General features: G+C 54.8%; 7 protein-coding genes across 25 annotated transcripts; 3 read left to right on the forward strand and 4 right to left on the reverse strand.

Annotated features, from left to right (window-relative positions):
• Positions 1-4,478: 4,478 nt before the first annotated feature.
• On the reverse strand, positions 4,479-6,320 carry INHBE (inhibin subunit beta E). Its single transcript, XM_042796883.1, has 2 exons — positions 6,041-6,320; positions 4,479-5,239 (listed from the first exon to the last, which is right to left on the reverse strand). Exons 1-2 carry the CDS (start codon positions 6,318-6,320, stop codon positions 4,479-4,481), a joined length of 1,041 nt encoding a protein of 346 aa, XP_042652817.1.
• A 6,929-nt stretch (positions 6,321-13,249) lies between these two features.
• On the reverse strand, positions 13,250-16,692 carry INHBC (inhibin subunit beta C). The gene is given in 2 exon segments (XM_032997785.2): positions 13,250-14,468; positions 16,066-16,692. Coding segments are annotated over 2 exon segments (1,338 nt in total). The 5' UTR covers positions 16,661-16,692; the 3' UTR covers positions 13,250-13,725.
• Positions 16,693-17,484: 792 nt separating this feature from the next.
• On the forward strand, positions 17,485-78,883 carry R3HDM2 (R3H domain containing 2). Of its 15 annotated transcripts, none has more exons than XM_032997654.2 (26): positions 17,485-17,507; positions 21,578-21,850; positions 51,588-51,786; positions 52,914-52,955; positions 54,627-54,713; positions 56,320-56,446; positions 57,594-57,672; positions 58,448-58,507; positions 59,178-59,318; positions 59,712-59,820; positions 61,009-61,104; positions 62,640-62,671; positions 62,770-62,823; positions 65,262-65,494; positions 68,335-68,552; positions 71,152-71,241; positions 71,877-72,119; positions 72,735-72,861; positions 73,252-73,487; positions 73,904-74,058; positions 74,389-74,489; positions 75,286-75,455; positions 75,640-75,784; positions 75,872-75,972; positions 76,510-76,594; positions 78,223-78,883. In XM_032997654.2, exons 3-26 carry the CDS (start codon positions 51,619-51,621, stop codon positions 78,561-78,563), a joined length of 3,240 nt encoding a protein of 1,079 aa, XP_032853545.1. In that variant the 5' UTR covers positions 17,485-17,507; positions 21,578-21,850; positions 51,588-51,618; the 3' UTR covers positions 78,564-78,883. The 15 variants fall into 15 exon arrangements, with proteins under 15 accessions (XP_032853545.1, XP_042652328.1, XP_042652327.1 ...); XM_042796394.1 differs by lacking the exon at positions 17,485-17,507 and adding an exon at positions 17,872-18,499 and having other exon boundaries at positions 61,027-61,104; XM_042796393.1 differs by lacking the exon at positions 17,485-17,507 and adding an exon at positions 17,873-18,499.
• Positions 78,884-79,835: 952 nt separating this feature from the next.
• On the forward strand, positions 79,836-84,822 carry STAC3 (SH3 and cysteine rich domain 3). 4 transcript variants are annotated; one of them, XM_032997673.2, is made up of 12 exons: positions 79,836-80,163; positions 80,919-80,985; positions 81,391-81,646; positions 81,758-81,855; positions 82,114-82,189; positions 82,270-82,367; positions 82,473-82,554; positions 82,849-82,898; positions 83,043-83,146; positions 83,667-83,718; positions 83,945-84,082; positions 84,320-84,822. In XM_032997673.2, the coding sequence occupies exons 2-12, from the start codon at positions 80,920-80,922 to the stop codon at positions 84,416-84,418; spliced, it is 1,119 nt and encodes a 372-aa protein (XP_032853564.1). In that variant the 5' UTR covers positions 79,836-80,163; position 80,919; the 3' UTR covers positions 84,419-84,822. The 4 variants fall into 4 exon arrangements, with proteins under 4 accessions (XP_032853564.1, XP_032853561.1, XP_032853562.1 ...); XM_032997670.2 differs by having other exon boundaries at positions 79,836-80,985; XM_032997671.2 differs by having other exon boundaries at positions 79,836-80,985; positions 82,488-82,554.
• A 13,618-nt stretch (positions 84,823-98,440) lies between these two features.
• On the forward strand, positions 98,441-105,098 carry NDUFA4L2 (NDUFA4 mitochondrial complex associated like 2). Its single transcript, XM_032997817.2, has 4 exons — positions 98,441-98,584; positions 102,624-102,712; positions 104,540-104,600; positions 104,840-105,098. Exons 1-4 carry the CDS (start codon positions 98,528-98,530, stop codon positions 104,894-104,896), a joined length of 264 nt encoding a protein of 87 aa, XP_032853708.1. The 5' UTR covers positions 98,441-98,527; the 3' UTR covers positions 104,897-105,098.
• Positions 105,099-106,024: 926 nt separating this feature from the next.
• Positions 106,025-110,639, reverse strand: SHMT2 (serine hydroxymethyltransferase 2). The gene is made up of 12 exons (XM_032997821.2): positions 110,510-110,639; positions 109,287-109,484; positions 109,104-109,183; positions 108,700-108,900; positions 108,535-108,616; positions 108,181-108,303; positions 107,957-108,096; positions 107,583-107,748; positions 107,411-107,510; positions 106,991-107,146; positions 106,610-106,717; positions 106,025-106,443 (listed from the first exon to the last, which is right to left on the reverse strand). Exons 1-12 carry the CDS (start codon positions 110,531-110,533, stop codon positions 106,316-106,318), a joined length of 1,506 nt encoding a protein of 501 aa, XP_032853712.2. The 5' UTR covers positions 110,534-110,639; the 3' UTR covers positions 106,025-106,315.
• Positions 110,640-110,936: 297 nt separating this feature from the next.
• Positions 110,937-126,333, reverse strand: NXPH4 (neurexophilin 4). 2 transcript variants are annotated; one of them, XM_042796804.1, is made up of 3 exons: positions 126,220-126,333; positions 112,195-112,605; positions 110,937-112,110 (listed from the first exon to the last, which is right to left on the reverse strand). In XM_042796804.1, exons 1-3 carry the CDS (start codon positions 126,265-126,267, stop codon positions 111,838-111,840), a joined length of 732 nt encoding a protein of 243 aa, XP_042652738.1. In that variant the 5' UTR covers positions 126,268-126,333; the 3' UTR covers positions 110,937-111,837. The 2 variants fall into 2 exon arrangements, with proteins under 2 accessions (XP_042652738.1, XP_042652737.1); XM_042796803.1 differs by having other exon boundaries at positions 110,937-112,605.
• Positions 126,334-126,672: the final 339 nt, after the last annotated feature.

The raw sequence follows: 126,672 nt of genomic DNA on the forward strand, positions 1-126,672 counted from the left end.
AATTGATCCTATGCCCCAAACACTCTGCACAGCCAGCCCCCTTTCTCTGAAAGAGCCTAGCTTCATCCAGCTCACGGGGTCTGCACGTAGCCAGGTCCTGTCACCTGTGGAGGGAAAGCAGGGCAATGGTGGTAACTGCACCAGGGGAAGCAGGAGAGAATGTGGGGGTCTGAGTGAGAGCGGGAAACGGGGCCTGGGAACTCCAGGGATTGGGGCGGGGGGGCGGTTGGGGGGGGGGGCGGGGTTAGAAGGAAATTAACTTCTCACCCAGCAGCGCTGCTTTTTCTTGTTTGTTTTTACAATGAAGGTCAGTTCCCCCCTGTGCCACAGTGACTAAATGTAGGTGAAGAGCCAGGCTGGCCCCGGGTGCAAGCAGCTATTTCAGGGAAAGTGGCCTTTGCCCACCTGTCCCCAGCCAGAACGTGACAGCATGTGTCAATGCCAGCAGGGCACAGTGGGGAGTCAGGATAACTTCCCCAAGACCTGTTTAGGCCTGGGGACCCTGCTCCTTTCTTCAACTCTGCCCCCACCCCATTTTCCCGAGTCCTCGTTCCTTGACTGCTGCGGAAGCGAGTCCAAAGCTAGGAGCTCCCTGCCTGGATGGCCCACGCTGGAGCTCAGGGCCCAGCAGAGCCTTGCAGCCCAGAGCAGAGAGGGCAGTGGGACCACCAGAACTGCAGTTGAGCTGGACCAGAAGTGGGGCTTCACAAAGGGCTGTTCCCCGGGGGACTCCTGTGGGAGGAAAGCCTGCCAGGAGGGAGCACATGCTCCACCTTGTGTGTGCTCAGCTCCCCAGGTGACCCCAGAAACACTTTTTGTGGCGGCATGTGCATTCTCACCTTGCCCCATTGCTCAGCCGCTCCCAGCTCCTGCCCGCTCCATCCTGCTCTCTGGGATGATGCTGCTGCCCGTTTCTAGTGTGAGCCTCAAAGGTGATGGGAGCTGTGCCACACATCCAGCCTGTCCTCAGAGCCTCTTATCAGGATTACCCCCGCTGTGGACACTCTGCCTTCCTCGGCATTAGCCTGTCCTCCCAGTGCCCCTGCATGTCATCACGCACCGCAGATGTCCAGCGCACCACAGGAATACCTTTACAGCATGACCCATGCCACAGCTCTGGGAAACGCCCTCCCCACTGACTGCATGGGACCCCCAGAACAGAGGGACAACTTGGGGGTTACAGCATGAGAGAGATTTTGGGAGACACCTCAGATCCCAGCCATGATCTGAAAAGACTGCTCCCTGTCTCAGTTTCCCTCCCCACTATCCTAACCTGAGATCAGTTCCTTTCCCTGCCAGCCACACCAAAAAAATTAGGGGTAGGGAGGGGTGTCTCTGCCACCCAAGGAGCCTCCAGTACACGGGGGAGAGTGGCAATACCTGCACAGTTCCCTCCTTCCTCTGGCATGAGAGGAGAACAAATAGCTGTGTCCCAAAGTACCCCCAGACTGCTGCAGTGGATCAAGTCCTATAGCATCAGCATCAAGGCAGGGCCAAGGTGGTCGGTGCAGGTGAGAGGGGTTGCCTGCATGCCCGTTTTGTAATAGGCATAAGCAGCTCAGCAGATTTACTCCTGAGCTGAGCGTGACCCTGGCTAAGCTGCCAGCAAAGGCCCGCCCAGGCAATGGGCACTGCTCGGGGCCAGCCCTGCCGCCCACACCACCACGGCTCAGCCGGGCCTCCCTCCCAGGGTCTGGGGACTTGCCCAAAGACCATCCACCTCCTTCCAAGGGGCCATCTGCATGGCCAGACAGGCCCATGTCTGTTTTGCCACCAGCTTTGAGCCCCCTGGGTGGAAACAACGCTTGGGCAGCTCCCCCGAAGCGGCTCTCATCCGCCAGACCCCAACCCTGCCATGTCCCCCACCCCATGGTTAATCTTGGCCTCCTGTTTAGGAAAGTTAAAGCAGCTCAGAGCAAGGCCAGATGATCTCCCGGATTAAAGTCTTAACGGTACCACCATAGCCAGCTCAGCATCTCGGCTCTAGGCTGGTGGGTCAGCGTGTCAGTGTGTCAGTGAGTCAGCATATCACGCACACGCGTGTGGACAACCTCCCACACACACACATGGAAACACACATTCACTGCAACAGGGAAGAGAAAACATGGTATCTGGCATCTTTGTAGGATCCCTCTGGCTGCCCCGCTCCAGTTGCACTGGCTAGAGCAAGAGTGACGATAGAGGGATGGAGCAGGGAGACTATAAAGACACTGCATACATCCCCATGCACTTACCTGAAATCCATCCCTGCAACTCTCAGCATGTGTATGGCAGCACATGCTCCTGGGGGCATAGACACCAACAAGATGCCCTGTTCTGTCAGCAACGCGTGTGCTGGGGCTGTGGGAGTGCCCAGAGGCATCCTGCATTTGCAAGTTGGCTTTTTCCCACAGGTGGAGAGATTTTGGGGAGCGTGGGTGATGGCCATGCTGCCCCTGCAGACTGGGGGGATGCCTGCTGCAGATGGCTGATGAAAGCTGCCCTTTGCCAGCTTGCAGGGTACAGCACAGAGCCAGGCTGGGAAAGCAAATGGGTTTGTGCTCAGATAAAACAGCCCCAAACCAAGCTTTGAGTGGGCGCTTGCGTAACAAGGACCTGGGCCAGCCACGTGGAATCTCGGAGGGATGAGCGGGGGGCATTGCCCCCAACTCCAGAAGCATCCCACCCCAAATTATGCAGGAGACTCCCCAACACCCACCAGCTTGGCCATTGCCAGACTCTATGACTGGATGCTATGGGGTTCACACTGGTGTCATTGGGTGGTGTTTAGGGGGGCATATGAGAGGGGACTGGGGAGGTCAGTGAGACATGATTAGGGTACAATCTCTGTTGTTTGCAGTGGGGAGCACAGGATTTGGGAGCGGGCTGTGGCTTGTGATTTGAGGTCACCACCCTGGGGACAGGGTCTCCAGAGCTGTGGTATTTTGAGTTCTATTCAGGACTGATCCAGATGGAGAACAACATCTTCAGGTTGGGCTATGCCCCCTAGCAGTACCCACCCTGCTGAGAAACAGCTTCTTTGGTGCTCACACTACAGGCCACCACTCTCTAGCCCCCGGTAAGATGGTACCTGGTTCCCAGACCCTGCCCTAGCACCGGGTCCCCCATCCACAGGGAAGAGCCCCTTGCATAGTCCTACTCACACAGGGTCTTGGTGTGCAACACCCCACAGCACCCATGGAACCCCAGAAGCACCACACCTCCCAGCACAGCAGTGCTGCCCACAGCCACTCGTGGTTCACAGCTCCTGTGTCACTCCAGCCTGAGAGCCCAGCACCTTCCCAGCCAGAGCCTGAGGGGCCTGGGCCAGGAACAAGACCTTCTGGCCGAACAGGACCATTTCCCCCACCCCATTCATACAGGTGTTGCCAGGAAAAAGCAGTCAGAGCCTGGATGTTGCATTTCCACCCATTTATTGGGGAAACCACACCAAAGTATTAAAATAAATTAAACGGCACAGGCCGTGTGGTGCATTGCATACATAAGTATCAGGAAGGCAAAGGCAGAGTGGGATCTTCAGTAGAGAAGTAGGTAGACAGGATGGAGCACCAGGGTGTCCTAGCAGCTGCAGAAACTGCTACCGTAAAAGTAGAAGTAGCTGCAAAACTAGAGGTACCAAAAAAAAAAAAAAAAAAAATCTGTACCTTTAGTATGGTCTTAAAGGCAAAGTCTGAGTCCAACCTCCTTGTAAGGAGGCACTGAGCTGGAAGAGACCCGACTGGTGGGGTGGACAGCAGGGACAAAAAGCACAAAAATCAAGAGAAATAAAAGGGGAGATACACAGGACCTGGCCAGGAAGCATGGCCATCCTTAACAGCTCCATGCTCTCCTGGGAGCAGAGGACTCTGTCTAGCCATCACGGTTTTGGGTTCTTGACAAAGTCATACCGTTTGTCCTCATCTTCCAGGCCTGTTATTTGTGCTTCATTCCACCTGTCCCCAACAATGGGCCCAAATTTGATGCAGGAAGATTTGCTGCACTAGGGAAGAAAAGCAGGACTGCTTCTTGTCCTCCAGTTTCCCACCTGGAGGAAGCAGACCCACGTCCCACTCTGCTCTCAAGGAGACTGAATCCCAAACAGCCACCAGACATTCTAAATGTGAGCAAAGCAGGGCTCCCTCACCCCACACACAGAGGGGAACACAACCACCAGAAATGTGGTATCAGCTTGGGACCAGAGGGATGCTGCCAGTCAGGGATGCCCAGAGTCACCAACGACCCACAGCTCAGACTCAGGCAGTCTGATGTGGCCTTGGCTCTGTCCAACATGCCTCCAGAGACCCCTGCCCCAGGTGCTCTCTGGAGACAACCCCTGTTCCCTCTGATGAGACCCTCTCCCTCCCTCTCAACCTTTCCAAAGGGGTCCATTGCACCACAGTCTGATTCCAGCTCAAGGTAGCTCTCCAGCTCTCCCCCTCCCACCCCCCCAAGAGAGACAGTCCTGGAGAAAGTGGGTACCCAGCGCGGCTCCCCCAACCCTAGCTACAGCCACAGGCATCAACAATCATGTCAGGGATGTCAGTCTTGACAATGTTGCTATTGCGATCAAAGTAGAGGACAGAGAGTGGCCGGCGTCGCGTGGGCACACAGCAAGAGTGCCCCGATGCCTGGATGTTGTTAGCTTTGACAAGGTTGAAGACAGCTGTGTGGAAAGAAGAGGCCATCCCAGGGCTGCCTGCCACATGTAGAGGGCACTGGCCCACACAGTAGTTTATCTGGTAGCCCTCAGGCTTAATGATCCAGTCATTCCAACCGATGTCACGGAAATCCACATAGTAGTCCTTGCGGCAGCAAAGGTTGGAGTTCTGGCTGCACCGGAGGCTGCGCTTGGCCATGTGGTGTCCTGACTCCCGCACCTTCGCCTTGGCCACCAAGAAGGGCTGGTGGGACCAGCTGGCATTGACTATTGCCACAATACCACCCCCATCCCCATGGCTTTCCAGTTCCAGCCGCAGGGTCCTGCGCTCTCCCCCAAAGAAACTCTGGAGGGCAGGCATGAGGGTGAAGGCGCGCCAGCCACTGCCCTTGGCACTCAGTCGCCTCTCACTCAGCAACGTGCGATTGCCCCTCACCAAATCATCTTCCCCAGCAGCAAGGAAGATTCTCAGGGTGAGGCTGGCTACCAGGTCTCGGGGAACTCGAAGGTAGAGCCAAAGCTGAGCCTGCAGGATGTGAACGTCCTGGTCTTGTGTACGGCTGAACTGGAACTGCAGCCCCAAGCCAGAGGGAAACGTGGGATCTGAGGGGAGAAAGGGATGAGGAGATGAATGCTGTAGGATGCTAGGGAAGGTAAGACTGCACATCAAGGCAAATCTCTTTCAGTTTCTTCCCAGGAATGATCTACAAATTTCCCTTCCTTCCCAGAGTCCTCAATACATTCCACTCCCTTCCTCAGGAAGGCTACCTGGAGGGGAACAGTGTTAGAATGGGGGGCTGTCCCACACTGCCTGGCAGAATGGGCACAGAAGGGAGCAGGGGGGCACCTGCTCTCACCTGGCCCTTCCCCTTTGCTGCAGGGTGCAAGGCTGAAGAGTTTACAGCCTCCCCCCCCTCTGCCCCCAGGCTAGTCCTTGCAGCTCCCAAGCCGGAGTCCCGGCCACCCTGGTTTGGCCCCATCCTTCAGGAAGGGAAAAGGCATTACAGCACTTCAGGTGTGGGGTCCCAAGTGACCAACGCAGAGGAGCAAAAGAGGGGCCATCTCTCCTTCTCCCAGGCTGAGCCTCCCAGCATCAGCAGCGCAGGGAGGTCACTAGTACACAGCAGGTGCATTAACTAATGATTTAATCATAGGCTGCGCGGGGCTTCAGGCACCCTCACCCCGCTGTGAGGAGGTAGGCGGCCAGGACCCTGGGTTTTGGGGACTGCACATCCTTGCAGGTCCCCACCAGCCCAGGGCAGGGAGACGCTGCCCCCGGGGCCGGACCGACAGGGGCTCGCCCAGGGTCTCCCGCGCTCTGGCACCGAGTGCGAGCCGGCTCGCTCAAGCCCCGTCGGGAGCCCACGGGGGCCGCCCGGCTGCCGGCGGGCCCCGCGCACCCACCTGGCTCCGCGAAGCTGATGATCTCGTAGCCCTGCTCGTCGTCGCCGGGGCCCCGGCGAGCGCCACCCGCCTGCAGCCGCCGCAGGGCGCGGGCCACGGCGGCGCGGGGCACGGCGTGGGCGAGCCTCGGCCGCTCACGGAGCCGCAGCTTCTCCAGCAGCTGCCGTTTGGCCGCCTCTTCCAGCAGCCGCCGCTCCGCGCCCGCCGCGCACGACGGGCAGCGCGGCTGCTCCGCCGCCGCGCACAGCACCGCCGCCAGCAGCAGCCACGGGCCCGCCATCGGCACCGACGGGACGGACCGAGCCGGCACCGGCAGTGGCGCGGCGCTGCCCGCCCGCTTTGGGCACCTGCGGCCGGGGGCGGGCCCGGCGCCCCCCCGCCATTGGCCGGCTCACCTGCCTGTCCCGTCCCGTCGGGCCGCGGCCGGGGCGGGGGATTACCGCGATTAGCCCCCCCCCCCCCCCGCGGCGGGGGCGGGTGGCGCCCCGTTGCCCCGGGGGAAGGGGCTCCGCGACCCCGCGGGAGGAGTTCCTCGGCCGAGCACCTGCCTTGCCCACGCTGCACCCGCAGACGGCACCGCGGGGGCTGGACACGAGCGGGGGGGGTCACACGGGAGGCCGTGCACGGGGAGCTTCACGTGGGTGTGCACAAGGAGTGGTACGTGCCGAGGTGCGCGCCCACGAGGCTTGCACACCCGTGTGCGCGCAGGCTCTTCCCGCCTGCCGCCCACCCTCGCGTCTGCCCCCCCGGGTGCGGAGGGACCCGGCCAGGCACCCCCGCAAGGGCCACGGAGCTCCTCTGCCTGGTCCAGAACCTGTGGGAAGTGAGGGCTGGGACAGATCCTGGCCGGGTGCAGGAGCATTGGTCCTGGAGCAGCCTGCTGAATGGGTCCTGGCCTCATCTGCCTCCCCGGGGAGCCTACAGACCTGCCCCCACAGCCTGTGCGTTGCCCCCCGGGCACCCCGTAGCCATCCTAGCAGAGCCAGTCTCTTATTTCTGACAGAGGAGCCAGCAGGGATCATGGACAGTTTCCAGGATGACATTTGCAGCTCTCTGGCGACTGTTCACATCTCTGGGCTTTTGTCACTCCTACTGTGTGATGAGTTTGGGGGTCTGAGCCTACCCTTGGGACTGCCTGGTCCAGCCTCACCCCAGGACAGAGCTGGACAGGGCCAGCGAAGGTGTATAGTATTGCACCCTCCTCCTCACTAATTAAAATGGATGTTTGTATGTACTGAGGGCTCACGAGGTATCAGCCAGTGTCACATCAATCCGAAGATGCTCTTCGCATTCTTAGCCCCAGAAGCTGTGCTTAGAGCAGGATGCACAGCCTAGGCCAGGGCAGAGCCCTGTAGAAATCTCCCGAAAGTGGTGCAAGGTGCCGTGTTGTTGCGTGCACAGGAGAGCCCAGCGGTCTTGTGCCAGAGCAGGGAACCCACAGAGTGCAGTGGGAACCTGAAGCCCAGCCAGCCCTTCAGGCATGTCCTGTGCCCACCGTGCCATGCAGCACTGACTCCAAGGTCTTGACCACACAGAGGCCCTGCCTCTGGCCAAGCACAGAGGTGACGTGTAAACAGAGTGGGCTGTCTGGGAAAAAGCACCCACCGGAGATGATGCAACCATAGTGCAAGGGGCAAAGTTCTCAGCTGGCTGGGCCTGCTGGCAGCTCCCAGAATAGCCTAGGAATGTCAACAGAGAGGAAAGAGTGGTCACAGCCTGGACTGGGAGCACAGCTCCCACAGGACCTGCAAGCCCCGGCTGCAGGCAGCACAGAGGTGGCACTGCCTGGGCACCGGCAGGACTGGGCAGATGGCACTTTCATCCAGACACAGGGGCACTGTGCACGCTCAGGCATGCTTACAGCACACAGGCGCTCACTTGCACAGATGCTCATTGGTACATACACATCTGCATACTCCCTTGCAAACACATGTTCAGTCCCCCATCCCGCATATTTGGATACATGCTCCGTTTGTGAACATGCTCACACGTGTACTGCATGCCCATTCCCCTGCCTTTTATTCCATGTTCCCATACTGGAAGTGGAACGTTTCATTTCTGGCTCTCAAGGCAGGTTAAATTCCGCACAGGGCAGAGCTGCTGCTGCCTTCAACCCAACAAGGGAACCAGGTCCCTCCACCCGATACTCTCTCCACATGCAGCAAGCTGGAGGGAGTCCCAAGCTGCATCACTGAGTGGCACTGGCCCAGATGCCAGGCCAGGCAGGCCGTTAAAGCCTCTGTGTCACCACCACCTCCTGGCAGCCACATCGTAGCTTTACACATGCAGGAAAGGGAAACTGAGGCACGATACCCTGCTGAATTCCTCCTTCCCTGACAGATCCACAGAGCCAGGATCAGGGCTGTGGCACAGAATGAAACAGGGGGCAAAGAGTTGTGGTAAAAAGGGTGAATTACTTTCTAACCCACAATCCTTTCCAGGCTGGGGACTAGGGTCTCTCCAAAGGGATTAATCCCTTCAAACCTGCCAGCATCCCTCTGCACAAGGCAGCACCCCATGGTTGCTGTCATGAACCCACATTTCACCTCCAGCGTAGTGAGAGCATCTGACCTGCCTGCCCCCTCACACCGCTGCTGCATGCCCCCCCCCCCCGCGCACTCTGGCCCACCAGATCTAGGCCAGGGGTCAGCACAGAGCCGTGAGTGGTTCTTGCACCCATTGCATAAGTGTGTTGTTGATTAAGCAGTTCCCAGAAAGCAAAGCCCAGAGACCAGCCTGACCAAAATACCACCCCCAGGTCCCCCCCCAGGCCCAGCACTTGCTGCACACATGGCTTCTGGGCCTCCGACCTTGTGTCCGGTGGGGCAAGCATGGCACCTGACGACCTGACCTAGAGGTGCCAACGGACTGGGTTAAGCAAGGACCCCCCCCCCTCCAAGAGCTCATGCACCAGCACCTGAGCAAGAACGCCGATTTCTGCGTGGCTCTGCCACCACTGTCAGACAAGGCAATGTCAAACCCCGCTGAGACCCTCGCCTGGGGGGGGCCATGGCATAGGCCAGGCTCCGGCACTGAACTGCTTCCTCCCCACAGGCCCCTCTTCCCTGGGGCAAGTGCCGGGGGCCACAGGATGGAGGAGTTCCTGGGCAGGGGGCTCGGGGAACAGCCGGCAAGGCAAGTGGTGCTGGAGCAAGCGCTGAAGGCAGGAGCGGGGCCGGAGGGCCTGCCCGTGCCCCTGGGCCGGGGGCCCGGCACGCAGCGGGAAGCCGGGGCACAGGCCGGCGGAGGGCTGGGGCACTGGGCTGGCGGGGCTGGGCAGGCCGGGGTCCGGCCGTGGGAAGGGCCCGAGGCCAGGGCTCACGGCCAGGGCGGGAAGGTCGGCGGCCGCGCTTCCCCCGGCGCCCCGCGCTCCTCGCCCGGCTGCCGCGGGCCCGGCTGCCGCCCCGGCAAGCGACGGGAGGGGGCGGCCTGGCCCAGCCCGCCGCCGCTGCCCCGGCCCCGCGGCCCCCCGGCCCGGCCCTTCCCCGCCCGGCCGCGGCTCTGGCGGCCCGCGGGCTCCTCCCGGCGGCGCGGAGCGAAGCCGCTCTCGGGCCCGCGGGCTCCGGCCGGGCCGCAGCGGGCGGGCGGGCGGGCGGGGACGGGGCGCCCGTGGGCGATCAGCGCCGGCGGGCGCACGGGCGCTCAGCGGGGGCCGGCACCGGGGGGGGACCGGTACCTCGCACCAGCTGCACCGAAGACGCCCAGCGCGGGTCACTGGGTGCCCCCGAGCCGGGTGCTGCTGGCTGGAAACTGCCTGTGAGACTGAAAATTAAAAATTAACCCTCCTCAAGGCAACACCAGGGGCTTTCAGGAATTCCCACCCCTCCCCTGAGAGCCAGGCCCTGCCAAGGCACACCGTCCTCTGGCACACCGCGCTTGGACCTTTGCTTCAGGGTCTGTTGATACTGGCAAAGGCTCCTTCCAGGAGCAGCAGCTGCACATCCCTGTCCCCTCGCGGAGCAGAGGCCGAGGGGACAGCACCTCGTGAAGCTTGTGTTCCCCTCTCTGTCAGATCTGGCACAGCCCAAGGGCACAGCTCGAGTGCTGGGTCGATGCTGTCTGCATGGCATCTCCAGCGCTGGGCCAGGCTTGGAGGGCCGCAGGACGGGCCAGTGCAGAAGTATCTCATGGCAGCTGGGTGTGCTTGCCGAGACACCCCCTCCAAACCCCCTGAGTGAACAGGGGACCCCAGCAGAAGTGCGGTGTCACAACAAGGGGAGAGGGGCCACTGTGATGTGAACACAGCCCTCATCCCCTCTCTGTTCCCACTGGTGAAGGAGGAGTGGATGCCCAGCGAGAAGTTGCATCCTGCTGCCCTCAGGTTTTTTGTTCTGCTCCCTGAAGACCCTGACTTGATACTGTGTCTTCATGCTTATACCAAAGTTACTTTCACTGACAATGGAGAAGACTTGCAAAATAAGACGGGGCTGTGGTGAAGCCCAGATAGTCACTTTTCCATGTGCAGCTTGTCAGGGCTATAAATACACAGCTCCTGCCTGGGCTACCAGCTATGGGGGCTGAGCAGCTCCTTGTGTGTGCTGGGGGCCCCTGTGTGCCATGTGCCTCAGCCCTGTGCCAGCCCCACAGCAGGCAGGGAAGTAGCTGTGCCTGGCCCTGGGGGATCACCCTTCCTTGACTGCACCTTCCTCACCCTTGCAGTCTTCCCCATGTGAGAGTGCCACCATGAGATACCTGAACCTTGGTCACCCTTGCCTCATGCTGTGAGTGGGAAAGGGGCTGTAGGCTGCACCCAGGCATCCTGTTTCCCATGGGAGTGGGACAAGCCATGTGCATGGAGAGGAGGTCCTGTGTTGCAGGACCCTGGACCCTGCTCATCTGGGAAACCTCTGACCTGAAGGCACCAGAGAAGGCACGTTTTCAGGTGGTTGGCAAACCCCCAGGACAATGTGTTCTGCCCTAATCTCAAGTTGCCAGTGACAGGGAGGGTCCTCAGAAACTGCGACCCTTCTTGGGGGAGCTGCTGCCAACCCAGGCAACCCGAATCAGCAGGACCTTCATGTCCATTGGGTTGCAGGGAGGTCTGGACCAGGAGATGCCCCCCATCCCTGTGCCTGAGGGCTGGGGACAGTGTCCCTGCAGGGTTGGAAGGCAGAGCCGGCTTTGTGTCCTGTGGTGTCCAGAGAGCACATGTGCAACCCAGCAAAGGGCAGAGCTGGGGTTTGGGGAGCAGGTAGAGAGGGGGTGCTGTTTCAGGCAAGGCACCTGTGCCCCACAGGGTTTGTGCAGCAGCAAGAAGCAGCCAGCCCCACTCCGCTCTGAGCCTGGTGGAGAGTGGGGGGAAGTTCCCAGCAAGAGTGCTGCAGGGCCAGGAAGGGGAACTGGGGACATCCCAGCCCTGTGGGTGGGATTGGGGCACCTACAGATGCCTCAGCTCAGGGTCTTGGGCTTGTGCTGCCCTGAATTGAGGCATCTGTAGGGCCACAGGGCCCAGCCAACAGCTCCTCTATCCCTTCACTCGGCCGCTTTCCGCCCATGCCTGCTGCAGCCTAGAGAGTTCAGCACTGGCCCCAGGAAAGCTGTTTGTTCAATAAATACAGACAGTGAAAAGAGGCATTGGAAAAAGAAGGGAAAAAAAAAAAAGCAGAAAAAAACAAACACAAAACCCTCTTTGGGTTTGCGCAAGTGGCCTTGGGTCCCAGACAGTATTGATCCCCAAGTCTTCCACCCTGCCTGTGCAGCAGCTGGGTCAGCGGGTACCCTTCAGGTCTGAGTCCTGGAGGCACCAGGGCCTGGAAGCCTGGATCTCTGCACGGTGGCTGCTGCGACCTGATGGGGAGATGTGGGTCCCCACTGCAGCAGGGGTCAGTGGGAGCGCCTGCCTCAGGACGCACGCAACATGTGCAGACACTGTCTCCTGCTAGTACTTGTTCCATCCCTGCTCAAGGTGTCACAGGTTTGCTGGGGCAATGCACATCCTGACCGCCGCTCCAGCCAGAGCTGCTTGTGGCTCTGACCACCCTAGACTGATCCGAGAGTGGGACAGCAGATGCAAAGCCATCCTTCAAGCCAGATGGGGAAAGGGTCTGACACCACCCTCCTCCCTCTGCCGACCCTCTTCCCACCCAGCTCATCTCCATCTCCAGCCTCTAGGATGGGGTCATCAGTGCTTGCAGGGTGGACCACAGGACTACAGTCACCCAGCTTCACCCCAGCCAGCTGCATGTAGCTTGGGGGATCATCCCAGGAGCTCCCCTCCTCAACCTCCCACCCCCAGCACCCTCTCCCTGCTTTCTCAGCCCTCACACATGAGGGACACGTGGGAAGCAGTGGAGAAACCCTAACACAAGATTACATAATGGTGCTGATGTGTCAGAGCTGCCCTTTGCTCCCAGCTCTCACGGCACTGACATGTCCCACTTTGCTGCCAGCCAGGCTGGCGAGGGGCAGCAAAGGGGGCAGCTGCTCCAGGCTGCGGGCCAGAGGCATGCCGAGAGGTCGCTTCCCAGTGAGGGAGCTGGCATGGGGTTGTAGGCAAGGCTGCACGTCCTGGGCACTGTAGCTTTGGCAGTCTTGCCTGGCAGTTTCTGTCCACTTTAAAAGGGAGAAGAGTTGCTCCGTTTTGTCCTGACTTGGGACAAGAATGGCCAAATATAGATGGTTTTGGTGGAATGGAAAATTTGGCCCAACTAAGGAATGGTGCCTTCCCTGGTGGGAATCACAAGCCCCCTGTTTACAGGGGCTTCCACATCATGCCCTGGATCTGGTTGAGATAAGTCAGGGGTTCTGCATCCCTTTGGGAAAGGCAATCAAGGGGCCGAGGGCATGAGAGCTGTGGGGACCAGCAGCATTGCAGTCTTTGGGCACAGTGTGTCCTGGTGGTGGATGCCCAACCCCGCTACCTGGGTTTTATAACCGAGTCGTTGATTAGGAGAGGGCTGCACATGGCAGAGTGGGTCATTCTGTGCCATCTTGGGGCTGTCTGTGCTAGGGCACAGCCACCACATTGCACCTAGGGAGAGGTGAAAGATGTGCGGGCTAATGACAGGGTACGCGTGTACACATACATGTGCACACACTACGACTGGGAGTCTTTTATTGAATACCAGGTAGCTTGGGATGCTTGGAGAGGGAGAGACACTTCTCCCACAGGGATCAATTTCCCCTTCCTCCCCCCCCTCAACCTCATGTCCCACTGAGGTGTGGGGCCCCATGGATAGCCTTCTGCCCTCTGGCTTAGCCATTCCCCAGCAATTTTTCAGCTTCTACCTCCCCCAGCAGCCAGAGGTGGCTGCTGCTGGGACCCGTTACCTGAAGAGCACATGTTCATGTTGCAGCACTGAGGACTGCACCATGGCCGTGGTCTGGGACCAGCAGCAGGGTGAGCTGAGGCTGCCCTGAGCTGCCTGGGGAGTTACGCTCTGCAGAATCCTGCAGGTAGAAGGGTTGGTGTTCATCAGGAACCGGTCTCAGAGGCAGAGGCTCGTGGGCAGTGAGGAATCCATGGGCAGATCTGAAGGGGGAAAAGAGCTATGTAGGAGGTGAGGGAGGAGAGGACTTGCAGATTCAGCATTACCCTTGATGCTTCAACCTCAGGAGGAGAAAACACCTTGTGAGGCTTCCCATCTCTCAGCAGCTCGCCAGGTCTTGCAGTGCCAGAGAGGGGCCAGGAGGAGGGGAGCCCTGCACAGCACGGGTCCTGCTCTCCTGCCTCCTCAGGCAGCCAGTCAGGTACAACCGCAGGCATCGACAATCATGTCAGGGATGTCAGTCTTGACAATATTGCTGTCCCGGTCATAGTAGAGCAGGGAGAGGGGCCGACGCTGCGTGGGCACGCAGCAGGAATCCATGGCTGCATCTGCATTGTTGGCTTTGATGAGGTTGAGGACAGCCGTGTGGAAGGAGGCGGCGAGGCCTGGGATGCCAGCCATGTGCATGGGGCAGAGCCCTGCACAGTAGTTCATGTGATATCCCTCTGGCTGGATGATCCAGTCCTCCCAGCCAATCTCCTTGAAGTCCACAAAGAATTCCTGGCGGCAGCACATCCGAGAGTCTCCACTGCAATCAATGCCACGCCGCTGGACCCGGTGGGGCATCCTGGCCCGGGCCTGGGCAGCCACAAATGGCCAGTGGGAATCACTGTGGCCAGCCAGGAGGGGAGACCCCCAGTCCTCTGCCACCTCCAGCTCCACAGTGAGCCTCTGACTCCCTTGGCTAAAGAGGCTCTGGACAGCTCGGCCAACATCCAGCGTGGCCCAGCCGGTTCTCTGCACCTCCAGACGTGTCTCGCTGGCCACAGTCATGTTCAACCCCATCGGGTCCGGCTGCAAGAGTCTGATGGTGACAGGATATGTCCCGGGGCCAGGGACTGCCCAGAACAAGTAGAGAGTGGCTTGCAGGATCTCTGTGGTCCCAGCCAGCTCCTGGGTGAAGTGGAAATGGAGGCGAATGCTGCGGGAGGTGGAGGATCCTGTGCACAGAACCGAAAGCAGAGTCAGGAGGGGAGGGTGGCGAGGGCATCCCCCAGCTGAGGACCACCGAGTCAGAGCAAATGGGAGGTATATCCAAGCCAGGGAGCAGGATGCAGTACATACAAGTGTCAAGGGGTTTCTACTTCCCTGCACTGCTGCTGCTCCTCCTTTTTACGCCACTCTAAAGCAGCAGCATCTGGGCCTGGTGCTGAATGCAGCAACCCGGCTTGGTTCCACCTCCTCTGGCCTAATATCTGCCTTGTCAGTGAAGGTGCTGGAGGATTTTGGAGTAGGTTATCCAGCTGTGCAAACCAGCCTTGGATTTAAGGCAGTCATGCTGATTTGCTCTTCCAGGACTACCTGTGCTTTCCATGGCTGGAATCACCACCTGACATTGTTCCAGCATGTCCCACCCTTGCTGCTGCTGAGGCTGCAGAGCTGCCTCTCCTCCTCGCAAAGGAAGGGCTGACGGGGACCGCGAGAGCAACGCTGGGCTCCCTGGCACAGCTCTGCCCGTGAGGACACAACCCTCATCCTCTCTGGTCTGGCACAGCACAGCAGGATGAGAGACTGGGCTCAGCCCTGTGGTTCGTGCTGGCTCTTCTGCTTCCAGCAGACACTTCACCAAACCAGGAGACAACTCCCCATTGTCCTCATGCATGGGATCACAATGTACTGCGGAGGGGCATTGTTCCCAGAGGTCTTCGAGGACACAGCAAGCCCTTGCTATCCCACAGCAGCCATGCAAAGCACACAAAGGTCTGCAAGGGGAGTGTGTGCCCCCCACACCTCACAAAGCAGCAGTTTGAGCTGGGCAAAGTGACAGTGCAGAAGGAAGCTCTGCAGGATGGAGCAGCAATTCTGCTTCTTTCCAAAGAAGACTGCACTTGCCTGGTAGAAGTGAAGAGTACAGGACCCTGTTTTTCCAGTTATACTTGTCAGGACCCCTAAGCACAATTTGGAGAGCTCTCTCCTCCCAGGAACACAGCTGATTCTGGAGTAAAATGTGTCAGCCCATCACTTTGAGTAGGAAGTGGAGACACAATTGAGTGCAGGGAGTAGACGGGCTTTGGAGACCTAAGTCCACACATTGCAAGCTGATGGGGAACCTAGGCTTAAAATCATGTTTTGAAAAACATGACCATCTGACCCCTCCAATTCTAGCACAAGTGGGGAGGGTTGAACAGAAATGGACAACAAATTCAAATGATACAGCAGTCGATCTTTGCTCCTGTGCCCACCCCCTTGCCCCAAAATGTACCATAGGTTAATGAGAGAGGCCCCAGAGCCTCAGTATTGCTTCCCCTGCCCATGACAAGAGACAGCTGGTTGGGGTAAGCTCGAAACGTGAATGCAATGGTTCTGGATATGGAGCCTCTCACTGCCATTCCTTCTAACAGCAGTGTGCCTGCTGGCCTGGTAGATAGCCTGGCACTGCTTGCAGGAGCGTGATGCCCTTGCGCAGAGCTTTTGAAATGCCTGTGCAGAAGAGGAAACCTCTCACCACCTTCCCACAGGCAAGACTTTCCCTCCCTCTGTACCCCCCACCTCAGGGCCCATCTGACCATGCCCATGGGATGGGGGGTCTGTACAGACCTGACTCAGCAAAGCTCAAGACCTCGTATTCCTGCAGACCCATCCCAGAACGCAGGTGTGGGATGCTGCCATCATGGGGCACCCCTGGGGAGACGGCCATGTCCACGCGCTGCGCATACATCCTGCGGAGAGCAGTCAGCAGGGCCCCCCTGGACACAGGCTGAGTGATATTGGGCCTGTCTGGCAAGCGGAGCTTTGAGAGGATGCTCTGCTTTGCCAGCGCGATGAGCACGTCCCGCTGCGTGGTGGGGGCCAGGGCCGCCAGCCCACAGGCCGGGCACCACACTCCCTTGGGAGCCGCCATCCTCAGAAGGCTCAGGAGCAGGAAAGCCATCGTGGCTGTCATCTCCGTTGCCAGGAGGTGACAGCTTGGGGGTCTCAGCAAATAGTGTTCCTCCAGCTGTCCGATAAGCCCGAGTCAAACTGGGACAGCAGCACTGAGGCCAGGAGAGCAGAGCGCGGCAGCAGGACAGTGCTGGACTTCACAGGAGCGGGGAGTGAGGAAGGGCTCGTTCTCCTGACGTGGCCACAAATATTGGCTGATCTCGGGCGAGATAAACGCCCCTGTGATCCCGCAGGAGCCTGTCCCGGGCATGGGGCACCCGCGGCACGGCTCGCCCCGGGTTAAGGTGGAGCCGGGCGGATGGCGCTCCCGCTCGAGGCTCTCACGGCTCGGCCCCGGGGGCTGCGGCTCGGGCCCGAGCTACCCGCTGTGGCCAAGGGTGCCCCCCCCCAGTCCCACCCGGCTGCCCACGCCAGGGGGGGGCGCCCGGGAAGGTGGCAGGGGTCCCCGCGGACGGGGCGGTTCCAGGGGCGACGGTGGCTGTCCGTGGTGCGGTGTGGGGCCCCCACGGTGCGGGCGGGACCCCCGGAGACGGGGAATCCCCGGGGGCGGGACCCCCCCCCCCCCGGGCAGAGCCCGTGTCCCGCGCTCGGCGCGCCGGGGGAGGGGCCACGAGGGGATGGAGTCTGGCGCAGCGGCGGCTCCGCCCCCGAACGGCGGGAGCCTCTCTGCTCCCCGCGGCGCCCTCCGCTGCGCCAGGGGGCGCTGCCGCGTTCCTTCCGCCTTCCAGGGCGCCGCGTCTGGCAGGTTGCTACGACAACGGGCGCGAGGCAGGCGCGGCATGGTGACGTACGCCGCACAGGGTAGTGACGCAGAATCACGCCCGCCGGGGGAGGGGCTCGCCGCTCCTTTCCTTTTTTTTTTTTTTTTTTTTTTTTTTTTTTTGCTCCCCCCCCCTCCCCCCCTCCTCCCCCTTCCCCCCTCCCTCTCCCCCCGCACCCCCACTCCTCCGTTTCTTTCCCCTTTTCTCCCCGTTCCGGCTGCCCCTCCTGCCCTCCGCCCCTTCCGCCGCCCCGCCCGGGCGGCCCGCGCTGGCCCAGGCCCGGCCCGGGGTGGTGGTGGCGGCCCCGCGGCGCAGGGCCCGGCCCGGCCCGGCCCGGTAAGTGCACGCCGCCGGGGGCGAGGGCCGGTCGATGGTGGGCCGGGGCCGGCAGGGTGGTCGGCGGTGTCCCCGGGCCGGGCGGGGACGCGCCGCCCGCGGGGAACCCGCCTGCAATCTCCCCCCCGCGTCCCTGTTCCTTCCCCCGTCCCCGCGGGGGCCGTGCTCCTGGCGCTGGCGGGGCTGCGGGATTCGCCGCCGCGGGCCGGGGTGTCGGTAGGGCGCGCCCGGAGGCGGTGTCCGGCCCCCGGGCTGCCCCTCTCGGGGGGGGGGGGGGGGGGGGGGGGGGGGCGGTCGGTGGCGGCGGCCGGCCGGGTCTCCGCCATCTCCGAGCGTTGCTGGCCGTCGGGGCTTGCGGGGCTCGCCGTGGTGTCGGTCGGTGGAGGAGTTTGCAGCGAGCCGCTTGCTTTGGCAAGTTCGCGGAGCACATGGTAGCCGCAGCGCGCATCCCTGGCTGGCCCGGGTACACGGGGCATCCCTGTGCGATCCGAAAGTGCCTGAGCCTGCCGGGGCTGCCTTGTTTCCCAGCTTCTGCCTGCTGTACAGCACTTGTAGGAGGCCAAGGTGGAAGGGGAGCAACAAGTGTGAGAGGAGGCCGCATGTTATTGATGGCTAGGCATCCATTCAAGCGTTTGAAATTGTAGTAAGGTTTTCTGGTATCCTCACAGACCAAGTCTTTGCTTTGAAACTTTCCTGGAAACATTTCTGATTGCCAGGGTCCTGCTTTGTGTAACAACAGGATTAAAATTGACGGAGAAGTTTGTCTTCTGGCTTGGCTGCAGTGCGTTCATGAGGGATTCTGGAGGCCCTGTGTAGGCCACTAATGGGACACATGGAAGGGTTGTTTTGTTACTTAGTGTTCTCTGCCCTGTGACACATTTAAATCTGCACAGGGAATTTTTGGGTGCCTGTAGATGTTTGGACTGTCTGCCTGAGAGTCAAAGTTGTCTCTGACTCCTGCCAGTGCAGCATTCTGGCAGCAAGTTTCACAGGTAAGTTGATATTACTTAAAGTCTTCCTGTGCTCTGTTTGAAATGGTTTGATAGAGGTTGTCCTGAGTGCCTGATACAGTGTGTAAATAGACGTGGCTGGTAGATTGTTACCTCTCTTATGTCACTCATGGTGAGAATATTTTTTAATCCCTTCCCTTATTTCCTTCAGAATTTTATCTAGATTATCTCTTTCATCGATGACAGCTTTTTATGGTTTTCAGTCATTGTTCTTTTTGGCCTCTTTGTTGTGAGATGGGCAAGAAAGCTGAGCCCAGGCCTAGGCTTCTGCACTGATCTCTGGTTTTATAAAGGCCTTCATGATGCTCTGTCTTTCAGACACTGCTTATAGGAGGGTATTTGCCTTTCAAAAGGCCAGCATGGATCTGGGGGAGTGCTGTGCAAAGACTGTGACAGCTTCTTAAATGGTGGACAAAGCTCTATCCATTTCATAACTGGCTCATTGAGGGTGATTTTCAGACCCCGATGGTTTTCTGCTGTCTCTTTTATTAACGATTGTTCCTTAAATGAGCAGCTATTTCTGCTCTCTATTAGGCCTCAGAGAATCTGAACTTGTTGATAAAGTCCTTATTTGACTCTCATCTCTCTAGGGTCTGTACTTGCTTCTGCTACTGCTGTGTCATTTTGACTTACTCCAACTTTTTTGTCTTGCACAGGTTTTGGTGTAAGATCCCTCTCATTTCACCCTGTCCCGGGATATGCCCTTTCTTGCTATGTCTTCACCTGTTTCCCATGCAGCCTCAAGTTGTCTGTTCACTGTAGTGTAAGTGTACTACATATTGGTGAGCCTGGCTGACCTGTACTACAGTTAGCTTATTTATCAAAAGCAACGAAGATGCAGTGGTCAGGATATCAGGGCTGGCTGTATAGGCTTATTCTAGACATTGTCTTGAATTTTAATTTGGACATAAGATTTACATTCTTGTTTTCTGCTCTTCCGCAGTGCTATATACAGTAGCCCCCTGCACTGTGAAGTGTTCCTTGTGAGGCAACTCCCTGCTCCTAATAAAAAACTAATAATAATTTTTTAAAAAGTGGGAAGGAGCATCACCAGAATCCTTGCTCTTCATTCCTGAACACTTTGACTTGTGACCTCCTGGGGAATTTAAAATTCCCCCACATTGGCTTCCAGTTTTGTATCTCAGCGAAAATGCGGCACAGATGATCATCCCACCTCCCTCACATTTTTTGTCTGAGATCTGTCTGCAGTGGTTTCAGATGGTGTAATTGTGCCCCAAAACAAGTGTTAGATTTTTCAGAGAGCAGAACTGATTCTTGTTCCTGGGAGCTGATTTACCAGCTTGCAGGTACTACCAAGCACCCTACTCAGTGCATCTGTCTAAAATGAATGACCTGTTGCCTGTAGGTATCTTCTTAACATAGATACTGATCAGCTCAGAAATGCATTAGCTTTTCTCCTGAGCACTTAAAGCTGAACTCAACTGCTTTAGCTCTGCCTGTTCTTTGTATACTTTTGTGATGCTTCAGTGCTGACAAAAGATGTCTGGAAAAACAAGGTGTATTTTTAGCCATATGTGCTGATAATGGAGCTAGGTGTGCCTTAGTAGTGGCAGTGGTAAGGGAGTGAGCTTCACTGCAAGCAACACTAAGCAAGCTTCCGGCAGAAGTGCCAAGCTTCCAACTTTCCAGGACAGGCTTTATTTTTCCTCAAAGCTCAAGGATGCCACTGTAACTGTGAGTACAAAGAAACCTTGAGTTTATTATAGCTTCTGCTGCTTTTCTGCCCTCTGTTTATGCAAAGTGATCCATTAGAATCTGAACCACTCTGAAGAGGATTCAGGTGTGACATGAGCTGGAAGTTCAGAGCTGCTGTTAATCCTGCACGTGTTGCTCAGTAGGTGCAGACTACTGGTTGTCTTAATTTTTGGAGCAAAATCGAAACTTAAAAAATGTAAGGAACCCAAAGGGTTGGGGAAGAGAAGGGCTGGAAAGAAGACTTGATCGAGAGAGAGAACCTGTTTGGAGAGCTGGAAATATTGCCAAGCTCTGGTGCCTGTTTATCACCAAACAAAGAGTAGGCTGAAGAGTTATGTCCTAACAGTAGGGAAGGTGGTGGGGGCAGGGGAAGAAGCTCTTTGATACGGTGTTGTGGCTGCTTCTTCAAGACCGGTGGAACAGCAGAGCTGTCCTTACCTGACAGTTGTGCTGTAAGGGCTGTCTGGTGTTGCAAAGAATGGATACTGTAGGGGAGAGCATGCTGTATGCCACAGATATCCCAGGTCATTGGTCTGCTTAAGATTTTCCCTCTGTCTCCATAGGGAGCAGTGGGAGTATGTTGTGGGACCTGGTTTGCTTGTCAGCAAGCAGATGAACACATGCTTGTTTACAAATCAAAACAGTGCCCTTGCTAATTCTGAATCTCTGTCTCAGTGCTTCTTTTCCTGTTGGCAGCATGCAGAGAAGTTCTACACGTGGCTGGTCTCAGTTTGGTTTTCTGTCACTGGCACTTGTTGGGAATCTTGTCTCACCTCTTGCTTTGATCAGTTCTCCATTTCTCTTTGAGAATTGGGACCTGGTTCCTCATGGTTACTTCAAATAACTCTGATTCCTTATGCTCCATTATTTTTTATTTCTATCCTGTCTGCTACCTATAATCTATTACGGCTGACTGATGTGACCTCTGTGTCATTCTCCTTGAATATGCACTGGAAATTCTTGATTAAGTCATACTAGGTATGCTTGCCATAATCTTCCTTCCCGATTAAATGGAAATTAAGTAGTTCATTGGTGATTTGCTGGAATCTTTATTTTTCTGTAGGTGTTCTCTTAGGGTCTCACTTCTCCATCCACAGATCTTTGTATTTTCAATGAGGTGTTAAACATATATTGGTAAAGATTTCCTACCTGTTCATTCCTGTTTCTTTGGAATGCAAGTACTGATTATATTTGCATAGAAAACTTTGGAATCTTATTCCTCTGTGTGTGTGTGTGTGTGTGTGTATTTAAAAATAAAAGGGTTTTGGTTTTGTTTTTTTAATGGAACAAACTAGATGATGAGGAAAGACATTAGACTGATTTCCTTCTTCTCTGTCTACCAAGATGGCAAAGTGTGATGTCTGATGGCAGCTTCACTGGATAGTAAACCCTTACTTCAGACGCCAGGGATTGTGCAAGTGAGGATGGATCTCAGCAGGTTGCTTGCAATGATGATGCTTTGCTGGAGACAGCCACCTGGCTTTTGAGGAGCTGGATTAAGACTCTCAAATCAACTCCTGCCAGTTGTGAAGGAGCAACATCACTTGGACGTGGTCCATTCTCTTATATCTCCCTCTGCTCAAGTGTGGGGACTGACTGGGAACTGGTGCCTTAGAGGTGAGTAGGATATGGAGCCAGTTGACCCTTTAGTTACCAGGCATTGCAGTTTTTCTGAGTGGTTCCTAAGGGATAGTTTGAGCTAAGTGCATAACATGAACAAGATGAAACCTGGAGTGATTTAAGAATATTGGACAATTCTTAAATAGCACTGTCCTCCTCTTTGGCTGGATCTTGGTACCTTTGTTTGCTTAGAGCTTCTTGGAATCAAAACTGAGAATTTAAATTCTGTGGTGAAACTGTATTTCTCTCTATTCAGAGATACATAATGCTAGTTATTCAAGTGCTGTGTTGAGCTGCAGCCATCTGACCTGTGAGGTTCAAGTCTCTGGGCTGGTAGTACATTCAGCAGGGTGGGATTAAAGGAGCTAGTTAGTTCTCTCAGATTTCTTCTCGGGTATCTTTGTTGTTTGTTGCTGCTTTGGGACAGGATCTGTAGTCTCCTGGGGTATTAGTCATTGGATTGGAAGAAGCAGATACTTCTAAATCTAGCAGTCCAGCTCGCCAGAACATAATGCATCTGTGGCCTCTTACATCCTGTGGGTTAGAATTTGTTGGATACCTGTGGGTCATCTCTTGTTGAGACGCTGGAGGAAGCTGGACTGTTTGTGTACCACTCATGTGGTGATGCTTCTTGGGGTCCCAGACACAATCTGATTTACCCAGGCACCATGCTTGCATAAAGATAGCTCTGTTTTTCTTGTTCCAGCATTACCTAGGGCCTTTCTCAGCAGCCTGCTTGTGTGGTGTGCAGAACTATGTGCTATGCAGACAGTTGAAGCTAATTCCTTATAGGGACAAATACAGTATTTCTTTCTCTGTCTAAACCGTTGTTCCAGGCTTCCTACAGACTCACTGCTAGGTGACTATTTTAGAAATGGTTTTGCTGGGCTTAAGTTTTTGAGTTTTTCTTGTGGTTGAGAGCAGTGACAGGGTGCTTTGACTGCACTACTCTGCATCACATCTAGCTAGAAACGTGATGTAGCTGGTTTAAACATCATGGTGCTGCATATGTTTTTTTAGCTTGTGTTACAAGTATGAGCTAAACCCAGCAAACAAGGCTTAGAGTGGTGTACTGTATATGTACAAAGCTGCACTGACTTGACTAATATCAGGTGTTACGTTATCCATTTAGTTAAACCATTGCAACTTTGCATGTCTTGTTCTAGTTAAGTAAAAGCTAAGGCCTGGAAGTAAACTAGAAGCTTTTCAAATAAGATGGATGTATTGAGGAAGCAAGTCCCAGAGAACTTACCAAACTACATATGGCCACTATCTCTGTGGCTGGAAAATGGTTGCATAAAGGTCTGGGATTCTGCTATTGCTTGGCATGGTTAGTATTGGGAAAGGGGGTGGCAGCATTGCTCAGTTTCACAGAAATTGAATAAATGTTTGTTGTTCTTGCCTGTCCTTGTTGTAGTTGTCACAGGTGGTCTGTAGCAGGCTTTAGAAGAGGGTTGGAGAGAGTAGAGGGGCCTGGTCAACTGAATTAAGTGGGAAGGAAACTGCTATACTGATGTCAAAGAATTGGCCGTGGGAGAAGCAGACCTTCCTTACTCAGTGCTGGCCTGAGGATCAGAGCAGTGGAGAATGTCGATGTCAAATCCCTTCTTCCAGCTGTTCTGCAGTACCTCTTGTTCTGCCTGTGATATCCTATCCTCTCATCAGAGCACTGATGCATCAAGTTCCACTTATAGTAGTGATGCCATTTGTGTTGCTAAATTTAAGGTTGTGTCAGTGCTGCTATTCTAAAACCCCATTTTCAGGATGAAGGTGTAGAATTCACCCATTTCATGAAATAATAATTTTTAAAAAAATCTGTAGGACTGGTCCCAGGTTTAGCTCCATTTCAGTCCTTAAATTCTTTTTGAATCACAGAATGATTTGGGCTGGAAGGGACCTTTTTAAAGATCATCTCATCCACCCCCCTGCCATGGGCAGGGGCATCTTTCACTAGATCAGGTTGCTCAAAGCTCCATCCAACCTGACTTTGATTGCTTCCAGGGATGGGGCACCCACAGCTTCTCTGGGCAACCTGTTCCAATGTCTCACCACCCTCATTATAAAAAAATTTCTTCTTTCTGTCCAATTTAAATCTGTTCTCTTTCAGTTTAAAACCCCTGTTCTGTCACTACAGGCCATGGTAAAAAGTCCTTCTCCATCTTTCTTAGAAGCCCCCTTTAATTATTGAAAGGTCACAATAAGGTCTTCCAGAGCCATTTCCTCTCCAGGCTGAACAACTGTGACTCTCTTAGCCTTTCTTCAGGTGTTGTCTTCACCTCCAGCACTCTACCCTCCAATTATTTGTAAATGTGACATGTGAACCAATGCTTTCTCTGATTACAGTGGCATCTGGATTTCCCCAACTGTCTTCCAGAGTTCCAATCTATCTATTTTAACTTTTATTTATTGTCTTCCTTCATGGTAGATGCCAGTGGATGAAGAAAAGAATTAGTGTGTTGGAGAAATGTTAAGTATAAGTAATTCTGTCATAAGTAACTTTGTCATAATTCTTACCTAGAATAAGGTGGAGGAACAGAGAGTACTTTCATGCCAAAATGGGCAGTTGTATGAAAAGTGTAAAGAATGAATGCAGATAGTCCCTGCACCAATGTTTGCAAGTGTATATATGCACATATGCAGTGTACTTAATCTCATTATGTTGTTTAATAGTAAACTTCAAATAGATCAGTATTCATTTTAAGAACTTCATTATTTTTTAAATGTTTCTTTTGAGGAGGAGGTGGTTGCCAAAGAGGCTATACAGCAGAATATGTATCAAAACTTTCAGAACAGGTTTTAGAGCTGTCTTTCCCTCCTGCCTCAATGACTCCTCAAGTACAGCAGGTTTTGGTGTCGCTCAACAAGCTGCTATTTTCTGAGTAATTCAAAGTAGGAAGACCAGTGTCATGCGAGGCAGGAAATGCAGCTTGGCACCTGAGTGCTGAAGGCTTTACAAAGGGCTATTATTTGGCTAAAGACAAACTCTTAATAAAATGATCTTGCCAATATTCTGTGCCTCTGGTACTTCCTCTGCATGCCTGTGTCGAGTCGTTTCTTGCCTTCAGTTCTTCACAAACATACTTTTGTGGCCTGATACAGAGGCCCCAGCAGAGACTGAAACCCACATGAAAATGACATGATGCCTGTTGAAATTATGATGAACCGTTCACCATGACTGCAGTCAGGAAACTTATAATTTGTTCTTCAGTCCCTAAAGCGAGTAAAAGGCAGAAGACATTTGTGTCTCTTTGCTTGTTGACATAGCCCTTGTAGGGAAGTGTAATGTTGGGAAGAGATAAGCCCTGTGGGCAGAGTGACTTTAACTTTTACCTTGGTCTGAATCTTTTTTTAATTATGTATTTTGGAAGTACCTACAACTGTAGCTGTAGGTGATGGTGTATCTTAAAGGCTTGGAGAGGTCAGAAAAATAACTGGCAATCCTGATGAGTCTGTGACAAGGGAAGGCAGCACTTCAGCTGATGCTACATTTGCATCTCCCTAACAGGCTAAAGCATCAGCCTTAAACCAACAGAATAGTTAGTTTGGGGTTTGGATGCTGTTTCCAACTTATGTCAATACTAGTTTCTAGTAATAATAATAATAACAACAACTGATTGTCTGTCTTCTAGTTTCTTTCAGCTAGGGATCTGTTCCTTGGGAACAGCAGTTGCCCTGGGAATCAACGAGGTGTAACACTTCCATACTGTTAAGGAGCTTGTAGCATGGCATGGAAGTGACTGGGCTTGAAAAATCCAGAGTTCTGACCTTCAATCACCACCTCCATCTGAATGAGCTGTTATCGAGGCTTCTTCTTTCTGGTGTCAGATATGACTGAAAGTCTGACTTTGCCTCCCTGGTGGCTTTTTTTACATGACTATTGCTGGTTTTTAAAGTGTACATTTCTGTAAGTTAATGCTAGCAAAATAGGTGCAGCTCTATTTAGGGCGATTAGATTATTTTGTTTCTGTATGTTTATGGTTTATTGCAGATGGGCTGAAAGCCCTGGATATCTAGGTGCTTCATGTTTGGATGCTGTTTGTTTTGATGGACTTCACAGAAGGATGCAACATCTCGGCATCTCTAGCTGGTGGTGGCATGGTCTTCTCACTTCTGCTAGAGAACATTGCTCTGAGGAGAAGGCATGGTGGTTGAAAGAAGTTTAAAGCCAGTATAATTTGTGGGGTACTTTGCAATGGAATACAAAAAGAGTTGATGACCAGGTAGACTCAGTCTTCAGCAAGCATGGGGGTTTGTGTTGAGGTTTGTGTTAGTGCATTCGTCTTTAATTCTAGCTGATCCTTCCCGCTTTAGATAAGGTGAAAGAGAGAGGGTGTTTACAATGTTTCTTTTTCTTTTCTTTTTTTTTTTTTTTTTTTTTTGGAATGCTTAAATGCTTGCTCTCTGGCTTATCTGTGGGATGATTTGGCTGCGAATGAGAGGTAATTAGTGCCCCCTATTAATTTACTCCAGCAAGACGTTTTGCTTTGTATCTCTGTCCATTAAGATACCCCAGCTCTGAAGATCAAGCATTGTAACTCTATGGAAAACCAGCTGAAAGACTTGCAGTCACCCCTATATTCAGCAGTCATCAAACACTCAAAATACATTTGATGTGCTTAATGTGCAAAAGTGCTGGCAAAAGAGACACTGCTATTGACTCAGCCTTGTGGAATGATGCTAGTTACAATGTCCCGAACACTTGCTTTTTCCACCTGCTCTGGCACCGTTTCAGAGACCTGGCCAAGTTCCTGAAGGGTCTTGCAATTTGCTAGATTAATTGATATAGTGCATATCTTGTTTATTTTTTCTTTCTGAATAACTGCTTTAGGATCACTCAGAAATTAGCCGCCTGGCAACATGAAAGTGCAGGTATCTAAACGAACTACATGCTTTTCAACTGATTCCATAAACAGCCCAAGTAGAGATGTGGCAACACAGACCTCTGGAGACTTTAATGAGACTCAAGGCTGACACTCTCCAGTTTCCCCAAGCAGTAGAGAGAGGTAGTCTCCAATACGCTCCTGTGTCTGCTGCCCAACTGACTTTATTAAATCCAAGTTCAACACAGAAGCAGAACAATGTATGTGTCTGTTCCTAGTGCAAGCTTCCCAACAGCTTGGTTTCAAGTGACAGGTTGAATTGATGACTCAATGTAACGTATTCCTTCTGAATCATGTCACAAGAACTTTACAGCTGCGACCTTCCTGCCTTCCCTTCCTTGTCTGTGAGAAGTAGGTGTGGATCTGTGCTGCTGTCAGACCTCTGGGTGATCCCAGTGGCCTGCTGAACACATGAGATTGGCCATCAGTGTGTGTTTTGATTTTAGCACTTTAGCTTTCTGCCCTTTTTTGTCATCTTATTGATTTTATTGTTGCTGTCTCATTATAAAATGGAGAAATAGTGCCAGTGTTTGGAAAGGGAATGGGAGTTTAATCCTAGTCTTTGTTCAGTGTGTGGCCATGACATCCTGGCAGTGTGAACAATGGGTGCAACAAAATATTTCTCCTCTAGGGGAAATTGCTTTGGGGGTGGGGGAAGGAAGCTTTGAGATCATGCAAGGAAAAGGGCTGTGTAAGCAGAGGATGCCTAGTTGTGAGTCAGACTGCATATATGTCTGATAATGGAAACCAAAATTTACTGTTAATGGGTAACACCTTCAAAAACGTCTCAAACCCACTTTCAGGTGATGCTGAATTTGAATTTGGCACCTTGGCCTCTTTTGGAAACAAAGACGTTGGAGATCCTCCTGCAGGTAACAGGTGCCTAACTCTGAATCTTCTTGGAAGAACAAGGAGAAGAAATTATTTGGCTGAGATAGCATCGAAAGGCAGCGCTGAGCTAGGGTAAGAACCCAGGAGTCCTACACTTTCATGGCTCACAGTCCAATGCCCTGCTGTGCACCAGTAGAAGGGTTTATAACTCAAATGTGTTGTGGTGCTAAAGTCCTGATTCCACAGGACAGGCTTTTTCATTTGCTGAGCAGCCTTCTGTATCAGTTCGTTTTGATAGGAGTTAGTGATTGTCCTGAGAAAACAGCTGAGAGTGCCTGAGTGAAGGAGTCGTTCTGGAGGCCAGCACAGAAAATGTGTCTGAGAAATGTATTTAAGTGATGTGACAGCCAGAGTATGGGAGCAAACAGTACAATCTGTAAGAAAATCCTGTATTTCTTGTGGCTATTGGGCAGGAGGTGGACTGCAATAATTGTGTACCTTAAGATTTTTACTGGAAGTATGATTAATCCATTCACACAATGGAGCAATTTAATAAAACCATGCATAGGTTTCTCTTCTTCCCCCCGCCCCCCACCCCCCCTTTTTTTTTTTTAAAGAGCTGGAGGTGACATTTGAAAGGATAGTGGGATGTAGTTGAGGACCAGAGTTAGTTTCTCTCCCCCTTCAAATATATCAGTCTCCTCCATCTTTTTTTGAGCCTTCTCTTGATTTCTGAGTCCTAGTAAACCCAGCTGGAAGACAGCACAACCTACTTCCTGGATTCAAGCAAAGGTGAGGTGTGCTTCTGCAGAGACATTTTTATGTCTGAGTGTGCGCAGCAGCAAGAGGAAGGGCTGATGATTCCCCGCCTGTCTGTCAGTGTTGGGATTCCCTTGCATGTGTGTTGTCAATGGGGCACATGCAGATTTATGATTTTGTATAAAGCCCAGTTTCATTATGTATTGGGAACACAAGCTGTCTTTGTGTACTGCAGGCTGAGTCACTGCTGCCTCCCAGTGAATTTCAGTGACAATTACTGAGTGTGGGCAGATGCAGCCTACTCCTTATAGCAGCTCGCTTGTATTTTTTTAATGAAGTTTAAAAAAATTTATATTGCTTTGACATCCTTTTCTTTGAGAAACTAATTTCTCCTGAGCAGAGTTTAGACACAAGAGCCACTTTATTACAGAAGGTGTTTGCTGTATCTAAAACTGGCCTCTTTTGAGAGGCTTTAGGCATACTATCTATTAGGAAATAGAATCCTGTCCTGCCTGCTTCCCCATGTCCAAAACAAAATGAACAGGTGCTTTGAGCCCAATCCTTTTGTTGTGATTTGACCTTGGGAAGGAAAGGGAGACCATGGACAGAAAAGAGAATGAAGATCCGGACCTTGGGGAGAATTCAGAGATGCTTATGTTCTGCTTCAACAACTGGGTGCAGTTGCTCCAACCTCAAAGCTGCTTTCTCCCTTTAAAATTTCAGTAGCCCAAAAGCAGAGGGGCTGCCCTTCCCCATGTCTCCCCAGATCAGTTTTAAACCGAGGCTGGGACTGATGTTGTTTGGCTTCATTTAAACAGGCACAGGGGTTACAGAAGCAGTGTATCTTGTTGGCACTGGCTTGGATGTATGTGAAACCCTCTGTGTTGAGTGCATTTCACACATGGTCTCACCAGCACATAGCTCCCTGAAAGTGGGAAAGTGGTACTGGCAAAAGCCTCAGCTTTCACACATGTGATGTACCTGTGGGATGTGAGCAGTCTAAGCAGCGTGGCTTTGCTGTGCTGGTACAGTGAAAGCAATTCTGCCCTCTTGTGTGATGCTGTGTTTGTATTGGTACAAATGTGCTTCATCTGATACATCTGCTGCGTATGGGAACAAGCTACTTGGATAATGAAACCTCTGGTCTATAACTGACTCTGTGCTGAGGGTTGTACCAACATAATTATACAGATAAATGAACTCTTCGGTGAGCAGCAGAGCTGGTGAGCCTGGCTTCTTAGCAATCAATGTCTTCTGGCCGGATTCTGTGCTAAGGATTGATCCCATGATTCTGCCTTGCCACTGGTGGAAGCATTAATAGGTCCTCTTCTATCTGGTCAGTTATCGGAAGGCTTTTCTTGAGGTTTTAACTGTTATGTCAGAATATTCTCTGAAATGTTAGTTGGACAAGGAAGAGATGCACATGAATTAGGTCAACACAATTGTATAAGCCTTGATTATTTTTTATTTCATTTTATACACCACACCCTCAACACACCTCCCCCCCACCCCTGAAAGTATGCTGATAACAGTATGTCCCTAGCTGATCAAGGCAGCCTTGGCTAAGGAGCCTTTGATACAGGCATAGCATGTGCCTGGAGTTCAAAACCTCCCAGATTTGAAACCTATAGCCCTATAGCATTGCTTACTCTCTGTGATAATTTTAAGTTTGTATCCAGTGGACTAGTAAAATGCAGAGTGATTTTTGGAGAGGAAGCATCTTTGTAACAACTTGTTCAGGAATAAGTGTGCTTAGATACTGTAGAGAGAAACCCTTGAGCAATATTGTTGGTGAAAAGTAATCCAAGAAAATTCTCCGTTGGGGGTGCAGGAGGGAGGTTGGGAGGTGAAGTTGCTACCTGCTGTGACTTTGAGCAAGCAATAGTCTAATCAGGGGCTGAGACATAAATGGCTTTTTAACATGTGAAAGCCCATTGTACATGGGATTGACTTCAGATGCCAGTGATGATTTTTTCAATATTTTAAATGTAGAAAACTTTGAAATTAGAAATTCTGAGACTGTTGGGAGATTTATTCTTTTCATAACTGCAATTCCGATAATGTATGTAAAATTACTAGGTCCCGAGACAGTGGTTGGACTACTTTCATTACCTCTTCCTTTAGTACTGTAAAGTAACATTACATGCTTTCCAAAAATAGTAACTGGCTGTAAGACAGCATCACCCACGCTGTGGATAACTCAGGGCCACTTGCTGCTGGGCCTGCAAGTTCTGTTTACTCAACAGTGTCCAGTAACAGACACCAGCTGGTGTGTGACCCCTGCTTGTAGAACATGTAAATAGGGACTGTGAAAGCCTCAACTTTGAGGCAAGGGAGGGAAAATCCTAAAATTAGACCTGATGTGGCAGTTGTGGGTTGGCTTTGTGAATGCATATGCATGTTCTGCAGTGACACTAGCTCTTACTGGCTGCCTGCAGCTGAAGTAGGCAGGAGGCTTTGCAGGATGCCCAGCACTCATTCCTCCTCAACTCCCTCAGGTGGGAGCCTCCTCACAGAGAAGCTGGTCGACTGAAGCATGGGCTTTTCAGCTATAGCACAAGTCTGTGTTTCTTTTTCCTCTCCCTTTAAAGCCTCTTTTCAGCGTCTTCTGAGCAGCAGTTCACATTTCCTGTTAAATGTGATCATGTAGTTAAACTATGTTGGTAGTTAAATAAGGTAACGGGACCACATGAAAACACAGAAAGGAAACGTACTTGGTTTTAGGCAAGATTAAAATTGCCCTTCAGAAAAGCAGATGGATGTTGCCTTGCAGTGTTCCAGTGATTAAGACTAACACAGTTTTGTACATCTTTGCTCAAATTTAGGGCAAAATACATTTTGGGAGATCTTTGCTGAAACCAAGGGAGCCATTTGTTTATGATTTCCTCTTTAAGACTGAAGTGCCTTACAAGCAGGCGTCAGGTCTGTCTGTTGAACTTCCTCTCAGTGGCCTTTTACTTTTTTTTTTTTCTTTTGCTTTTATTCTCTCATGTCTTCAATAATTTGGTTTTATATTGGGGGGAAACCCCAAAATATTTATGGAAAACTTCTTCCGTGTACAGATTTATTAGGTTTTGAATTAACTATACATGGTAGTATTTTTTTTTTTCCTTATCAAAAATTTATGCTGTATTTTCTTAATAATAGCAGTTTCCTGTCTTACAAGTACTTGGGAAACTGGTATCGTTCTTCATGAGGAAGCAGGGAGAGATTGGTGTCTTTCTGGTGCTGGGTTTTTTTTAAGCTCTGAGGAGGGGAAAAAAGCAGCCATCTGCCAAAATTATTTTTCGCAGTTCTGCGAAACCTGGAAAGACCATCTTTTTCTTTAGAGCAGCCCAATGGAAAACTGGCATAAAGGGGCTGTATCTTCATAGTTAATAGTAAATGTGAAATGCATTAGGTTTTATAGCTGAAAGGAAGTACTCTTGGATCTGTTAATGACCTTTCTAACCTCACATCACTTTTGCTGTGTCCTAATTTCCACCACAAAAGTGTGGGTGACACCTGTATTGCAGCCTTGTTCAGACAGTTGAATATTTTAGGTTAGTATGAAGTTTTTGTTCGGGGTTGGTTTTTGATTTTTTTTTTTTTTTTTTTTTAACGTGTAGCTGTTAATGCAGGAAGGGCAATGCAATCCAGAGAGAAGAGTTTGCTGAGCTCTGCATGCTTCTTGCCTAACAGGGCGGTGGTAGTGATTTCTGTATAGTATGTTTATATATTTTTGTATTTTACATATATTTTGTGGGATATAAATGTTGGGACAGTTGGCCAGCAACTGATGTTACAAATGATGAGTGGAAGTGTCTGAATTTAGGGTAGCTGGATTTAGAAGGGAACAGCTGAATAGAGAAAAAGGCTCTAGCTTTCCCATTAGAAACAGTTGGCATTCATTTCACCATCGCACACACACCCCACCCCACCCCCCCAATAGAAAGCAGATTGTTCCAAATAAGTTCTCAGAGCTCCATTATCTGAACTTTACGTGTGCTCCCCATCTGAGCAGGACACACAGGTAATGGACTTATACCTGACCCTGGACACCAGGCAGCTGGTGCCTGTTCTGCTGCAGAGTTGCTGCTGCACTTGCAGGGAGGGTGGGCAGGTACACGCTCGCTGTATGTGCTCCCACCCATGTACTTCCTGCAAGCTCTTCAGTGTGGAGGCTGTTTCTCTTTTTTTGGGGTATATGCCTTGCAGCAGGGCTCTGATCCGGAAGGGGGTAGCCCTGGTTGCTGTTGCCATGTCAATAATAATAATTGGTTTAGATTCCCAATTTAAAGGGTAAGCAAATAAACAACTGCTGGGATCAATAGGTAGAGCTAGGTTGCTGCAGCATCCGTGTGGTGCCCAGTTTATTGACATGCATGTTTTTGTTCATGCTACCTCTTTCTGCTTTTCTCTCCTTCCTCTCCATTCCTCTGGCATCGGCGCACGTTCTATTTTTAAACTGTGCTGCGCTCTGTATTGCGGCATTTCTCTTCCTGAATTATTTATCAGTGTTTGGAGCTGAATGGAGTGTGCTACGTTTTTTCCACCGTTCATTACTGCCCACGTGTCTGTCTTGAGCCATTGACAGATTTGGTTCATGTTAAATCATGCTAGCCTGGGCTTGGAGAGGGGCTGGAGGGGATGATGGGGCTTGATCACAGCCTGTACCGGTGCAGGAGCATTCAGATCTGTGTGTTTAATACTCTCCTTGCTGGGGCAGACAGGGAGGGGATGGTTGCCATGATAACATATCCTCAGTTGAGCCAGATTTTAATTGAATGTCCCTTTTTAAAAAAGAAAAATTATTTTCTGCTGCCTGGAGACTGGCTTCAGCCTAGGAAGAAGACACCTCCACGCACGTGTGCATGCTTGCACGTGCAGAGGAGAAGACAGCATCAGAGACTGTGGGCATGGCTGAGGTTGACTCAAAGCTCCTTGGGAGGGAGAGGGGGATGTGTTTAATTTTTACTTAGTAGAAAATGGTAATTTCTGTTACATTACAACCCTTCTCTGTTCCACCCTGACACGTCCAGTGTAGGCACCCTTACCCATCAGAGGCGGCAGCACAGCCTTTCAAAGGAGCAGGTGGGCATGATGTTTCCATCTCTGAAGGGTTTTTCCAGCTACTTGCTAAACTTAATTTGCCCTTTCTCCTTTTTTTCTTCAGCGTCTCTCAGCACTTACATTTTCTCCTGCTATCCCGTTCTTTTTTTTTCCCTCTCTTCTCCTGGCTTTTGCCTTTTTGTCCCTCTCAGCTGATGGATTTAGCTACTCTTCATCCCTGTTGCTTCTGGATTTTCTTCCTAAGGGAACTGGGGAGACTGCTGTCCTTTCAGTCAGATGGGAGGAGGGAAGGGTCTGGCTGGAGGAAAGAGCTGCCCTGTTGCTTTCCTTCTAGGGAAGATGTCAGGGAGAGCAGAGGGGGCAGCTCTGTGTGCCTGCTTCCCCTTGCAGAGTCTGTCCAGAAACTGCAAGTATAAAATTCATTCGGTGCCATGTTCAGCTCCCACATGTCTTGCTGGCATGGAGCAAGTATGTACTTTCCCGTGTGCTGACTCATTAGTGACATGATGTTTACTGTGCCTTTGGCCTTGGCATAAAGTGGGAGGAGGGCTGAAGGGGGCTAGAATTTAGAGGATGAGTCCCAGTAACAGTTGAGCAAGGAACTGGGCAATGCGTGTCTTTTAAATGGCAAAGTGCAGTAGATGCAGCTTGCTATGAACAATGTGGATTTGAGCAGCTGACCGGTGTGATGTTCTGCAGTGCACTGTGAAAATGCAGCTGTGATTACTGCTAAAGTAAATGCTTTAGTCCAGTGAAACACAAATCTAGGGCAGTGTGCTTTTTTTCTGCTAGGCTCCAAAGTACTAATTCTGCCTTACGATCTAATTTCTGAATTCTTCTCTCCAAGGCTAAGAAAGCTGCTTCAAGATTTCTTGTATAGTTTCTCTTAGTTTCAGGAGCCCCATCCCTGTCCTCACATTGGTTTTAGGTCCTGAGGGTGGAAGAGTAGCAGGTTCCTTTATTTTGTGTGTGTTCATGCAGAGTGACACTGATTCCTAGCAGCAGGGTGAGCTGAGGACAGGGTGGGCCAGAGCTTGACTCTTGGATTTTGCTTCTTTGGGAATAAGCCAAATTTGTGTCTCTTCTGGTAGTAGGAGCCATTTGGACAGAGTTCTTGATGGCCTAGGTTTCTCTGTCCTCATGACTCTCTGACTTGATACTTTTGAGAGTGGAGTCTCCTCTGTACAGGTACTATTTATTTTTTCCTTCGATCAACCCCACGTTCCCTTATGGCTTCTTCTGAGGAGGCCTTGGGCCTGATATGGTAAACATGCTTGTTGTAGGATTTCTGTGGAGAGATTTTTCAGGTGGTCAGTCTCATTGAGGAATCCTGGCTGTTCTCCCTCTCTTCCATTTATGTGCCGCATGGAAAAAGATGAGTAAGACCAAAACATCGTTTCTTCAGCCCCAACTGTGGGGAGTCTGCTGGTCTCCTGCTTTCAGCTTTTCTGTGGGTGCCTGCTCTGGTTCTGGATGTTCATGGAGTTGTTTTCACAGGACACATTAGAGTAGGTAGTTCTCAGCAGCAATGTGCTGCATTTTACATCCTTCCACTTCTTGGCTCCAAACACAAAGAAGTCTTTCTGCTGCATACACACTCCTGCAAAACAAGCCTTTGGTCTGGAGGACTTAGAAAAGATCTTTGGCTTGCCATGTTTGGTGGCTAATACAGTGTCTGCCTAAGAGTGTTCCCTGTACAAGCTGATCCTTTAGCTCAGATGCTCAGTGTATACCAGGCAGCTCCCTGAAGTTGAGTCACATTAAGCAGCCAGCTCTCCAAATATTTCCTGCAGTCTGTGTGCTCATTATGTCCTTGGAAGCATATGCTGTCTGGAGAGTGTGTTTCTACCTATGCACTTTAGTAATGAATGATAGCTTACAGCCTGCTGCTGGATGCAATGAGCAAGGTCACTTCCAATCCAAAGAACAGTCCATGATACAGTTCCCTAGCTGCTTAGGGACTGCTTTCTCTTTCTCATCCCCGTGGTGCTGTAGTGGGTGAGGCTGGTAGAAGTGAGAGCACTGGTGTTTGACATACCTGCAATGAGGAGTCTGTCCCAGGCTCTTTGGTTGTTTTTTTGTGTTTTTTTTTTTCCCCCTTTTCTAACGGGAGAGGGGTGAGCTGGGTGGATAAATGAATGCATTTAACTCCACTGATAATGCTCTTCTCCCTTTCCAGCCGCTGGAGGTGTCTGGTGCAGTCTGCCTGGTACATGTCTGTCACATGGGAGAGCTCAGTGCTGGGCTGATGGTGGGTGCTTGCACCAGTGCCATCCCACCAGTTTGGTGTTACAAGTCTTGACTTTTTTCTCCCCTTCTGATGGGATTATATCCACTACCTAACTGACACATTTTCTCTCAACAGAAGCTGAGCTGGGCAAATTAGAGCCTAGACTTATTTGATACATATCTGCCAAGGAGGGAGGGAATATGTCTTGTTGCTTTTTTTTTTCTTTGTTTGCTCTGCAATATTACTTACTATGTTAGGCATAGACATCTTTCCTGCAAGCTGGGAGCACAGACAATACCTAGAGCTGCTGCGTCTTTTCTGTGCCCCGCTTTCACTGACCTAGTTTCATTGTGTGCGCGCACGCACACATGCACACACTCGCAATACCTAAGCAAATGCGTCTCAGGTGTGAAAGGCAGGAGCCCTCTCTGTAGGGCTTTATCCAAGCTGCTGGTGGGGCTGCCTTGCTCTTCCTTCTCCTCCTCTTCCTCCCACCCAGGATTTACTGTCTCGCCATCTAAGGAGGAAGATGCAGTTTAGGAAATCCTCTCACACACATGTGCCTCATGAAGATGAAATGCTGCCGACTCATAGTCATAATGAGCGGTGTTTTTTGAAAGAGCTGGACAAGCCTGCAGGAGGCTGCATCTGTGCTGTCTATCGCAGGTGCTTGTGTCCTAGGGCTTGGAAGGCTTTCTCACTCAGAAATCTGTACTTGCTGAGCCATCTGCCAGGCATCTAAGTGCTAGAGATCAGGTTTGCAGGCTCAGGTTATGGAGCTTTCCTTTCTGCTTTAATATTAAGAACTGACAGTGGGGTTTCAACAAAGGGTCCTAAAATGATTGTACATTCTTGCTTGCTTAACATGCTCTGTCAGCTGGGAACCTGAAAACAGGAAGACCCAGTAGAATGGAAGAACAGCATTCAAATTTCCTTCTTTTTAGAGTACTAATCTTGCCATTGCAGTGCCAGCAACTGCCCTTAATGATCGTGAGTCAAAATGCAGCAGACCACAGATGTTCCTTAGCAAAGGAAAGCTCAGTTTCACTAGGTTCTGTGGAGATTTTAAGGCTCTATGTGGAGCAGAGACCCTTGGCCCGGGCAAGGCATGTTGGAGCACTGCTTCTGGACCTGAACTCCCATCCTTTTCTGTTTGCTCTTCATTTGCAGAGTAGCTGCCAGAGCTTCTTTAGGGCTCAGAACTCCAGGTCTTGAAACTGCAAGGGCTTGCCTGGGAGCTAGGTGACAGGAAAATAGATGAATTAAAAAAAGGGGGAAAACCCTGATGCTGACTTGTTAACCTAATCTGTCTTGAGTTTTGCAACTTTACTGGGTTCAGCTGCCACAGGGAGTCACTCTGAGCACATGTTTTCTGCCAGGGGAACATGAATGTCCAGGCTGATCAATCCATGGAGCTGTTGCAGACACAGTCACTTGCTACCTCTAAGGGATTGCTGTGCAGCAGACTGAGAAATTTTCATAGCAGAGCCCTTGAGCTCGGCCGAAGGCCCTCATCCTGCAAGCTTGTACTGTTCAGACAGCGGTGACTGTTTCTCAAAGAGCTGGGGAGTTTATGGATCAGTTTCCTTGGACAGGCACCTTGATTTTAAAAGTTCTTTGCAGAGTTGGGAGGAAAGAACTTGGAAGTGGCCAGAAATAAGAGTCATAAAAGGAACTTTAATGCTTTGGATCTGTCTTTCTTCACCTTCTCATGGGAAAATCTCATATCCATGGAGCCTTTGCATTCAGCCAGTGTGGGGGTCGATTAATTGTGGGTCTCCACTTGAAAATACTGGTATAGTGTTGTAAGTGACTTTTGTCTTATTGGCCCATCTGTCTTGCCCCTCTGTTTATTTTCTTCTGGTTCTCTAGCCACGGAATCCCCCCCTCTTGAAATGTCAGCGTTGCTGTGGGCAGAAGCAAGGAGCAGTTTACTGCAGCCAGTATCACAGCAGTTTCAGCAGGAAGAGGAGGAAAGCTGGCCAGGAACATTCACACTTTCTGCATGGGCACCACAGGCTTGATTCAGAAGGCTTTGAAGCAGGTTAAGACAGCTCATGCATACGTTTAAACTTAAGTCATTTGCAGAGCAGTGCTGCTTTACAAACTTGAACCTCAGTTTGTTGTGGAGCTAAAATGTATCAGGTTTCCACTGTCTGTTTCCTTACTTTTAAAAATCTTTGTTGGACTGTTTCTTTGGCTGTAGCAGGGGTCTGTTTAGAAGAAACTGCATTAACTTAGCAAAAGTGGTAAAGGCAAGTCCTGAAGAGGCTTTACCAGCACAGCGCTATGCTATTTGCAATGGATGCTCTCAGTTAAAGCTATGCATCTCAACCTTTTTGCAACAGTCTCACTTGAGCCTCTCCGTCAACTTGAGACCAAAGCTGATCCTGCCTTCTCATCTTCATCTCCATTCTCTTCAAAGCTTTTGTCTTCAGACAGCTGCCCTGTGAGCCCTGCTGCCTCCTGCTCTGCTGCCAGCTCCAGCACTGCCATAGTTCAGCCTGATGAAGGAGCCTCCTCAAGACCAGCTGCTGACTGAGCTGATTGAAGTCAGCACTGGCCCTGCAAGAGTGCAGTCTCTTCAGTTCTGGCTGCACCTTGCCTAGGATGGGCTCCTGCACAGCAGGAAGCATTGGCTCAGAAGAATGACTCCTACCTGTTGCTGACCAGTGTTTAGGGCTGTACTTGGAAGATCTCTGTAACGTAGTGAGAAGCAACTTGTGAGCTTGGCAAAGGACAGGATGTGCTTGTGATCCATCACGGAGTCTGCCTGTGCATGACGCTCAGCAAGGCTGCCTTGTGCACTTGAGAGTAAGCTTTAGAATGTGGAGACAAGACACCTGCGATCGCAGCCTGTGTTCCTGCAGAGTTACCAGGTCTGGGATAGAAACCCCCTTTCTAGGGAAAATTTAAGCAAGTGAGAGGTTTAAAACTTCTCTAGGGCCATTTGCATATCTTGTTTCCTGCCTCTGTCAGTATTTAATCACTAATAAATGAGCAAGAAAAAAATAACTGAATTGAGCCATTAACAAACTGACCCCTTGGAAATGTGGCAACAATGATAGGAATGAAGCAAGGCTGCCTGTAACCTACCTCAGCATGTGTAGGGCGTTCTGCGAAGCATAGTCCATGCACTTGAATTCTTCTGGAAGATGCTGATATTTATTGTGGTATGTCTTCTTTGCTCCAGCACTTACATTTGTGTTGCTCCAGTGCCTGGCAGGGGAAGGATGCTATGTCTTTAAAGCCTTCTCAGGGCTGTGCGGGGGCAGTTCCATTGAAGTATTTGAATGAGAGCAGGAGGGGGGTGTGCATGTGGCTATTGGCAGAGCTCTCTATGACATCCCTCTGAACAGCTGGGCTCTGCTTTGCTTCAGAGCTGCTTGTCAGAGCAATTAGCTTGCTGTAGCAGCAGCAAAGATTGCTAGCATTTTATCCAGGGTTGAGAGCTGGCAGGGGCTTCTAAGAAACAATATTATCTTGGCAAAATTCCTCTTGAACTGGTTGCGGCAATGAAGTCTCCGTTGAAATCAGAAAACAGATGACCTGCTGAGAGTGCAAAACCACCACGGTGAGTTTATTTTTAGAATAAGTCTTCAATTATTTTGGGCTTGAGAAAGATTGACCAGAGACTTTTCTTTTCCTCTCCCTGTACCCTCACCATACAAAATGCAGTATAGGTATAAATGCAGGTGAGTATTTCAGGGATGGGGACCTGACGTTATTCATCTCTGGTAAGTGACAGGATTTCTGCTGCTTAATGGGGTTAATTTTAAAATGGTGCTGTGCTAAAATGAATATGTGGCTCTGTGATCGCATTCAAGACTTGAGTGTGAAATGAGCTTCCTCCTTTCACTTTCTGTGATGCCGGGGATGCACCTACAGGAGCGAGGGGAATCCCCGATAAGCATACTCTACTCTTCCATGTCATTAAGGAGTTCCCCGTGACAGTCTCATGGGTTCTCCTTGTGTCTTAGCTTGGTGTTTATGCAGCTTGCTCCTGGGTAGTTCCTGTTCATTTTGCAAAGACAAAATACTCCCTGCTCTTCGGCTAGGTTATACATTAAAGGATTTACTTGATGGAAACTGGCTAGTTGATGAGAAATGTTGACTAGATATGAGTAGTTAATTGGCTATGTGCCATATGATGCTTTCAGGTTAGCTTAAGCAATTTGATGTTCTGCACTATATTTGTGTTCACATATATATTAACCCCATTTTTGAAATTATTTTAAACCTATCACCAAATTGGGTTTGGTTTTAGTGGAATGAGGAGTTTGCACTGCATTTGCCTTTACTTCCTCACACATGTTCATCATCCAGTCTTGCCTTAAAACCAAGATACTGGAAATTAAGCTCCCTTCATTTGAGATTTAGAGCTAGGAGCTGATTATCTTGGGCTTGCTGTATTAGCCAGTTACAGTATTGCAGGATCTTCCTTCAGGTGCATTGCACCTGTTTTCTTTCCCTTCATGTCTTAAAAAATGCTATTTTAAACTGGAAGTATCACCTGTGACTTGAGGATCTGCAAACAGCAGTGACAGCTGTTTCAATGAATGGTGAGCAGCACTCAGCAGGTGAAGGCTGAGTTCATCTTGCTGATGGCTGTGGGAAGGGGAATACCTTACCCACTCTTCAGACTACCCCTCCTCTGTCAAATCCAGCTTTTGCAGCTGGCAACCAACAGATGAAGGTGATCCCTTTTTTTTTTCTTTTAACCATCACTCCCCTCTTCGCTGAATGATCAAATAAATTTCTGGCTACCACCTGGAAAACAGCCACAGTGTCTTGTATTTGCGGTGTACCCCTTGGCTACTTAGTGTGACAGGTGACTCGGTATCTTCTGCTGGCATGGTGAGAAGCAGGAGCATCAGCCTTGAAAATGGAGAGGAGGATATAGATAACAGCCCTACTTTTTGTCTTTCACCAGAAGAGGTTTGCCAGGAGCTGGAATGCTTTGGGCCCGATTAGTAAAGTTTGAGGATCTCCTTTGCCAGACCAGGTCAGATCAGGAATGGTAAGCTGGACTGGAGAATACCTTGGTCTCTCAGCCAGCTTTTTAATATTTGTACTTATGCCTCTGACTGGCACAGACACGGCACAAGAGAAGTGTGCCAGCAAGAGGATAAGAGCTATTTTAATGTCGTGCGTTTTTCCTGAGCCTGGTTGCTACTTCTGTATCTGCAGGTGTCTCCTACCTGATGTGGTACTTCGTTATGGATGGGTTCAGGTGGAAGGAATTTTCTGCCTGGGGTTTTCTGAAAGAATTGGGACATGTGTCAGTGGGAACTGCGCCAGGGTTTTCCTCTGAGCCATGGAAGGGTTAACAGAAATTCCTGTTCAATGCTGTCCTATTGCATCTTGACACTGTAGAAAGTAGGTGGATAATTCCTTGCTAGCTTTTCAGGAAACCCCTGTGGTGGACAGCCCTCATTAATTGTTGCTGGGAAACTGCTTTGACGTCACAGGGAGCAGTTCCCTGGTCTTCAGATGAATACAGGAATAGTTCGTGAGGGGGAAAGGAAGACTGGTGTGAAACGGAGAAGAGAGCTCTCTGATGGGGAGATTCTCATCTCAGATTTATCTTTTCTTTTTCCCACTGTTCTGCCTAGGGACCCACAGAGGAACTGTCCACAGAAATTTACAGCGCTATGTTTGGACCAAACATAAGCCCTTCTTTCTCAAGAACTGTTTGTATCGATGGCTTTAGTGATCCTTTTGCTTTTTAACTATTGGCTGGGTGTTTTTTTTTTTTTTTTTTTTTTCTGCCCCAGATTTTGGAAACAAGGGGGTGAGAGTGTTTTTGCTTGGCTTCACTGCAGCTCCCAAAATGAAGAGAACTGCATCGCTGTTTTGGTTGGTTTGTTTTTAATGCCAAACAAATAATATTCCCTTAGACTAACAGAGAGGAGAGGAGAATAACTGAAGATGGCTGCTATTGCTGTGAACTTCAGGCAAAGAGAACTTTGAAGGCTGAGACTGTTTCAACCCATTTTCTTCAGTACCATTTGAACTTTCTTTGCAAACCCTCCTGTGGGGTTTGTGCAGTAGGTTCCTTTCTCCCAGTGTTGTCCTATCTGTCCAACATGTCAGCTTCTGGCAGCCACATAGAGCTACAGGCATCCAATAACTGTAGCAGGAATTCTCTGTCTCCTTTTCCACGCCTGCAAAATAGGTGTAAGCAAAGTTTACCCCTCTAGTTCAAAGTGCTTAAGAGATTTTTGTACCCAGAATTGTTGTAGAGCAGTGAAGAATGTACTGGGTTGTTGACTGAATCTGGTGTTTCCAGCTAGGGCACTAGAGGACTTGAATTTTAAATAAACTGTCTTGTGAAGAGCTGGTATCAAGGTGCCTCAGTGGTGAGATGGATGAGGCACCACTGTCAATGTTGAGTAAGTGCTGCAAATGGAACTCCATTCTCCTTTTCTTGTTAGGTCACTTGAACTTAAAAGCTATTCCAATACACAGTGCCATAACAGTCAATAACAGATGCATTATTTTAAACTGTTTCCTAACGATTTGTCATGGTTACTCACTTGCATCTTCATGTGATACCTCCTTTCACACACCATTTTTTCCTCTCTCTATATATATAAAAAAGAAACATGCAGCAAAAGTCGGGGTGGGGAGGGGGCTTTCAGGGGGATCTGGGGATCTTTACAGCCTCTGACTTTGGTGCTGAACTGAGTTGTCTTCCCCAGGAGATCTCCAGCATACCTGAATCCAATGATTGCCTTCTTTCTGTGTCGTCAACTTTTTGCAGCAGAAATGAGATGGGAGCTCTGGTCTTGCATAGCATATAGGCTGCTTTGGGAGTAAAAAGAAAGGACCTGAATATGCAGGCAATCAAGCTGAATTCTCTGAACACATCGGCCAACTCTGCATTGAAGTTTCCTGTCAGGCATATGGCAACTCTTCCTGCTGCTACTACACCCAACCAGAAGTTTACATGTATAGGGGAAAAAAAACAACACACTCTTCCTTTGTCATTTTGCTGTTTTCCTCTGGTTTTGAGTCCCCCAGCTGACTCGATGATGGCAGCTGACTGGATGGTGCAGTGGACATTGCCACCTTTGTATTCCTGACAAATGAACAGAATCTGTGTTGCCTCACTGACGTGTCATTTGTTCCCTTTGTGTTGATTTATGTGGCAAGGATGGTTTTAAGCATTATACCTGGGGGTGGCAGGACATGCTGGGATACCCTCTTAACTGTGTAGTAGGGAATCTGTCCTTGGTTTGATCCTTGCTCCCATTCTGAAGGATCAGGGCTCTGTTAGGAATGGAAGTTATCTCCTTTGATACTGATGTTCAGCAACCTCTGACATGAAGGCTAGCAAAGCTACTGTGCCCTGGGCTGCATCAAGAGAAGTGTGGCCAGCAGGTCAAGGGAGGTGATTTTCCCCCTCTGCTCTCATGAGATCCCCCCCCACAGTGCTGTGTCCAGCTCCGGGGCCCCAATGTCAGAAGGACATGGACCTGCTCCAGTGGGGCCAGAGGAGGCCACGAAGATGCTGGGGGAGCTGGAGCAGCTCCCCTGGGAGGCCAGGCTGAGAGAGTTGGGGGGGGTTCAGCCTGGAGAAGAGAAGGTTCCAGTGAGACCTTATAGAGGCCTCCCAGTGCTTAAAGGGGGGACAGGAAATGTGGGGAGGGACTCTGGATCAGGGAGTCTAGGGATAGGACAAGGGGTAATGGTTTTAAACTGAAGGAGGGTAAATTTAGATTAGATATAAGGAAGAAATTCTTCCCTGTGGGGGTGGTGAGGCACTGACACAGGTTGCCCAGAGAAGTAGTTGATGCCCCCTCCCTGGAAGTGTTTAAGGCCAGGTTAGATGGGGCTTTGAGCAGCCTGCTCTAGTGGAAGGTGTCCCTGCCTGTGGCAGAAGGGTGAAACTAGATGATTGTTAAGATCCTTTCCAACCCAAACCATTCTATGATTCTGTGAATTTAAGTTGCACAAAAAGAACAGTGTGGCCTTTGGGGCAAGAAGCAAAGACCTATTTTGAGTGGAAAAATCTGGAATGGGAAGGAAATTAATTGTGCTGTGCTGAATTTTTCTACCCTGAGACAAGTGCAAAGGGTTCTACCATGAGCTGGATCTCAACACAACAGGCACCAGATTAAAAACTGCAGAATCACCTGCAGAGTACCTGGAGGCATTGGGCAGGTGGCTGGACACATTCATGTTTCAGAGATGGTTCAACAGCATCTTCTGTTTCCTTCCCTTGCAGGGAAGAATGAACGAACACCTCTTCTACTCCTTACAAGGACTTCTGTCTTTCATGTGCTGCCCAGGGCTCTGTGTTGCTTACCTTACAAGATCTGATGAAGTTTCTGTCTTAGGCCCAGACATCCCATCCTGTATGAGCGCCTTGTTCTTTTGTTGATGATGAAATGAAAAGCAATCATGACTTAAGTTGAAGTGGCATTTTCCTGATCGTTTGAGGCAATGGAACTTGTGTGGTGGAACCCTCCTCCTGCTTGGAGCTTGTCTGTGTGGCAGGCAGTTACCTCTGCTGTGTGCTCCCTTTACAACAGCTGCGCTGCCCCATGTGTTTTAATTTAAGTGGTGCTTTTTGGTTTATCTTCTGCTAAAATACTAATTTTCAGTAAAACCTACTCCATTGTGTCTAGGCAAGATGTCCTGTTTTAGTAGCAACTCTTAGACTGCAGTAATGTAGATGTTTATCCATTCCCAGGGTGATGCAGTCCTAAAGGCTTTGGCAAGGGAGGCCCTGCTACATTCTTACTGCTTCTGTGCCTGCCTAGGGACTCTGGTGCTGCCTCTTACTTTGATGAACTAAAATTCCTAGATAGAGCAGGTAATTCACAAAAGTGAGGGAAGTGAACCTGCCCTGGAGAGGTGGCAGCCTGCTCCTGAGAATGCCATTTGTCAAACTTGAAATGAGTCTTCAGAGTTGATGTGTCTTTCTTGAGGCAGTGCTGGAACGGCCCTGGTACTACAGTGTGCGTCCTTCTTGCTGCCTTCCAAGGGACCAGACTCATCTGTGACAGCAGCGTTCTGGATAGAAACCTTGAGTTGCATCCAGGTGGAAATGGCAGACTATTAAAGTTCGGCCTTTCAAAGCCCATGGCCAAAGCATGCTTTATCTTTTTTGATTCTCTCTTTGCTCATATATCAGCACACCTTTATTGTTCTGTCATATTTGATTCCTGTATATCACATGAAGATGATTTTGGCAGTCCTGACACCAGTTTGTCACGCTCCTGGAGTACAGTAATAGCAAGTTGACGCCTATCCTGATTTTAGTGCTTGCATTGATTGAGGGAGGTAACAAAATAACTGATTTCCTCCTCCCTCCCCCCCCCCCCCAATTATCTTGTGGTTTGAGATGTTCTACATAATGAAATCCATGCACATACTGCATAACTGAGAGCTACTGCCATGGTGATAATTCAGATGTTTCCCATAACACACCTACTGGCTATTGTGCCATTTAATAGAGCTGACTGCACCTGTACTAGTGAACAGCCCTTTTAAAGGTATTTGAAATGAAGAAGAACTCTAGGATTAAATCTCTTCTTCAGGCTCTGATTCCTGCATTCAGCCAGAGATGCAAACTGTGGCCACTACAGCTAGGCTGTTGCAGACACTGGCCTCTCCTTGGGGTTACAGTCAGTGGAACAGGCCCAGTAGCCCCTGAGTTTGAGCCCCTCAAAACCAAGTGGGTAGTGGCTCTGCTGAGGTGCAGAGATGGGTCCCTCTGAAGGGATACTCCTGTTGCAGCCCCGCCTTACAGCACACATAGTACGTGAACAGCCAGGTAAGCCATTAGCACCTTAAGCTGCTGCAGCCATTTGTTCAGCAGATGCGAAGTAGAGCTTGATATAGGGGCTTTCCTCAGCTGTGGATGAAGGCAGTTTAACTGGTGTCATTTTACCCTCCTTGGAGTTTTTTGGGAGGGGCATGTTGGGGAGACCTCCTGATGTTCTGCAGAACTAACTTAGAGGGCTTTCTGTCTCACCTGCATTTCCTGTCTCCTTATTCATATAAGGTTATTTCCCTCTGTTCCACCTGAAGTCAAACCCTTCCATCTGCATCATAATTTCACCTCTCTGATGTAATGTGGGGGTGGAGATTAAGATTTAAGGCAGTGACTAAGCACTGGGAGCCTATGCACTGTGCAGTCAAATACTTCTGGCCTCCTGTTGTATTTTGGGGGTGTTTATGCTAGGTTTTGTAGGAACTGTATGGTAGTGAGGAATTAGATCCCCCTTTTCAACTGATAATAAAAAGAGCAGTGGAAAGAATTTAGGAGAGGTTGCTTCATTGGCTGAGACAGTTGCAGTTTATGAATGTTCCTGAGTAAGTTTTCAGGGCTTTCTCACTGAACCAGGTGCTTATTCTAGCTAGAGCTGTTACGTCTGTTAGGGAGCTATTCTCTCTTACAGGAGGAAAAGGGAGTGCCCTCGAAAGGCTCTTTACCTGTTTGTTTTCAAGCTGAGGCTGCAGACTTTTTATGGGATGCTGAGGATGCCCTGGTCAGCAGTGTTGGTGAAGGCAGCTTACATTTTGCAGAGCAGACTGGGAGCCCAAATGGAACCTAGGAGGGTGATGTTTCAGGAGCTATGTGGCCTTTGTTGGTCCTGCTAGCAAAGCCTTTCATTACAGCTTCTTGTTACATCTGGTAAGTGTACTTTAAATACAGCAAAAATTTTACCAGCTGCTGTGCCCTGACAGAAAAGGAGAAGACAAAAGCCTCTCTGAAGATCTCTCAGTGCAGAGAGGGAGCGCTGCACTGATTGAGTTAGTCAGTAGAACTGAGGAGGCTTTAATGTCTTGAATTTGCAGCACCCTCTCCACCTCGCCGCCTCCACTTTTTCCTGTGAAAATCTTTTTCTGCAGCAGACAGTGTGCTCGAGGAGGGGGAATCTAAATCATCCCCCAAACTTGTCTGGTTGCTCCTAGCGATAGAGCCTGTTGCCATGGAGCTGTGATTCCGATTGGTTGACCTGGAAGCCAATGAGCAAATTGTCTGTGAGAGCATCATCATTTAACCTTGCAGGAGGTACTTACTCAGTGATATATGAAGCTAATACTAAAGCCTTACACAGAGGGGTGAAGTGAAACACCCAGATGCTAGAAAAAGGCCACTGCTCTCCCCCTTCCCTCTTATAGGCTGGTTTGTTGTTTTTAATTACCAGTTGCACCAGCTAACCTCCCTTAGGCTGGGCCAGTGCCTCCTGCCCCATTTTCTTCCAAGTGCTGAGAATTGGCTTTGACTGTCATTGTGGGGACTGTGCTGCCCACCAGTGAATTGGCAGCCTCAGAATGTTTATTTCTGAGCCCTCAGAGCACTTTTAACTCTGCTTAGTCTGTGATTGGATGTGTTTTGTTTCTAAGTATACTTTATTTATATTTTATAACCAGCCTGAGGATGAAGGAAGTCACTGTTGTTATGGCTATGTCAGGGTTTCTCTTTGGCAGGGAGGCTTCAGAGCCTTCTCTGTAGTGAAAACTCTGTTCTGTTAACCTTGATGACCTGGGCTGAATCTGATAAGATTTTTACTCTGCTCTGTTGAATACCTTTTGGAGTGAGTCTTGGAAAGCAAAAAAAGAATTGGTTAATAACCAAGGGAGAAGATGGAGGGGAAATGAATCAATATTCTTGTCTTTGAAGCAAATTGTGAAGCCTGGTCAGGAAGGCTGTAAGCATGTAAACTTGCTCCTGTGGTTGTAGCTTGGACACAGGGACTGAGAAAGTGGAGCCCACTCACACTTGTTTCCTTTCCCCCTGAAAACTGAGAGGTAGCTTGTCTCTTGCATGGTGTGGGACAAGCTACCTCAGATACCTCTATCCTATTGCAACACAGCAGCATGCATGTAGGCAGCTACAGCCAAGCAGCCATATGTCTCCTTTGCACCCTCATTTAGCTCACAGGAGCGTGTCTGTACTCTGAGAAACAAGGCCAGGAAGAGAGTCTGTTTAGCAGTAGGCTTCCTGCCTTTCCCAGATTTGCTGCTGGATCCATCCTAACTCTAAATGCAAAAGTTTCTTGCTTTTATTCCCTGCCTAACCAGGACCAGCTGCTGCCTGCATTGTCATGGCTCAGCAGCTGCAAATTGCATGTAGCAAGAAGGCAGCAGAGGTGGAATTCAATGTTCCCCTTTGGGGTGAAGAGGAGGGTGTAAATCTGTCCTGGCTACCCCTTCACCTGGCCATTGGCCAGCACGCACAAAGTGTTCACACTGTCACTGCCTTGACTGGCCTGTTTACTTTGCCAGCCTCCAGACCCAAAAAATCAATGGCAGCTCACCCACATTGTGTTGCTCTGTTGTTCTCTTTTCTGACACAGATTTTGTGGCTTCCCTAATGTTGCCTCTGTGTAATCTTTTCATCTCCCTGGCAAGGCACGGCTCACTCCCACCCACCCCCCCAAGTCCTCTGAACTTCCACTTTCTCTGCAAGTCTCTGTCTGTCACAGCAGATCATGTCTGCCACCCCCTCACTGCATCCCACGTCTGTCCTGGGGGAGCAGGGCTGATTCATTCATACAGAAAGGAAACCTCCTCTCGAAAGCATCGCTATTGAGAAGCACTAGCAGTGCACATACCTTCTTTGAATTTTATGTGCAGGGAAATATCCTGGAGGACTGCTGTCAGGAATGGAAGCTTTACCGGGAGGGGGCAGCCTACAAATGTTATTTCAGAGGCTTCAAGTCGTCTTTTCTGGAAGAGGAGAAGGAAGACTAATGATATTCCCCTTGTTGTGATACCGAAGTTACATTGCAGTATGATGAGAAAAGGTCCTGTTACCCTTCTCAAATTTGATGGAGGTGCTTGGCTTGTGGGTAAAAACTTGTTATAGGGTGATTGTTGCAAAGAGAATGAGCTGTACAAAACCTACTCCTTTATTTTAGTGCAGAAATTTCCCCTGTATATAAGCATCGTGTGTGCAGTTCAGGTGCCTCCTTCTGCCTCCCCTCCTCAAATCTCCTACAGGTCCTGTTAGCTTGTTTACAAGCCAAACCCCTGGCCTGGACACGAGGCTGGAGCAGTTTCCTACAGCGTGGAATGTGCTGGGGATGGGGTAAGCAGAGTTTACCAGCTTCACCCCCTGCGTATTCCAGACTCCCACTATGGAGGCTGGCATGCAAATCAAGCAAGTGCTCCCTTTTTCTTTTCTGACTTAGTTCCTGTTGGAGGCATCACAGCAGAGCATGGCTGACTTATGTTGGGGCTCACCACCCCATGCAGCATGCTTGCTATGAACCTAGGAATTCAACTGCAGTTCCTGTTGGCAGCTGCTGGATACCCAACCTGCTGGGATGAAGAACAGACCCTTGTAGCTGGAGGATGGATGCTTTGGTGATTCCCAAGGAAAGCTGCTTCCTACAGGAGTGCTTCAGGAGATGCCTGCCAAGGGGATCGTCTGTGGTGCTGCACGCTGTCCCGTGGGACTGTGCCAGGAAGGCGTAGGGAGCAGCAAGTGATCCATGCAATGCAAGGATCTGCACTGATCAGCGTTCAGAATAGCAGATTGAAGTGCTCTCGCCCTCTCCTCCACCTAGTATTTGAGGCCAAATACATGCTTGGAAATTGTTAGCAGCTGGAAGGGAGAGGTGTTTGCAGAATCGTCTTGCGAGGCTAACATCAACAGCAGACTGCTCTCTGGTTCCTTTTCTCTAACAAGCTATCAGTGGCAGCTGCTTTCTGCCAGAAGCCACAGGTTTGGTAGTGGGACAGCCTGCTTGGTACAGTGTGATGATGCTGGGCGGAAGGAGCCTCACTCAGTACTGCAGCAAACGTGGGGATCTTGCCCACTTAGGTTTGTTCATTATTGTCCCTCAGGTAAGAAGAGAGCCTTCTGGCCCCTCATGTCATCATCTTAACACTTTCAGGTGTGCTACATAGGAAGTTGCTTAAGGAATTAACAATGGATTTTTTGTAACCTTCCTACTCCAGAATGAGCACAAGTGAACAGTGGCTGGGATCTTCCAGCAGTTCTCTCTAGTAAGAAATACTTTGTTTTCATACAGTACTGGGATGTATCTGCTTGCCTATATCAACCCATAGCATCCACGGTCACTCCCCTACAGATATGTGCATCTGCCTTGAACCATGCTGGTTCCTGTGCATAAACCAAACAGTACAGCCCTGTCAGCTTCATCTGTGCCAGCTTTTTTTGCTTTCCCCGCACCCTTTTTCTGTGAATTTTCTGGGATCAACAGGAGTATTTCACACGCAATTTCAGGGTGCCACTTACTCATCAAGGCTTTGGGTTAAATAACTTGATTTCCTTTCTTGGTTCTTCTATCTATGATTCTGAACTGACAGCAGTGAGTCTTATTGCTGGGGGAAAGCTCATCATAAGTCTAGAGCAGGCAATGATAGGTGTGAAGGAAAGCTAAGGTGACCGTAGCTTCCTCCTTTTGTCAGTAAGCATCCTGTCCCATCTTCTTGCTTGGATTCAGGTCAGTGCTGGCATCTCCCAGGCACACTTATTGCATGGTACTACGGTTTCTTTGGCTGCAGCCTGCCACAGGGATTTGCCTGTAATACACAGTATTTTCCATTCACAACAAGGCATCTGCCCTGGATGCCTTAACAAGTTTGTTACAAACCCCTGTAAGAATCCATGAACTAGAAGCAGTTGATTGTGCTGTCTCACTTTCTGTATCTGGAACTGATTCCACTAGCTGCGATAAGAATCAAATACATGTTTTACGTTCAGAAGCCCCACAAATTAAAGGGGTGTGAGGTTGAATTAGTTAATGAATATTAGCAGTTCCCATGCAGAGCCAAGAGTTGATAAATCTCTGTGAGATATGACTCTCTCAGACATGTTCTGCCAAAGTAATTAATGTAACAAGTTGTTAAACATCAGCTGTGTTTCCCAGTGCCCAGGCCTTTTGTTTGAGCCTCTCTCAAATTTAGGCTTCCCCTTTTCTTTTTGGAAACTGCCCTCAACAGGCCTGCCTTTTATCTTGCCTTTATCCAGCATCCTCATTTGTCATCAGGATGAACATTGGGTTCTGCACGGACAGTGTCTCTGTAAATATGTTTCTCAGTACCAGAATCCCTCTGCAGCCCTACATAGGTTGGTTTATCCCTCACTCAAGCTCAGAGAGGCCTACTTTGAGTTAGCTGAGAGGGCTAATGTTTCAATTCTAGACAATCAGTTTGGAATTAACACTGAATTTGATGAACAGATATGTGACGTATTCGTTGCTCTCGTTTAAGACTGTCAGCACTGAGGTACACGTTGCTGGCCTGTCTAGATTCCACTATAATTCAGAGGTGATTTCAGGAGTTCTGTGGGCTGCCTGTATTCTTGCTAATCCAAAGGAAGCAATTAAACGCAACTTTGTCAGGAAGCATTATTTTTTCCTCTTAATCTGTAATTTGACTGTTATTGTTTGACTCCCACTTTTCCTAGTGGGTATCTAACTGTAGGCAGCTAGAGAGAAGATATCAGGCTCTACCTTATTTCACAGGAAGAACCAGAACAATGTATTGGGTACAAGGCTGTTTTCTTACCGAAGATTTGTCTCATTGCAAGGACAGCTGAAGAAAAATGCAGATTGTTGTTGTTTGTCCTGGGGCAGAGCACACCTCTGGTTGCTTATTTCAGCTACTGAACCCCCTGCCTCTGGGTGTTTACTAGCATTAGGACTACCCTCAGACTCTCCCTCATATCAAAGAAGGTAGAGGGCATAGTGCCTACACTGGGGACCTCTGTATATCTTGGAGGCTTTGTTCAGCCCTGCTAGTGTCTCCAGAGTCCTGGTGAGAATCATGGAGCTCCTGCAAGGTCCCCTCGAGTCAGGGGCTGCAAGGGGCTGCATCCAAGGGGCTGAGTGGGTAGGCTGTCATTGGAGTGCTTGGTTTGGGGTCTTTGTACACAAGATGAGTTACAAGGAAGTTAAAACTTATATGTGCAAGAGTTTGTGTTCCAGATAGAAACTCTCTCCACCGCCTGACTCCCCTCTATCCATTCTGTCACCTGTTCTGTCAGGTGCCCATTGCTACGCTGTAGGGCTCTGAAGATGTCAAACAGCAACACAACACAGGAGTCTCTGGAAATAATGAAGGAGTCTGAAAAAAAGGTGGTTGAGGAATCTGTGAACAAAACCAAATATGTATCCAGGTCACCAAGCAAGGAGGAGGTGGAGAAGGATGGTGGGGAGGAGGTCAGCATGCGCCAGGAATCTCAGGTAAGTGTGCAGAGGGTAGTCCCTTCTGCCAGCTTGCAGAGCTGGGCTCTCTCCTTCTACTTTGCAAACACAAGCTAGTCAGTACCCCTTCTGAAAGGGCTACCACCTCCCAAGGCAGGGATACCATGCCCTAAAGACTGTGTTGTTCACAGGCTGCTCTCTTTAGCTGAATCTGTTCTGCTCTGAGTGGAATAATTTAAATATTCTTTGAGCCCAGGAGAAAATGAGACTGATGTACGCCTGGGCGCACTTGTGCTCAGTCCCCATGTTCTAGTCCCATAGCTGTTATCTCCCTCTTACTCCTTTCTTTGACCTAAGGATCAGTTAATGACTAATGTGAAGTGAGGGCATCGCAAGGAGAGCTTAGTTTCAAGAATGGTGCTTGGCAATTGATTTGCTGCTGTTAAAAATGCCTGAACAGGAGGTAGATGTTTTGGGATTTCATTTCAGCAAGGGAAAAAAATCTGTGCAAGCATCACTTGAAGGGTGCTGGGGCTCATTCCTGCTGCTCTGCTCTCCTGTCACATGTGCTTTTGGCTTAGTGTTGAGCTTGAAGAAGTGCCCACCCTCAACAACCTGCTGAAAGCTTCTGCATTTAAAGCTGGTGGCTGGTGCCAGATTTGTTCCACCACTGAGTGGGCAGACATCAGTGTTGCTCAGAAAGAGCCTGACTCTGGTCACTTTGTAATGTGGAATGGAGAAAGGTTTCTTACAAGGTAGGGATAACAGAAGGCTCTGTGTCTCTTAAATCAGAGCAGCAGTGTCTCTCGTGATCCACTGTGTTAGTACCCACTTTGTGTCCCAGGAATGGTAGAAGACCATTTCCCCACTTAGAAGTGTGTCATGCACCTCCACCTGTATGCCCTGTGATCCCACAGCTGTGCTGGTTCTGTCAGAAGAACTGGGTCTAATCCACATGAAGTTTTTAAGCAGTTTTTGCCCGCCTGAGGCCTGACAGGACAGCTCTCCAGGTCTTCCTATTTGCACATGCTTCCATTGCTGTCAGGTAGAGATTTTCTTCAGAGTCATTTTACACGCTCAGTGTTGTGCTACCTTGCACAGCAAATACCATTTACAGCGTATACATTCAGATTAAGCTTCTTGCCTTCTCTTTCCTTTCTCCACAGAGGCGAACTTCAAGTCATGGACATGCCAGAAAAAGAGCCAAGGTATGACCACTTCTGATGCCCCCGTTCTTTTGGCTGAGTCGTGATCCCAACCTTAGGATGGTGCTCTCAAGTCTTTCCTGTCTCCAGAAGCAACATGCAGCACATGGTGGTTCAGGACAGTAGCTTTCCATGCACTGGAGCATGAGTGCTCCTTTTTAACACACGCTTACCTGTGAAGGAACTGTTTGCTGCTGTTAACTGCCACACCTGCCCCCTCCCCAGAGCCCAAAATGCCAGAAGTGAAATTCAGAGGTGTCACTGGAGGGACAGGGCAGTGCACTCCAGTTGTTTAACTCCAGTTGAAAAACAGAGTTAAGTATAACTGCCTGGTTTCACATAAGGCCCCTTTTCTTTAGGGAATACCACATTTTCTCCCATAACAATGGCTCATGCATGTTAGTGAATCAAAAATGCTGCTGGTAATAAGCACCAGGACACCACTGTTCTAGAACGTTGTTTGTAGGCAAAATCTCAGAGTGAAAATGCAGCCATTGGGTGATTTATTATTTTTTTTTAATTGTTTGGGTTTTTTTTTTTATCTTTCTTAGCCTTAGCCCCAGTTTTTCTTTGCAAAATTTGATATTAACTACTGAAGCAGTTTATCAAGAGTGATGATGGATTTTCCAGGCTTGGCGGTTATAGAAACATAGCATAATTCAAGAGTCCATCTAGTCCAGCTACGATTCATGTAGTCCAGCCTCCTACTCAAAACAGGGTCAGCTATGACATCTGATTAGGTTGCTCAGGGCTTGATTTTTTTTTTTTTTAGTCTTTCACAGAAGTTCAAACCCAAATGAAGATGGGTTCTGCCCTGAGGCATGGGAGGGAGGGGATACCAATTAAATTTGTAACAGGGGTTCTGCCTGGGTGTGGTTTTGGTGAAAGTAATGTGTGAGAGAGATGTGCTGCTTATGACTTAAGAGTGTTCAGAAAAAATACTCTAATGATTCTGTTTGGTATTAAAAGCCAGGACACTGTGCAGTACCTGCACAGGCTGTGACTCCAGTTCCTGCCCTGTCCCTACCTAGGGCAGAATGTGTCTGTGTACCTCAGGTCTTTCTCCACATTGTTGATCCTGCCTGTATCTCATGTGACTGGTTGATATATTCGTTGCTATTTGTCACCCAAGTGAGTCGACTTGCCAAGAGTCCTCAAAGTGCAGGTTTTATTTTAAGTGTTTTCTCTAAGAATTGCTACATTACTCAAAATAACCAGAGTCATCAGGTCAGACAGGCAAGGTGTAAATGGGATGACAGCCTTTTACTTAAGAATAATAACAATCTTCACATCTTAAAAAAACAATAAAATAGTTGGTTTCAGCTGTATCCTTCGTTAATGGTTTTAATTCTTGCCAGGTGAGGAGGGGTGAGGCTGGAATTGCTCTGGCTGAAGAGGTCAAAGAGTACCTGAATTAAGGCAGTGAACTTTCACCTAAATTTGGTTGGTTCAAATCCTAATCAAAGACTGAAGGAAGAAAATAACTGATTTGCTCTAGAACTCTAAGCCTTTGTATATTCCTGTTTGCTTCATGAAGCTGGTTTGGTAGTCCTCCTTTTTAGCAGTTTAATTAACAGTGACTACATGAGTGGCATGGTAATGCAGCAGCATGAACTTAAGTGTGTGTGTTTTGACTGAGGTGTCTTAACTATACTCTTTCTTTTCCTTCTCCAGTCTAATTCAAAGCTTAAACTGGTCAGGAGTTTGGCCGTATGTGAAGAGTCGTCTAACCCCTTTGTAGATGGGCTGCTGGAGTCCCAGGTAGGCCTAGAATGAGACAAGCTGTGGAGCGTGGAAGCCCAGAAAATCTACATCTTGCTAGAAGTGATGTCCTGTCCTGGGCTTGTGCCTCTGAGAGCCAAGAATTTCCCACAAGAGGCTGCTTTTGAAGGAAGCAATCATGCCTGTGAGCACTGCTCATATGTGTACAGTCACAACCCTTCTCTTACAAGGAATCATCTGCATCACTGGGTACTCACAGCTATTCAAGTTGTGCAGGCTTATGCCCCCGAAAATGGAATGGTATTTCGCCTTCACAAAGCCCTTGGGGTTTTGGTCATGGGAAGGAGGTTTTTATGCAAACCCTTTCTTTGCAGCTCAGGCTGCATTGACTGAAAGCAGCCAGCTTGCAGAGGAGTGATACGAGGTGCTCTGCAGAGATGTTCCCCATCTCTGGTCACTGTGGGCAGTGACAGAGAAGCTGAAGCTTGAAGGTGGGCAGTAATCAGGGAAGCACTGGGAACCTGTCTCCCCCAGTAAGAGCAGATGAGTTAGGCTTTCTCTGCCCACACAAGCTTTAGAAACACAGGATTGTGCAGTGTGCAGAGATCTGAGCTGAGCACTGTAGATCAGGTTGTGCCTGGCCCATCTTCCTTGAACTGATGTAGTACTGTACCATGTAGAGTCATCAGATTAGGTCTGTGGTACTAGATCAGAGACTTCTATGGTACTTTCCATTGACAAGGACACACCTGGCCTGTGCCAGAGCCAAGTGCTGCCCAGACCACCTCACCCCTGTGGTGAATGGAGTGCTTGGCCTTTAAGCCTTCCTTTTGTTGGGGCTCCCAGCTCCAGAGGCAGCTCCTGTCTTCTGTTCGGGTTTCACTTAGAACTGTAGGGTCACTAGGAGAACTTTTAAAGCAACTGTAAGCACACGCTATGGTGTCACAGAACCACACTAGTGTAAAGGCAGAAGGACAGGGAAAGATTAGCTGGCACAAAAGCTAGTGGTTCTATAGTGAGTTTTAACTTGAATTTGAGCAGTGCATCATCTGACATTGCCTTTGACAATGTTTGCTGGAGTTTAACATTTCTTCCCATGGAGCAGAGTGAATCCTCAGGCCATGCTGGGCAGCTGCAGCTCCAGAGAGGAGGTGAAAAGAAACATCAGAAAGTCCCGTGTGACACAGGGACCACTCACCACACCACATATGCTTTTTGCTATGTATTCTGTTTTCTCCTCATGCCCTTTCCAGGTTAGACAGTGTAGTCTTACTGAAATGGTGCAGAACCTACCTCACCTTAGGCACTCCTGAGTCCAGAATGTAGTAGTATTTTATCAGCTTCGAACAGGGAAGCATGTGACTTAGATCCTGAGGTGATCCAGGCAAGGCAGGTTTTCAACAGTAACAAACGCTGTTGAGAATCCCCTCAGAGCCTGCCAAAGGCTTCTCACTGGGAGAAGGGTGGGGAGAGAGACTGCTTTGTCTGCTCCTGGAACAGGGCCTGTTATGAAATGCCTCAGATCTGCAACCTGAATCCCCTGCCTTGCTGTGATGCCTTTCTCAGGTGCCAACATCTCCAGCTATAGTACTGATTCCAGGGAGTGCCCAGGTGACTCAGACCGACCTGGTTTGTTTTGTCCTAGGACATCATTCAGTTGCACGTTAGCTGCCCCTCTGACAAGGAAGAGGAAAAGTCCACGAAAGATGGAGCGGAGAAAGAAGAAAAAGACAAGAATAAAGAAAAGGCACCAAGGAAAATGCTGTCTCGAGGTCAGGTGCTCGTTTGAACAGGGCAGGTCCTGTCTTACCCACTTTGAGGATTATGCTGGCCAGTGGTACAGTTGTTGGAAGCACAGCAGTTACCTCTGCTTGATGACTGTACAGAGATATATCGTTTTCATAACATCCTTTCTGGAGCAAAGCATGGGGAAGAAGGGGAAGGGTTTCTCTAGATTGGCATGTGTCCCAACAGACTTGCAGGCTTCCTGCATAGTTTATAGTGATCTGGTGGCTTTTTAAATGTGCAGATGCAAACCCAAAAAGACCCACTGTATAGACTTCTGCTTTCAGTTTAGACTTGATTTTATAAAACCTGCCACAGGTGGCGAGATGCGAAGTTGCGAGGAGGTGAGCTAAGTTTCTTCTGTGTGATCCTGTGCGTATGATTTTGGGGCATAGGAATGGCTAAAAGATACATGTTTAATCTGGTGAGAAAATCACACCTGATATCCTTGTACAGACAGCAACTGCACCGGTGCAGATTCGGTTTCACTTACTGTTCTTTCTGATTACTTTTAAATTAAAAAGGGTGGGGGGAGAGGGGAAGAACAAGACAGCAGGGCTTTCCAGTTAAATAGCTTGCAGGATCAAAGGTGCAGAAGTTGCTTCTAAAAAGTATGGTATACTACACTTGCAGGGGCGTTCTGTGACAGCATGGAATATCCTCCTGTGACAGCATGGGATATCCCGAGTGTGCTCCAAGTGGTTGGGTTTAGGGGCAAGGCTTCCTTCTGTGAACTGGTCTTATCTCCCTCCCTCTGGCATCCTCCTAATGGGGCCTTGTGCTCATAGTGCCTTGTATGTAGTGTACTGATCCTCCTGCTGCCCATAGGGGAAAGGGTATACAGTCCCTATTCTACAGATTGAGAAACTCGACCTAGAGGTTGCATTCAGAGCCTGTGCTAGAAACTGGGCTTAAGCCCAGGTGATATGGGTCCCAATCTGTGCAGTTCTGTAACAAGGTGGGCTTTTCTTCCTCTCTTCCTGTTGTGAATAGTGGGTGCTGAGAATGAGGCTGAATTTCCTCTGGCAGCAATGTGGGTACATCATCCTCACGTGTGTAGTGAGACACACACCTCTTCCCTTCAGTCTGTTCTGCTGCAGTGCTTTGTTAATTCTGCTGCTGTTGTTGTTTCAGATTCCAGCCAGGAATATACGGACTCCACTGGAATAGATTTGCATGAATTTTTAGTAAATACACTGAAAAAAAACCCACGGTAGGTCCCTAGTCAGTAGAACTTGCTGATGGAGTGAAAGGAGGGCGTACCTGGCGACCAATTCTTCTTTGATTGACTCTTAAGCCAGTGGTGTTTGCATGCATGTGTGTATATGTATGTATATATTCATGTATCGTGGGAGGAGGTGGGACTACTGCAACTACAGAAGGTGCCTGAAAGTGTGTTTTACTTTTTTGAATTCAGAGAGCGTTCCTAGAAGCTGGGGCAGCATAGAAACGAAAAGCACGACTGTAATTTTATATACTGCAGTCAATCAAAACATGTAATTGTGTATTACAGAGAGAGAGAAAGAGGAGAAATAATTTGTTTGAATGCAAGCAGGAAGGAATCTTGATTGCTTTAAAACCCTTTCTATAAATGATTGTGAAATACCAACCTCTAAAGGAACTGCTGCTGTGTCAGTAATAAGTGTAATCAAACCAAATGCTGGCATAGGAATAGCAAAGCTGGAGTTTCTACCAGTGGAGCTTCCAGCAGAGCAGAGATTCAATATTACCAGAAGCCAAGCACTGTTAGCCAAACAACAACTTTAAACCGAAAAAATCTGGCAATTAATGTACTACATGTGAAAAAATGTGGAGTTTTTTATTTCATTCCTGTGGACGGTGTCTGAAGCCTGGATAGTTGCTGAGTGTTGCTTGCTCCAGGTATTTGTGACTTTTCTCTGTTGTTGGGGGAGGGGAGCGGGAGTGTACCAAGCAGAGAAAGCTGTGTTTCACTGTCTCTAAAGGTGGCCTTTTTCTTTTCTTGACAGGGATAGAATGATGCTACTAAAGTTAGAACAGGAGATTCTGGAATTTATTAGTGACAACAAGTAAGTGATTGTGAAGTTTGTGTCAAGCAAAAGAGTTTTGTAACTTACAGTTTAGGAACTTGGGCACCCAGGGAGAAAGAAGTGTCTTCTGGACACAGTGTTTAGAAGGCCTATTCTCTTGTACATCCTCCACCTCCTTTTGTCCATACACAAGGTTTCTGACTATCATACTGATTGGGTCTTGGTTGCCTTAACACTATATCCCACTGTGAAGGAGATTAGTACCATTGTGCTTCTCTTCCTAGTGTAAATTGAACATGGAGAGACCAGGGGCAGGATTCACATCCGAGAATGTGAGATAGAATTGGTGTCTGCAGCAGAGCTTGCAAACTACTTTATCTAATAGGATCAGAAAAGTTGCAGTATAAGTTTTCCGGCTCCTGTTCCTGCTTGGAAACAAATGTGCATTTCTGCACGAGCTGGTCTTGTTTCATGAAAGGCCTGTTCCACTTGAGCCCTTGAATCAGCTCAGCTCTGCCTGGCAAAGCAGTATAAACCCATGCTCATGCTCAGTGTAAGAAGCAGCACTTGAGTCATGACTAACTGCTTGGAATAGGTGACATGGTCTGATCTGGGATCTGCTTAAGGCATCTCTGGCCTTGATCTCTCTTTGGTGACACGTTATTGTCTGTTTCAAGGCCTTCTAAATTCTAATGTTTTCTCCCCTCAGCAATCAGTTTAAGAAATTCCCTCAGATGACCTCATACCACAGGATGCTGCTGCACCGGGTAGCTGCCTACTTCGGCATGGACCATAACGTTGACCAAACTGGGAAGGCGGTCATTATCAACAAGACCAGTAACACACGAATGTAAGAGGGAGGAAGGGAGAACAACTGGGCTGGCATCCCCTACTCATCCCTGCATGGTTGCTATATGACTGCCAGACAACAGAGCCTTGGCATGGTCCAAGAGCAGGATGGCTTCCACACCGCATTTTTTTTCTCTCCATAAGAAAGGCAGATCCTCTCCCTAGAAGAGGAGAATCCTTCACTTTTAGTCCTAAGTGTATGTATTTTCAAGCCCTTCCTAGCTCTCTTTAGTTCTCAGAGAAGGGGCAGGAGCTCTTGTTGCCATCAGACAGAGGAGAGATTTAACACAACAAACATCTTTGCACACCCCCTCACTCCCTTCAAAGCAGTGGCTTTATGAAGACTGTTATATGACTGTTTTGCCCTTCTAACAATGGCTGGTTCTTCCTGCAGCCCTGAGCAGAGGTTCTCTGAGCACATCAAAGATGAGAAGAATGCAGAGTTCCCACAGAGGTTTATCCTAAAACGAGATGATACTAGCATGGACCGAGATGATAATCAGGTAAGGGGTGGCAATGAGGTATCTGCATACTTTGTGAAGGTCCAGTGTGACTTTTCTAAGATGAGAGCAACTCTAAATTTCTCTTGGGTTTCCTGCAGTAACCTTTAATAGAAGCTTTCACCCCACCCAAGCAGCAGCATCTAGATATATCATGAAAACTTTACAAAATACTGTGGAAATGCATGAAGAATTTGTGTGGATTCTATGGGGGGGTACTTTTCTGTACCCTGAATGTCGGCAGGTGTCTGGGCACGGCTTTAAGGTGAAGCCTTTTGCTAAGGTTTCCTTGGAAATACCCCAGAGCTGAGTGTTACCAAGCATCTCTCCCACCCCTCCCTGGGGCTTGCAGTGAGTCAAGCTGTGAAGTCATCAGGACCTCGCAGTGCTGCTGGAAGGAAACCATCGGCAAAATGAAACACTTTGAGCTCAGCAGCATTGCCAGTCATCGGAGCTAAAAACCCTCCTGAATCTCTGGCTGCCTTTGTACTGTCACAGGTGGCACCACACTTGTAAACCAGAACTAGCTCGTTCATCTGCGGCTGTTTTCCAAGCCTGTGTCGGGCAGAATCTTGAACATCTAAAATGGGGCAAGAGACAGGAGACCTCTTCACCAGGGATCTCATGCTCTTTGCTCTTGTAGCTCCCAACTTTACATCGCCCCAGCATACTGCTATCCCTTGCTTTGGGTCATGTTTCTGAACTTAAGTCATCAGGATGGGGAGCTGGTCATTGCAATCAGTATCAGTTTCTGGTTTCCCCATGGTGGCACTCTGCAGGTGATGCAGCTACCCACGAAGCACAGAATTCATGACTGAGCAGGAGTTTGCTGTGTTGGCATATGTTCCAAAGAGTGGCCTTTAGCTTTTGACCCCTGGGAACAGACTGTCTTTCAGAAGCACATGGTGATGTTCCTGATCTGTCCTTTTTGAATCAGGCAGAGTTCAGGCAGAGTGGTTGGGCTTGATCCAGGAGGTGGAGTGCACTAAGACCTCTGGGATGTTCATCCCTAGACATAGGTGTCCAGAAGGTAGGTTCAAAGGCTGCGGCTGTGTCATTGCATCCAGGCATCATGCACACACTCTGTAATCCACATCCACTTACACTGCTACGTAAAAACAGCAGCAGCTGACTGAGCCCCCTGCTCCCATTGGCAACTGCTGACCCGCTGAGATGTGTTTGTCCCTTCAGATCAGACTCCCCTTGCAGGATGGGAGAAGGAGCAAATCTATAGAAGAGCGAGAGGAAGAGTATCAGCGGGTCAGGGAGCGGATATTTGCACGAGAGGTAAGCTTGGATGACTTGCTTGTCAGGTACACACCTGGAACTTTGTGGCAGAAGGTGTCCTTGAGTATACTAAGAGGTCAGATCTCATCATTTCCTTTTCTAGAAATTTCCCGGTGTTCTTGGTATCTACCACTGAATTCCAGCTCCTAACAAAGATGTCTAAGACATTGAGATAGAAGAGCCACACCTCCACTCCCCAGTCTGCTCCTTCCCTAAATTGCCTGTTTCAGGGGGCAATAGATGTGTGGGGATGGACAGAGGAGGCAGTTTTGCTCCTTGCTACCCAGCAAGATTATAAACTTATGCAGTGGCATTTCTGGGATGACTAACAAATCAATCGATGAACCTGAAAGGAGCAGCAGCTTTCCCCCAGCTTCTCTCCAGTGCTGCAGCTTCAACCTCCTGACCAAGCAGTGCTGCCCTTGGAGTATCAGGCAGGGCTCTGTGCCTGTACAGGATGAATCTGGCCAGTACATTTATTGTCTTTCTTACGAAGTGTCCAGCTTGGTTATTGCTTCCTTGAGATCTCTGCTCCCTACGTGGAACTCCTCTAAGCTGGAGCTGTGTTCCTTGCTCACGTCTGGCTCAGAGAGGCTGCTGTGCTCTGCTGTGTTGAGTACTGTCTGCCAGCTGGAGGCAGCTCTCCGTACTGTGCCAAGTGGCAAATGATGGAATCAGGGACAATTCCAAGTGCCCATCTGCTGTGGATCACGTTCAAAGTCCAGCTCCTTGCCTGCTGCTTTTGAGCGTCTTGGGGATGACACCTGTCATTTGTCCTAATGGGAGTTGCCATGTGCTTGCCCAAGGAGGATGTTAAGGCAGCCACTGTGCTGAGTCGCTAGTCAAGTCACCAGGCTTCAGCTGATGACTCTCCAGCCAGTTGTGATCATGGACTTGTCTTACATGCACAGGCCCAAAGCCATCCAGACATGTTAATAAACAGCTCTGCCTGTAGTCCTGGACTAGAGCAGGTGCCGTCCCATGTTAGCACAACACTGAGTGGGCACGTACTAAGTGAGCGTTGCTCTATGTTCATGGGTGTGGGCTGAGCCACTGCTTTGCATCTGAATTCCAGAGGCAGGGGTGACTATCACAGTGTGGGCTGTGCTGGCTTTGAGCCCTCTGCCTTTTTTTCATGGCTCTGATTAATGTGCCTGCATTTAGCAAATAAGGACCTTTGTGTGTCTGGCCTTGATTGTTCCATTGACAAAGATACCGTCAAAGCTGCCTTAGAGCAATGGAGTAGGGAGTTGAGGACTCAGATTTGGAAACTCTTGAGAGATCTCAGGGTTGCAGGTACCAGGAAAGGTTCCTAATGGGCCTGGATAGAGAGCCAAGTGGGACTGGTGTGCAGAAGGCTCAGCAAGACTCCTGAGTGAACATGTAACTGGTGCACAACACAAACTGTGTCTGAGTCCCATATTGTTAGTGCCTTGTTCCTCTTTGCTTTGAAATTGCCTGGGTTTGTTGCTTTCAAAGTTACTAAGTCTACCTCTTCTTTCCTTCCCATCTCCATGTCTTTTCTGTGCTTCCAGACTGGCCAGAATGGATATCTCACTGACAGCAGGTTAGTACTGTTTAGCAGACACTATTTGTATCTCTGGCTTTCTCTACGGAGGACTGCATGACTCTATAATGATGCTTTTTTCTGATGTTAACCGACAGAATCTCCAAAGAAGGCTTTTCTTCTAGTTCTCACAAACGGAGGCAGATTTTTAGGTATCTCTGTGTGACTTATTATGTACATTGTCCTGCTGAGTAAGCTTGCCTCATGCATGGCTGCTTGTGAAGTTATTGAAGTTGTATTTTTTGCAACATCAATTTCTGAGTCCTTTTTTTGCTGATTCATCAATTGAAATGGAGGGGTGGAAGGTGGGAATGGCAGGGAGGAGTGGGGAAGCCATAGGATTCCATCAGTTTTCAAATTATTCTGCCTCTTGTTTCCCAAAAGGATAGGAAAGCTCCTGTCCTTACAGTGACAGGATCAGTATCCAGATAAGGTGGGGTTGTCCCTTATCCTTGATTATAAAGGCTGGATTATTTAATGGTGGCAATGAAGTGACTCAGGCTTCCATTTCAACCAGAGTATGCTGCAGAGGGCACTGGGAACATGTTTGAGCAGCATTTTCTTATTAAGTAGTTTTCCCGTGAATGAAAGGGCTGGAAGGATGGAGTTAGCCTGATGAGTCACCTTACACAGATCCCTGCTGCAGGAGACTGCTGAAGGTATGAGGATAAAGAATGGGATGAAAATGGAGAGACCTTCATGCCTGCTGTCCTCGTGTTTAATAGCCAAAGCTCTAGAGATGAAGCATTTCTGTGTATGAACAGGAGAGGAGGATCTAAGCAAGTTTGCTTCTGTCCTCAGTTCGTCACATGGCTCAGGCTGTCCTTGGAGGGACACTGTCATGGAAAATCAAGTCTCCTCGGAACAGTTAAAGGGACTGTGTCCTGGAATTCATGTGTGGCAGTGGTGTTCAAGGCAGGAGGTATAGTTTTCAGATCAGCCACAGGGCTGTAGTAAAACTCACTCATCAAGTGACAAAAAAACCCCATTGCTTATGTGATTGCAGCTTTAGGAGCCGAGCTGCAGCCAGGGCTGCGCTAGGAGCTTTTCTGACTGTTGTGCCCAGTGTCTAAAGAGCTTGGTCAACCTGCTGTCTTTGTTTTGTGGTTCCCATAGTGGGGAGAGGGAGGATATGTGGGCCTTGGGACCGTTTTGAGCTGTGGACAGAGATAGACAAGCTCTTGAGGAGATTGGGGTTGCCTCAGTGGTGGTGCTGGAGTTGATGTCTGTGTGAACTCCAGAGACTTACTGCCCTCAAAGCCCAGCATTCAGAGCTATACAGCTCTCTCTTTCACTCACTTGGAAGTCCTGTATTAATGTTGCTGAAGCCCAGATCTGATTGCAGAGAGCTCTCTGCTGGTGAGACAGGCTTTAGTAAGGCTAATGGAGAGAAGGGCATGGCTGAAGCTGCTAGGGCAGCGATCTCAGAGAGCAAGGGTGTGTGTAGTAGTGTACCTAGAGTTTGGAGAGCATTCGTAGAAAAAGCAGAACCGTTATGGTGCTGGGTTTGCAGTAATGGGCTTGAGAGAGGTCTGGTTTCTTGGGGAACCAGAGTTTGCAGCTGTGTCAGAGCAGAGGCCGTGATATGCCCCTTTCCCTTCCCCACACAAACACTGTCCCCACCTCTCTGAACATCCCTAAGAGCAGCCTTTGGACCTTAGGTTGGAGAGAGCCCAAAACCTTGAGAATGATGCTTATTAGGTCAACTGTAATTTGGGGTCTGAGGCTGCATAGTCCAATTCCTTCACCTCTTTAGGGATATAACCATTGTACTGGTTTTCCAAGAGATATATTTAATTTGGCCCTCACATGCTCCCAGCAGCCCAGGACATCACCTCAGAAGTTCCTTCCAAGCCTATCTTTTCCCCTCCACAACCGTGTGGAGCTGCTGCCAGGCTCAGCCTGCAGCACTATATGAACATCTCTTCCAGTGTCACCTTCCTCACTATTACTCCCTGGTGAAGGCCCAGGAACCCATTACTGTGCTTTCATGATCCATAGCTGGACTGATAAACCAGACTCACTGCTTGGGATGTTTTGCTGATACTCCATAAAGTCCTGCTGTGGCCAGAGCTGGCCTGGGGCTAAGGGAAGGGTGATCAGTGGGAGCACAGCTCTGAGCGTAGCAATATCCCAGCATGTAGCTGTTCCAGCTGGCAGAAAGCCTTACCAGGGCTGGTGTGGAAAGTGGTCTCGCAAGATCTCGATCACCCTTGTCTCCAAGCCTCTGTTAAAAACTCCCTGTTCTGAAACAAGTAAGGCTTTAGCAAGGGATTATGCTCTGACCCTGCCTGGTATCTCTTATAGGCTGGGATCTGGCTAGGGAAAAGGGCCAGGAGCCAGCTCTCAACACATGCCAAGGAAGATCAGAAGTGTCTGGGTCTTCACAGTGCATGCACAAGAGAGCTGTGACCCAGGGTGTTTGTTTGCTGTCAGATACCTATACAAAGTGCCAACATGCTGTGTCACAGAGCCAGCTGCTGACCGAGCTCACCACCCTTGCGTAGCGGTACCGCTGCAGCACCTGCAGGTCCTGCTGCTGCCCCTTTCCACTGGACTAGGTGCGGTCTAACTCCTCTGGTCTCTACAGGGGCACCCGGGACAGTTTGAACCGGGCCTCGGGCAGCCGCCAGAGCAGCACAGAGAGTGAGATAAAGTCACTGGAGCCTCGACCATGGAGCAGCACAGACTCAGATGGCTCCATCCGCAACCTGCGACCACCTGTTACCAAAGCCAGCAGCTTCAGTGGCATCTCCATCCTGACACGGGGGGACAGCATTGGGAGCAGCAAAGGCAGCACTGCCAGCAGAACGTCCCGGGCAGGTACTGTACTGTTTCCCCTGCACATCTTCTACCAAAGGGCACCTAGCAGACATAGTCTTTGGACTGGGGAACTGGGGCTCATGGTGCTCTGGTCAGTGACTGGTTAAAATGGAACATGGCTGGCATTATTTGAATGTGTTCGATACCTAGGTAGGAATACGCTAGTTGGTTCATCAACTGCTTTTTCAATACTTACCACCAGATCTTCCTTCCCTTTAGCAGAGTATTCTAAGACAAAGGACACTGTTTAGTCGTATACCCTGGAACTCAAACTACCAGTTTTCTGTTGTTTTCTCTCCCCTGCGGTGCTGCAAATTCTATTGCCATTCCTTTCTTCTCCCCAGAATCCCTCACAGCCCTAAGGAGACTTAGTCAGGGTGAACCATCTGGCACTTTCCCTTGCTTTCCAGCAAAGGAAGTCCAGGGAAGAGTGTCACCAATTAGTCTGTCTCATCAGACACACAGTCTATCTCATCAGACAAAGACTGCGTTAATTGGTATCTGCCTACGATGTTCTCTCAAAATGATTCACTATACTCCTGAGAGCAAACATAGCAGCAGGGAGCTGGGCCTGCAGCTCTTCGAGAGCTGTTGAGTACAGCTGAAGGCTTCAGGAGCACCAAACGAAATTACGATCACAAGTCTCTGCCTGCTTCAGATCAGATCTTCCTTTTCCATCTAGGTAGCACAAAGGGTAGCCCATGCCTGGCGAATGTTACTGTGGGGCATCGCTGGTAATCTGTTACTGACGGCATCTTCCTGGGAAGGTGCGTACTGCACTTGGCAGGGCACCAGCCCTTCTATCAATGGGGAGCAGAGTCCTTTATTTTCGACTGACTGCTTGTGGAAGAGGCAGCACAGGTCTTTGCTCTCATTTTAATGGTCCGGTGATAACTGAGGAGCCATACGGTAGCTGGTTACAATTGCTGTGCAGTATCAATTAACAAAATCCAGTGTTGTCTCATTGTCTAGCTTCCTCCATTCTCACTGGTAGGCAGCAGGTCCCCAAATGCTTGAGAGCTGTCATTTTACTAGGGAGGGAAGGCAGATTGGTGCTTGTGGGTGATTAGACTGCTCCACAAGAATCCTTTCAAATAAAAGGGATGGATCTAAAAAGGCTTCCAGGCTGCTGTTCTAGCATCCAGGCTGGTTTTGAAAACCACACTCTCATCTTGCAGTTTGAAGATAACCTACATCATCTCTTGGGACCCCATTTCCATTGTGCTCAGGGCTGCACTTCTTCTGATTATTGCAACCACCTCCAGGACTGATTCATCAACTGATGGGAGCAGTTATTTGAAGATCAGTCCCAGCCCTGCGCAAAGCAGAGCAAGAGAGGATCTGCTTTTTCGCTCTTTCTGTATTTTTCCTCCAGGTCGCCCCTGGCAACAGAAAGCAATTGCTCTCCAGGCTTTCTATAATGGTGAATGATTAGAAATGTCTTGAGGGGAGGAAAAAAAAGAGCAAAGGAATTTTCATTTGGGGAAAAAAAAACAAACAAACAAAAAAAAAAACCACAAAACACCACCCTCCATATCTTCATGTTTATTCTGTGGGGGAGGAAGTGCTTAGGGCTCTGGGATTCTTTTCCTATCTCAGCATTCAGACCCTGGGCAACTGTCAGCATAATATTTCCTTCTTTGCACCATGTGGCTGATGATACAGACCTCCTTAGCAGAGTGCCTGAAGATTAGGTGTTGAAATGCAATAGATCAGAGGCAGAATTAGTTAAATAGCAGCTACTGGGCAGCAAGCAATAGTTTCACAGCCCTTTAATTTCTGGAAGTAAGACTGAAATACTGAGGAGAGCACTTCCCAGTTGGGTGCCCTGCAGCATGTATCACACTCCTTCCTGACAATTTTTCCTACTATGTCTGGGCAAGCACTCTAACAGATCATGATGATGTATTAGTGTCCAAGCAGAGGCCATGCCTAGCTGCAGAACTGAGCTGTGACTGGGAACAGCTCTTCCTCTCTTCTTGCCACGGACTGGATTATGGTACTGAGCTGACATGAGCGTATCTGACAGCTCCCTCTCTTAGTAATCTCTGCCTCATGCTGGAGTGGAGAACCCTCCACCAGACAGGTGCTACTGTTAACAGCCAGATTCCTCTTCACAGAAGAGGGCCCATGGCATTTATAGAAGGCCCTGTGACATGCCTGGTGCTTTCCAGACAAGCCAAGAGGGCACATCCCTCCAAAGAATAAGTTGCAGCAGAGATGATTTTTACTACCCCGTGCCAAGCCTGCTAGTATCTGCATCAAGCATGCACTGTCCTGTGGGCAGAGGCCAGCTAGATTCATCATATGAGCTTGGCATTGGCCTTTTAATTTCCTGCAGTTCTGAGTAGTGTTGGAGGTTTACACAAACAGCAACTACCTGAGAGCTGTGCATGGAGACAGCTGTGTAGGTTGTCCACTTGGGGTGAGGGTGCTAGGTTGGGGTCAGGGAAGAGAGCATGCTCTTGGGAATAACCGCTGTACAACTTGTGGCCATAGTCTGGAACAAGAATTGCATCCTGGTCTTCCCTGTGTGGGGCAAGGCATGCATGGGTCAGGGGAAGAAGAAGATGCTGTGACCAGCTGTGGAGGGTCAGTGTGTGTACATGGACATGGAAAGGAGAGAGGTACAATCACCTGTAGTCCTGAGGGTGTCAACACCTTGCTTTGCTGTGAAGCAGAGACAAACTAGTGACTTTAGGCTGCAGCCTGCTCACCCTGTCCCCCATGGAAGCTCTCACGTGGACAGCAGAGAATGCAGTCTGGCTGCAGTACAGGAGATGGTGACAGGATCTACCCCCTGCCCTCCCCACCAATGAATTGATGTTTTTCTCTCCCAGGTACCAACACTGCCATGCCTTTCTCTGTTCAAGGTTTGGTACTAGGTGCCCCTGAAGCATGCAGCCAATCCCCTTCTTCACAGCCCAGCCGTGGCCTCCTACCCTGCACAGCCCAGCAGCCTCAACCACAGCCAGCCCAACAGCCACCACCACAGCCCCAAGGACTTCCACCTGCAGCCCAGCAGCAGCCAGCCATGAGTAACCACATGATACCCCAGGTAAGTTGCTGCACAGTATCGAGGGCTCAGTAAGCTCCTTGGGCACACCGGTGGGAGGTGGAAGCAGAGCTGGCATACACTTCTGCACTCACACTTGTGCAGTGGGTTTTGGGTGTCTTCACACTTGCTGCCTTCCCTCTGTGCTATAGGCAGAGAGCAGGAGAAGGTTGGGGGCCTTGCTGTTTCTGAATATGGTACTGTGCAACATCTCAGCTTGCCAGCCTCTTCTGTATCCGCTTGGGCCAGCAGCCCTCCTGTCAAGGTTATCTGTAGCCCTTTGCTGAGTGGCAGGGTTATGTTCTGAAACCAGTTGCCCTCCTGGTGAAGGACCATCACAAACAGTAAGTTGGGTTTGAGCCTCCCAGTGCTGAAATCCCATAGCTGGTCACCTGGTGTCCTGGGCAGAGGCAGACCTGGAACTATGCCTGGGTGTGTTCTCCAGAAACTCCCAAAGTTAAACCCAAGTGATGTTTCACAACCTGCAAGGCTGTTTCTGAGGATGGAGCCCTCTGGAAAGCACTTGTGACTGTCATTACTACATACTTAATTCTGCTCCAGAGGCTTTAAAAAAACACAGCACAAGAGTTGCCCCTGTATCACTGCAGGACTGGGGAAGTGGTGGGAGTCAGCTCTGGTGGGCACGTTTGGAGAGCAAAGCTGCCTCGTGTTCAGTGTGTGCAGAGCTGGGCAGTGTGCATGGGAAGTATCCTCAGTACCTTCCCATCCTGCCCTATTCAGAGCAGCATGTCAGTGCTGGACCTCAGCCTGCCTAGGAGTTTTATAGGGATCCTTTCTGGTGCATCATCTCATCTTTTATCATCGCATACATCTCATGCTGTAGGTGTCTCCTACAGCAAAGAACTGCAGGTTACACTGGAGGTTTTCAAGATGCAACTGGACAGGGAGTGTGCTAAATAATCTTATCTAGGCTCCTTTTCTCATGAAAGGTTGGACCAGATGATCTTCAAAGGTCCCCTCCAACCTGTGCTGTTCTATGATTCTGAGTGTTTTCAGTGGGCTAGAATGGGAGGAGGAAACAAGCCTCCTCAAACAGCTCTTACTGCAGATAACATGAACGGCTCCTTGCTGTCTGTTGCCATCTGTATGAGGATGGGGAGAACTTGTAGTTCCTGAGCTCTGGACTGGCTCCAGGGTTGTGGATCTGTTTGCAGAGGATACTGAAACTCAAAGGAAACATTGCAGTTCTACAGGTGAGGTGTCTCCCTGAGTGAGCTAGGGTCCAGCACTAGGACTAGCAGGAGTGTCTGTCTGACGCTGTAGCATGGCACGAGACAGAGCACAGTGCCTGGGGTGGGAGACTTGAACACACAGCAGGCTTCTGGATCTTGTACAGGATCACTCTGTCTTGCTGAGATTTTATTTTGTATTGTCTACTGTTCAGCTGTTCTAATGGTTTAGGTCACAGAATCATAGAATGGTTTGGGTTGGAAGGGACCTTAAAGATCATCTAGTTTCACCCCTCTGCCACAGGCAGGGACACCTTCCACTAGAGCAGGCTGCTCAAAGCCCCGTCCAACCTGGCCTTAAACACTTCCAGGGAGGGGGCATCAACTACTCTGGGCAACCTGTGTCAGTGCCTCACCACCCCCACAGGGAAGAATTTCTTCCTTATATCTAATCTAAATCTACCCTCTTTGAGTTTAAAACCGTCACCTCTCGTTCTATCCCCACCCCCTCTGATAAAGAGTCCCTCCCCACCTTTCCTGTCCCCCCTTTAAGCCCTGGGAGGCCGCTCTAAGATCTCCCCAGAGCCTTCTCTTCTCCAGGCTGAACACCTCCAACTCTCAGCCTGGCCTCCCAGGGGAGCTGCTCCAGTTCCCTGATCATCTCCGTGGCCCTCCTCTGGAGTCTCGCCAACAGGTCTATGTCCTTGGTTTTTTTGGAAAAGTTTTTTTAATGTGTTTGACTGTTGGTGAAAGGTCTGGAAACACACTGTTCCCCATGTGTGTGCACCTTCTGTTTCACCAAAGGTCAAATCAGATGATCAAAAAAACAATCCAGTGCTGAACATCACAGGTTTGGTGCCCAAAGCACAGTATGTGGTGCTTCAGTTAGGTGTTGTCAGAAACAGGTGTCAGCAGGTCCTCCCAGTGACAAAGTGAGTGTGGCCCTTACAGAAGGCAAGAGTGAAGAAAAGACGTTACCAGCAAGAAAGGCCAGAAAGCACTGCAGAGAGAGCTGGGAGTCAGTGCCACATGCAAGTGGGCAGTGGAGTGGGAGAGACATAAGGGTTGTGCTGGAGGGAAGTGGCTCTCCTGCTGCTGTTGGCCATAGCTGGCCTTTGTCAACTTGTGTCACTGTTCACACCAGGCAAGAACTGCTTTGCGGACATGGTCAGCCTTCCCAGCTTCCACAAAGCAACTGGCTGGGCTGTGTGTCTTCACAGAGAGATGAATGCTCCCCCATTCTGGTCTCCATGCTTTCTGACCCTCTGCAATGCCCCCCTCTGTGTGTTTGCAGTTGGCTCAGTTGACTAACCTTGTTGTTCCTTCTTTTTCTCCTTCCTCCTATCCTTCCTTCCCCTTTTTCTTTTCCCACCCAAATCTCTCTCCTCTACTCCCTTCTCTGCTGGTCTTAGCCGGTCCCAGCGCTGCAGCCTGTTCAGTATTCTCCAAGCTCCTGCCCCCAAGTCCTCTTGCCAGTCTCTCCACCCCAGCAGTACAACTTGGTATAAATCCCATTTCCTCTTCTGCACTGTCTCTGTTGTACTCATGTGCTGTGTTTGTGTTGTATGAGCTTTTGCTAGTCATGTGTGTCGTGGACACTGCACTCAGTGGGTTTGGGATTCGTGGAGGCTCTGCACTGCAGTGGTGTCAAGGCAGTGGGATGCCTGGGGCTGTGGGACCCACCAGGGCCAGACACTGCTGGAGTGGCTGATCTTGGAAAGAGCCTGGGGAAGAGCAAATGCAAAGCCCAGAGCTCGACCAATAAGCGACACTTTGTGCCCAGCACTGGGGTCCAGGGGCCATGGCTGCCCTGCGGTCTCAGTCAGCCCCTGTGTTGTCTCTGACAGGTCTTTTGGGACTGGCACACCCCATGGGACATGGCCTCTGGGCTGGGGCCCCCCCTGCCTGTGTGGGGGCCCACATGTCACCAGTGTCCACTGAGCATTTGGGCCCCACCAGCAGCTTGCATGCCCCTATTCCCTGTCCTGCAGAATGCTCTTGGTCTGTGGCTCATTTCTGGGGACCTTTCTTGGGCGAGCTCCTCCACAGAGTAGGGAGAAGGGGTCTGCAATCTACTCAGCAGAGCTATGTCCTACATGCTGTCCTCCTCCGTCCTTCCCACTTATCCCCAATGCAGGCCGACGAACTCAGCAACCCCTTTGGGCAGATAAGCCTCAGCCGACAGGGCTCTACGGAAGCCCCGGATCCTTCCTCGGCTATGTTCCAGTCATCCCTCATCTCCCAGCATCCTCAGCAGACAGGATTCATCATGGCAACCCCTGGGCAGCCCATTCCCACCTCCAACTACTCCGCCTCAGGGCACACGGCCCCCACACAGCAGGTGCTGCAGCCCCAGGGCTACATTCAGCCTCCCCAGCAAGTAAGGACATGCGTAAGCCTGGAGGGGATGTGCACCTTGGCCCAAAGCTGTCAGGCAAGGGGCTGCAGGGGAGCAGTCCAGAGAACAGTTCCTTGAGAGTGGGTCCCCTCTTTTTCTGCTGCTCATTTGCAGTGGATCAACACACAGGGGTCCAAGCTCTGGGTTGGCATGTACCATTGCTAGGCACAGGACCATCTCTGCCCACTTGTCCCTCTGAGCTCACAAGGCATTTATCTTGGGACCCCTCTGGCTGTTCTTGAGTCATAGTGTTGGGGGAGGGACAGTGACCAGATTCAGGGCTGACATCTGTAAGCTCTCCTGGGGGTCCTGCAGGGCATTCTGACCTCTAGAATTGTTCCCCTGAGCTGTGAGATGAGAATTGTGCCTACTGTGCGCTTGCACTGCTGTGCTGGGAAAGGCTTGGATGTGGAGGCTGGGAGGAGTGGGAAGGGGCTGTGGTTCCCTGAGGAGCTATCGTCTGGCCAGAGCCAAAGCCCTGGTTGGTTTCCTTCAGCAGAAGCCAGGCCAGGTGAGAAAGAAAACTGGTCCTAGGAGACCAGCTTTCTCGGTCCTGCTCCTTGTGTTCTCATCACCACGTTTTCTTAATTCTGACAGATTCAGGTTTCTTACTACCCTCCTGGGCAGTACCCGAACTCCAGCCAGCAATACAGATCTCTCAGTCACCCAGTGGCCTACAGCTCCCAGCGCACTCAGCAGCTTCCCCAGCAGTCCCAGCAGCCTGGTAAGGGGGTGTAGAAGCTGGGAGGGTGGGGGGCATGTTTCTCTTTCCTGCCACTCTTGTTGGCTCTTAAGGATCTCCCATGCACTTTCTGGGACCAGTCTGCTCTTCCTTGTCTCCCACACTTTGCTGGACTTGCTGACTATAGAGTGCCTCTTGACTGTGCCAAAGAAAGTTGAAACTTGGCCTGGCTGCAAAAGCTGTTCCAGTCTTTTCCCTCATGCTCAGCATGTAGCATGTGCTGAGGAGCTGCAGTGTGGATATAAAGCCAGGAGCTTCTTTCAGGTCTTTTTACATGGAGGCAAAGCGGGATTTGAGCCCTCATATGCCAAGTCTCAGGTTGTCTCCTGTGGCCAGCTAGGAAGCTGCTCCATTTAAACCCTGTTCTGACAGGTTTACAGCCAATGATGTCCAGCCAGCAGCAAACATACCAAGGTGTAATGGGAGTGCAGCAGGCACAGCCCCCTGGCCTCCTCAACAGCCAGAGGAACAGCATGGGGGGCCAGATGCAGAGTGTGATGGGAGTGCAGCAGGCACAGCCCCCTGGCCTTCTCAGCAGCCAGAGGAGCGGTATGGGGAGCCAGATGCAAGGCCTGATGGTCCAGTACGCTCCACTGCCTTCGTACCAGGTAGGCATCAGTTGCTCTTCGATGAGGGGCTGCTGGGGAGGGGGCCTCAGCTGTGCAGGCCTTGCAGGAAGTGCCCTGTTCCTGTGCCTGAGTGATGGAGCCAAAGATGGAAACTTACCTTGAGAAGACAGTGCATGCTTGCCACCTTGGGGAAGGCACATCCACATTTGGATCTGTGTGGGACATGCCTTGAGGAGGACTGAGTGCGGCTGGTCTCTTCACCATTGTGTTAGCAGAAGAGCTGGGAGGAGCTGCCCTTGCGTGGGCAAGATTGTAGACATGTGGTCTGCAGTAAACAACCGTCTTGACATTTCTACCTCGGATGGACTTCACTGGTGTCTCTTTGGGGCCAGTTCTCCCTGCTCCTGCTCTGTTTTCTGTCATTCCATAGGGCTGCTTCTTTCCTCCCTGCACAGGTTCCCGTGGCCAATGAGTCGCAGAGTGTGGTCCAGCAGCCCTTTCAGCAGCCAGTGCTTGTACCAGCCAGCCAGTCTGTTCAGGGGGGACTTCAGGCTGGAGGGGTACCCATCTACTACAGCGTCATCCCAACTGCCCAGCAGAATGGCACCAGGTAAAGCTTCTGTATCTCTGGCCTGCCTTGGGGAGAAAGGGGTCCTGCTTACCCTACTGAAAGGGCATAGCATCCTACTCCTGCAGCTAGAGGAGGTAGCTGAGCCCTGCAGATGCTGGTCATCTCTTGAGCTTGCCCAGTCCTAGATCCCATTGTCAGCGCTTCCTGGCCGTGGCTGCCCTGCAGCATGGGGTGCCTCCTGTGCTCCTCTAGAGGCAGCTGTGTCTCTAGCCATCTCAAGTATTGAGGGAGCTGGTGGTTGCCTGCACAGATGGATCGGCTGTTTCTTCCCATCCCCAGCACCTCACCAGAGCACTCTCTGCTTCACAGCCCTTCGGTGGGGTTCCTTCAGCCACCTGGCTCTGAACAGTATCAGATGCCACAGTCCCCATCACCCTGCAGCCCGCCACAGATGCAGCAGCAGTATTCAGGTAAGAGGGGTCACTGGTCAGGGTTGGTACTGGTTCTGCACAGATTGGATCAGCTTTTTTAGGGGCTGCAGTGAACAGAGCTGCCAATTCAGAGCCCAGTCTGGTGGTCTGTGCAATGGGTTTCCTTAGTCTTACCCGTCCCACGGCCCACTGGGAATTATCAGGACGTGGCACGGCGACTTTGCTCCAGGCTGATGCTGGCCTCTGCGTGGCATCTCCTTGTCATGGTGGGCAGGCAGGGTAGGAGCGGGCAGGGGGAGCTGCTGTGGGCTGCGAACTCCCTCTGCTGGCAACGCGGCCGAGTGTCACCAGGGCAGCTGGTGGGACCAGGGAGCACTGCGGGTGAGAGGAACATAAGAATTCCTGCGTTCTGTCCCAGCTACAGGGAAGTGAGCTGGGGCCTGGTGAATTGGTGCAAGAGCTGGAACCAGGTTGCTTGAGCTCTGCGTCCAGCTGTGTGATTAGTTCCTTTGCCTGAAGTTCTGCTGTGATGCTCAGAGAGGTCACCCAAGTTGCCTTCAACTTGTCCTCTCTGCTCGTATTTCTCTTGAATTAAAAGTCATCGCTTTCTGATATAAGCTGTGATACCAGAGAGGGATCCTAACCAGGTTTTGGTGGGGCCTTTTTTCAACCCACCCGGGCAGTCGGGAGTAGCAGAGGGGAGAGGACAGAGGGGGTGTTGTAGGGAAGGATGCAAAGTTGCATAGACAGGCCTGCTGCCTCTTGTCCCACAGCAAGCCCCAGCAGCAGCAGTGCACAGAGCCTGGGCAATATTGCTGCTGTCATCTCTCCCCAGGAGTGTCTCCATCAGGCCCTGGTGTGGTTGTGATGCAACTGAATGTACCAAATGGCCCCCAGGCCCCCCAGAATCCCCCTGTGGTGCAGTGGAGCCACTGTAAGTACTACAGCCTGGACCAGCGGGGGCAGAAGCCAGGAGACCTGTACAACCCAGACACCAGTGCTCAGGTATTGAGAGGACTGGGAAGAAGGCAGCTCATCTTTTGGGAGCAGCCTGGCGGGAGAGAGAGGACCCCAGCATCTGTGCTGTCTGGATGGGCTGGGAGGTAGGGGTGGGGTCGTTCCATGGTGGTGAGACAGGTATGGGACCAGTCACAAGCACTGGGGCTGTCTAACGCTCTCCCTCCCCCAGGTCAGCACCCAGCTGAACAGCCCCATCACATCCCCTACCCAATCCCCGACACCGTCTCCTGTCACCAACCTCAACAGTGTCTGCACGGGGCTGAGTCCCCTCCCTGTCCTCACACAGTTCCCCCGACCCATGGGCCCAGCACAAGGTAAGGCAAAGGAGTGGGGACAGCACAGGGCTGGGTCTTTCCTGTGATTTCTTTGGACCCCTAAAACATTTGCTTCCTTTTTTGCAGGTGATGGGCGCTACTCATTGCTGGGCCAGCCACTGCAGTATAATCTGTCTATCTGTCCCCCACCGCTGCTCCACAACCAGCCCAACTACAATGCACACCAGGTAAAATTGGGTCAAACCCCCACCCACCCTTTCACTGTCCTGGGAGCAGAGCAAGACTGCCCCCTCCCCTCTCCCTGGACAACCCCTCTCTGGGCAGGGTAGTAGGCCCAGGAGTAGTTAAGAAGTGAGTCTCAGGCCATGCCCTGGGCTTGGACATCCCTTGATTAGGCAGCAGGCTGCCTAACCCACACTCTTGCCATCCATCCAGCAGAGCTGCCACTGTAAATGGATTTCCTTAGAGCCAGGCACTGGGCTAAAATTTCATCCTGCTCCCAGCTTTGCCCAGAAGCAGTGTCAGCCTCAAGTCCTTTGAGTGTCCTGGAAGCATGGCTGTGCCTTGATCTTGTCTAACTTACCCAAGCGTGGTGTCACATCAAAGGTGCCAGGGGGTGCAAAGTTCCGCCGGGTGTCTTCATTCACCTTCACAGCCATGGCCTAGTCAAGTCTGGTCTTCCCCCCTCCTGCCAGGATGCTCTGTGGGCACTGTGAGGCCACAGTGTCCCCTCCAGTGACACACTAACATTTTTATTCTTTAAGGGACAGACTGGAATGAAACATGGAAACCGGAGCAAGAGGCAGGCTCTCAAGTCAGCATCCACTGACCTTGGGACAAGTGATGTAGGCAAGTGACCCTCCTCAAGCAGTTCCTCCTTTGCCCTCTGACTGTTCCCCACTGCATGGGCATAACTGGCATTGGCAGAGACTCCAGATGCCATCTGTACCCCACACCAGTATCCCACAGAACCCATTGCTGGGGGTGGTTGTAGAGAGCAGTTTCTGCCTGCCACTGCCTCCCCTATGCACACAAACACACACCACACAGAGCCCACGTGAGGCCTGGCTTGGGCCCGGGGGGTGCAGCAGAGCCTGTCCCAGTCAACTGTGCCCATCAGGAGGTGGGAGACAGGGGTTGCTCAGGAACCCAGTAAACACTGCCTGCATTGAGCAAAGCTTTTGAGGAAGAGTGGGGAGAAATTGGAGAGTCAGTGATGAGCACCAGGACACCTGAGCCCTATTCCTGCCTCTGTGAGGGTTGAAATGATGAAGCAGGTAGAGCTGGCAGAACTGGGATTTTATTCCCTCTTTGTCAGCAGAAAGTGAGTGTCCAGACCCCGGAGGTCTTGTTCCCACCATTGCCTTACCAAGCGACCCTTCCCTTTCATGTTTCCATTTCTCAGTGGGGTTAGGAGTTGCAGAGCCCTCATCTTTGTAAAGATCTTTTCGATCTTCCAGGGGTGTCTGTGAGGGCTGAAATCCTCCGTGGATCATTTGTCTCCAAAGGGGAGGGGAGTTCCTGTTCCTTGCCCCAGGAGGTCTCCACTGGGTCATCAGGGAGGGAAGAAAAGGCATGTGTCTGGCTTCTCCGCACAGCAATACAAGACCTGCTAGTTGGGCATGAGCCAGACAGCCTGGAAGGGAGGCAGTCTTCACTGACTCCCTGGAGGCTTCAGACTTGTCCCCCGTGTCGACTCCACGTCACCACCGACGACAGCAGCTGGTTGCAGGGGGCCCTTTAAGAGCTGCTGGCCGGATAGCTGCCCCCCTCCCTGCGGCTGGCATGTTCATTACATGCCGCGTTAATATTAGCAAAGAATCCATTCAGCCAGCCCTCTGCTAAGCCCAAAAGTCAGGGCTGGAGCCAGGAGGCAGCAGAAGTGTTTGGGTACCACAGAGCAGAGGCAAAGAGGTTGGCGTGGCAATGGGCTGGGCACACAAAGGGGTCCTCCCCTTGGGTGAAGCACACAGGGCAGTGTCACATTCAGGTTCCACACGTGTCGATGTCTTTCTCCCTTCCAGAGACAGGGGGCAGGAGAACCAGGTTAGCTCCCAGTCCTGGTACCTGAGGATGAGGATAGGAAGACAGGGCAGAGCACCTGGGAAAGCCCTAACTGAAAAGCCAAGCCCAGCCAAAGGAAGCAAGGAGGACTTGGTGTTGCTTGGAGCCCTGGGCAAACTACCAGTCTCCTCTTGAAGCAGGCCATGTGGGGACCAGGATGTGGGCTTCAGAAAGGATCAGGATGCAGCACTGTAGGGAGCAGAATGGTAGGGGTAGTTTGAGGGGGAAGAAGTGACTGGCTTAAAAAAATACATTCCTAATGTGGGGGCAGCTTAGCAAAGCACTGCTTTCATGGGCCAAGTCGAGGTGACACCTCCAACCCCAGAGCTGGTGAGGAGCCCACGCATCATCTCTCACTGTACCGTTGCCACCCAATAATCTGCCACTGACACATGCTGTCTGTTCCACTGCAGTGCTGGGCCGAGTGCTGGAAGTGACAGACCTGCCCGAGGGCATCACGCGGACAGAGGCTGACAAGCTCTTCACCCAGCTTGCGATGGCTGGTGCCAAAATCCAGTGGCTGAAAGAGACTCAGGGGCGCCGTGGAGATGGAGGCGGTGGGGACAACGGGACTCCGGAGAACGGCAGGCACAGTGACCTTGCTGCCTTATACACCATTGTGGCCGTGTTCCCCAGCCCGCTGGCTGCCCAGAATGCCTCCCTCCGCCTCAACAACTCCCTCAGCCGCTTCAAGCTGCGTGTGGCCAAAAAGAACTACGATTTGCGGGTGCTGGAGCGTGCCAGCTCACAGTAGGGCTCACGGCGCATGGGCACAGAGCACACTGGACTGTGGGCACTTCCCTCTGCCTTCTCTTTTCCTTTCTGCCTTCCCTTCCTCTCGCCCTCCTTCCTGGATATATTTATATGGACATAATTAAGAGACAAGAAATTGATTTTTTTTTATTTTTATTATTATTAATTATTATTATTATTATTTTTGGAGTGATGCCCATGCCCACCCACCTTACCCTGTGTATATTGTTTTGTTAAGCACTGTGTTGAACTGCACATACAGATGTTGATTGGTATGTTCACTGCACATTTTATTTAATCTTGATTATTATTTGGGAGGTATTTTTTGTTTTATTTTATTGGGGGGGATTGTTTTTAAATATAACAAGAAAACTTGTCCATCACTTTAATGCTGCTTCCCCATTCTCTGCCCGTATCAGTGCTAGGGGCTGTCTGTGCTGCCTCTTCAGTGTGAGATGCCAGCCAGGGAGCAGAAGGGCTGCTTACAGGAAGATGTGTTCCTGCCCAGGACCTGCCCCCATGCTTGGCATGTGCAAGGGCTGCGCGCTCATGGCTTGCTAATGCTAGGAGCCAAGACTGGGAGAGGAGCACTGAGCACTTTGCCCTAGGGCTGGTCCCCCTGTCAGATATTCAAAACCTCTTTTTCCAGCTGCTGGCCCCATGTAGCTGTGCAATGACAAGAATGGGGGCATGGGGTGTCCCCAGCTGTATCCCCTGGCAGGAAGCAACATATTCCTCCTGATTAGAGGGGAGCAGCCCTTGAGCTGATAGGTGCAGGTATCGCTGTGTCCTCCTGCCCTGTGAGTACAGGAGTTGGGCTGGTACCACCCTCACCGTGGCATTGCACACAGCAGCTGGAGCCTCTTGCAGCATCTGGATGTTACCTTCAAGAGCAGGTGCAAGTGGAGAGGTAGGAGCTGCCTGGAAGGAGTGGGCTCCAACCCCAGGCTTGGTGCAAACTCCTGCCCCGCTGCCACCCACAGCCTGGCAGGGACGTAGGTCCAGGGACTGATGTTGGGGTGCCTGTCCAGCCCCAAAGACTTGACACCCACTGCAGTGCAAGATAGCCATGGGGTCCCCAGCTCTCTCCTCCGTGGCAGCTCTGTCTCAGTGCAGGGCAGATGACCAGGATTTGCTGCCAGGGGCTGTGGGGCAGCCGTGAGAGCTGCCCCATGAGACACCCCACTGCTGCCACTCTTTCCTTTTCCCGTCCCAGCTACAGAGGCCTCAAATGCAAGAGCAAAGCAGACACGGAGGCTGGAGCACTTGGTGTGACCCAGCTCTGCTGCTGCTCCATGCCAGGGTGTGGGTGGGCCTCTGGCACACCCAGCAACCCACCAACGCAAATAGCCAGTGGCTCTTCTCCACCCCACTCCCCTCCTGGCTCCTGCATGGGCTCCAATTTCTCGGCGTCAGCCTCAGCCAGCGCTCAGCTGTCGGTTCCCCTCTGGCCTGTCACTCCTGCTCTCCACGGGACTGGGGCAGCTGCCCCCCTCCCTGCGCGCCCGGCACAGAGGGCTGGGGGCTCTGCAGCCAACGGGGCCCCAGCGTCGGCCACCCTTTGCTGGGTTTTTCATCGCAGGACAAGAACTCCAAACAGCGTAAGTAATTCCGTACACGGCTCCCCCTCGTTGTGACCAGTGACCCCCATGGGCCCCTGCGCCACTCACGTTGCTGCAGGACCCCAGGGCTCTTTACTTTTGCAGTACCCCTTTCCCCAGGACTCCCCAGCTTCCCATCAATGTTCCCCTGATGGTCGCCCTGGCTGGTTTCCACAGGGGCATGGGGGGGCCTTATGTTAGGTATCACCAAAAATAGCGATGTCCGGTTGTAAGGACTGTGGAGATGGTTGACAGTCAGAGGTGGAATTGGGCATGTTTTGAGGGATGCAGCAGCAGATCCTGCCCCCATGGTAGCATGCAGCTGTGGAGGAGAAAGCAGGGCTGTGCAGGGATGCCAGACAGCATCACAGGCATTCTTGTCTAGAGGGCCAAGAGCAGCACCATTTCCAGTTTAATCATGGGATGAAGATGTCTAGGCAGAGGTGGACACGTGCAGGTAGCCCAAGGTCTGGCTCACAGCACCTGGTACTGTGTCCACCAAGCAAGCAGCAGCGCTGTTGCATGCTAGGCTTGGGAGCCTGCTGTTCTCCAGCCTACACAACAGGGCCCAGTGGGGGTACCCCAGGGTCCTGGAACTCGCCCGCAGCAGAACTGGCCCTTGCTGGGGCAGAGGGAGGAGGCACTGTCTCAGGAGATGCTTCCCATCCAGCAAGGTCTTGTGGCTCCTGCCTCTACGGGGCACCCGCAGTGCGAACAGCCCCAGCCAACATGATGTGTCTCTTTTCCCCTTGTAGCATGACAGAGAAGGAAGTGCCGGATCCACCAGCTTCACCTGCGTCAGGTGGGAAACCCAAGAGCCGGGTAAGTGGGTGCCCACAGGGCAGCTTGGGTGGGTGGGGGAAGCCACCTTTCTAGCTTCACGTCTGCCTCAGCCCCAGGAGTCTTTGTGGGGCTGGGCATGTCTGGTGGGATCCTGATCTAGCAGGGCAGTGGGTGACCATTTCCCAGCTTGGCTTTTCCCCAGGGTGTCCACATCCACATGGTGCTCAGGAGACAGTTTCCCTTTTTGTGGGGGCTCCACGGGGATGCGAGAAGGCTACCTGTCCTCACAGCATTTCTGTCCCAGGGTGCCTGGGCTCTTCTCCCACCTGGGGAAGGAGAAGTCTCTAGGTCAGAGCAAAGGGGTGGGGAACGAGGCTCCAGCTTCTCTGCCTGCCTCACCCCACATGCCTGCCATGTGCAATGCATCTTCTCATGCCCCAGCAGCTACAGAAGCTGAAGCAACTTTTCCAGCGAAAGCCCAAGGAGACAGCACCAGAGCCACAGCCTAATGGGGAGCTGGTCAGCCCCTCAGGGGGACCCATCTACTACATCTATGAGGAGGAGGAAGAGGAGGAAGAGGAGGAGGAACCTGAGCCCCCTCCCGAGCCCCAGAAACTTGTCAATGACAAACCCCACAAGTTCAAAGATCATTACTTCAAAAAGCCCAAGTTCTGTGATGTTTGTGCCCGCATGATTGTCCGTAAGTCCTGAGGGGGCTGGGTCAGGGGGCCAAGGCTGATGAGGGCTCCAGCCCCACAGCTGCAGCGTCACATTGCCTCTCCTTTCTGCCTTCTGCCCCCTCCCCGGCCAGTCAACAACAAATTTGGCCTGAGATGCAAGAACTGCAAAACCAACATCCACCACCACTGCCAGTCCTACGTGGAGATGCAGCGCTGCTTTGGCAAAATTGTGAGTGTTCCCACCAGCCCTGGGCTTGGGGCACCTCTTCGCAGGGAAGACCAAAGCACTGCGGCAGGGAGCAGCAGGCTCGGTCCCTGCAGGCATGACCCAGGCTCCATGACCTACCTCTCCTCCTGGCTCCGAGGGGTGGACCCAGGCGTCACCCTCTGGGTCCCCAGCATCCACCCACTCCCCCCCCTCAGCTCCCACAGGAGGGTCCATGGGTCTGGGTCATGGTTGGTGCTCTGACCTCCTCTTTCCTTCCAGCCCCCAGGGTTTCGCCGGGCATACAGCTCGCCGCTCTACAGTGACCAGCAATATGCCTGTGTCAAGGAGCTGCTCTGTAAGTACTGTCCCCACGCCGGGGTGCCCCATCTCCTTGCGTCCTGTAGCTGAATCCCTCTCACCACCCCTGCGCCCCAGCGGCAGCCAACAGGAGCGACCCCGTGTTCGAGACCCTGCGGACAGGCGTCATTATGGCCAACAAGGAACGCAAGAAAGGGCAGGATGACAAGAAAAATGTGAGTGCGGGCTTGGCGTGTCTCTCCAAATGCCCAAGGGTCCTGGCACCACAGCCTGTGCCCCGTTGCCACCCACCTCCCTGCCCGTTCTGCACCCCCTGACAGCTCTCTGCCTTGCAGCCTTTAGCTGCTATGATGGATGAGGAACCCGAGGCCACGAAGCCAGAAGGCAGCAAAACCGAGGGTGGTGAGTGCTGTGACCGCAGCAGGGCTGGCTGCACACGGGGGCCAAGGAACTGAAGTGGGGGGCTGAGCTCCAGCCACAAGCGTGGGCAAGGGGGGAGCCTAGTGGGGAGACTGTGCTTGGGGGGCTCACAGGGGTGGGGTTTGCCCTGCAGAAAGGGGGTCTACAGGCCTCCACCCTGGGGCATTCTCTGCTTCCTCTTGTTGACCTGGTCAGAGGAGATCCTTGGGAGGAGGCTGGTCCTGGGGCAGAGAGGCAGCACCAGGAGAGATGTAACCTCCCTCCTCTTATTTACAGGCACTTCTGAAGGGGACAAGAAGACTGAGAAGAGCCCAACAGATGACAAGGTAGCCGTGATCCTCACCCTACACCCCAAAGGCCCCTGGGCTCAGAGCAGTGTGGGCAGGGGCTGCAGGGAACTCCCTGCTGGGCGCTGCAGGACTGTCCTCAACCTCTCTGGGGCCCCGAACCCCTCTTTCCTTCTCCCCCAGAACAAGAAGCCACAGCCAGGGATTCGTGGTGGCTACCTGCAGTCTCACTATTTTGTGGCACTTTATCGCTTCAAAGCCCTGGAGAAAGATGACCTGGATTTCCCGTAAGTTCCCAGCTATGTAGCGGACACAGGGGTGATGAGGGGAAGGATATGGGGTGTCCAGTGGGGAGGGGGAGAAGTCTTCATCTCAGCAGTGAGGCTCCATGGCCAGGAGGGGTTTGTGAATGAATGAATGAGGGCAGAAGCTAGAGCTGTGCTGGCTGTGGTTTGCGTTATGCGGCTTTTCTGCCCGCCGCAATAGGCATGCATCTAGTGGGGGCCCTGGCTCTCTCTGGGCCAGCTGTCACAGGTTTTGGGCACAAGCCTCGTTTCCAAGGCTGCTGGTTTATCCTGATGTAGTTCCATTGATTTCTTGCACCCCAAGCCTGAGGCTGAGCTGCTCACATACAGGACCTGTCACATGTCCCTGAGCCTGAGAGCTCTGTGCATTCCTTAATGTCCCCTGGCACAGGACTCTAGGAGCTGGTGCTGTGGGAAGAGGAATTTTCCCTGCCACCCTCAGGGTCTTCCATGTCAGGGGTCCCTGTCCCCTCTCACACTGAGCCCTTCCTTCCCTTTGCAGGCCAGGGGAGAAGATCACAGTGGTCGATGACTCCAATGAGGAGTGGTGGCGGGTAAGGCTGGTGTCCTACAAGCACAGAGGGAAAAGATGCAGAGCTTAAAGCAAAGGGAGAGGTCAGCTGGGAGAGCAAATTGCACTCTAAGGGGGAACACAGCCCCCTAAATCTGCTGTGTCCTCATGCCAACCCACAACCTGCAGGCTGTTTGTCACAGAGGAATCGGGGGCCATACAGCTTGGCTTCAACCCTCACCTCGCATCCATCCACTGACTTTTTTCAGGGGAAAATCGGTGAAAAAATTGGCTACTTCCCTCCAAACTTCATCATCAGGGTGCGGGCAGGCGAGCGGGTGCACAAGGTGACACGCTCCTTCGTGGGCAACCGGGAGATTGGGCAGATCACCCTCAAGAAGGATCAGGTGAGATGGGACCCCCCAGACTCCCTCCAGGCCCCATGCCCCCCCCCCATCACGGCTGCCCTGGCACCCTGCAGCACCCACAGCTGCTCTCTGCCCTGGCCTGCCTTGGCATCCCCATCCTGCCCACCGCCCCCAGCCCACGGGATGAAATGCGCTCTGCCCCTCTCCCTGGGGGTTGCCACCTCCCTCCTGCTCTGTGGGACCCCGGGAGTCTCACCTGCACCCTCTTGCCCCTAGATCGTGGTGCAGAAGGGCGAGGAGGTGAATGGTTACGTGAAAGTCTACACCGGCCGCAAAGTGGGGCTCTTCCCTGTGGACTTCCTGCAGGAGATCTGACTGAGGCAGGGTCCCAGGGCCCCCCAGCTCGGGGGACAGAGAGGCCCTGGCTGCAGGGAGCTGCTGGGGATGGGGATGGGGATGGGGATGGGGATGGGGATGGGGATGGGGAGGGCAGTCCCTGCTGCCTGCAGCAACAGCATCTCCGGTGAGGACCATCTCTGCCAGGACCAGAGCAGGCCTGGGGTGTGGGAGGTGCCTCTCGGGCCGTTTCCCCCATGGGGTTTTTGGTGCCTTCGGAGACACGAGGTGCAAGGAGGGGGTGCGCCCCCAGACTCGCTTTGGAGGCTACCTGGCCACCTCTGCCTGAAGAGGTGGGTGCTGCGGGGGTGCCGATGTCGCCCTGTGCCGCGGCTCTGGGCTCTGTAATGCTGTGTTTTGACAATACATGTCTTGCTCCCACACCCCGAGCTCTCCCTGGTTTGGAGTTCGGGGGGGGCGGGTGTTGGTGTGTGCTGGGGGGGGGTGTGTGTTGGGGTGCTGGTGTCACTGTGGTGCTGCGGTGGCCCCAGCTCCTGCACGTACAACCCCCCCCACCCTCCCCACGCAGCATCCACGGTCCTGCCTCGGCCCCGCAGCCCAAGGCCGGTCCGAGCAGCCGCCGGGGCTCAGGGGAGGGGTGGCCGGAGCCCCGACCCTCGCATCCCCGGGGGGGGGGGCCCCTCTCAGCGTGGGCCCCCCCCCCCCGCGGGGCCGACCGCTGGCGCGGGGCCCGGTGGGGCCCGAATCGGGGCTGCGGGCAACAGGTGACGGATCGCGGGGACAGGACGAGTCCTTGGGACGCGGGGGCGGGGGGGGGGGCACTGGGCCGGGAACAGCGCCCGGGAGGGCGGAGCAGCCGGCGCCCCCCCCCCCCCCCCGGCTGGGGCCGGGCCGCAGGGTCCGAGGGCGGCCCGTGACGTCCCGGAGCCGTGACGCCGGCGGTAACAGCGGGGGCGAGCAGGGCGGTAACCACGGCGACGGGGGGGGCCAGTGCCGCCCGTCGCCATGGCGACAGGCAGCCGTGGGACGCGGCGGCCCGGTAACGGCGGCTGTCGCGGCGAGGTCGCGATGGAACCCGCCGGGCCGGGCGGGGGCGCTGCTGGCGCGCCGTGCGGTCCCTCCGTATGCACAAAAATATGCAAATGACCCGGGGGAAGGTCCCCGCTCCCCCACCCCGGTGCGTGTGCCGCTGCCCCCCCGCTCCCCGTGCGCGACACCCCGGGGCCGGGGGTCGCTGCCGGTCCCTCGGGACCAGCTGCTTGCCGTGCAGGCGGCGCGACCCCCATCCTTGTCACCCGCCACCATCTACATGAATATTCATGTCCGGGCACTCGCTGACAAGTAAGGGGGGGGGGGGGGGGATCCGAGGGCAAAGCGGCCCCCAGGAGCCCCAGCCCCCCCCCCCCCCGTCGCAGGGCTGCCGGCCCTTTCCCCCAGCGCCCCGCCACCAAGGGCTGCGCCGGGGGGGCCACGGGCAGGGGCGTGGGGACGAGTCCCCGTGCTCGCCCTGGCCCGGCCCCGCCGCTCCCCACCTCCCTCCCGCTGCCCGCAAAATAATCGGGAGATGTAAGCGCATCGAGGGGTCGGCGCAGGGTCTGCGCCCGCAGGAGCGGTGGGGCGGGGGTGGGGGCACGGGGGTGGCTCTGCCGCCCCCCCCCCCCCGCGTCTTTTGGGGGGGGGGGGGGGGCTCTGGCTCCCACCTTCGTTGGCCAAGTGCGCTGTGCGGGGCTGTAGGTGCCCAGGAGCAGCTCCTAGTGATGGAGCGGGGAAGCGGGCACACCCCCCCTCCACGGATCCGTCCACCCAGGGGCTCGCTGCCAGCTCACTGTGCGGGGGGGGGGTTCGTGGTCTTCGGCCCAGTCAGCTGCCAGTCCCGACCCACCGGGCTTGGCCCCTGCCACGTCCTGCGTGGCACCACGAAGGGCCAGAAGGCACAGGGTCTCCTGGCCCCGGAGGTGTTCTGGAGGCTGCTGCCAGATGGGGGGGGGGGGTGTGTGTGCTTGGGCGCAGACGCCCGGTCCCCACATCGGGGGTGCTCCCCTAATCCCAACATCTCAAGCACCAGCTGGGAGATGCGCTGCTCTAGGGCAGGTGAGAAAAATGGAAATGGAGGAGTGAAGGGCCTGGGGGTGGAGGCAGGAGGGGGGCAATACACAGCTCCCAGGACTGCTTCCTCCCGGCTCACTCACGTCCCTACCTCCTGTCAGATAGCTTTTAAATGCCGAACCATTAAAATTTTCCACCTCATTTGCAGCTCTTCATACGGTTAATTTTACTGGGACTGTCTATTTATTTATTTGCAGAGCCCTGCGGGGGGGCGGGGGGGGGGAAGCGGGGGGGCTGGAAGCTGATTTGCTGAATCTGAGAAGTAGGGAGGGGAAGAGGGGGAACCACCCAGGGAAAGGGGGAGTGCTCCAGCTAATTTAACAGCTGAAGAGAACAACTTAATTAGAGTCATCTGGAAAATTGGGTAAAACCCCTCTCATCAGCTTCCCATCCCCAGACCCCTTCCCTGACAGCACTCATGGACTACTCCAGCTGCTGCACAGGACAGCACATGCTTTGGGATGGGGTGGGGGGGTGGGGGAATGCTGAGGCCCAGCCCTACGAAGCAGATGGCCTTCATTACATGCAGGATCTAATTGGATTGATCAGCAGTTAATAGGATATTAAGAGGTGAATCCCTTCCCCCCTCCCAGTTCTACCATGTGCATCCTGGCTGCCCAGGTGCTCCCTCCATCCTGGTGCAGCCCAGCCCCTGTTGTCCTTCCTCAGGGGGGGAGTAGCTATATGGCAAGTGAGATGTGAGGGGCAGGCAGCAGTGGGGAAGAGTCATTTGAACCCGGTGGGCAGTGGGCTGAGAGTGTCCCGGCTTTCCTGCATGAGGGAGGATGGGTGGTGCTGGGTGCCTGTGTCTGCCCCCCCACGCAGCCTGGAAGGCCCCTTGCTGAAGGCTCTCCTGGAGTGGGCATGGGTGTGTGTGCTCAGGGGAAAACAGACTCCAGAGGCACTGTGGTGTGCGCACACCAGTTGTAGGGCTGCTGAGCAGAAGTTTAGGGTTTGGTTTTGCTCGTGTTTTTCCCGTTCCTGGTGCCCACACCCTGGGTGTGAGCCAGCTGTTTGCAGAGAGGGGCTGTGACTCTGCTGGCATGGAAACGTTCGCCATCTCACTGCTAAATCCTTTGCAACTAGTTTATGCAAAGGGTCTGCCACTCGCCCCACCCCGTGTAACACATAGGGAATGTCAGGGTGGAGGAGCCACCCTGACCTGCCAGATTAATCACCTCAATTTCTCTCTGCATCTCATGAAAGGTCAGCAGTCTTTGCAAGGCCCGGAAATTAATTGAAATACCACTGGTCCTATTCTGGATCCATACATCATCCCAGGAGAGCAACACTGGCATGGAGGGGATGGGGGCACCTGCCTCTCACACACCTCTTCTTGTGTGCCTGTGAGTGAAGTGAACCCCAGGGAAGTGCAGTGGAGGTGGAGATGTCTGGGTGCTACATGCGATGGCCTGCCCACCTCTTGTCCCCACAGGTGAGGCCCCTCACATCGAGCCCGGCGTGAGGTGAGGCCCCTTACATCCTGGCATTCTCTTGTCTGTATGGCTCTGCTTGAATCACCTCCTCTGACTTGGCAGATGCAGTGCTCAGAGATTGTTCTCCATCTCGAGGCAGGGAAATAAATGCATTAAACTAAACTAAACCATCTCCGCTCCCCACCTGCCCCCCCAGCCGTAAATCAGCATAAATGCAATTTACATATTCATGGTATTTATCCAATAACTGTCCTGTCCTAGATTAAACGTGCCCTGGGGATCACCGGGGCTCCTTATCTGTGCCAGGGTGCTCCCGGGAAGGAGCAGCTCTGCTCAGGGATTCGAGTAGCAGGGGGGGCTGTGCTCGTCATCCTCCTGCATCTCTCCCACTCCAGGCAGGTCCTGGGAGAGGAGCCTGGAGGGGAAAATCCCAGGCTCGGCAGCAGTCCTGTCCCACAGCCCTGTCCTCCTGTCCAGAGCTCCCTGCCGCCCTGATCAGTGCCCTGCCATCGCTGTCTCCCACCTGGCCCAAAGCCTCTCTCCTCAGGGTTGCCTGCGCTCTCCCCTTGTGCCCCTTCCTTCCTTCCCGAGTCTCCCTTTGGCCCCAGCAGTGTTGCTGGGGGAGCCCCAGAGTCCCCACACAGCTCCCTGCACCTTGAGTCTCACCCCATCCCCAAGAAGCAGTGTGAGCAAGGAGAGGGGGCCCATCCTGCACTGGCACCTGGCGAGGAGGCATGCTTACCTTCCTGCCTGGCTGGGAGGGAAGGCCCAAGGAGAGCCGGCAAGGTTTGGAGGTAGGTGCCACCCCACAGTGTGACCCCACTAGCTGTGCTGTGCATGGGAGGGGACACACACCACATCTCCCACTTTGACAGGTCCTTGTCAGCAGTAATGACCAGCTCTGAGTCCAGCTGGGCCCCAGGGCTCAGTGCTGAGCTCGTTAGGGGGGATTTAATGAGGGCAGGAGGCAGGCACTGCCTCTGGCTGTTTGTCACGCTGTCTCTGGCCTCACAGCCTGCCTAGACCCCGAGCTGTGCTGTGCGGTCCCCATGGCATGGCACAGCACAGTGCCCTCCACAGCCCCCTGCTTAGTCCCTTGCTTCTCTCTGCCCCCAGGCACAGCTTGGGGGGCTGGGACTGCAGGCTCTTTCTCTGGCACCCATGCTGGCTGAATGAGAACTGATGGGACCAGCATCCTGCCTCTGGGACCGTCCTCCCATCCAGGCTGCACCCCTGTGAGACAGGGAACTGCACTGGGGCCATTTGCATTGCCTTCCCTTGCCCAGGGATCAGCGTAAGGGCACCTGCCCTTCCAGTGCTGTGAACACCCAACTCAGCTAAGGGAGTAAAGATGAGGGTGTGGGGTGCAGCTGAGTATAGCACCCTCCTCCTGCCCCTGCTCCAGGTCTCTGGTGCTGCATAGGAGCAGTAGTGCTGCTCAGGGATGCTTGGGTATGCAGAGGAGTTTGGGGGCCCTTGAGCTACGGAGTGGAAGTGAGAGGCACCAGGAAAGCCAGATTTCAAGGGGCAGCAGAGCCAGGGGAAAAGGGAGCTGCAGCCAGGGCATGAGGGCATGGCTCAGGGGGACAGTGCTGGTGTCTGTCCCACCCATGGAGGTGGAGGGCCCCCCCACACCCAGGGCAAGCCACTGGCAGTGCAGCGTCCCAGGGGCTGCGTGGTGCTCAGTGGGACAGGGCTGGTCTCAGCTGTGGGCTGTGCAGTGCTGAGCATGGGGGGCATGCAGGGCTGTGCCAGTGCTGGGAAGGCTCCACTGTGTATCACAGGCAGCAGCGGGGAGAGCCCAGGTGCCCCAGCCTTTCTGGGGGGGTTGAGCTTTGTGCCTGGGGGTCCCGTTTGCAGTTTGCACTGTCTTTGCTCTGAGGCAGCCAGAAGTCCTTCTTGGCTCAACAACAAGCTGCGTAAACAGGAGCCTGCGGGCAGCGTTAATTAGTTAAATATTTGGCAAAGGAGGAGGCACAGGCAGAATCTGAAAGAGCTGGGGGGGGGCTGCGCTGTCACCTGCCCCGCTGAAGAGCAGGGCTGGCCCCGGGCATCTGGGAATGGTTGCATCCTGCTGGGTACTGCTGGCCTGTCCCAGCCGGGCCAGTGCTGGGACCATTGCCGGCTCCCCAGCACAAACAGCACAGCCTCCAGATCAGCCCTCCATCTGCATTTAAAAGGCTGCTGGTGAAGAGGGGCCCCCCAGGGACCCCCTGCCACCACTGCCTGTTGCTGCCTCACTCTGAGCTGTGCAAACCAGTGTCTCCTCGCTCCAGTCCCAGCACCCAATGGGCCCAAGTCCCCTGAGTGGGGACATCCCCCCTCCTCTCCCTGGCACCTGTGTTTGCCCCATCAGCTTTGCTTATTACCTCTGTGGTTCAGTGGTATCCCACGCGGGCATTAATCGGGCAGTGCTAAAATCTTGTGGGGGGAGGCCTGGGAGGGGCAGATTTGATTCAGGCATGGGGGATGTCCTGGGGAGAGGCGAGAGTGGGATGCTGCCCAGCACAGGGATCCTGCACAAGGCCTGAGCGTTGTCAGAGGGATCAAGCATTCCAGAGCAATCCCTGCTCTATTTGCTGCCCCACCCCAGCTCCTGACCTCCAGACTGTGGGGTCCACCCTTCCAAATCATTAACTGAGGATGAAACACCCCAAAGCCTGGCTGGGGAGTAACTACCGTGTGCAGCGTCTGTCCCCACAGCCCTTGTGATGTGAACTAAATCCATCCTAATTAGCACTGATTTGCATGGGGAAATGAAAATTAATCTAGCCTGGGTTTATTGGAATTAGTGATTCTAGTTGGGCACATCAGAAAGTGGCAGACGTCTGGGAGGGCAGGACTTGGTATGGCGGAAAGCTCTCTGCCCCACTCCCCTCCCTCCCAAGGCCTGTTTTGGGGCCCCTTGCTCAGCACCAGCAGCCAGCGCGCCGTGGTGCGGCAGTGCCGTACAGCCACGGGGCTGCCAGGGACCGTCCGCCAGCACTGGGCTCAGACGACTGGGTTCTGCCCAAATGGCTTTCCTGGGTGGCACAGGGACTTCAGTGTGCCCCACTCCCCCAACCCCCAAGTGTCCCTGGTTGTGGAATATGGGAAGCAACACTTCTCTGACCCAGCTGTCCGATCCCACAGGTTGATCCTGGGCACACAAAGAAGAGAGTAAAGAGCAGGGAAGACGCCAGCGCTGCACCTGCAGGGCAGGAGATGCTGCAAGGCCCCCAGGCCATCAGGTGGGGGGGGGGGGGCAACTATGTCACATACACATGTGTGTACTTACATTTGCGTGCTTCCATGCACATACCTCTGTGCCTGTGCTTCCACACACGCCTCTCTGTGTGTCCCTGCAAAGCCTATTCCTGTGCATCATCCCGTGTGTGTCGGCATGTGTGTGCCCATGTGCATACCCCATGCATTGCGGCCCCCCCTCCGCGGACCACACGAGCACACGCAGGAGCACATTCTCATTCTGGAGGCAGGCGCCCACCGGGGAGTGGGTGCAGTGGGGAGAGCCCTGGCTGTGCCCCCTTTGGAGACCTCTGGCCCCGGCAGTCTCCTGATGCTGGTGCTGCCTGGCCCAGGGGTAGCACCACGGCTCATTGTTATGGGGTCCGTGGCAATGCGGTGAGCAGAATTAACATCACGCTCATGAAAAATTAACAAGGAGCAAACAGCTGGGCAGGAGCTTTTTCCGCCAAGGCTGGGGGTGGCACAGTGTGGGCCGGTTGGTAGTGCCCACAGGATGGGCTCTGGTGCCTGTCACGTCTTCACAGATCACCCCTCCTCGGTGTGACCCTTCCGGACCCCAAACCTGGCCGGCCCTCTGGGATCATGTCTCCCCACTTGGCAGGAGGACCCAGACCTTGGGCAGGTGTGTCCCCGTGCCCCACCACCTCCAGGGCATGTCTGGATGTGATGGACCCCCCCCAGCTGGCCCTGGGGATTTCAGCCTGGCTGACAGGAGCGAGACCTCCAGCTCCTGCGGCTGCATTTGCAAGTCAACCACGAGCTCAAGGGCTGCTGGTGGTGGCGGTGGCAAGGGCCACCTGTCCTGCCTACTTGGGGACAGGGATACCCCGGGGAAGGGGTGCAAGGACAGAGCGAGCCCAGCTGCAAAGGGATGGGGCTGTACTCTCCCCCCTCCCCTGTATCTTCTCCGGCTGGGGTGGGGGTGTTGCTTTTTTGTAGAGCTCTTATTGCCCCCCCCCTCCTCACAGGGCTGTAAACACTCAATTAAGCACGAGCGCATGGTCCTGCCTTCCCCGTCGCTGCTGGTAATTATGTAGGTTTTTCGGTGTCAGGCACTGCGGGGAAGCGCGATTACAGCTAATTGGAGCGGCTCTCCCCAGCCCAGGCCCTTCTGCAGCTGCTGGAGCTGCCGCGTGACAGTAGCTGCGTGCCCCCCCCCCCCCCCCCCCCCCCCCCCCCCGACTCTGTGCCCGCAGGATCCGTGGATTCTTCCCACCCACCTGCCCCATCCTTTTGATGCTGCTGGTCCAGGTGAAGAGCCCGCTGGGGACCTTCCTGCTCTGCGCTGCTCCAGGCTGTTTGGCCCCCACCCCACCCCCCGATGTTGCAGGGACGCGTTTGGGCTCCCCAGGGCCCCACAGCCACCTGGAGGGCTGCAGCAGGATGGGGGGGGGGGACGGGGGACGGGGATGCGCAGGAGCTGCTGGCTGGGACACTCAGGGCTCCACACGGCCGGCCCCATGTGACAGCGTGGGGCTGAGCGTTCCCCATAGCTGGTGTGCGTGGAATTGGGGAGTCTTTGGGGAGCAGGGTCTGCAAGCTGCCCTGCAGTGTGAGCCCCACCAGAGCTGGGGTCTGGAGAGGGGACCCGAGAGCTGGGGCGGGCAGGGGAGGCGAGAGGACCTGCCGCTGCCTGTCCCAGGGGAGATGCATCAGGAGTGCAGCGTCTGCCATTGATTTCTTATTATGGAGTTCAGCAAGAAAAATGAGGCACTGGGGCTGTGGAGCAGCAGCCGTGATTTGTCGCCTTCTCGCTGTGTCCTGGCGGGGATGTGAATTGATTTTGGAGTCTCTGACATCAGTCAGCAGGTCTGGGGGTGGGAGATGGTGAGCTGGAGAGGGGACTGCTGCTGGGGGCTTGGCACACGCCCTCACGATGGGGGAGGTGGGACCTGAGCTTGCTTGGGGTGCAGAGGGTGCTCCTCAACCCGGGAGGCCCCACTCCGTGTGTGGAGCCACAGGGTTGCGGCAGGGCACCCAGGCTCTCGAGTGCGTCCCCACAAGGCTGGGGTCAAGGTCCTTTTGGGGCTGGGGGCCTCGGCCCTGCTACCGGGCTGGCTCCCGGGGGCCCGAGCAGGAGCGCAGCAGCTCCGCGGGCTACGTCTGCAGGAGGGGCCGTGTCCCCCCATCCTGTCCCTGGGCCGCTCGGTGGGCGGCAGCGGCGGGGGGGGGCCCACGGCGAGAGCCACGGGCTGTCCCTGCGCCCACGTCCCAGCGCTGCTGGCGCCCACGCTGCCGGGATGTTCCGGGCACACGGAGGCTGCCGGGGCCGGCCCCAGCAGCGGGGACACTCGCTCCCGCTCCCCGTCCCGCTGCCGCTCCCGGTCCCGCTCCGGATCCCGCTCCCGGTCCCGCTTCGGATCCCGCTCCAGTTCTCGCTCCCGGTCCCGCTCCGGATCCCGCTGCCGCTCCCGTTCCCGCTCCGGATCCCGCTGCCGCTCCCGTTCCCGCTCCGTATCCCGCTGCCGTTCCCGCTCCGGATCCCGCTCCCGGTCCTCGCCGGCCCGACCCGCGCCGCGACCACCAGAGGGCGCCACAGACCTCCCGGTGGCCCCGGGGCGGCCCCACGCGGGACGGCGGCCCCGCGGGCACGTGCACACGTGTGTGTGCGGAGGGGGGGGGGGGAGCTGCCCCTCCACGAGCGCGCAGCTTCCCACAAGCTGCCCCGCAGTGGCGTGTTCCTGCCTCTCCCCGTGGGTGTCTCAGCCGTGGGTGCGTTTCAGGTGTGTGCGCGTGTCTCAGCCATGTGTGCGTGCCTCAGCGCGTGTGCACACGTCTGACGTGTGCACGTCTCTCAGATCTGTGAGCATGTCTCAGACATGCACTTGTGTCTCAGATGTGCATGCACGTCAGACGTGTGTGTCTCAGCCATGTGCATGCATATCTCAGATGTGTGTGCATGTCTCAGATGTGTACATGGATGTCTCAGATGTGTGCACGCGTGTCTCAGCCATGTGCACGCATGTCAGCCATCTGTGCGCATCTCAGCCATGTGCACATGTGTATTGCACGCGTGCGTTCATGTCTTAGATGTGTGCATGCATGTCTTGGATGTGTGCATGCATGGCAGCCACTTGCATACATGTCTCAGCCATGTGCGTGCATCTCAGCTGTGTGCATGTGTCTTGGCTGTGTGCACGTGTGCCTCAGCCATGTGTTCCCCTGCTCGGCGCAGCCCGTCCCCACCAGGATCTTTGTCACAATGAAGGAAGAGACTATTATGTTTATTAAATTGTATCAAGGCAGCATTACAGCAATTGGCAGCTGGTGACCCCGGCTATTTATAAAACAGGCTTTGGAAATCACAGCTCTGGGCTTGGGCTTTTCTTCAGAGAATTATGGAAAAAAAAAATCAATATTGGGGGCCGGGGCCAAGTTGGTGGTTAATTGCAGGGTCGGTGCCAGGAAATGCTTCCTGGCACGACAGCAGTCATGGAAAAGCTGACCTGCCCCCCCCCCAAGACCCCCAACCCCAGCCCCTGCCCCCCGCAGCCGTGGGGGACAGTGGTGGGAACGCCCCCCCCCTTCTTAAAACCCCGCACGCTGCCCGGGCCACCGGCCCCAGCACCAAGGAGGGCCAAGGGAGAGAGGCTCCTTCCTCGTATTGGGGTGCTGGCTCCCTGAGCTGTTGGGGATGCGGAAGGGGGTCACCTCATCCTCCTCTTGCGTTAATGGGGGGAGTGGGGGGGGTGGGTCAGAGTCTCGGGGTGTTAGGCTGGTGCCTGTCCATCCCCCCCTTTCATCCTGCAGCAGTTGTGGGTCAGAGAGCGGCTCTCTTGGTGCTCATCACACAGCGTCCCGTGATTAATGGGGGGAATTAGGATGATAATAGCCCTTTAAATGAAGGTGCCAGTTACAAATGACATGTGCCCGTGCTCTGTGATGGATGGTGCCAGGGTGCTGGTAGGCAGGCGTGATCAGAGGCACATTATGGCCAGGGCAGAAGCAAGGAGGGGACTGTGATGTCATAGCGATTGGTGACATCATGGGGTGGGCATGACATCACAAACTAACTCAAAGTGAGGGGATGTGGGACAATCCCAGCGCCGTGTGCGCACAATGATCTGGCAGGGAGGAAGGGCCGGGGCTGCTCCATTAAGTGGCTGTGCAAGTCATCACAACATGTCACGATAGTGCTGGCACGGGATGCCTTTCACAGAACTGCCAGCGCTGCCCAGTCTCACCAGTCCCTGTGGGGCCACTTGTGCTCCCCAGTATGGGTGTGCTGGGGCTGGGGTGAGGGGGCCCAGGCAGCAGCCCTGAGGGGCCAAGAGCACCCTGCTTTCCCTACCAGGCAGCAGGTCCTCCCAGGACCCAGCCCCTTCACCCCATGCTGGGGTTCATCCCGCAGCGCAGCTCTGTGGGGCTATGAAATATATCCTGTTAATTCACCATTTAATTATTAGCTGTTTGTTTATTGTTTGTTTGCTTTAGTTGGTATGAATTTTTTATGACGGTTTCCATTGTGCCCTGCCAAAAGCCAGTGAGATTTACAGCTTCGGCATGAGCAGACCCTTAACGAGGGAAAGGTCCCCGTTAGCAGCAAGGGATGACCCTGTGTCACCATCAATGGGGGGGGGGGGGGGGGGGGGGGAGGCAGCACAACCAGCGAGTGCCAGCTGTGGGGCCAGGGTTGCAGTGGGGAGGCTGTGAACTGTGGGGCAGTGGCCCATGCAGTGGGGGATTGCGTGGAGCTGGGAGGCTGGTTGGGTGGCTGGGGGGGCTGTGTGGGGCCAGGGGGGCTGAGTGCCAAGGCTAGGAGCCAGAGGAAACAGCATGCTCAGGTGCAGGCACGTTCAGCCCCAAGCTGCAGCATCTCCCATTAATGAAGCACTTCATCACCGCAGTGTTGCTGGGGGGGGGGGGCACCCAATTCGGAATGATAAATTCCCCGCGACGGCCCTGCACTCGCTCGCAGCAGCCGTGATTCTCCTTCATCTTGAATAATATTTTTGGAGTGGTTGTAAAATAACCCGCCACAGCAGCTGGGAGTGGAGACGCAAAGGCCCAGCGGCTCTCTCCAGCCCCCCCCCCCCCCATTTGTCTCTGCAGCTCCCACCCTGCAGCACACGTGTGTGTGTGTGTGTGTGTGCACCTAGCCACACGTGTTTATGTGTGTGCACATGTGCAAGCCTGCGACTGCTTATAAAGGCATGTGTATGTCCAAGTGTCCACACACATCTGTTCCCGAGGTCAGCTGCTGTAATTATTTTCTCTCTAGGAAGTATTTGTGGGCTGTCTTGTTCTTCCCCAAAAGCCATCAGATCTGCGTGGTGCCAGGCAGGGGCAGCCATGAAGAAGAAGCTCCAGCAGTGTCTCTTTGCTGGTGTTTATTGTGTCTCCACTGGGCGAGTCGAGAACAGGCTGGAGCCCTCCTCAGCACTTCGCAGGGCTGAGCCCCCGTGGGGCAGCGGGCAGCCACCCCAGGAGGGCTCCTGAGCAGCAGGGCACATGCTGTAATCACCACGGAAGAGGGAAGCCACGGCACAGAATTAAACTGTCTCTTAATTACAATCATTAATGAGCACGGAGGCAGCTGGGCTTTGTGGGCAGGGAATCCCGCTGCATCTCTAGGGGAAGTCCTGGGCTTGTCTGCAGGGAATTCCGAGCTTGCTCTGGGCCTGGGGGCAGAGATGCGGGTTGCTCCAGAGCAGACCTCGCTGTGATGGGACCGAGACCCCCCCGCCTCAGATGTCCTGGGCTCCTGACACTGCTGGATGCCCTCTTAGGATCCCTGCTCAGTGCGTCGGTGCTGTGCTCCAAAGGGGTTATGGCACTGCACAAGCCCCACTCCTTACACGCATGTGCATACTCACATGCCCCGTGAACCCCTCCCACAAGCCTCTGTTGTGACCCTACCCCCCCCCCCCAATGCACCACACTATTGCCCCTGTGCCACAGCACCCGTTGGCAGAGTAACACAGCGAAGGACACGCGCCTGCCTGTGCTGAGGGCAGGATGCACTCTGTCTTGGGGAGTGGCACTTAATCAATCCCATTTCAAAACTCTAATTATATCAACAAAGGCCTCAACACGGCGCTGCTGGCTGCAATTCAGGCCTTGTTTATTTATTTCCACACACTCCAGAGAAGTTTCTCTCCTTTGTCCTTTTATACTTTGCTGAAAGAAATGAGGTTGGAAATGAGTGGCACCCACAGGGCTGCTCTGTGCCGGGCGGAGGGTGCTGAGGTGGGGAGGGAGGCTGGAGTGCTGGGCTGGGGGGGCAGCAGTGGTGTTCTGGGTGTGTGTGTGAGAGTGGAGGCTCCCTGGGGGTGTTCTAAGCCAAAACTGCAAAGTTCGGGGCTTACAGGTCAGCAGTAAAAAGACTTGCCAGAGCTCTTGTGTGCATGTGTGCATGCACGCATGTGTAGGACTGTTCCTGTGCAAGTGCCTGCTGCCATGTCAGCATGTATGTTGTCTACCTGTGCATGCATGTGTGCATGTATGTATGCATCTGCATGAGCAAAGACTGGTCTACTGAGGCGCACTGGCTTCTGGCTGCGAGCCCTCAGTGGAAGGGGCGTGTGACAGGGACTGACCTGTGCCTGTCAGGTGTGTGACACTGCCACCATTGTACACCATGCCACCACGCTCTGCCCCCAGCTGCCCCTCCACACACGGGCTGCACTGGCTCTTGCCACTCCCAGACCATGACCAGCCCCCCCCCCCCTCGAAAAGGGCTGGGGAGACTCAGTCACTCCTCAGTTCCAAGCTGCTGCTTTCGGCTGCCTACTCCGTCCATCTCCCCAGTCTTTTGTTAAGAGCCAGTGGATACAAATAGCTGGTTTCCATATGCACAGCAGCATCTGTTACTGCCAGGGAGATTTGCATTGCTAAATGTAAATTGGGTGTTATATCATTTATCATAAATGGGAGGGTGGAGGGGGGCGCTGAGGGGAGGCAGCAAACATCGGTGAAGTTGTCATAACAAATCACACGACTCATCGTTCGCCCTGGCAGGAAGGTGCAAATCAACCTGTGAAGGATTTGCACATGGAGGGAAAGGGCTGGCCCCTTTTACAGAGAGAGACACTGAGGCACGAATGTGGTCTGTCTAGGGTGCAGCAGCACACAGGGACCTCAGGCATCCAAACCCAAAGCTCATCATTAACCCAGTCACTGGGGCTCACTACAGGAGAGGCTGGAAGGGGCAGAGGACCTGATCCTCAGCCTCCCCCTCCCAGCTTGCAGTGTCCCTGGGCCGGGTTCCCCATCCCGTCCCGCCCCGTCCCTCCCAGCCCTGCCACAGACGCCTCCCTCACATCTCCTGCCCACCCTTCATCCTCAGACGGCTCGCGGGGACCTGCCATCGCAGCCGGACCTTCCCCATACCCTCACCATGAAGGGCCCCCTGCTCGGAGGCATGTTCTCCCGGCATGTCAAGAGGCACCCCGGAGTGAGTCACCCCACACCCTCCCTCTCCAGCGACCCCATCCCCCCGTTCCTCCCCATTCTTCTTCATCCCTCTGCCCCTCTCCTCTTCCCAGGGACCTCCCGCAGCTCCTGTCCCTCCTTCCCACCCCCCTTCCCCCCATTCCTCCTGCCCTCCTCTGCCCTTTATGCCCTTCACCAGCCCCTTCTTCCTCCCACTCCCCAAATCCCTTCTCAGCCTCCCGGTCCAGCTCCTCTGCCCTCCTCTTGCCTTCCCAGGCTGTCCCTGCTTGCCAGCTTCCCTTTCATGCTGTCCTGATTTTCGCAGCATCTTCCAGGTAAGCCAGGCGGTCCTGGCGGTCCCCAGCCCTCCTTTACTGAGGAGAGGTGAGACCACCCTGCTGACCCTCCCATCCAGTGCCACCGAGGGCCCAGGGCTCCTTTGCTGAGCTGGGCTGGGCTTTGGGCATGTCGACTCTTACACATGCACAGCCTTACTTACCCTGACAGGCACGCCTGCCAGCCGCTGCTTGGGTGAAGGGTGCTGCTCCGTGCCCTCCCCCCCAGCTACACCCTGCTCCAGGGGCATCTTGAGGGACGGGGAGGGAGATGGAAATCAAGACCTTTCTCCACTTTCCCTGGCAGCTCCAGGTTTGAAGTGCCAACTCCCATCCTTTCAGCTCAGATCCGTCCCTGTCCCCTGCCATCGAAATTTCAAGCTGAGGGTTTTGTGTACAAAGATGCTTCAACCCTCATAAAATACAGACCCTCCGAGACAGTGGCAGCTGTGCCAGTGCCCCTGCCCTGCCAGGATGGGCTTCTTTTGCTACTGGGCTGGATCCCCTCCTGCAGCAGAGACCTAGCCCTTGTCAGAAGGTCCCCAGCCCTCGCCCTCCCCTCTCCCTACTGCCCAGTGCCCTTCCTGGGGACCCGGCAGGAGCTGGTGGCCTGGGGAGGGTTTGTGAGCTGCAAGCGCCGGGCTGCGAGTCACGTAAGCTGTTGGCAGTTGGGTTTGGGGCGGGTAGAGCGGCCAGGCTGGAAAGGATGATGAGCCGTGGCTGAGAGTCCAGACGCCTGGCTCGCACAGCGGAGGGGAGTCCAGGACTGGAGCAGGAGGTGCCCTGGGGCTGGGATCTTCCAGGGAAAGGCGGGTGCCTGCGTGCTGCCAGCACGGAGGGCACAGGCGGCCAGGATGCCTCTGCTCTGAGACAGCGGGCGATGGACAGCACAGGCCAGGGCTCCTGCACTATCTTCACATCACTGCTGCATGTTTCTGTGTGGAGAACGGTGGGATTTGGGGCTTTTCTGTTCATGTCCACCACCGTTTCCCCAGCTGTCAGAGGACTGTGTACGACTTGGAGGGCACAGAGAAGCCCCCAAACAGTACACGTAAGGGGGGATTGGTCCTGCGTGCCTGTATATGAAGTACCTGGCATGCACCTAGTGCCATTAAGCAGGATTATTGCCAGTAGAGGTTGCTGGGGCAATTTTTGAAGTGTCATCCATTACACGTGATCACCTGCAGCACGTGCCAGGCAGGTACATCAGCACTTTCACCTGGCAATAAATGCTCTCACCACAGCATGCCGGGCTGCCTGCCCAGCTGGCAGTGATTAATGTCCTGGTGATTAATGTCCCGGTGAGCACCGTGGTGGTGAAGTGCCATGGTGGTGAAGTGCAGGAGCTTTGGCAGGACAAGAACCCGCCTGGCATGGCGGGCCAGGGGCTGCACAGCTCAGCCAGAGCTTTTCAGGCACTGGTCCCACCATGACCCATCCCAAAGCGTGGTCCTGCTGCTGGAGGGGATGCTCATCCACCCCCTGGCATGAGGCACTTGTCCCACCCAGTCCAGGGCACAGGGGGCACGGGGCCCCTGCCTCACCCAGCACCTTCACGTGTTTGTTTTCTCCTTCCTGCTATTTTTGTAGCCAGAGCAGTAGGAACGGGGCCAGATCCTCACTCTGGCAGAGCTGACACTGGCTCACTGCTGGGCCACTTGGAAATGCTGGGTAGTGTCTGGGGCTGCAGCCAGCCTGCGGCAGGGACCAGCCATGCCTGGCCAGGGGGCTCAGCCCCACTGCTGGCAGAGACGGGGGTCCCAGGGAGCAGGGCGGCACCTGCCTCACTCCCAACAGGTCCCCACAGTTTGGGTTAAAGGGCAAACGCTGCACGCACACAAGCAGCATTTTAAGTTTCCATATGCTTAAGGTCAAACTTTCAATACGTCTTGTTTATTTTTGTGCATGTCTTGGAGGGGATCAGGCCCCACTACCTGCACCTGCAGCTCCAGAGCCCCTTACCTGCTGCCTGAAGCAGTTCCCCTAGCTCCCCCTACCCTTAATTCTTCCCAGGCATTAATTACCCAGAAGGTGTCAGCAGCAGATGGTGAGACGAACCCGTCGCCCCAAATTTCCTCCAACAGACACCACAATTCCAGGCACTGTGGAGTTTGTCTTGATTAGCCGGCGCAGTTGGGTAGCGGCTACTGCCAGATCCTCTTGGCACCCAGCCGCACACGGCGCAAAAGATCATTATCTGCTGATGCCTCTAACCTTCCGAATTGGCGCTGGCATCTGCTGGGCGCTTGATCAGCCGGCGTGAGCACAGAGTGCTGCTTGGCTTGGCTATGGGTGCTGCTGAGCAGAAGCTGGGCCATGCTGGGGGCACTGGGAGAGGACTGGATGGCATCCAGCCGGGGACTGAAGGCTGGGCAAGGAGCACTTGGGGAGGGGGACGCATCTGACTGCCCACGTGTGTTCCCTACAAGCCCACCTCCCCGTGCAGGTCATTGAGGTGCTTGGCAGAGAATAGAGGGGTTCGGACAGACACTTTTCTTCATGTTTTAGGGTTGTTTCCCCCCAGTCTCATCCAGGTGGGGAAACTGAGTCACCATGTAGTGGGTGGTCGGGTGGGGGGGCGTTCAGAAACGCTTGCTAAGAGCTCAAGCTGCTAAGCAGAACTACAGATATAACCCAGGCGCTCAGGTAGCAGCAATGCAAACTGCACGGTGCGCATGGCTCTTGCAGCACCGCTGGCCCCCGCTCCCCGCTCTGAACTAATGGGCACCGCGAGGCGCCGGCTGTGTTTGCCTTCCCAGGGGCACAGGTTGGCGAGAGGTTCATTATGCTCAGACTGTCTTCCCCCGGCACGGGGCCGCGGCAATTTGGGGGAGGTCAAAGCAGCCTCATCTCGGCTCCGATTGAGGCCGCGTCCCCTCGGGCACTGGGGGATTGGCAGCGTGAGCGGCGGAGGGAGCGGAGATGAGAAGATGGAGCTGGTCGCCCTGCAAAGGCACGATGAAAGCCCCTGTGTGCACAGAGCGGGACGAAGGGACCTCCTTCTCACAGGAGCGTCTGCTGTGGGGCTGAGGCAGGTCCTGGGAGGGGTGCTGAGTGACCCCCCCCCACACACACACTCTGTGCTGTCACTGCATCCCCAAGCCCTGCCCTGGACCCAGCTGCTTGGCCGCTGGCACGATGCCCAGCCCCAGTCTGTCCCCGCTGTGGGTGCAGGAGAAGATGAACTAAACCTTCTTCATCTCATGGTTCACAGGGTGATGGTGTGGAAGGGGTGCAGGGCCGTGGAGGGGCAGGTGCAGGGGGACAGAGACCCTGCCCGAATGGAGCAGCATGGCCTGGGGCCAAACCCTGCCCAGGCTTCAGCCCTGCACTAGGCAGGGACTAGTCCCTCAAGGAGGAATGGCTAGCCAAGGCTCACCAGCCTGACCAGGGGCACCATCCGCAGCAGGAGCAGGGCCCCTGGGCCCTCACCCATGGCCGCAGCAGCCAGCACTGGCGCCGGGCATCAGCAAGTGGAGGGGAAGTGATTTCTCATTCCAAATCCAATTCCTCTCCAACACGAGCCGATTTTTCTCTCCCTCTTTTAATTCAGTCACTCAAGCTGACAGCTACACTGTGTACTGCAGCCCAGCTACAGGATTGCTCTGCCATATTTCCCCTGTAAATCTCCCGGTGTGTCAGCTCTCCCTTTCACTCTCCAGTCGGCCTGATAAATATTCATTTTATTGGGGTATTTTTCATTTTTCTCTCTCTCTCTCTCTGCAGCTCATTCCACTCATTGGCTTCATCAGTGTTGGCCTGGGCAGTGCCGTCCTGTACTTGCTAAGGCTGGCCCTGTACAGCCCGGATGTCAGGTATGGGTTGGAGTGCCCCTGGACACCCCTCGGCACTTGCCCCGTGCCCCTGGAGCTGGGGGTCAGGTGCTCAGGTGTGGTGGGTGGGTGCTGGGGTGCACAGGGTGCCTGGACACGCTCTGACGCCTTCATGGCAAGGGCTGGGGAAGAGGGTAAACCTGGGTGCAGAGGTGCCCGGAGTGGGTGAAGGAAGCTGGGGCACCATCTGCCCTCTCCTTACTTGGGGAGGGCGAGGGACATGACAAGGGCCCCTTCAGCCCGCTGGTCTGGGACTGCACCAGCTGCTGTGAGACTGGCAGAGGGCAGGAGAGAGACGCAGGGGGGTTATGGCAGTGGGACCAGGATGGATGGGAGGATGGCAAGGCAGATAAAACCAGTATGTGACTGATGGAGAGGGGGAAAGGCTGTGGGAAGGGATGGGATGACAGAGGAATGGGAAACTGTTGCGATGGACAGTTGGAGAAGGAATGGGGAGAGAGAGAGGGAGGGATGGACAGACATAAAAACAGCGTGCAAGGATGAATGGAGAGGGAGAGAAGGGAGAGGGAGATGAGGTGTGAGGATGGATTGATGAGGAATAGAGGGTGGATGGATTGGCACAGGACAGACAGGCATGCTGTGGTGCACGAGGCTGTTTTGTTTTTTGGGTTTTTGTTTTTGTTTTTTTTTTTTTTTTTCCCTTGTAGCTCAGTGGCCCACGGTCCCTGCAGCCCCATGCTGTCTAATGCCTATCTAATATTTGTTTGCTCCTGGTAAAACGCTCATTGATTTAATTTGACGCCAGCTGCCCAGGGTACTTAGCTCAGCAATTAGCAGATCCAGGCACCTTGTCTTTGATGGTGGAAGCGCAGGGGTGTGCATGTGTGTGTGTGAGGGGGGAATAAAACAGCAGCAGCATCCCCACAGCACATTAATGCTATTAAACAGCTCCAGGGGTCTGTATTTGCAGCACAGACCCCCCTCCAGCTCCCAACGTGCACGCACACACACACGCATGCTCACGCAGCTTCCCAGATGGAAAATGCTGCTCTTGGCCAACACCAGCGGATTGCAGGGGAATGAGAGAAGGGGAGACGTGAGTTGCTTTCTCCAGGGACCCATCCCACGGCTTTGCTGGCCTTCCACAACCCCTCCTGGGACAGGATGGGATGTGGCCTCTTCGGGAATGCTTCATCTGACCAACAGCAGCCACCCCGTGCAGTTGCCTTGCACACTCACCAGCATTGCACGCTCAGGAGTGCCGCACATGGCTGCTGGGTCCCTGCTTGCTCCCGGCAGGTGTGCACAGCTGGGCAGGCAGCAGCTTCCCTCCTCGTTCTGCCACCAAACAGCGAGTTTGGGAAAGGGAAGCGGGGGCAGAGCAGCCAAGGCCTGAAGGCAGGCTGCCCCTCGGGTAGGGGTGCAGCAGGGCAGTCCATGCAGAGGTGCCGGCTGGGGGGACCAGGGCGGGAGGGCAGGCAGACGTGCACCACTGCACATCCAGCCGATGAGGTGGCCCGCGGGCTGGGGCAGCAGCCAGGTTGTGGTTTGGGTGAGTCAGGCCGTGGCCATGGCACAAGCCTGGGCAGGGATGCTCTGGGAGCAGCTCCACAGGGAGCCTGCCCGGCCCCCCACCCCAGGGGGCTTGGAGGGACCTGGTTAGAGCCCCCCAGCCTGCCAACCGCAGCAGAGCTGGGGAGTGTGAGTCTGATGGCATCAGGGATTATTTCTGCAGAAAACCAGGGCTGGGGGCACTAGTGGGGGTAAAATGGGGGGGGGGGAGGGCGGGGGGGCACCTGTCTCCCCCACCTTCCTTACAGGTGCTGATGGCCCCATCACCCCTTGCAGCTGGGATCGAAAAAATAATCCTGAACCCTGGAATAAGCTGAGCCCCACGGACCAGTATAAAGTAAGCACTTGGGAGAACCAGGGACCTGGCCCTCTGGGGAGGGGGAATTTAGGGCAAGCCATCATGTTTTCCTCGGGGAAGGGGGAGAGGTGGCATCAGCCCTGGGGCAGAGGTGCGTGAGCCCTCCAGCTCCTTGTGTTCAGATCTGGGGAGGGGAGTGCTGTACCCCCACCCTACAGCCAGGCTGCAGTGACAGCCACGGGGAACATGACCCCCTCTCACATCCCTCCCTTCTCCAGTTTCTGGCAGTTTCCACCGACTACAAGAGCCTCAAGAAAGACCGTCCCAGTTTCTGAGCTGACCCCAGGACGTGCTGGGGCAGGGGAGAGGGCACCCAACCCCCCAGCAGCACCGCCACTGCCCCTGCCAGCCCTCCTGGCTCTCACCTGTCCCACAGCTCTGCAAGTCACCGCACACACAGGTCTGACTGCTTCCCCAGCACACCCAAACCCTGGGGCTGTGCCCCCCCCCCCCCCCCCAATAAACCACACCATTTGGAGCAATATGACCACTGCTTCCAGCACCCCTGCGCCCTCCCGCCCCGCCTGGCACACGGCTCTTGCCATCATGCCTCACCTGCATTAAACTCATAGGGCAGTAATTATTGTGGGTGGGGAAGCAGCAAAATAGATTATGTATGCTGTTTCCCAGGCCCATAAATGTAGGAAACATTCAACACCCCTTGATGAAGGCTGGGGTGGGGTCTCACGTTCCACTGGAAGCAGCAGTTCATGACCCCTTGGCGCCGCGTTTCCGCTCTCCCACGCTCCAGGGCCCATGGGGCTGCTGAGGGACCACCCCGGGCTTGACCCAGCCCTTCTGGAGAGAAAAAGAGCCCTGTGGAGCAGAGAGGGTCACGCACACACGTGCACGTGGATGCATGTGCGTGTCCCACATGTGTGCACAGCTCCTGCTCTCCCAGGGTTATGTGCCATGGGGCAGGGGGCCAGCTTTGCCAGAGGCAGAGCTGTGCCTGGTGCTGTTTTGGTTTAGCTAAAGCTCTGTGGGAGAACTTGCAGCTGGTAATGCAGGGCAGAGGACCTAGGACAGTGGGATGGGCCAGGGAACAGACAGCGGCCAGGAGGGGAGCAAGGGGGTTGTGCAGCACCTCTGCACGCAGCAGCAGGAGCACAGCAGGGAGGGGAGCCTGGACCACAGCCCCCCCAGCGCACCCATCTTGCTCAGGGGCTCAGTGTAACCCCCTGCTTCCCCCCTGCCCTCAGAGCCCACCGAGTGAAGTGCCGGGGGGGGAGGAGAAGGGGTGAGGACACCGAGGCATGACTGTGGCCAGTGGGACCCAGGGGTCTGTGACCCACATCCACCACAGCAACTGGGCACAGTGCCGAGGGGCCCTGGGGACACTGTCCCCTACAGCACCTTGTCACTGACCTCTCCTTGCCCAGCTCAGCATCCACACACCTCCGTACTGGCAGGCTCTGCCCCCCACTTTTATTAGCAACGCCCACCTTGTAAAAAAGTGCAATACTCGCTTAGACAGAGGGGATGAGGCTGGAGCAAAGGCTGGTCCCTCTCCCCATCAGGGTCTGGGGGGAGGGGGGTGTCTCTGTACCCTAACACTGAGAGCAGGGGTGGGCCGCTCCCAGCCCAAAGGTGCTGGTAGGGGACGAAGGGGAGTAGGGAATGCAGAGGGTGGTTTTAAGTCTCCTCTTGCCCCCAGGTAGTCCTGGCCCAGCAGGATGGGCAAGAGCCCCGGCTCAGTGGTCACTGAAGCCAGGCATGGGGAAGGCACGAGCAAAGGTCTCCACGCGCTGGCGCAGGTCAGCCACGCGACACTGCGTCTCCGCATCCTGCAGCAAGAAGGTCTTGAACTCCTGGAGCTTGCCTGGGGGTGAAGGGGGAGCCAGTAAGAGGGGGGGACACATTACAGCAGCCCTGTCCCTGCCCAGACAAGGGGGTAGGCTGGCACCAGCTCGGGGTGCAGTCCCTCCACCCCAGAGTTGCCAACTGGCACCCAGGAAGTAGGGAGATGGGGTCCCCTGCTCACTCACTGGTTTTGCTCTTGACGTCCAGGGCCAGCGCAATGCCCTCGTCGATGAAAGCCACAACTTTCCGGAAATCCTCCTCGCAGAAGTGGCGGGAGGTCAGCGCGGGGGCACCTGGGGGGGGATAGAGACCGTCAGGGCCAGCAGCTGCTCAGGAGCACCATCTGAAGAAGTCAATACCACCAAGGGGATCCCCAAGTACCAGCCCCCATGGGGTCCTGTGCCCCTCTCTGAGCCAGAAACTGGCTCCAAATTCCCTGCGTGAAGTCCTCAGAGAGGGGAAAAACAGAGACGGGATGCCCTGGGGTAAAAGCCTGGGGATTCCCCCTCCAGGGAAAGGTCTAAAAGGAGGCAGGAAGACCCCCCTGAGCAGGGCCCGTCCCTCACCCAGGCGCAGCCCCCCTGGCGTGAGTGCACTCTTGTCCCCTGGGCATGTGTTCTTGTTGGCAGTGATGGAGACAAGCTCCAGCACCCGCTCAGCCCGTGCACCATCGATGCCCTTGGGCCGCAGGTCCACCAGCACCAGATGGTTGTCGGTGCCACCTGGGGAGAAATGGAAAAGGGTGAGGAGCAACAGCCAGCCCAGAGCAACCCCAGCCACCCCCCTCTCCTCACTGCCACATCCCAGCCCCTTCCCCACTCTGCAGTGCTGCCCCTGTTCTGCCTTGCACCCCCCCCTCCTCTGACCCCCAACCTGTCCACGCTCCCCACTGCTGCCTAGGGGCACTGAGAATGAGCAGTGCCACTTCTCACCTACCACAACCTTGTCCTTTCTTGTCCCCAAAAGCGCAGGGAAGGAGGCATTACCTGACACCAGGGTGTACCCGCGCTGGAGCAGGGCCTGCGCCATGGCTTTGGCATTCTTCAGGACCTGCTGGCAGTACTGGTGGAAAGCTGGCGAGCTGGCCTGGGAGGGGAGACCACATCAGTGCATGGCCCGGGTTGCCCCCAGCCCTGAGCCCACCGTGGTGGCACAAACCTGTTTGAGGGCCACAGCCACGGCAGCGATGGCGTGGTTGTGGGGCCCCCCTTGCAAGGAGGGGAAGACAGCAAAGTTGATCCTGTCCTCCAGGTCATAGAGCGTCTCCTTGCCTGTCTTCTTATCCACGGAGCGCACGCCCTTGCGGTAGAAGATCAGTCCTGACCTGGCAGTGAGAGAGAGCTGGTACCGCTCCTCTCACTTGCCATCACCCCACAGCAGGGGCTTGGCCTCCCCGCACCACAGGGCAGCGCCAACACCGCTAACCACCCTCCCTTGGGTCCCTCCTGCTCAGCTCTGGCCCCCAGCCATGAAACGCAACCTCTGCTTCACGCTCCCCTGCCATGGAAATGGGTGGCAGGACGCAGCCTCACCTGGCACCGCGCAGGGTCTTGTGCGTGGTGCTGGTGACCAGGTCCGCGTGCTCGAAGGGCGAAGGGATGGCCTTGGCTGCTACCAGCCCGCTGATGTGCGCCATGTCCGCCAGCAGGTACGCTTTCACCTCCTCGCACACCTGGGGACACGGGCAGTCACAGGTTGTCCCTGTCCCCATGGCCATGAACGGGGCGTGAACTGCCCTCGCTCTGCTTCCCTGTACCTTCTTCATGCGAGCATAATCGATGAGGCGGGCGTACGCGCTGGTGCCGGCGATGATGAGACGAGGACGGAAGAGCCGCGCTGTCACCTCCAGCTGGTTGTAGTCAATCAGCCCTGTGGCTGGCTGTGAGGGACGGACAGACAGACAGTTGGTGGAAGGAGGCACATGTACCACCCTGCGCCCAGCACGTCTGGCTGAACCACAGGCAGATCCCAAGCACCCCGTGGCACCAGGACGTGCTTGGGACACCGGGAGGGTAGGACAGGGGATGGCAGGGCAGCTCGGGCACCGCAGGGGCACCACCGCGATCAGCAGATCCCCCTTTCCCCAAGGAACCTGCCCCCCTCAGCTCACGTCAAGTTTGTAGGGCATCGACTCGAAGAAGATGGAAGTTGCTGAGATTCTCTTGATGTCCGACATGTATCCGTGTGTGAGGCTGCAGGGGAAGGCAGAGGCACGGGATCAGGCTGGGCACCCCAGGAGGCAGCAGGCTCCAGGCTGCCCTACCCTGCTACGTACTGGCCCCCATCAGGCAGGTCCAGCCCCATCAGGCGGTCGTGGGGCTGCAGCAGGGCTGTGTAGGCTGCGAAGTTGGCTGGAGACCCCGAGTAGGGCTGAACGTTGACGCCCCAGCGGGCAGGATCCAGGTCAAATGCCTCCAGAGCCCGCTGCTCGCACAGCAGCTCGATTTGGTCCACCACCTCGGCTCCCCCGTAGTACCTGGGGGAGAAGGGAGGTGGTTACAGGGGGCCTTCCCCCTGCCCCCCAGCCGACCTTGGTGGAGAGGACAGCCTCCCCTTGGAAGCACACACTCCTGCTCTGAGGCTCCACTTAACCTTTCCTGCAGCCGAATCCTGGCTGCGGGAGGACTCCTGATGCCCCTGGTGCCCTCCCACCCCCCAGAGCCTGCTCCCCGCCCTTACCTCTTGCCAGGGTACCCCTCCGAGTACTTGTTGTTAAGGCAGGAGCCCAGGGCCTCCAGTGCTGCCCGGCTGCAGAAATTCTGGAGGAAAAGGGGGGTCAGAGACAGGGCAGCAGGGCTCCCACCTGAGCAGGGGTGCCCCAGAACCGTCACCAACCCCTGTCCCAAGCACCCTGTCCCTCACCTCAGAGGCAATGAGCTCCAGCCCCCGGCACTGCCGATCCTTCTCCTTCTGGACCAGAGTCCACATCTCGGGGTCGCTCTCGGCCAGACTCTCCTGCCCCGTCCAGCTGGGCACATGGCCGGTGGCAGCCGCCGCGGCAGTGCCATGCTGTGCCCACTGGCTACCAGTGGCCACCTGGCCACCACATCGCTGCAGGACCTGTGCAGGAGAGGGTGGGATGACAGGCTGCGACCCCGCACAGGCGGGTGCCAGGTCTCCTTACCCCCAAAGTGTCCCTGGACCAGCAAGTGACAGTGCCAGCAGCAAGATGCCAGCGTTCTCTCTCCAGCCACCGGTGCCACCCCTCAGAGTGGGCATGTGGGGACCCCCAAGGTCCCCACAGGGCACATGGGGACCCCCCACAAGATCTCCCAGGCCCGCAGCTGAGGCAGGAGCATCTTGCCTCCACTAAGAGCCTGTGCAGAAGCAGCAGGAATGGCAGCCAAACCCGCTGTGGGTGCAGAGCATGTGCACAGCAGTGCTGCACACGCGTGTGCATGTGTGTGTGCACACACGGGACAGCCAGACCCTCACCCACCCCACGGGGGGCCCCCCCCCCGCTGTGCACGGCAGGGGAAGTTAGGGTTAGCGCCCTGCCCATGCAGCACCGTGCACAACGGGGGGGGGGGCCCCCGCTGCTCCCATCAGCCCACGGAGCACGAAAGAGGAACCGTGCCCCCCACCCCGCCCTGCCGACAGTGCCCGGGGCTGGTGCCCGGTCCCGGGTGATGTAACCGCCGCCGCCCCATTGCATCACCCGCGGGACCGCGGCCACCGGGCAGGGGCCAAGGCCGGCGGCGGCGGCTGCCCCGGCCCGGGGACTTTGGGACGGATGCAAAGTCCGTGGCGGGGGGCGGGGGGGGGGTTCGGGCCGGTGATGCCGCTGCCCAGCCCGGGGTGGGGGGGGGAGGCTGGGACCGGGCACCGCTGCCCCGACACCCGGCGGGCAGGAACCGCACCCCCCGGCTGCAAAGGGGCGCTGGGACGGGCAGGGCCAGGAGAAATGGGCACGCAGGCAACGACCCCTCGGGCACCGGGATCCCCCCCCCCCCGCACACCGGGAGCCCCTGCGAACACCAGGAATTCCCCGTGTACCGGGACCCCCCCCCGGGTTCCGGGGCTGCCTGCGGGCGCCGGGACCCTCCGAGCACCGGGACCCCCCCCCTCCCAGCTCCGAGGCTCACCCTGCCCAGGCGGAGCGGCCACATCGCGGTCCGCGCTGCAGGCGGGTCCCGATTCCTGCCCCGGCCCCGTTCCCGGTCCCTGCCCAGCCCCGCCCCGCCGCGCGAGCGCGTCCGGGGAGGGGCGGGGCCAAGGGGGCTGCTGGCACCGCGGAGCCCGACGGGAAACTGGAGGTCCCGCCCCCCCGCCCGCCATCCCCGCCCCTTTCCCCGCCCCCCCGCACTCCCGCCCCGCCCCCCCGCCCCCCCATCCCTCCCTCCTGCCTCTTCTCCCCGCGCCCCGACCCCTCCCCGCCCCCCACGCCTTGCCCCCCACCCCTCCCTCCAGCCCGCGGGCAGTGGGCGGGTACGGTGGGTTCCGCCGTGGGGGTACGGGACCAGCACACTCCACCACTTTTCCTTTTTTTTTTTTTTTTTTTTTTCCAATGTTTTTATTTTCCACTTTTTTTACATTTTTATTTTCTTAAAAAAATATGAAGAAGTCCCTGCCCAGAGCCGGGGTGAGGGTAGCCCCCAGCAAGGGTCCTGCCGGCTCGGGGACAGGGACCCCCAGGTCCCTGCCCCTGGCATGACACTTCTTCACGGCATGGCGGTGGGGGGCAGGCAGCAGCCGGGGGGGCTGCAAATCTGGGTGAGGGGCGGCGAATCTGGGCAGGGTCCTCCCCAGCGTGGGGGGGGGGGTGGGGGTGCTCCGTGGGGCACCAGGGGCTTGCTTTGGTGCCTCAACGCTGCCGCAGCCTGGGAGGGGCCGGGGGGGGGGGGGGCCGGGGGGGAAGGCTCCAAAATACCTGGACAGGTGCCCTCGCACATGCACAGACTGGTATGTGCACATGTGTCCACACACACATGCACGCACACCTCCCACGGCTGCAGAAAGACAAAAGCCCCCCCCCCCCAGCGAACAGGGTGAAGCTGGGGGTCCTCCCACCACTGTGACTGGCCAGCACACGGCAACCCCCCCCACACCTTTACTGCTGCACCTGCGCCCACCCCGGCAGTGACACGTGCCCAGCCAATGCCATCGCGTTCGGCAGCACCCACCGACTCACCCATGCACTCCTGGGGACCCCAGCCCAGCCCCTGGAGTGGGGTGGGGGGCCGGGGTCTGCACCTGCACCCCCTGCCCAGCTGCAAGTGAGCTGTTGGGACCGGGCCCCCCGGTGCTGGCTGTGCCCCGGGCAGGCTGTCCCTGGCCCAGGGAGGTGCTGCAGTGATGAAGGGGGGCTGGTGCAGGGGTGATGGGGGGCACTGTGGAGCCAGGACAGGCTGCAGGAGCCCCCAGCCCCGCATCTGCCTCTATATCCAGTGCCCACCGCCCCTTCCCACAGCCATCAGCCAAAGTAGGGGTTGTCGTGCTGGAAGTTGTAGTCAGGGCAGACCTTCTGGACCAGCTTGTAGTCGATGCTGAGGAAGGAGATGAAGATGCAAATGACCTTGAAGGGCTTAGCGCAGAGCCAGGCGGCATGGCTCTGCGTGTGCTCGGTGAAGCACACCTTGGAGGGGTCGTACAGGCAGGGCTTGTTTTTCCGCGCTCGGTTGGTCTTCTCATACTCCACGTGGCAGTTGAGGGCCTTGGCCGGGCGCCCCTCAGGCAGGGTGCTCTGCTGGGGGGGTGGGCGAGGGAGTGGTGGAGGGGCTGGCACCAGCACCTCAAAGCCCACTGCCTTGGAGGGGGGCACAATACTGACCGAGACGTTGCCGAGGCTGGAGGAGTTGTGGCGAAAGTAGACGCTGAAGGTCCCATTGATGTGGTCAACGATCTTCCCGGTCACCAGCAGGCTGAACTTCAGTGTCTTGATGTTGAAGTAGAAGTCGCCCCAGCCGAAGATCTTCTTGGTGCGGCCGGACTTGAGTGAGGGCTTGCGCCGGGCACGGGGGCTCGGCAGCTCCCCGGCTGTCTGGTTCTTCTGCCAGTCCCAGGGGCTCCGCACAGCGCCCGAGGGTGTCCCCACACCCCGGGGGGGCTCAGCTGGAATCAGCCGCCCTGGGTTGAGCACCGGGGGCTTCAGGGAGCCGTATGGGACATCCTTGAGGAGGCCAGAGGTGCCCAGTTCCAGGTACCCCAGGGTCTTGGTGATATGGCCCCCAGCACACACGGTCTGCGGGGAAAGAAGGCAGAGACTGCATGAGCTTTGCCTGCCAACCCTGGCTCATCCTCCTGCCTGTCCCCATGCACCCTTCTGTGTCCATGTACCCCTCCTGCACACCTGCATCCCTTCTGTGGCCAGGTACCCTTTGGCACTGTGCCCCCCCACCATCCACTGTGCCCCCAGCCATGCCCAGAGCCGAGCATAGCTGCACCCTACCCATGCCACCTCCAACCCCTGCTCAGCCCCGCACAGGCCTGTCCCAGGAGTCAGGACTCCTTCTCCCAGCACCATCCATGTCCCTGTGACAGGAAGAATCAGGACACCGGACAATTCATGACTGCCTGCCCCACCACCACTGAGGCCTATTAAAATGCATGGGGGTGGCGGGTAGCAGCATGTACCGAGATGGGGCGGCATCAGAGCCCTGTGCCGCCTGCCAGGGAAGCCTAATTGCATTACCCAGAGCCTCTGATCTGAAGCTGAAATTACAGAGACCCCCGCCAGGCTGCATGGCAGCTGCTCCGCCCTCCAGGATAATTGCACCAGGCTAAAGAGTGGGGTGCATTGTGTGCAGAGGGGGGGGCACACAAGGAATGAGCCGGGACCCCTTGCTCTGCTGGGGGGATGGAGGCTGGGGTCACTTTCTGCATTCTGACAAGGGAGGGAATTTGCAGCAAAAGCAGAAAAGATGGGCAGCGGCAGGGAGGAAAACACCAGACAGCTCCAAGGTCCCTACACTGGCACTGGGACACCCCCTCATCCAACACAGAGCCGGGTGCCCTTGGCAAGGGCTCTCACAGGGTGAGGGGAGGCAGCTCCTCTCCTGGTGGGGTAAATCAAGGCAGGGACCTGCAGTGGTTTCTCCAATCTGAGTGAGCTGTGACCCTGGTTAAGGAGATGCGGGTGGGCACTGGCACACCAGGACCCTCTGGAGATGCAGCCGGTGCTGTGCTATCGGGCAGCAGCTCCCAGCCACACCAGTCGAGAAAGGGACCCCATGCACCGCGGGGGCTGGGACCCACCTCCCGCCAGGCACCAGCTGGGACAGGACCACAGTGTCCCCTTCCTCACCTTCGCCAAGGCTCTGCCTGTCCGGCTGCTGGGACTGACATTGCAGGGCTCAGCAGCGCTAAGCAGAGCCAGCTGGCACCACTTCAGCCCTGGGACCCTGTCTCTGACGTGTCCCACGTCCCTCCCTTGCCTGAGCCTGCCTGCCCCTCTGCTTCTCCATCCCTCAGCCTGCCTGCTCCTGGCTCTGCACCCCGGTGCCCGGTGTGCCCCTGCCTGCCCTGCCAGCTGCTCCCGGCGTGCAGGATGCTGCTCCGTCAGCCCCGGCCTCGTCAATCACTGTCGCCTGTGAGCTGGCGGGTGCTCGGGCTGCTCTGGCAGTTTTTGCTCTGGACAACCTGTTTCCCGGGGGGGGGACGCAGGGAGGAGGGGAGCGTGGAAGGAGAACAGAGAGCAGAAGCGCCAGCTGGAAGGGCCGGGGGGGAGTGTGGGGGGCTGTGCTCCCATAGGAAACTGAGGCATGCCTCAGTGCTGAATCCAAGCCAGTGAGGCTGGAGGCAGAGCAGAGGCGCTGGGGATGGCTCCTGCCTGCCACGGCTGGGGTCTCATCCTGGCACCAGCCACCCTGCAGCACTGTCAGAATAGCTCAATGCTGTTTCCCTCTCGGAACGCAGTGTGCTCTTCTCATGACCTCCATCAGAGAAGGGTGAGCCCCCTGAGCTCTCTCCTCCGCAGCCAGGCAGGTCTGTGTGTGGGGGCCAGTCTCTGCTGGGCACCCACCAGGGATGAAGCAGCACCATGGAGGGTTGCTCCAGCTACGAGCCACCACACTTGCCCCATTCGTCTCCGGCTGCTGAGCTGGAGTCTCCGGCCAGGCTGCGCACTGCTGTCTCTGGGATCTATTGCCTTATCCCCCTACTGCTGCATGTGCCGGGTTGAGCCCGTAAATCTGCTCTGGCATGTGCTCACTCTCACCCGTGCCGCACCGGCAGAGGAGGCAGAGGAGGCAGAGGAGATGGCCCGGGCAGAGGAGGCAGCCACAGAGCTCTGTCTCTGCCCGCAGAACTGGCCACTCCGGGGGACTGGCCGGTCTGAGCAGGACTGCCTGTCCCTCGGTCCGTGGGCAGGGGGAGGAGGATTTGTGGGGTCTCATTCCAGCCCAGGGAGAGGGGACAAAGGGCTGTGCAGTGTGAAGCTGCAGCTGAGCACCCCCGCAGACCCTTGCTCTGGTCTGGCCGTCCCCTAGCTCCCTCCCCAATCTCTCTTTGAGCACGGCTGCTGTCTTCGCCCTTATCTATATTTCAACGCAGCTTCAAAGCCGGGTGCCTTCACCAGCCAGAGAGAGAGGGAGTGAGCGAGGCAGGACCGTGAGATGGAGAGATAAATGGGGGAGGGGGAGAAGGGCAGCCCCCCAGCACCCTCCTCTGGCCAGGAGAGCAGCATTTTGCGGGGGGTGTGGGGTGGATGGTGGCCCCAGCGAGACCCCCACTCGCCCTTCGCCCCAGCTACCCTCCATCATTAATCCGTCTCATACAGATTCATCAGCCAGGGACCCCCCCATGTCCCACCGCGGGGAGGCAGTGGGCCTCCCTCACCACGAGATGAGCAAGGCAGGCAAGGGGCACTGGAAGGAGACCCCCCCAAACCTGCCTACACCCAGAGGACATGGAGCAGCACAGAGACTGCAGCCCACTGGGGAACACATGCACATGAGCACACACTGCCCAAGCCCCCACCAGCCTAAGAAAGGTTTCTGGAGGTTTCTCAGCTCTGCGCTGGCTTTTTATCGCAGCTAGGGCTGAGAGCCAGGACGACTGGTTTCCCCCAGCAGTGCTATGTGAGCACTCTGCCTCAGTGTCCCTTTCCAGTTCGCCCCATCCTTCCATGATCCCCTGCTAGCGGTAAGGGGGTTGCAGGGGAGACGGGGTTGCAATGAGGATGGGGATGCAACGGCAACAGGGCTTCGATGGAGACAGAGCTGGAGTGTGGACAGGGACAGGCAAGCAGTGGAGAGGGGAATGCGGTGGGCAACAGTGGGGACAGGCACGTACTGGGGAAGGAGTTGCTGACACCAGCTCCCTGCATTACTGGGGGCTGTGGGTCCCCAGGACAGGCTTGTGCAGGAGGATGGGGCAGGATGGGGCCAGGGGATGTGGGGCACAGGCAGGGCAGGGCACTCCCGGGGGGCAAGAGGCCCCATTTCCTCTGGGGAGAGAGGTGCCCCATAGCCCCTCAGGGTGAGGCACCATGCTGTCAGCTTTCCACCCACCCCCAGGTCCCTCCCCAGGAGCTGCTGGGGGAGCGGGGGATGAAAGGGAATTGCAGAGCAGGGCAGCGACTGCCGATGCAGCCAGGGCTATCGATTGCGTCGTGCGCACAATCCCGGGCTGTGGGCAGCACAGGGGGAGACCCTCACCACCGGCAGCCCCGCTGCAGCCCCCGTAGGATGGCTTCCCCTGGCTGGTCAGGGGTCTTGGAGCCTATGGGCAAGGGGGCATGGTAGAGTGGGGCCACAGCAAGCCTCTTCCACAACAGCGCTGAGGGGAGCCAAGGTCACCCCCGTGCACCCTGCCAGCGCTGTCAACATTCAGGGCAGGTCCCACTCACACCTTGTGTTAAATATTAATGTTTCTGCTTGTGAGTGGTGGGGTGCAGCATGCACGCGCGTGCACATCTCGCACGCTTCACAGGCGCACATGGGGGTCCCAGTGCCTCTTGGCCCTGCATGGGTGTGTGTGCAGAGTCCCCTCCCTCCATGGCTACACCAGGATCTGTCCCCTGTGCCAGAGGAGGGCCATGCCTGGCTCCACCGTGTGCTGGGATCCACTGCGTGCTGGGCTCCAGCTGTGATGCACCATTCATGTGTGTTTGTCTGGTACGCTTGTTTTTTACTGTTACACATGCATGCGCTGCTGCATCTAAGCATTACTCCAAGACAACGATATATGCTTTTGCTGCTCTCAAGCCCCTTGTGCACTTTTTCTTGTGTGGGGGGGCTGTGCAGGGCTGCCGTGCATCTGCAGGCACCCGTGTGTCACTCCGCATGTGCACAAGCAGCCGGGCAAGGATGCAGGAAGGGCTGGGGGTGGCTGTGGAGGGACTGGGAAGGCTCTCGGTGCCGGCATCAATTTGGCTTGTCATGACCAGCAGTGATGGCCACTCACATCCCATTTGCTGGCAGGGCCAAGTGCCGTCAGCTGTTCCCCCGAGACCCACGGTCACCTTGGCGGAGGTGAGCGGATCAGCGCAGGGAGGGGCAGGGTGGACCAGCTGCCCCAGTGCAGGCTGTGACGAGCTCCCAGCAGCCTGAGAACAGGGCCCTGACTGATGGGGCACCATCTCGAGGCAAAACAGCCCCTGCCTGCACCAGGAGCAGAGCACCCGCAGCAATCCTCACCAAAAGCCCTGTCCCTACAGCCAGCCTGTCCCCTGCCCCTGGCTCCGAGCTGTCCCCCTGCCTTGGTGGGGGTTGGTGGCAGAGCAGGCGTTGATCTGCTGATCGGGGTCTCCAGCTCTCCCCATGGGTGCAGGGTCAAGCTGGTCTCTCCCCTGTCGCCCCTCTGCCTTCGTTAGTGCAAGGAGATTAATTGGAGGTGGTGAGCGACAATCCCTGTGGGCCCGCTCCCCCCGGCGCAGCGCAGCCCGGGGCGGTGTGGCATTTCCAAAGGTTAGCAGCAAACAAGGTGCCTCTGACAGCTCCCATTTATCTCGCTGGCGCTGTGCGGGTGCTAATGCGGTGGCAGGGTGACGCGGTGCAGCAGTGGGCTCTGCTGGGCTGCGGGGAGGGACCCAAGCACGCGCCTGAGCATGCTGAGGCGTGCAATACACATCTGAACAACTGCATGTGGGCGAGTGTGCACAGTGAGCTCTGAGTGTCCGTGCTCCCATGTCTGTGTGCACGCCCGCGGGTGCCAGCAGGTGAGTGCCAAGACCGCCTGGTGCCTGCCCAGCCCCGTGTGCGCCTGCAGCAAGCGTGCAGGTGAACACAACAAATGCCTGTGGTTGCTTGTGTACACATGTGCCGCTCTGCATGCAGCTGAATGCGCATGAATGCTTTTACGTGTCCTGCACGTCCCTGCGAGCACATCCGTGCGCGAGGCGAGGTGGGTCTGCACGTGTGCCTTTGCAGGGGAGCCTCTGCTCCTCGGTGTGTTTGTGCACCCCAGGATGAAGGTGCTCCTGTGCCCCTCGTGCCCCTGCCCCAGTGCATGTCGGGGGTACGGCCATGCCTTTGCCACGCTGGGCGCAAGCATGCTGCTCCGCGTCAGCAAGCGCAGATGGGGCTGGTGAGTGGCAGGCTGCTAATGAAAGTCCCTGTGAGGCAAATGTGCAGTGATGACTCCTTGGTGCCAGGGCAACGAATTAACCTGCTGTTGGGCACACCTGGGCTGGGCCCAGGATGCTGGTGGAACTGGGAGGAGCCCAGGAGCTGCAGACCAGAAGCACAAGGCGAGACCCAATCTGGCTGCCTGTTCCTGCCCGGGGAGACTGCAACCTCGGATGCTGCTCCTCCAGTAGTGAGGAATCAAGGGCAAAAGGACAGGAATGCAGGACAGGGAGTGAGGCAGGTGAGGTGGACCCAGGGGCGGCAGCCCAGCGTGGGTTACAGGGGAGGGCTGCAGGCTGCTGGGCAGGTGTGGGGTGTCATGGGCAAGGGGTGCAGGAATGGGGTGTAGGACAGTCTTGGGAGGAAGGGCAGAACACCCCCCCCCCCCATCTCAGCCTCATAAGGGCAAGAGGAGAAACCCAGTTGGCTGTCCCCAGCAGCCAGCCCTGTGTCCCATCGACTCCCAGCTCAGACGCTTGAAAGCCCATCCCTGACTAGCAGCTCCAGGGCCAGGGCACCCGGGGGGACTGGGAGGGGCTGGCCCTGCTCGGTGCCCCCCTGCCACCCTCGCTGGCACAGCCATGCACGGCACACTGCCCCACATCTGTGCAGGCAGCAGCTTGCCCCACAGCCAGAACCCCCAGAGCCCACGCGCAGCCCACCCCCTCCTCATCTTGCAGCCCCCCCAGTGCCACTTAGGCCCCCTCCTCCTGCCCCGACCTGCTCCTGGCGAGGAGCCCCCACCCTGCCGCAGGCAGCAGTGCCAGCCGCCCCACTCACCCCAGCACAACGGGGCAGGATGGATGTGGTGGGGCGAAAGGGCGTCATGCTCCAGGGGATGCTGAACCTGCCCCAGTCCCAGCACTGAGGGGTCACGCAGGTGACAGACGGGGAAAAGTCGGGATGCACTCATGCATGGCCACCCTGCCACACACGCACACAGAGTCACGGTGACAGCCGGACACATCCTGCCCTGGAGCAGAGCTCAGCATGACCACCCAAAGGCCTAATTTCCTTGGTCTTTCCTCAGCCTCTTCTGTGCTGGCGTTGCAGATGCCAGCAGCTTGCACACACGGGCACACAGCACGATGGGCAGGCGGCTGCAGAACCCCTGGCACTGGGACGGGCAAACCCAGCGCCAGCACGGCCTCGGCGGGTGGAGAGCCCGGATGAGCTCGCCCAACCCAATCCACCACCGGGTCTTTACTGGGCTGCTGGAGCTGCTGGCACCTACCCTGCACACATAGCCTGCAGCGGCGGCAGCACCCGCACTGGGGTCCTGCTCCTGGGGACACCCCTGCCCAAAGCGGCGCTTGTGCAAGGGCCGGTGTCACCTCGTGCAGGAGCACAACCGGCACAGAGCTGGGAGAAATCAGCTTCCCACAGACACGTTTGCCTTCACCCCCTAAACAGACACCTTGCTCCTTGCAGACGGAAAAAATATGCAAATGCTGCGGCTTTATTAACGCGCTCGGCACGCGCTGGCTAATAAATATTTCATAGCCCGAGTAGGACTTTTTTTTCCCCTCCTTTCTTTCGTTTTGGTTCCTTTTCCCTGTCACTCGTTTCCTGCCTTTTCTTTTCTCAGCCATTGTTTTATTTATTTATTACTTTTAAGGGCTTCATGGTGAGACAGAAGCTGGTAAGTGGCTGGGGGGGGGAGCAGGGAAAAAACGTACATCCCCAGTCTCTCCCCCCACGGGTGAAAAGGAAAAGTGCTGTTAAGAGCAAAGGAAAAAAATATAATAGAAGGGAGGAGACAGCACCAGGCAAAGGATTCAGGGCTTGTGTGACTCATTGGACTCAAGGAAGAAAAGAGAATGAATGAGAAAATAAGGAGATAAACGGAGCGGGAAGGGGGAGAGGGTTGTGCAGGCGGGTGTGCACAAGCCAGTGGCGAGGGGGCACGGGGGTGGCGGGAGGGACGGGGATGTGCGAGGTGATGGGCTCCGAGGAAATTGAATCCTGCTCGCCCAGGCAGCACATCGCCAGCGGCCCCCGGAGCCAGCCGGAGCCCAGCCTGACCGAAACGCCCAGCTTGGCTCGGCTGGTGGGACCTGGCACTGCATGGGGACGGGGCTGGGGGGCACTGGGGACAGGGGCTGCTCCCCAGCCAGCGCAGAGCTGCACGCCCAGCCCAAGCCATGCTCCCCTCCTGCGCGGTGCCGGGGCCGCAGGTCCCTCGGCTGAGCCCCCTTGCACTCAGGAGCAGGCAGCAGCAGGCAGACATGGGCAGCTCACACGGGCAGCGTGTGGGGAAACGGAGGCAGAGCTGGCAGGGACTAGTCCCAGGTCGCTCCTGCAGCCCGAGCAGCCAGGGATGCCCACGTTCCCCCTCCTCAGCTCTTGTGGCTCTGCCTCAGTTTCTCCACAGTGGTGCTGGGGCTCCCTCCACCCTTCCAGAGCTGCCCTGGCTCCTTGACAGGCAAGGTCCTTCCTGGGGATGCAGAGAGGCAGCAGCTTCCCCTGAGATCCCCCCCCAAAGCAGAGGGACCCCAGGCCCGCAGGGACGCAGCCCCTACCTTCTGCCCAGCTGCCTCTCCACCCCCCCCAGCCCGCCCCCCACCCCCTCGCCTCACCATTTCACTTTATTATTGCAATAAATGTAGCCATAAAAGTGGCAGGTATCGGCGTGTGAGGAGATCGCTTCTCCTGAGCTATGGAAATGTAATTTCGAGTGTGCCCGGGAAATTTTATAAGATCGTATCAGGCAGGATCATAAATTGCATTTCCAGCCCCCCCTCCCCCCTGCATCACTCACCCCCCACCGATGAGACAGGACCGGTGCAAAGGTCACCACAGAGAGGCAAACATGGGGCTGTCCCCTCAGTGGGGACCCTGTCTCCTCAGTGGGGACCCCATCCCCTTGCCCCCCAGCACAGCATCCCACCCACTGCCCCCAATCTCCCCCCCAGCACATTCCCAGGGCCAGCTGGGATTTATTTGCCTCAGGAGAAGGAAGGGAGGAGCAGCGGCAGGGACGTGGCTGTCCCCCGCATCCCCCCCAGCAGCAGAGCCTGATTAAAACCCTCCAAGAGGCCCAGGGGCGCAGGGGATCCTCAAGGGTATGGCTGGGGCTGCAGCTCCTCTCGGGCTGTGCCATCTTGGGGTCACAGGGACTGTGCCCTGTTGCAGCCAGGCACCGGCTCCCGCCAGGAGCAGGGGACAATGGGTCCCTGCAGCCCCCTGTCCTTGGAGAGCCCCCTCATCACCCCTGGGGGCTGGATTCAGCCCTGCTTTGCACACACCGTCCTGGCCAGGCTCCCAGTCCCAAGCAGGCGCCCGGCGAAGCAATTTAAAGCATCACCCTGCTCGCTGAGGAGCTGAGGACAGAGGCTCCGCTGCCCAGTGCTGCGGGGCCAGGAGGAGGAAGGAGAGGGTCTTTGCCCACCGTGACCCCTGCCAATGCCAGCCCAGCTGCTGGGACAGCCACAGGGGTTGGACGGGGTCCGCACGCTGCCATGCCCCAGGTGTACAGCGGTCAGCCCATTGTCCAAGCACCACAGTGTGATGGGGATTTATTTGGGGAGGGGAAAATTAATCCCACCATGAGTGGAAGGCCCTGCAGGCTCTTTGCAGCTGATCATTTCTGCAGGCTGGGCGCTCATTTCCACAATGACTTTCCTTTTGCAACAGCGATCAGGAAAAAAGGCAGGGAGGGGGGAACACGGGCACAGGGACGTGATTATTTCTTTAGTAGCAATCCAAGCGGCTGGAGAGGAAGCTTCATCTTTCCTGGGCCATTTACCTTCAGCGCCCGAGCGCGAAGGCTGAGCCAGGCAGCTCTTTAGAGATGCTGGAGCTTGGCCAGGGCAGGCAGGGGGGGTGGGAGGCTTCAGCTGCTGGGGTCTCAGTGCGGCATTGCCCCACCGTTGGGCCACCGGCTGCCGGGACTTTGGCTCCCTGGGAGGAGGAGCTGTGGATGCAGGGAGGGAGGGCAAAAGTCATTAATCTAGGAGTGTTAATTGGCACGGGTGTGCTTAGCAGTGGGGCTGACGGGTACTTGGTTTAGGGCTGCTGTCGCAGAGGGAAGCGCCCACTTTGCCAGCTGCCTCAGTGTCCCAGCTCTGGCCACCCGCTCCCAGCCCTCCTGCCAGCACCTGGTAGAAAACTAGCAATTAAAAACAAGACGGGGGGGGGGGGGGAGAAAGCAATAAAGCAGGCCCCGGATTTCAGCCAGAACAACAGAGTAGGAAAGCAGGAATGGGTCTGGCCGGGAGGCACCCCTGGGTGCCCCCCCTCCCTAGCCACTGCTTCCCCCCCTTGGTGGGAGGCTGAGCCGCGCCACGCTCCAGGCTCCAGCCTTATTGAATCTCCCAGCTCAGGGTGCAAAGGGCACCACAGGGAAGAGTTATTAAAAAAAGGGAAATGAGTCGCTTGGAAACCTTCTTTCGGAATAACAGTGTGTGTTTGTTTGGCGATAGATTAGCTCAGCCATGCTGAGCACACAGCACCCGCTGCAACAACGGTCAGCTCGGGAGATCTGCGTGAACCCGGAGAGGGGGACTGCAGGAGCTGTTCCCCTGGCCCCTGCCGACTGGACACCATCCTGCCAGGGCTGGTCCCTGAAGCTCTGAGCACAGAGGGACCCCTGACCAAACGGGGGCTTGCAAGGCTGCACCATCCCCCAAACCCCATTTACCCTCCCCTGGCCCCAAATGGAGAATACATCTCTGAGCCATGAAACAGTTAAATTCTCCCCATTAATGGGAGCTGGGGGGGTGGGGGTGGGTGAATAGGGGTGTCCTTGCACCAAAAGGGATGGCAGCATCTGCTTAAGAGCAAAGCCATCTGTCAGCCAGCAACCCAGTAGACGTGTGACAGCTCTTGGGTGACAGCAAGGGAAAGGGAATGAGGCAGGGCGAGTTTCCCAGAGGCTGGCGTCCCACGCCACCAGTCTCCTGCTGGTACGGCCACCAGCACTGCAAGGCAGGATTTTCCTGGGAAGAGTTAATCCAGGAAAGAAAAACCTGCCAGCAACACACCAGGTGCTTCACAGACACACACTATCACACCTCCCGCCTGCCAGGAAGGAGGGAAACCGAGGCACGGTGCCAGGGAGGCACGTTCCTGCAAAGGCACCGGCAGGCAGTGGGGCCAGAGCAGGGGTGAGGAAAGACACCCCGTGCCCCAGTCCCCCTGCTGTGCCGAGCCACCGCACCCTGCTCTCCTTCCAGGCACCCCGGCTGCACCCACTTGCTCCAGGACCAGCATCATGCCTTCCCGCTCCCCCCCCACTCCGCTGGCTCTTGTTTGGCACCTGGTGTGGATCACACTGTCACCTGGGCACTGGGGACCGTGGGGCAAAGGCCAGCATCCACCTCCTGGGAAGGCCAGGAGGTTGCTGGCCAGGAACTGCCCTTCCTCTGCAAAATTACAGCTGCCCCTTTGAGCCCAAGGACGACTGTGGGAAGCGCCCAGGAGCTACGCCCAGCCTGCCCCAGCTGTGGGTCTCCCATTGCTCCCGGGTGCACTGGGGTGGGGGGGGGGATGGACAGGACCTAAACCAGTGGGAAGCAAGGCCAGCCCTACTCTGAGGGACCCCCAAGATTTAATGCTCAATGCACAGAAAAGAAAATCTAATGCATAAACATAAACCAGCAGCCTGAGAAAGGCTGAGGCAGGGAGATCACCTGCGGTGAGCACCCGGCAGCATCATTCCCACCTGCCCAGGTGCTGCCATCCCGAGCCCAGGCACAGGGAAGGGGAAGCAGCCACGAAGGGTGGGGAGCCCCAGGGAGGTGATCTGCACATACACAGCAGAGGCAGGCACCCGCTGGGCTGGGAGAGCTTGTCCATCCCAGCAGGGAGACAGACACCCGCGCACACACAAGCACACACCCAGCAGGGACAATCAGCAAACACACAGCGTGGCGGGGAGACACCCCGGGGGTTTGTCCTTCCTACAGCAGGAGCGCTCGCACAAACACACACCCTGGGGTGAATGCACCCGCTGTCTGCCAGGTGCTCACCCCGGGGGGAGGCAGCCACATCTGCCTCATCACCCATCGCTCCCACCACAGCCCCAGCCCCAGAGGGACGCGGCACTGGGGGGCTCAGGACCAATGCAGCAACTGGGGCTAGGGGGAGCCAGCAGGCCTGACCCCCACCCGACTGCCTCCAGTCCCCCAAGAGGGGCCGGGAAAGTTTCTCCCCAACAGGCCCAGAGGACTGAGGGGGCAGGAACAGCTTCATCTTCTTTTGACTGCAACCTGTCTGGGCGCGTGGCTGTGCAGACCCTGGCCCCTCCTGCAAACCGTCCCCATGGTGGGAAGCCCACAGACCACTGGCTGGCCCCACGCCGCATCTCCCGGGGTTATTCCCCATGCACGTGGCAGGACGCTCCTGCACCCACGTGCCCACCCAGTGCGCCAGGATGGGCCCGCTCCCCTCGGCTGTGAGCCCCCCACCTCACCCCCCCCCCGCCCTGCTGCTGCCTGTGCAGGCAGGGAGGGGGACAGGGGCAGCGCCCTGCTCCTGATTTCATCAAAACAAAACCATTTGTCTTGAAGCAGCTCCAGCACCGACAGATGCTCTGCGTTAGATGGACACGGGGGGGGGGGGGGGGTCATGCAGAGCCACCCCCACACACAGACATACACACACATCTATCCATCTATATACATACAGAGAGGAGCGTGCTGGAGAGAGACAAGTTGCAAGAGCCTTCGCCTGGGGGGTAGGGTTGTGCGGGGGGGCAGGAGGGGGGGGGGTGTCCCTGATGTGCATCCAATTCCCGAGAGGGAATTGACTCGTTTGATTTTATTCATGAAACACAGAAAGTAAAAATGGAGTGTCAGGAAATCAGATCTGCTGGGTGATGAGCCCAGCTCCCCCGGCAGGGTTCGGGGAGGGGGGGGGAAACACGACAAATCCCCCCATTCATGACCACCACAGATGCTGGTGCCAGATGCAGCTGTACCCCCAAACACAGCAGTTCCCACTGGGGGGGAAAAGCCTCGCAGGGCTCCAAGAGGAGGTGGCAGACGGGGGACACAGAGGGGTGAGTGGCCTTGGGAAGCATCTTATATCTGGGCCTGGGGGACATGACGGGGAGGGCTCTGCGGGTGGGGAGGGTGTCTCCGCATCTGCAGCCTCTCAGCCTCCACAAAACGTCAAAGGTGCAAGAACAGGCAAAGCCCCCCACCCGGCTCAGCAAGGCCAAGCCTGTCCCTGGGGCAAATGCCCAGTGCACCAAGCCCCTGGCTGAGGGGGCACCCCGGCAAGGTGGGGGGACGGAGCTGGCAGGGAGGTGGCCCCCCCCCCAGCAGAAGTGAAGGCCACGGCAGCGCTGGAGCTGAGCCCGCACCAAGTCAGGACAGAGATGAGGCATCACCTCTGCAGGTGGTTTCAGCCCTCACACCCTTGGCAGAGCCGGGGAAACCTCTGGTGCCCCAGCTCTGCTTGGGGTGCAGCAGGGCCCCCCCGCACTCCCCGGCACAGCCAGCGGGGGGGCTCCCACTGCCCCCGCCGCAGGTGCGCCGCAGGTGCGGGGTGCGGGACAAGTGCACCCCACGGCATGCAGGGGGCCCCGGACCCCCCCGCAGAGCCCCCCCTCCCCGTCGGACGCCCCGACCCGCCTACGCGTGGCAGCCCCCACACTCACGCGCGGCTCCGTCTCGCGCGTCTCGCTGCCCCCCCCCCCCCCCGCACCTGCCAGACGGCGCCTTCCGCGCTCTGCAACGGGAGGGGGAGCTGCTCGCAACCGGGGGGTGTACGAGCTCTGCCCCGGCGGCGGGACCCACCGCTGCTCCCCCCGCCCCACGGCCTCCAGCTACACCCCATGTCCGAGCGCGGTGCCCCGCACCCCCCGCGCAGAGTCCGGGACAGCTCCGAGCCCTCTGTAACTTGGGATGAGCAAGACCCCCCCGCTATGCAAGCCCTGCCCGGTGCCCCCCCGTGCTCTCCCATTCACCTCTCTGAAAACCTCCCCCCCCCCCCCCGTGATTGCACGACCCTCTCCCTCAGGATTGCACAAGCCCCCCCCGATCGTCCGCTATCTCTGTGACTGCCTGAGCCCCCCCGCGCGATTCCACGACACCTCCCCCCCCCCCCCCCCCAAACCGCACGTCTCCCCAGTAGCCACACGACCACCCCCACCCCCCCAATCAGCACCGCACGTCCCCCCGCAGAATGGGACGGACCCCCCGGAATTACACTACCCCGTCAGTAATTGCACGCCCACCCCCCGCTGGAACTGCAACCCCCCCAGGAACCGCGCACACCCCCCCGGCAACTTTGCCGCCCGCGGGCGGGGGCGGCCGGGGCGCGCCCGGTCCCCCCCGTACCTGCAGCAGCAGCCAGGGCCCGAGCAGGGGCAGGCGGCAGCGGAGCATCGCGGGGCTCCGCGGGGCTCCCGGGATGGAGGGAGCGCGGCAGGGCGGGCGGAGGAGGGAGGCGGCGGCGAGGGGAGGCAGGAAGAAAGTTGGAGACTTGCTGGGGCCGGGCGGCGCCTCCGCGGCGCCCCGCCAATCCCGGCCCGCCGCCCCCGCGGGGGGAGCACCGGGCAGCGGGCGGCGGGCACCGGGGTGCGGGCGGGGGCGGCTCCGGGGGGGGCGCCCCGGGGACCCTGCACCCGGCCCCCGCCCGCACCCCGGGGCGTCTCCGGGCCAGCCCTGTCCCCGGGGAGGGGCCAGAGCCGGGGCTGCCCCCCGCTCCCGGGAGACCCCAGCACCCCGGGACTCCGCGGACCCTGCCCTCCTCTCCCGGGAGAGCCCAGTGCCCTTAGGATGGCCCCGATC

This window comes from Tyto alba, unplaced genomic scaffold (assembly GCF_018691265.1).
Source record: "Tyto alba isolate M040663 unplaced genomic scaffold, T.alba_DEE_v4.0 Super-Scaffold_23, whole genome shotgun sequence".
Taxonomy (NCBI): domain Eukaryota; kingdom Metazoa; phylum Chordata; class Aves; order Strigiformes; family Tytonidae; genus Tyto; species Tyto alba.

Excerpts from the sequence above, each read along its gene's own strand:
- NDUFA4L2 (XM_032997817.2), top strand. The coding sequence starts at position 98,528 with ATGAAGGGCCCCCTGCTCGGAGGCATGTTCTCCCGGCATGTCAAGAGG. Across the intron at positions 98,585-102,623 it reads ATGTCAAGAGGCACCCCGGA|CTCATTCCACTCATTGGCTT; the intron begins GTGAGTCACCCC and ends CTCTCTCTGCAG. Across the intron at positions 104,601-104,839 it reads GCCCCACGGACCAGTATAAA|TTTCTGGCAGTTTCCACCGA; the intron begins GTAAGCACTTGG and ends TCCCTTCTCCAG.
- SHMT2 (XM_032997821.2), bottom strand. The coding sequence starts at position 110,533 with ATGTGGCCGCTCCGCCTGGGCAGG. Across the intron at positions 109,184-109,286 it reads TGGAGCTCATTGCCTCTGAG|AATTTCTGCAGCCGGGCAGC; the intron begins GTGAGGGACAGG and ends CTTTTCCTCCAG. Across the intron at positions 108,097-108,180 it reads ATTATGCTCGCATGAAGAAG|GTGTGCGAGGAGGTGAAAGC; the intron begins GTACAGGGAAGC and ends CCGTGTCCCCAG.
- STAC3 (XM_032997670.2), top strand. The coding sequence starts at position 80,587 with ATGAAGATGTCTAGGCAGAGGTGGACACGTGCAGGTAGCCCAAGGTCT. Across the intron at positions 80,986-81,390 it reads GTGGGAAACCCAAGAGCCGG|CTACAGAAGCTGAAGCAACT; the intron begins GTAAGTGGGTGC and ends ATGCCCCAGCAG. Across the intron at positions 81,647-81,757 it reads TTGTGCCCGCATGATTGTCC|TCAACAACAAATTTGGCCTG; the intron begins GTAAGTCCTGAG and ends CTCCCCGGCCAG.
- INHBE (XM_042796883.1), bottom strand. The coding sequence starts at position 6,320 with ATGGCGGGCCCGTGGCTGCTGCTGGCGGCGGTGCTGTGCGCGGCGGCG. Across the intron at positions 5,240-6,040 it reads CATCAGCTTCGCGGAGCCAG|ATCCCACGTTTCCCTCTGGC; the intron begins GTGGGTGCGCGG and ends TTCTCCCCTCAG.
- NXPH4 (XM_042796803.1), bottom strand. The coding sequence starts at position 126,267 with ATGCTCCGCTGCCGCCTGCCCCTGCTCGGGCCCTGGCTGCTGCTGCAG. Across the intron at positions 112,606-126,219 it reads GGCCCTGGCTGCTGCTGCAG|ACCGTGTGTGCTGGGGGCCA; the intron begins GTACGGGGGGGA and ends CTTTCCCCGCAG.
- R3HDM2 (XM_032997654.2), top strand. The coding sequence starts at position 51,619 with ATGTCAAACAGCAACACAACACAGGAGTCTCTGGAAATAATGAAGGAG. Across the intron at positions 57,673-58,447 it reads ACACTGAAAAAAAACCCACG|GGATAGAATGATGCTACTAA; the intron begins GTAGGTCCCTAG and ends TTTTCTTGACAG. Across the intron at positions 75,785-75,871 it reads ACCCATGGGCCCAGCACAAG|GTGATGGGCGCTACTCATTG; the intron begins GTAAGGCAAAGG and ends CCTTTTTTGCAG.